The following is a 106,097-nucleotide window of genomic DNA, read 5'->3' as shown; positions in this document are numbered from 1 at the left end:
TTATCTTAGGGAAGTTATGTTACAAATGGGGTTTGCTAGTTAATGGGTTCGATGGATCATGATGTGTGTAAAACTGTTGATTATTCTATTATTGTTAATAATAAAATGGTGGGTTCGATTATACCAGACAAGGGATTAAGACAAGGCAGCCCTTTATCACCTCATTTATTTATCCTTTGTGCTGAAGGATTATCCGCTCTCATTCAGCTGAACGGCGCGGAGACCTTCACGACATTTCCATTTGTACTGATGCTCCTATTTCTCACCTTTTGTTTGTAGATGACTACTTTTTTATTTTTCAGGGCAAATGAAAAAGAAGCACATGTAATGAAAAATATTCTTCATACCTATGAAGTAGCATTAGGACAGGTCATTAGCCTTCCAAAACCTGAAGTTGTCTTTAGAACTATTGTTCCATCTCCTATGAAGGATGTCATCACCAACATCTTTGGAGTCAGAGCGGTAATGGGAACTCGCAAATTTTTTGGTGTTCCGTCTATGGTAGGTCGAAGCAAAGAGGCAACATTCAGTTCATTAAGGACCACATTTGACACAAAATTAATAGTTGGAGCAGCAAGTGCTTATCCAAAGCTGACAAAGATGTAATGATTAAATCGATACTCAAGTCTATCCTATCTTATATCATGAGTGTATTTTTGCTCCATACTAAGCTAGTTGATGCTATTGAGAAAATGATAAACGCCTTTTGGTGGGATCATGGTGGTAATACGCGACGTGGGTTACACTGGATGTCTTTGGAAAAGTTGTCCGTCCATAACAATTTTGGAGGTATGAGGTTTATGGATTTGACCTCTTTTAATGTGTCTATGTTAGACAAACAAGGTTTGGGATTTCAAACTGATCTCAATAGTATTGTTTCTAGCTTGTTTAAAGCACGATATTTCCAAAACATTGATTTTATTGGGTCCAACATTAGACATAATCCAAGTTATGTTTGGCGGAGTATATTTAGTGCAAAAATTGTGGTGAAACAGGGCGCGCAATGGTGTATGGGCTCAGGAGCTAACATACCTCTTTTAGGCGTTCCTTGGCTTAAAGATGGCCTGTCTTTGTCAATAACTAATCCAATATTTGAGCCTTTGTTGCAGGTGAAATTATGGGAATTTATTGATCAAGATTTAAAGCTTTGGAAAGCTCCCTTAATTTATAATCTATTTGATGTTCCCACTGCACAGTTAACTCTTAATACACCGCTTCAGCCTCTTGTTACGGAAGATAAATTGATTTGGAAAAGGTAGAAGAGTGGTAAGTGTAACACCCCGTTTCCCAAAATCAATTAATTAATAAATAAACATGCATCAGAGTAATTTCCAAACGGACATGTCACACTACATTTTCAAATTTTCTCAAATAGAATATAAAATCTATTTAATAAGCATCCTTCAAAATCATCATTAATTTTGCAGCGGAAATTTGCATCAAAACAACAACAGCAACTATTTAAATCTCCATAATTAAATCTTGGCATAAAAGCCTTATCAACATAAATTCAACAACCATAGGGCTACATCAGCAATATTCAAAAATTGATACATAGGAATGAAAAACAATAAGAAAATCCAATCCCGTACGTATCAGAGCCCTAGACACTTGAGCCACCACTCCTACTAATCTTCAAATACCTGCAAGTTACCCATACGAAGGGCAACATTTCCAAGCAGAAGGGGTGAGATTTCTCAAACAATAATAATAAGCATAAAATTCATCAATTACAATTAACAACATAGACATCATCATATACCCTCAATAATAATTCTCCTTAACATCCCCTTAGTGCTCATGAATAGAAGGCAACTTAACATAACCCTCATCAAGTACATTTAACAACTCATAGATAACCTCATGTAATATCATAACAACCTCGCATTCAACACTATAGAAGATCATCATAACCTCGTCATACTCATCAACATAAACAAAGTAAGAGTACACCACCTCTTATAGACAACAACAAAGTAAGAGTACACCACCTTTTAGAAAAACGATAAAGTAAGAGTACACCACCTCTTATAGAACAACGACATAAGAGTACACCACCTCTTATAAACAACGACGTAAGAGTACACCACCTCTTAGAAAACACCTGAACATAAACAATCACCAACAACAGCTTCAACTACGACTTCAACAACTTAAACAACATTAACAACTTAAGACTCCAATTCTTTGGAAAGACAACTTACAACTTTAATGACATTGACGACAACAGCGGCAACGACAACAACAACGACTTTGCATCATAATATCATAATTCATTAATTACACTTCATCAATTCTATTCCATTCTAAATCAATTATACTTCAAAATAAACAAGACTTTACTTTTAGGACTAGTCACAAATACACAAAATAACATATCTATGAATCACACATCTTTAACTAGCACATCTTTAAATAACACGTCTTTAAATCACACATCTTCAAATAACACATATTTATATAACACATCTATACACATCATCAAATAAGTCATCATCTAAAGTAAACGGAAGAACTTTGAAATCAAAGTTTAAAATGGAGAAAATCTCATTTGTTATTCATTGAATTCTAAAAGCTTGTCAATTAACATATGATTAAGAGCATCCATTTTCTAAATCCAAGTTATGATATCACCGTTAGAAACATTTTCAAAGTAAAACCAGTTATATGTTTTAAAGGTCTTTATCACTATTCTAAATATAATAAAATCATATGAAACCATAATGCACAAAGTAATGTCACCGAAAGCGAGAATAATTAACATGTTTTAAGGATCTTTAAAACTCTCTCATAACATATTTCATAAATCAATATTAAATGTGTAAACCGATTTTGGCAGATTGACATATAAAAGAAAAAAATAGAAAACAGAAACATGCTTTCACAAATATCATGCATCTCATATATCAAGATCAGAAACATGAAACGATAACATTTAAAGCTTTTACCGATCGTATATAATCCTATCAAAACAACTATATTAACGTACGAGCATGATGTATAAAAATTCACATATAAACATCACAGTTCCATTAACGAAAATCAAACATATAACTATAGTAACATAAAAGAACACGAAATCAGCGAAAAAGTCATCAAAAGAATTTAGAAAAACAACGAAAATCAACAACCATTAACTACCCATATGAGTACACAACCCTAACCCCAAATTAAGAACAACTCACATGATAAATCCAATTTTAAAATTATAGACTTTAGATCACTGAATGATAGTCTCACCCTTACCTTAATTTTGCAGAAAGAAATGCACAGCAAAATCAGTTCTTGGCTCTACTTGCTCTTCTCTCCCTTTTCTCCCAAAAGTTTCAGGTAAACTGCTTCTCACTTCTCTTTTCCTAACTTCCCATTACTTAACTCCCCTTATTTTCATTTAACTCCCCCTTAATTCTATTAAATCCTAATTAATTCCCCAAACTCCAAAATAATACTAATTTCTCACTTAATCTAATTATTATTAAAATAAAGTATATAATAAAATATAACACACCACATAATAATATGAAATCATTATAAAAAGACTTTAAATCGACCAATAATAATTAAATAAATTTGGAGCGTTACAGTAAGTATTATGTTCGAAGTGCATATAGAATATGTGTGTCTGAAATTGCAGATAATTCTCATCTACATGTACATGGCCGGTGGAATTCAATAAGGAAGTTAAAAATGCCTCTCAAAGTCAAGAATTTTTTATGGCGCGTGTGTCGTGGTTGTTTTCCAACACGTGCAGACGTGCTCACCTTAGCAGCAGAGGTTTATCTTGCCCACTTGACTGTGTACATTGCAATAAAAATTATGAAGATAATATCCATATCCTCGTTGAATGTCTTAAAGCTGTTCAAACGTGGCGTGATGTGATTTTATGTGACAAAATAAATAGGGTTTTTCGTCAAGATTATAATATAAATGCACTCATTTTCACTCTTTTGCAGCAATTCTCTTCAGATCAGTGTGAGCTCATGGCCACGGTTATGTGGAGCCTTTGGAAGAGTTGCAGAATGAAACTTTGGCAACAAAATAACGAATCCAACTCGCAGGTAGTTCATCACGCAACCCATTTACTGAATGATTGGAGAGCAGCTCAAACAATCTAGTCCCACAACCACGATCAGTCCAACATGGTCTATCCATGTCCCATGAAGCAAGACGAGGAAGCATGGATGACTCTGACACCTGACATGTATAAATGTAACATTGACGCATCCTTTTTCACATCTCTTAATAAGGTCGGTTTGGGAATGTGTCTTGGAGATGATGCTGATGATTTTGTTCTTGCAAAAACAATCTGGTTTGCTCCTTCGTGTGATATAGATGCGGGGGAGGCTGTCAGGTTACATACAACTTTGGAATGAGTGTCGGATCTCGAGTTCTACAATGTGGATTTCGCTCTTGATTCTAAAAGAGTTGTTGATTGTATAAATTCACATATAGATGATAGTAGCGAGTTTGGTTGTGTCATATCTTCTCATAAACAATTGTTAGTTAATAGTTTTCGAAACTGTCATGTCAAGTTCAACAAGAGACAAAAGTGAATGAGGTCGCCTACGAGTTAGTTGAGAAAATCCAATCTATCATAGCTCACATGTTATTGATGATGTACACTCATGTATTTGACACATTTTATTCTCTAAATCATAAATATTTTATTTCAGATTTTATTAGTTATTAGATATAAGCCATAAGGTTTTTTTTTTGTTCTTACCAAAGAGAACTTTAACATTTTTTCTTATAATTGTTGTTTAAAGTACCATTATTTTTTCCAACTATTATACCCATATTAATTGAATTTTACTCAACCTAACTACTCTACTAACTACATCTTAGAAATTGTGGTGATACCATCTTAGAAATTGTGGTTAGGCCTAACACAACCCCACAAAACCGGCTTGTAAGGAGAGGATTGCCCCCACTTATAAATACATTGTTAGGCCATGTCCTGTCCGATGTGGGACTCTTAAGACTACAGTTAAAAAATATTTTAGTATATGATAATAATTTTATTATTGAAAAACATAACTAATCGTTTCTTTAAACAACTATTAAAACGAGACATTTAAGGATAGATTATATAGGTTGAGAAATTGGTTAATTGCTGGTCAACAGATCATTTTGGTGTTTGCTCTGGACTTGAACCATGGCCAAGAACATCCTCAAAACTCCAGCACTTCTTCAGGTAATAATTAACTAATTTCACTGAAACCAGATACAACTTTTAATAGAGATATTAATTAAATTTTGTCATCTTGTCTTTTAACCAGTACATTCTTGAAACAAGTTCCTATCCAAAAGAGCACGAACAATTGAAACAACTTAGAGAAACAACAATTCAGAAGTATGGGAAATTGTAAGTTACACATAATAATACAATACGATCGATATAATCAAAGCAATTTATAATTTTAATCATAATGATTAAATATAATTAGTTGTATAAAATTAATTTGATTTTAATTTTTGTTGGGGGTGGCACTGGCAGGAGTATAATGAATGTGCCTTTGGATGAAGCACAATTCATATCTATGCTTCTTAAAATTATGAATGCTAAAAAAACATTAGAAATTGGAGTCTTCACTGGTTATTCTCTTCTTGCTACAGCTCTTGCTCTTCCTTTTGACGGCAAGGTATCATTTTAGTGTAAATCTTACATTTGACGACGATGATGAATAAATTAGAATAAAGTGTAGTTATTAATAAATTTCTCTAATTTCAGGTAATAGGAATTGATAAGGATAAAGAAGCGTACGAGACAGGATTGCCCTTCATTCAGAAGGCAGAAGTTGAGCACAAAATTGAGTTTATCCACTGTGATGCATTATCAGGCATCATCAGTCTTATTGATGTAAGTTTTTTTTTTTTTTCCATTGACTTGAATTTGTGATTTGTTCCAACCTTTTAAAAATATGAGTAGCCATCTGTATTATGTATTAATTAATAATATATTTATATTGTTGTTCAATTGAAAATATAACTAACTACTATGGGTGAGCATGATCCAATCCAAATTGAATTTCTGTATGAATATATTTATATGAGTAGCGTATCCGAAGCGTGGAGGGGTGAGTTGGTTTGATGAAAACTTAAGGAAGGTGATTGGAGATGGGAAAGGCACGAATTTTTGGATGGAGCGATGGAGACAACTTGCGTCATCTCTTTAGTAGAGTTTATGATATATCGCTTGATAAAGATAAATGCCTAGCAGATATGATTGTTGAAGGAGTTGGAGAAGAAGGTTGTTTCAACGGGAGGAGGAAACGGTTTGGTTCTTGGAGTTGAGAAGTTGGAGGGTGGGACAGGAAGATGTTTGGAAGTGAGGAGAGTCGAGTTTCTCAGTTAAGGTAGCTTACCATTTGTTAGGATTCCTAGTTTCCTACTGAGGAAAATCTTAGTAAAAGAGGGGTGAACCTGAACTCTTCTTCTCTATGTGTTGGTGGATTGTGGCAGAGTTGAAACAAAAAATCATATATTTTTTGGTCGTCCAATTTTATCTGTTGTTTGGATTGAGTCGGCTGTTGTATTAGTATTTGGCTTTGTTGGAGTCTAGTCCTGTCTGATTGTGCACAGGGGTCTGGTTCTGGCTCTGTGCTACTTTCTGTTTCTCTAGTTTGGGTGGCTGCTGCAGTGTTTTTGCGTGTTGCTGGTACTGGTTCACTCTTGGAACTCATTGAATGTATCATCCTTTATGTAGCAGTAGCGCGATGTTTTAAACTGTATCATTGTGGCGTTATTGTATGGGTAGCAATATCGTTTTTGTTGTCCTTTGAACTTTTCTCTTGCTCTAGCTTTATCTGTTGCTTCGATTTGAATCTTTTTAACTTTCATCTTGTGAGGTTTCTGTTTGTATCCGTTGAGACCTTGTTCGGGTTAGCGCTACTTGTGCTTAATTCTGAATCTGTCTACATTAATAATATTTTGCTGTTTCAAAAAGAAAAATTATGGGTTTAATCCAATCTTTTCTTAAGTATATTTGGTTTCACTTTAACCTCCAGAGCATCTGATTTGTTTAGACAATGAATTAAAGGAAAAAACAATTCCATGAATTGCAGGGCAAACATGAAGAATCATTTGATTATGCATTTGTGGATGCTGACAAGGAATCCTTCACAAAGTATCACGAGCTGTTGTTGAAATTGGTGAAGAAGGGTGGAATAATTGCATATGACAACACATTATGGTCTGGTTCAGTGGCCATGTCTGAGGATGAGGAAATGGAAGATACAATAAGGCCAAAAAGAAAAGTTGCAATTGAATTCAACAACTTTATAGCAAATGATACTCGCATTGAATCAACAATCCTTTCTATTGGGGACGGTGTAACTCTCTGCAGAGTTCTCTAAGGCATCAAAGGAACAAAGAAATAACAGCAGCAAATGTTATGTGTTTTTTAAATAAACAGTTGTTGAAATAAACAATAAATATATAATTTTAATTTCTATTATGAATAAACATGTTAAGAGTTCTTTAAAAAAAAAAATGTTAAGAGTTGCACATTGGAGGAGATAAGAAGTGGCGAATGTAGGAATACAACTCCCACAAACGACATGGATGATTTGAAGTGAACAAATATTGACAGCCAGAGGATGATGGTTTTGACTCCTATCGAAGAGCGGTGTATTCATAAGCACTCTGCCTATCATGTTAAAAGTGAGTGTACTTTTCTCTTGTTACATGTCCTTAGATAGGTCAAACGCAATCCAACACTAATTTTGGATCTGCGTGTGATCTCCATCATGTGGTGCCGATTAAGATCATCAAATTTTCTAGTGTTCATTGTCAATGCAACTCCATAATATATTTCTTAGTGATTAAACTTGTTAATAGAGTAAGCCTCGACCTAGTCGAAACCTAAATCAAATATATTACTTTAATCTATACCTATACAATATATAGAGAAAATATGATATTTTGAACAAAAAAAAAAGAAAGAAAGAGATTTTGCACTAACTTTATCATTATCTCAATTATACGTTTAAATAAATTTTGCTATAATAATATTAAGGCTTAATAGCAGTTTTAGCCTCCTAACTTTCCTAAAGTTGCGATTTTGAACCCCTAAGAAAAAAAACCTAAAAAGCTGCCCCCTAAGTAATATATTAAGCCTAATATTAATTATCGCTGTCATTATAAAAGATAAGAATTTATATCATATTTACTATATTATTAATGTCATTAATATAAATAAATATGATAGGCTGGCTTTGTTATAATTTGAAAATCATAAACATTTATATTTAGGCTCTGTTTGGTAAAAATAGCGGATAACTGATAAGCTAGCTGATAGCTGATGACCGATAGTTTATAGCTGATGACTGATGACTAATAGCTTATAAGCTAACTGAAGTGTTTGGTAAAACTAGCTGTTCAACTAGCTGATAAATGTAAAATAACATAAAGGACATTCTTAATTTATAATAAAATCATATCAAATAATATTTAAGTATTTGTAATTTCGTAATCTAAATTTTCTTTAAAAAATACTTTAAAATAATGAAAGGTATAATTTCATTAAAATGTAACATAATTGATGGTATATTTTTTAAAGAACAATCAAAGAATAAAAAACATGTCCGTGAGATTAAAAATCATAATAAAGAACATAACACTAAGGTATATTTTCATAAAAAAATAAATAAATAAAAGCTGAAGGTATATTGTTGCGTTTCGTCAATTTTTTTTAAGGCATATTGTATAAAAAAAATAACAACGAAAGCCATAGAGTAAAAAAATAACACTAACTATTAGTATATTGTTCTGTAAAAAAAAATGGTATATTGTATACAGAGAATTACAAAGAAAGCTGGTTGGTGTATTTATTAACAAGGGCTAGTAATATTTTCTAAAAAAAATAACAGTGATATTTATTATGGAGCTATATTATAATAAATTGTAGTGGGTAAAAATGGAATTTAGATGAAATAATAAGGGTAAAGTGGAAGAAAAAGTGAGAAACTATAACCTCAAACGCTACTTGGAATAGCTTCTGAAAAATAGCTTATAAGCTCGTGAAATAAGCTATAATCTCATGGTAAAAAAGTGTTACCAAACAGAGTTTTTTTTGTCAAACGAGCTTATAAGCTATAAGCTAATTTAGGTGTTTTACCAAACAATGTCTTATAGGCTTAATAACAGTTTTAGCCCCCTAAGTTTTGTCTCAGTGGCAGTTTTGACCCCCTAGAACAATTTTGATTCGGTCAACGCACACGTGTATTTTATTTTTGTAATTAAAAAAATTATTTTTTATTTATTTATTTTTTAAAATAAATAAATACACACGTGTGCGTTGACCGAGTCAAAATTGGCCTAGGAGGGCAAAACTGCCACTAGATCAAAACTTAGGGGGCGGTTTTGTAAGTTTTTTTCTTAGGGGGCCAAAATCGCAACTTCTTAAAACTTAGGGGGCTAAAACTGCTATTAAACCATATTTATATTCTTAATCAAAATCAAAATTTCATAAAAAACACCGTTCGTGATTTATAAACGTTTTTTTCGTGAAAGATCTTTTAAAGATTTACAAACGTTATTGCAATAAAAAACAAAAAATCTGACATGTGTGTGCCCATCTCTGTGGTTTCAAAATTTATTTCCAAAATTAACTTTCCCAGAAATTCTATTTCATGGAATATTTATCCCACAAATGTTTTTGTAAATTCTTGAAATTCCTAATTTTTTTTATTGTTATTGGTAGTTTTTTTTTGAAGGAATTGTTATTGGTAGTTGTGTTTTATCCGATAAGAATTAAAAAATTCTCACCATCTAAATACTTGAATAAAAAGTCGACAAATAGTTTGTAAATTTTATTCCTATAGTGAAAAGACGGGCACTCACGTGCCAATCTTTCTGCTATTTTTATTGCGCTAACGTTTCAAAATTATAAACGATGTTTTATATGAAATTTTAATTTTGATCAAAAGTAAAAATATAAATGTTTTTTGCTTCAAATTATAACAACTCAAACTAATCATGATTATCTATTTCAATGAAACTAACAATATAATAAAAAAAATATAATCTAAATTCTTTTTTAATGATATCAACAACAATCTCTATTATAGAAAAAGTTGTTGTTTAAGGGTATAATTGGGATAATGAAAATGTAAGTATAAAAACACTTATCTAGTTTGTTGCATTTTTTAAATGATAAAGGAAAAAACTGGACATTGTTGCACTTTTTAAATGATAAAGGAAAAAACTGGACATTTGTGTTTATTACACTTTTATTTTAGTATTTAAATTTATTCTTATCTATTTGTTACATGTGTTATTTATATTGAAAATTGAGGGCATTTTTAGATATATTGAGAATCGAGAGCATTTTTAGAAAGAAAATGTCAGTTAGAAAGAGTCGAAAGTGGTAATTTTCTGTATATACAGCACAATAGACGAGTAAATAATATATCAGAACAATGTTTATAAACTCGTACCAAAAATATCCAATTTATATTTTTAACTTATTTTTTCCTAAATAATTTTTTTTTAACAAATCAAAATGAGATATATTGCACAAAAGAGTGATATTTCACCCTGTACAAGGTGTGCAAAAGAGATGAAACCCCCAAAGTCAGATACAACCAAAGGCACCTACCATAAGATGCCTGCACCAAAGAAAAAAAAAACTAAACAATCACATGATACCTACACACAATAGTGGATACCTCCACCAATCGTGAAAATCAAACAGAAAAGAAACAACATTTGACCGAAGCCATAAAGAAGAGTTCAGCTTCACTTTTTCAACAATACTAAGAGGATCGACGGACACATTATTGAAAACACAGTTATTTCTCTCCTTCCAAATTGTCCAAACACACACCAGCCAAATAATAATCCTCGAAACAAGCACACATATTATTATCTTCTTTAAAAAAAAAACATACTTAGTATCTATTCTAATAAAAAACCTTATATATTTTTTGGTACGAGTTTTCCAGTGAAATATCATCGTCTAAATTTTATTTACTTCTTGATGGATTTATGGATTAGTAGAACATACAAATATCTATTCCAATGATCCCTCAACAAAAAAATATCTATTCCAATGTTTACGGGTAATTTTTAATTCTGGCCATTTTTTTTTTCTTCTATTGAATTAAATTTATTTATATGCCTTTCTTTCATAGGTTCTAAACCCTTGATTTGAACGAGTAGGGTTTATGAGTTTTTCTATTCACACCCTATATATTTCTGGTTACACTCAGTTTTTTTAAAAGTTTTTGATAATACCAAAATTGTCCTTTTATATAAATTTTCTTAAAATTTTGATTTCATTCATTATCACTCTAAAATTTCACTCTCTTTCACCCACCAACAATCAAACAATTCTGATGTTCAATTAATCTCTATGGAAGATTAAAGAGTGAATCAAAACATCTTTCATTCATACTCAATTGCATATAAATAAGTGAATTTTTTCTTCTTTTTCAATAACGCTGGTTTCAATTTTCTTCTTCTTATTCAACTGCACTGTACGACAGTTTCAGTTTTACATTGTTGAGGTTAACTTAAATTCAGTTTAAGTAGGTTCATGTAAACTTAGTTTACATAATCTACTTAAACTTAGTTTAGATAACCTACTTAAACTGAGTTTAAGTATGCACACTTAAACTCAGTTTACATGACCTACTTAAACTAAGTTTACATGTACATACTTAAACTGATATTACGTATAATCATTGAACAAGGTTGGACTTTTAGATGTACACTTAAACTGAATTTACATGACCTACTTAAACTAAGTTTACATGATCTACTTAAACTGAGTTTAAGTATGTACACTTAAACTGAGTTTACATGACCTACTTAAAATAAGTTTACATGTACATACTTAAACTGAGATTACATAGAATCATTGAACAAGATTAAACTTTTAAATGTACACTTAAACTCGGTTTACATGACCTACTTAAACTGAGTTTAAGTATGTACACTTAAACTCAGTTTACATGACCTACTGAAACTAAGTTTACATGACCTACTTAAACCGAAGAGGGAATTTAGGGTGTAACCAAAAAAAAGGAAGATGTTTTTTGAAAATTAAATTTTATGAGAGGGTAATTTTGTTATTTTGATATGCAACCAAGATTAAAGAGGTGTAATTAGAAAAACTCTTACTCGAGACACTGAAGCAAAGTCAAACTAAGGGGGATGTATTGGATTAGAATTCTGAGATTTTAAAAGACTTTTTAATTATGAAAAAGTCTTGTGGTATTCAATCAAGACTTTTTGCAATTTAAAAAAAGTCTTGTGGTATTCAATCAAGACTCTTTGTCATTTTTAAAAAGTCTTGAGGTATTCAATCAAGATTTTTCATCATTTAAAAAAAGTCTTGTGGTATTCAAAATCATTCAAATTTCGAAGGATTGTTTAATAAATTGGATTTTGATGGATTTTGTGGGATTTTGTAGTGTAATTTTAATAAGAAAAAGTCTTTCATGAAAAGATGAGATTTCTTGAGATTGTTTTTATTTTAAAAATTACTATCTTTTTCTTCTCATCTCTCTCTCTCTCTCTCTCCCCCTCCCTATTCTCTCTTCGTTTCTCTATCTCTCCACTCTCTCTCTCTCTCATCCCCCTCTCTCTATTTCATAAAAAAATAAAAAATTGTATTGAGAATATTATGATAGAGAGTATGTCGTAATCAATGTTCCGCAAATCGAATGTTAAATCTCCGAGATTATCGAGTTTACATTTTTAGATACAAAAATCGTGTTAACTCTGAGGTAAAATCGGTTTCTGGTAAAATTGGAAGGTTTAACGAGTTTGACTGAGTTAACACTCGGTAAACTCGTGTAACTCGACCGATTTGTAATGACTGACATAATTTTTTTTTTTGAAAGATTTGTAAGTGCTGGCATAATTTTAAATATGTACAATTGAATTTTATGGGAATAACATTTTTAACAAATATAAAATGTGTATTGAGAATAATGTGTTAGAGTGTTTTTTAGTCCCTTAAAATCTTATAAATTCCATAAAATTCTTAAAATTTGAAAATCAATAGTAAAATAATTTTTTATTGGTTTTATTTTTCTTTATTCAAACGCTAGAATTTATTTGTTCATTATTTTTATCATTCACGCTTGTAAGTTTGCTCTTTTTCCCCTAAAATTTATTGAATCTTTTGAAATTTTAAAATCACATGAAATCCTTTGAAATCCTTAAAAGTCTGTGTGATAAATCCTTTAAAATCACGAGTGCATAAAGTCTTTTATATAAAAAGTCATTTAAAATCTCAGAGAATCAATACAATCTCACACAGTCTTTTAAAATCTTAAAGACTTTTTTTTTTTTATTAAAATAGTCTTTTAAAATTCTAATCCAATACACCTCCCTAAGAAAAACAAAGCCGTATGGAGAATCAAAAGCTGTATCTACCTCACAACTTGATCATCGAAATCTTACTGAGGTTGTCAGTGAAGTCTCTTATAAGTTTTACATGCGTTTGTAAGTCATGGTTAACTCTTATATCTAATCCCGACTTTGCAAATTCACATTTTCAACTTACGGCCACAGCACAAACTCGTCGAATTCTGTTCATATCACATTCATCAATTCCAATTCAATCTAGAGATTTTGAATCATCGTTTAAAAATGATCCTGATTCACTCAACCTCAATTTTACGCCTCCCGAATTTTGTTTTCGTCTTCAAATTAAAGGTTCAGGTAGAGGGTTTGTATTTTTGCACCGTTCTTTAAACATCTACATATGGAATCCATCCACTGGATTTCACAAACAAATACCCTTGTCTCCTTTTAACTCCAATTTGGAAGAATATTATTTCGGTTCTCTATATGGTTTTGGTTATGACCAGTCTAGAGATGATTACTTGGTTGTTTCAATATCTTGTGATAAAACAAGGTCATCACATTTGGAGTTTTTCTCGTTGAAAGATAATTCATGGAGAGAAATTGAGGGTACTCACACCGCATATAGGAATGGCTTTTATAATGCCAAAGTAGGGTCACTCTTAAATGGGGCCATTCATTGGTTAACTTATCGTCGTGATTCACCACTGCATCTTATTGTTGCCTTTAATTTAATGGAAAGGAAACTGTTAGAGATACCCGTTCCAGTTCCAGATGATTTTCACGATGATCCTCCATATTTTGGTTTGTGGGTATTTGGAGAATTTCTTAGTCTATGGGCCATGGGCAGTTATAATCATACACTTAAATTACGGGTGATGAAAGAATACAAACTGCATTCGTCTTGGACTAAGACTCTTGTTGTTCGGATTGATGATGCCATTCCCAATTTTTACCCTCTATGTTCTACAAAAAGTGGTGATATTATTGGATCAGACGGTGGTCTTGGATTGGTGAAGTATAATGATAAAGGACAACTCTTAGAGTATTCCTCCTACCATAACTATCCACTTAGGTCCCAAGCGATCATGTATACGGAGTCTCTGCTTTCATTCCCTGTTGACGGAGAGCAAGTTTAAGAAGATGATACAAACAAGAAGAATGAGGTTTCAAAATATTCTCCTTCACCATTTTCTTGATATTTTCAATTATATTGTATTATGAACTCTTGGGTGTCTGGATTTGTAGGGTAATATGTGTTTGACTACATTTATAACATGAGATAGTATGCCATATGAGCTGATTCAATATTTCATGAAATGTTTATTGGTTAACTGTTTGGAATATGCTTATTACAAATATTGACAGTTTTGATTATGTGTTTCATTGTTATTTATGCATATGTAATTGGATTGAGTTCTAATTGTATGTTTTTGTCACTGTCTGAAATGGTTTTATATGGTAAATTAATTTGATGAGGTTATGCATATTGAAGGAAAAATAAGGTTTTGTTCTCTAATTTCAGTGGACTCTAATAAGGTTTTGTTCTCTAATGTGTTTGTTATCCCAGATTATATCAAACACCTAATAACAATTTTTGATGTCTTATTATTAGATTTAGAGCAGAAATTGACATATTAGTCCCAAGGACTAGAGGTTGAAAAATCAAGAATATGAAAATAAAAATTGTTACAAATAATTGACCTTTGTTTTTAAAAGTATATTGCCTATTTTTTGGAGGGTTAGCACCAAAAGAGTTGGTTGATAGTTTCCATATTGTCCCAACCAAATATAAAAAAATCCATAAATTGTATGGTGAACATGAAGAATCATTTTATTAAGAATTTATGGACTTACTGACAAGGAAAACTTCACAAAATATCAGGAGCTGTTATTGACATTGGTGAAGAAGCTAGGTGGGATAATTGCATACGACAACACATTATGGTCTGGTTTCGTGTGGCCATGTCCGAGGATGATGAAATGGAAAACATTTTAAGGGGAAACAGAAATATTGCAACCTAATTTAACAACTATACAACAAATGATGCTCGCGTAGAATCCACAATCCTTTCTATATGGGACGGTGTAACTCTGCCAACTTCTCTAATATCCACCAAGGGAACAAAGAAATAACAGCAGCAATGTTAGTTAATGGTCTTTTTCTAGTGAACAATGTTAAAGGTTGTTGAAATATAAGTTGATTTAGTTCTACAATAAGTTAATTTATTGGATATAAACTGATCATATAAATAGTGATCCTCAAATGTTCAATTGTTATACTTTGCCGGAAGTATTGTTGAGAGTTGATGATTTAACAGGACCAACACTTGCCGCCTTCTTCTCATTCGAAATATGTATTGAATCACATTTGATAGGGCCTTTTGCAGACATAATCTCACTCTCCACTTTCCTTGTTTCTTTGCTTTTCCCCCATAATAACATGTACAATCCGCACACAATCAGCACAGCTCCTATTAGACTGCACAATAATACACATGCACAAGCCATAATATATAAGGCATCGACACATATATAGAAATTGAAGGTACAAAATTGCAAAGCTGATTTAGAGCTCAATTCACCTTCCTATGGTGATGTATTCATTTAGTAAGACTGATCCGGCTAAGGCCACCATCAAAAGCGTTAGAGGATTGAAAGCCGACACAAATAGAGGTCCCTTCAAGCGCACACACCATGCTAACAGGACAAAGCATGTACCAGAGGCCAATATACCCTGTGAAAAAACTAGAGACTTCAGTCATATGTTATAACTTCAATTGAGCATGGCATGCATTGCTATGAAGTTGTTAATAGAAGCACCAAAATCAAGCATTTACCGCTGAAGCGACTGTTAAAAGCCTCAAGTTCCAGTCAAGTTTCCACTGGCTCCGATATCTCTCTGTACAAAGAGCGTATACAATCGATTGGATTGCGCTCATTATAGAAGTTAAAGCCGCAATTGAATAGTGCCACGGGAAATTCTGAGTCATCTTTGACTGTGCTTATTCGAATTCATAATGCAACAAAAGATATTGTATTAGAGCGAGTTTAGGTTTGAAGTGCAATGTATTTAAATTGAATAGTTATAATAAAATTGTGGATTTTTAAACAATTAAAATGTGCAACAGGTTCATTCAAACATTCATAGAAATTAGTGCACAAAACCTTGAGTTTGTGCTTTTTAAACTGGCTGCAGTAGTTGCACAATGACTATGACCATGAGACAGTAACACACTTTTTTGTTGGTAAAAAATTACTATTCTTAGAATTTGGGTTGACCTAACTCAACCTTTACAAAACTGCTTGTAAAGTGAGGACTACCAACCACTTATAAACACATTTTTAGACCATATCTCATCAGATGCGGGTCTCTTAACACCCCTCTCATGCTCAGGACCGGACATATGGAACGTGACCTGAGTTGCCCGATAACAGGTAACCCAATGGATCTTGGATAGGTTCAATGACACTTATATCAACTTTTATCAACTATGGTACCTGGATTATAAACCACAATGAGAAATTGAAAGAAGTGGCCAGAGCTAGCATGATGCCCCACATGTGAGATTTAGCAGGAGCACCCTGTGGTGGTGATGATGCATGTTGCAATAAATCACTGTGCATTGACCAGTTGAATAACCTCCTGCCTTTGTATAATGTGAGGATCATGGCACCACCAATTCCAACTAAAGTTCCTAGTAACTTGGCATTCCCAGCTGAAGTTCCAAGATTTGGCTTCTCCATCCTGCAATGCAAGAAGGAATTAGGAGACCATATCCCAACCGTTGGATCAAATCAAATGAAATTCAATAACAATGGTATACATGGTTATGTTATGGAGCATACATACCTAAGAGAAACAACCATGATGTAGGTAATGGCAGGGATGAGATTTAACATGGCTACAGTATATGTGGTAGATACCAAGGCCAAAGATTTAACATATAGGTTTTGTTGCAAGGATCCCCTGAAAGTACAAAATTTTAATCATTTCATACTTAATTCTTGCTTAAGCTTATGTCTTAAATTCAGTGAGTGTATTAGAAATTTACCCAAATAACCCACAAAGAAAAGCTTGGAATATAACCCTGCCAGTAAGGCTGTGCACACTTTTCCTGTTGTAGCATGCCAACAAAAATTGCATATATAATTAGTCCCTATAACTGAATGAAAAGGGTAAAAATATAGTCAAAATTTCTCTAGCAAAGTGACATTATTTTAATGAGTAATGTGTACTTTAGTTTTACTACAGAAAAATATGTTATGTACATAGGAAAGAGATACACCTTTCAAAGAGGATAGCAAAGGGAACAATGAAGGCAGTAGAAAAGATGAATCGGTATGCAATAAGAATACTTAAGCTTGTTCCATCATTTATTACTATCTTGAACATAATATTCACCAATGCATATATAGATTGGACCACTATCATTAGCAGAACAGGCTTTGCGCTCTCTATGGCTTCAACATTGAATAAATTGACCATATTGAAATGAAAATGGGTACCGGATTCATGAACACTTTTTGTGTCACCTATACATATAACAAAATTTAAGGACACCGAACTTATAAAAAAAAATTAAGAAAGTATTGTTGACAAAAGTGGATATAGTTTATTTATACTTTCTTTTTTTCAGTTTGGAATAAAATAAGGGTTGGAATAAGCCGGACCGTCTGACATGGCCTATGTCTGGTCTATCTAATTTTCTTTCATTCATTTTATATTTTATTTAATAATTTCGATTTCAATATTTTTATCTATATGAACCTCAAAAATTGAAAACATTTGTTGACTAAGGATAATTTTGTTTGACCCTTCGTTATATGAAGCAGACAATGAAGTTTAGCATTGCTAAGTTGACAAATTAGCTTCAAGTTTGTGTTATAGTTAACGTTTTTTATGCCGTTTTCCTCCCTTCATTTGTTCAATATTTTTCATCTACCTATAAGGTTATCCGCCAATTGCATCATGTAAAAGGAGAAAGATAAAGCAACCAGGTTGCCTATTTGTAAGCTTCAAAAGCTCTACTGGGTAAGTTATTGACTTTGAAAATAGTAGCTCAGATTTCTCAGTAAGAACGATAAGTTTAATTTTTCAAATTGCTTTAAGTATGGTATTCGAGAGATTCTGATAAAGCAGGATAATGCCAATGACACTCTGGATGCTTTGCATAGCAGACGTCTGCCACCAAATACCAATTGAGGCTTAGACGGAGGAGTTACCGAGGAGTTTTAGAGTGATCAACTCAGTAGTTAGGATTACATTTTTATGTTTTCATGCGACATTATATATCGTTTTTGTTATTTCTCGGAATGATTTCATGTTTTGTTAATGAACTTAAATTGTTGGTTTATCAAAATGATTTTAATTTAATATTTTAACGGATTGCTTTGATATGGAGCATTTTGAACACAAATCTATGTCTAAGACGAAATCATCAGGCCAATTGAACATAAAGCATGTTCTGCCAATTCTGTCATGCTCATTTATGTCAAAGCTTTTGCAGGCCCATAAAAAATTATCTTCTGATTGGATCAAAAGTTATCTCCCAATTGGATCGGTTCGCAAATGCCGAAGGTGTAAAACAAGGGCATTTTGGAAATATTGGGAGGCCTATGAAAATTTCAAAAGACCCAAAGGGAAATTCTCCTAAAGTCATAGTTTAGACCCCTTGACCCTTGGGCCCGACCTGGAGGTAGCGAAAACAAGGAGCATTATAGATGAAGGTTTTACACAGAGAAATTAAAATGAGTATATATTGATCCTAAATATAAATAATTCTGTTTATTATCAAACTCTTGGTAACTTGTGTTAGGACATATTACAAATTTAGCAGTAAAAAAAAGTAAGGAAATATACTCACCATTATTATTCAAAAATATCAATGTGAAAATATACATGCATATAATTTTAATCATATGAAACAGTTTCTTCAAATGTTTAATTGTTGAATTTTTCCTAAAGTATTGTTGCCATTTAATGATACACCAGAAGCAACAATTGGTATCTTCTTGTCATGCTCCTTTTGGATGCAAGTCAAAGATGAGTTGGCAATGGGAATTGAATCACATTGAATAGAGTCTTTTGCAGACACTATTTCATTCATATTATCCACCTCTCTTGCTTCTTTGCTTTTACCCCACAATAACATGTACAATCCACACACAATCAATGTGGCTCCTGTTAGGCTGCACAATATGAATACAAAAACCATAATAATATAAAACCATATATATGGAACTTGAAATTACATAATTGCAAAGGAAATCTATTGATCACACAGTTACATGTAGTAACCAATCTTGATCATTGATTTTGAGACTAGACGGCTCAAATTACACATTCACAAAATCAATTTTACACAATCAAGACCATTGATTTAGGCCGTGCAGTCGAGACCTGTAATTTGTGTCACACATTTACTGCAACAAAATTGTTTATGAAATCTAGTTGCTTTGCCTACCTTCCAACTGTAATGTATTCATTCAATAGTAGTGATGAAATGAAAGCCACAAGCACAAGCAATAGAGGATTAAAAGCAGACACATACAAGGGTCCCTTCATGCCCACACACCAAGCTAACAGGACAAAGCAAAGCCCAGAAGCCAATATACCCTATGAAAGAAAATTAGAGACCAAAATCAATTGAATATCTCATTACTTGGTGAGTTTCGTTGTTAGGCTCGTTGAAACAAAAATTAAATTAAAACTTATCGATAAAAACACCAAAATCAAGAATGTACCGCAGATGCTGCCGTTAAAAGCCTCAAGTTCCATTCAAGCTTCCATAGGCTTCGATCTCTCTCCGTGCAAAGAGCAAATATAAAAGATTGGATTGCACCCATTATAGAGGTTAAAGCCGCAATTGAATAGTGCCATGGAAAATTCTCACTCATCTTTGACTGTGCTTATGAACCATAAACAATATTACACAGAGTAAGTTTAGGCTTGAAATGGTAACACATTTTTTTGTACTAAAATTTAACAAGTTGCTGAAGCAATTGTACTATACCTGAGTTATATACCATAATGAGAAACTGAAAGCAGTGCCCAAAGCTAGCATGAGACCACAAACATGAGAACCAGCATGGGAATGATGTGTTGTTGATGTCACATATTTTTCCAATAAGTCGATGTGAACTGAAAAGTTAAATAACTTTTTGCCTTTGTATAAAGTGAGGATCATGGCACCACAGATTCCAGATAAAGTTCCCATCAACTTGGCTTTCCCAGCAAGTGTTCCAAGGTTTGGCTTCTCCATTCTTCAAAACACATTTTTTTAAACCGTTTGATTAAATGTTATTCAGTATCAATAATGGAAAGATACTTAGAATTAAAAATATAAGAAAAAATGCATGTGTATTTATATTTTATTTTGGATGAAGTAGAACGTTAAGGTTCTTACTTACCTAAGAGAAACAACCAAGAGGTAGGTAATGGCTGGGATGAGATTTAACATGGTTATAGTATATGTTGCTGAAACCAAAGCCAAAGATTTAACATAGAGGATTTGTTGCAAGGATCCCCTGAAAATTTTGAAAATTTGTTTGTATTCACACATAATCCTCACTTAAATTACTGTATAAAATAAGGTACCTGTGTAATAGAAATTTTACCCAAATAATCCACAAAGAAAAGCTTGGAATAGCACCGTTCCAGTCAGGTTTCGCAAACTTTTTCTGGTGAAACATGACGATAAAAATTGCAGATATATACATATTTTTTTTCACAATTGTACGAAAATAGTAAAGTAAATTAATTTTTTCTACTTCAATGTGACGATATTTTGTGTAAAACGGAACTGTTCCCGACTCTTTCCCATGAACTTAATTCAGTTGGCAGGGACAGACATATTATAAGTAAGGTCTGGGTTGCTAATGTGAAGATTTACCACCCCTTATTTAAATATAAGCCCCCCTTTTATTAATGTAAAAAAAGCTCTTTAAATATAAGCCGATTTAGGCCAGTTCATGAAAGAATTAGGTATTTAGTTATTTATATTAGAATTTAATTTTTTTAAGCTTCCGAAAATGGGATAAAATCGTTTTCGTCTTTCTAAAAAATTCATTTCGATTAATTACTTCTGAAATTCGAAAAAATTTATTTACACCATAAAATGTAAGAGTTTTGATTTAAGATATTTAATTTAATTTATTTTTGGTTTTCATCCCTCTAAAACTTGAAATTATCGTTTTTAGATTTTGACTTTCATTTTTCTTTAAGAGTCAAAAATAATTATTCAGATAATTTCACTAGAGAATGACATCACATACATATTTAGGTGTTAAGTTTGAGAGATTTTTGTTTTTCTATTTTAAAATTGTTAAAAATAAAATATGGTTTCAATTTTGAGTTTTCAGAATTTCAATTTTGGGTTGAATTTCAGTTTTTCTTTTTGGGTTAAATCACACTCTTTAACTAGTTTCACTATAGTTGATGGTGTTTGTAGTTGGGTCAGTATGAGAGGTGGTGGTGGTCGAATTGGTGATCGAAGATGGTCAACAATCATTGGCGGATCTTAGTGAAGATCCATGGGTGCCATGGCATTCCCTATAGGTTTTCAATATATATTATATTAGTCGTATTATTACAATAAATATTCGGTTGTCGCAGCAGTAAACTAGTCTTAAAGACACCCTATGGTTGCGAGTTCAACACTCACGCCAATTTTTATTTTTTTTTTACATATTTCTCTTGTATTTACATATTTTATTAAAAAAAAAACATAGTAGCGGGGATTCAAACCTGCACCCGCTTGGTATTATCAAACAATTTTATCCAGTAGGTTAGGTGATGATGCTTTCTTCTTTTTAAAATTGTTTTATATATATTTCATAGTGGTTTGGCACCCCCAACAAATTTACTCAAGATCCGCCATTGTCAACAGTAGTCGAGTGGTGGTCTAAAGGTGTGAAAATGGTGGTCGAAGGTTAAAGGTTATGTGATCAGAGGTGGTTAGATTGGTGGTCGATGGTTGTTGAAGCGTTGGTCGAGAGTGGCATAAGGTTGATTGAATTGTGGTTAGAAATAAACAAACTGATGTTGACAGTGGACTGAGCGGTATCCAACGACCACAAGTGGACACCACAGAAACAACGGTTATAAAACTTTTTTTATTGACAAGAAAGGTTATAAAACTTATTTTTGTGGATTTGTGATTTAAGTGAAAACTATTTCTAAATTAAACAAAAAAACAATTCAATCAAAGTTTAATCGGCCTTTCTTTTTAAATTTTATTTTTAAAATAAGAAATTGCAACCACCTTGAAGGATCCTTAAAAAAAATAATCATATAATCTTTTTTGAAACACATGAAGTCATGAACAATAACCAAATATCACACCCCCTCAATTTTTTTATATACCAAATATCACATAATGGCAGGGATCATATACAGTACTTTCAAATTCGAAAGAAATAAAAACTATAAATAACAATTGCGAGAATCAAAATTAAAACTATTTTGTTTTACTCAAAAACTAGTTCACTTATAGAGACCAAATCATAGTTGACAATATTTTATTTTATTTTTTATAAAAGAGACATACCTTTCAAAGAAGAGAGCAAATGGAACAGTGAAAGCAGTAGAAAAAACAAATCGGTAAGCAATAAGAACACTTAAGCTTGATCCATCATTTGTTACCATCTTTAACATGATATTCACCACTGCATATATTGACTGGACCACTATCATCAACACAACAGGCTTCACACTCTCTATGGCTTCAACATTGAACAAATTAACCATATTTCACTATAAATAACAAATAAAATTAATTATATTTTTGTTAAGTGCAAATGTTCTATTCTAACACACTTGACCAATGGAGTAACATGGAGAATTTACAAGAAGCAGCACCATCAAATGTTGTTACCAATGTTGTTTTGGCCATACTTACTATATACTTTGGGTTTGTTTATTTGAACCAAGTTGAATGATGGATTCATAAACTTTTCTCCTCACCTATAACTATTCAATAAATCATATTTTATTGACGAAATTGATAGTTTTGTGTCGACCCTTTGTTATATCAATGAGACATGTAGTTTAACATTGATAAAGAGACAATTTCAAGTTTATGCTAGAGTTAAAGTTATTTAAAATTCGTCAAAAAGGGTTTATTTAAATTGTTTTGTTTTATTTCACTTTTTTTTTTTTTTAAATATTTCAATTTTCAATATCTTGACCTCTACCTACTAAGTTACTCTCGTCCATTGTTGCATCGAATTAAACGAAAAAGATCAAGTAACAAGGTTGCGTAAAAAGAAAAAGACGTCTATTTGCTAGCTTAAAAAGGTATACCGAGGACATATGAGAGCTACCTGTTGGATTTAAATGTGGATGATTAGTTGTACATTGATTATGAATAATTTGATGTTAGATATATAAGAGAGGTGAACCATATATCTAACACTTTAAGATTTTTGATGAAAATGTTGCTTTCGCGTCTCTCATACTCCGTAACAAGTGATATCAAAACAAGGTGGGGGGAGAAAAACTTCTACAATGTCATACTTTAGTGTTTATTAATTCACTATATTTGCTTCTCTGTAGATGTGGGATAGCTTTATCTTCCATGGTCTTCTAATCTAATAGAATATAAAAGATATCAATCCCTGATGATGATTTTACATCATATTACTATTTGTGGATGACATGTTGACTAATGGTCGTGAAATTAGTAAGATTCAAAGCCTAAAGAATGATTTAAGTAAGTCCTTTACAAGGAAGGACTTGGGTCTAGCGAAACAAATTACTGGCATGAGTTACTTGTGACAAGAAGGATGTTAAATTGTGGTAGTCTCAACACAATTACCACCACAATGTATGTTTTGATGGTAAAGTGTGATTATATGTCTCTCTTAATAAAGGATTAGTGTGTTTGGTGTATGTAAAAACTAAGTTTAGTTTAGATGATCTAATTAGTCTTCTTTCAATAATCTTCAATGTCTTTTGGATCAGAGAAAATCACTTTTGAAACATGAATAATTTTAGTTACATAATAGAATCATGTTTATAACTGATGAAAGTTTTTTTTTTTTTGAAGCACTAATGAAAATGCATTAAAATAAGTTTCTAAGTCATTTTGGATATCATGATTTGAGTCATGCTTAGGTTGAGTGCAATTTAAAGTTTTTCGTAGGTGCATGATTAAAATCATGCGCACTATAGAGTAATATTTTTTTTTTTTTTTGTGATGATTCGAATCAAGATATAAGGGTGTCAATTTCTAAGATAAAATGGAACTTTGAATTTACTCCTTTTTGTGTATCTTGCTAAAGGGAAATTCAAATTACTTTGAAGGGTAATTCAAATTAACTTTGTTATAATGTTGATTTGAATCATGTTACTTGGGATTCTAATGATGCCTACAAAATTTCATTTTTTTAATGCATTTAACTTCCTCGTATAGTCTCTTCTTTATGCCACACCGATTCATTTACACATTCATTATCGATAATTCCCATTCATTAGAAAGGCAAAATTGAAAACTCTTTGACTCAATTTCATCAAGTGATTCATTGTGATATAGACTTAGATAAGTTTTTTTTTGTCTGTGAGTGTTCGTGAGTGTACATTGAAGATTTTTCAATCATACTTTAGAGTTTTGGAAAAGAAGAATATTATTTTCACTTATATATAATCATAATTTATAGGTTTTAGATAGTGATCAACTCATGTTGTGAGATGCTAACTCAATTAGGAATTGAAGATTCAAGATTAGCGTTGATGAAATCAAGGAGAAGAACAAAGATCATATTTTGAAGGGATTTTCAAAATCTAGGGTTTCTTGGATATGTTAGATATTGAAGGAATTGAAGGCTTAAATATGAAAATTGTCCCAGCAAATATCTGACATTTTGGTTTTAGTCCCTGTAAAAATATTTTTTTTGGTTTTAGTCCCTGCAAATATAAAAAATTTGGTTTTGGTCCTTGGTATTTTATTTTAGTCCTTGTAAAATTGATTCATATTGGATTTGGTCCTTGTAATATGTAGAATATTTGATTTTAGTCCTTCAAAATGAGGACTAAAATGAATATTATAGGGACCAATTTCAATATGAAATGATTTTACAAGGATTAAAACAAAATACCAAGGACCAAAACCAAATATTCTATATTTGCATGGACTAAAACCAAAAAAATATTTTTATAGGGACTAAATCCAAAATGCCAGATATTTACAGGGACCATTTCCATATTTAAGCCGGAATTGAATTACAACGTTATAGAATCATAGGGCTGAAGGAATTTCTGATTGTAATTTGTAACCATTCCATTCAAACATTCATAGTGAAAATGGAAGAAATTCTATAACATATCCATTGGTTAGAAAATTAAAACTTGAATTTAGGGTTAACCTTGAATTTTACAATAAAGGTGGCTGTTTGATTATAAATAAAGTTTTCGTTGTTTCAACCTATCCTAAGATGAATGTTATGAACGATAACAGCCAGTTATTTTGGTGGAGCTATAACCTTGAGCAACACAAACAAATCGATACTCTCAAAGAAACAAAGAAAATCTTCTCCCAAATTTTATTTAAAAGATTAAAAAAAAAAGATATTAATATATGGGATCTTACCCCATTGACTCTAAAGATCTAAAGATACAATCAAATATATAAATTTGTAACAAGATAATTCTAGTTTGAAATCAGTTAAATTTGTAACAAATATAAAACAAATCTAAATAATTGAAAGATATTATTATTTTTTATAACCTAGCTAATCCTAATATAAATAGACAAACAAAAACGAAAAATAGATTGTATTTTGGCTTTGCAAGCAAGCATCCTTCTAGGTTTCCTTCCACCAATTCAAGGAGACAATTTTCATATATACGAGGTTTGATTATTTGCAGAAAAAGGTACCTTTACTTCTTAATTTTCTTTACCTTAACATCTATAATTCTGTATATGTAGTTTGGTTTTTAAATTCTGCAATCCTTGTTGGTTTCTTTTCGTTTTTAGTGTATAAGGAATGTTGTGCAGTTGAAAGTGTGATACTAGGGATTGAAAGTGTTCTCAGAGAGTTTGATTAAGAATCTTGATGCTAGAGTTTGGCATAAAGAAATTAAAGTAAATAAGGTTACTAGAAGGTATTAATTAAAAATTAAAATCATATTCTCTAACATTCTGCTACATGCAATTACAATAAAGAACATCTTTGGTACTGCATAATTTGTTGAAAACGGCCTGAATAAGATATTATTATATTTGTGGCTATAATAATATAGGTATAACCTGAATGCTTGATATTATCATCCTTTTGTAGTTTGCCAATCAAATTAATTATATACACATCACCTTATCTTTTAGCATAATAAACACCTAATCAACTGTTAATTATTTCTACTTGATTATTTTTCTTTTTTCTGAGCAATAGTATTTTTACTTGATTGTGTAGGCATAGATGGACAAGTGCATGTGTGGCTCAGATACCTGCTATTTTCATGAACCCGCTGGTGCTGTAATCGCAAGACTTGCAAGATCCCAACCAACTTCGCCTGAGCCTCATCGTAACACTGTCAATCCCAACACCAACACCATCAACGACTGGTCACCTCTGGATGATGGCATTGAGGTTGTCCTCCCAAATGGTTCAGACAGAGTTCCCTCTAGGGAGGAAGTACTTGATGCATACATTTTCCGCATTCTCAATAAGCCGAACACTAAAAGAAGACTACCAGTTTTTGCTGAATTTTGCAAGGAGCATTAATCTCCATGATGACTTGCAAAGAGACTCCTCTCTGTTGGATATTACTTTCAAAACAATTTATTTCTATCTTTTGAATAATTTTCTCCCATTTGTTAAATAGAAAGTACAATCATTGTTAGGTTAGGTGTGCTACTAACAAACATTTAGTGCTTTGTAGTATATATTTCAGAATAATGATTCTTTAATAAGTTCTTAATTTCATGTTTGGCATATGATTTGCATTATAATTTATATTGCACCAACTCCTTTCAGTCCTCAAATTAAGTAATAATTGAGGAATGTTACAACTTACTAAACTTGAATTTTATACAAGTGTTTATACTCCCTCCGTTTCACAAAATATATGTCGAGGTCAACCATCTTCACACGTGTCAAAACACAACTTTAATTATTTATTAATAATATTTTATACTAAATATTGAAACAATTGTCATTTTCAATGGATTACCTAAAAAAGAAAAACAAATAGGAAGATAGCTAGTTCTTATTACCAAATTGATCCAGTGTGAGATAAAAGCTCATAAACATCATAAAGTTATATTTAGATATAAATTAAATATATGGATACTTTTTTATAGGTTAAAAAAATGATTTTGACATTCAATAATTTAGAGATTATTTTTAGATATTTTATGAAAAAACATAATCAACTTTGTGTTTGTTAATCGTAATAACAATCACTTCTTAAAATAACAATTTAATAATTTAATTTGTTTGGATACAACTATATAAATTGAATGTTTGTTACAAAATTACCTTCATCTCTTGATATTTATTTTCTCCCCCCCTCTAAAAAAAATATACTTTTAATATATTTTCATTCCAAGTTGTTTTTAAATTTTTTGTTGATCCTGGTTTTTTAAAAAAACTATAACAAATATATACAAGGCTCTCTAAATGTTAATTTTTTTTTAAAGTTATAACAAACGGCTTCATAGAACTTACATATTAAAATAATAATGATTTTAACATTCAATAATTTAAAGAATATTTTTTAGAGCTTTTATAAAAAAAAAATCAAAATCTACTTTCTGTTTGTTTTATCGTATTAAAATTACTTTTAAAAATTAATTTAGTTTGTTTAGAAAAGGGAATGTTTTGTTATAAAATCAACCCAATCGTTTTACAATTATTTTCTCTCATCCAAATGTATTTTTTGTTACAAAAGATACAAAAAGATAAAAATATATCTATATATCAAATGATTAAGATGAGGAAATATTGTGTTTTTGCTGTTCATTAACTTACAAAATTAGAGAATAGATAGATTCGTTTTAACTCTAGATATTTAGAATTGAAATAATATGAAAATTTGTTTTGATTAGGATTAAAATAAAGTTAGCTTGTTCTTTCAAAAAAAGATTAAGTTAGTTTGTTTTAATTGAGTAAGTTTGTTTTAATTTGTTTTAAAGAGAGAAAAAATAGGGGGAGATTGAAACAAAAGACACAAAGAAAATATAATTATGATGACATGCATGTCAAAAAATTAAAGAGAGATAAGATTGTATTTTTGGTAGTTATTAAGTTTCAGAGAATTTCTTCTTCTTCAAAAAAAGTTTCAGAGAATAGATTAAATTTGAAATAATTATGAAACAAATGTAAATAATTTTGAAAGATATTATTATTTTTTATAACCTATTCCTAATATAAATATAAATAGATAAACAAACGCGAAAATAAATTGAATTTTGGCTTTGCAAGGCAAGCATCCTTCTAGGTTGAAAAATCGCACCCAATTAACGATAGAAAGGGAGGGAAGAGACGTGAGTATCTCCCAAACCCTAACATGAACGAGAGAGACATATTCGATAGGCGAAACAGCGATCGACACCCCGAACGTGACCGCGACCGTAACTGCCACGATTCCGATGACCACCGCCATCATCGATCTGATCGGAATCACAGAGAAGACCGAGACAGGGATAGGGGATACGACAGAGACGAAAGAGAGGGTAGCTAAGGTAGGTCTAAATCGAAGCGCGATGAAGAGATGGAGTATTCAGTGGAAACTCGATACTCCTTGCATAAGAGGAAAGATAGAGAACATAGCGAGGATAGGGAATTGGATGATAAGATAATTAGGGTTTCTGAAGCAAAGAAGGAACGTAGGAGATTTGGTGATAAACTTGGAAGCCTCTCTAGTAGTGATGCCTTAGCAAAGGCTAAGAAGGCTTTACAAATTCAGAAATTGTTGTCAGAGAAGCTGAAGAAAATTCCTCAGTTGAATAAGAGAACCAAAGCTCCTTTTCTTCGTCTTGACGCCCAGGGACGTGAAATAGATGAACATGGAAATGTTGTTAATGTAACTAAGCCAAGCAACCTTAGCACATTAAAGGTCAACATTAATAAACAGAAGAAAGATGCATTTGAAATACTAAAACCTGTATTGGATGTTAATCCTGAATCTAATCCTCATTTTGATGAAAGAATGGGTATCGACAAAACAAAGCTCCTGCGGCCTAAGAGGATGAATTTTCTGTTTGTGGAGGAAGGAAAATGGTCAAGAGATGCTGAATCAATAAAATGGAAGAGTAAATTTGGAGAAGCTCAAGCAAAAGAACAGAAGGACAAACAAGCACAGCTAGCAAAGGCAAAGGCTGCTCCTGATATCAATCCGAACTTAATAGAAATTACAGAGAGAGTTGCAATGAAAGCAAAACTGAAGGACCCAATTCCAGATATTGGGTGGTGGGACGTGGAACTTCTGCATTCTGGAAATTATGGCGACATTGCCAATGGTACTATATAGATGAAGGCAATATGAAAATGGAAGAATTCAACTTTTATGTGGAAACTCCTCGGCCTATTGAACCGCCTGCTGAGCCCGCCCCTCCACCACCTCAACTTATCAAGCCAACTAAACAGGAGCAGAAGAAACTAAGGACCCAAAGGCGTATAGCTAAGGAGAAAAAGCGACAGGAGATGATTAGACAGGGTTTCATAGAACCGCCAAAACCAAAGGTCAAGATGAGTAATTTACATAAGGTACTAGGGACTGAAGCAACTCAAGATCCCACCCGGCTTGAAAAGGAAGTACGTAATGCAGCTGCCGAGCGTGAGCAGGCTCACATAGATAGGAATATTGCACACAAGCTTACTCCTGCTGAGCTGCGTGAGAAGAAGGAAAGGAAGTTGTTTGATGACCCAAATACATTGGACACACTTGTCTCACTTTACAGGGTAAATGACCTTTCTCATCACAAAGCCCGCTTTAGAGTTTATGCTAATGCTCAAGAAAATCGTTTGACTGGATGTGCGGTGATTTGTGATGGTATTAGCGTTGTCGTGGTTGAAGGTGGAAGCAAGTCAATTAAGAGGTATGGGAAACTTATGCTTAGACGTATTAAATGGCGTGATGTTTCAAAAGAGAAAGAAGATAATGAAGATTCAGGCGATGCCAATAAATGTGTTCTGGTGTGGCAAGGAAGTGTTGCCAAATCGAGCTTCAATAGGTTCAGTGTTCATGACTGCATCACTGAAGCAGCTGCTCGTAAAGTTTTTGTGGATGCTGGGGTTCTTCATTATTGGTACCAAGCTGTCAACTATACAGATGATGATGCTGTTTGAATTGTCCTCTAATGTTTTTGGTCAACATTATTTGGATGCCTATCCAGTCTTTTGGTGAGTTAACAGTTATGCAATTGCTTTTAGTGGAGTTTTTTTGAACAAAATAAGAAATACCATAGCTGTTGGTGCTCCTTTGTTTCCTGTGGTCAATGATGTCTAGAACAATTATAGATTTGCTATATCATTTAGTGGTGTGAACTTTCTCGCTTCCATTTAGGAAGTGTCCATTTGTGTGCGGTATCATTTTGTTAAAAATCTTAGGCCATCATGATAAACTGCAATGTTTCTTGACTATGTAAAGTACTTTTTTTTTGCTGAATACTTTATTTCTCACACTATTGTGTTTCATGTGGCAAAAAAAAAGCTCTTCTGTTCACCAACTCAAGGAGACAATTTTCATATGTGGTTTGATTATTTGCAGAAAAAGGTACCTTTACTTCTTAATTTTCTTTACCTTAACATCTATAATTCTATATATGTAGTTTGGTTTTTAAATTTTGCAATCGTTGTTGGTTTCTTTTCATTTTGGTTCCTTTTAGTGCATAAGGAATGTCGTGCAGTCTCAGAATCAGTCAAAAAAGAGTGTCTGAGTCTTTGTTGTCATTGCCGGACACGTATTGGTTAACCAAACTGTGATTAATAACTTGATGCTAGAGTTTGGCATAAAAAAATTGAAGTAATTAAGAAAGTGGCATAGAATGATAAGAGGTAAAGAGGAGATAATGACCCTGTGTAACTAACTGATTGCATTCTAACCAACTTTTCTAAACGGCTGACAGTTAGGGAGTTCGGCAGTTAGTTGTTTTGTGTTATGTTTTCTATATAAGAGAGTCATAAGGTTAGAAGAAGGTATTAATTAAAAATTAAAATCATATTCTCTAACATTCTGCTACATGCAATTACAATACAGATTCAATTAAGAACATCTTTGGCACTGCATTTTGTTGAAAACCTGAATAAGATATTATTGTATTTGTAGCTATATTAAAAGAAACAAGTAAAAGTAGCATATGCTTTCTAATTCAATGTCAATAGGATTTGAACGTCTGTCTTTGCTATTTGAATGCTTGACATTGTCATCCTTTTGCAGTTTGCCAATCAAGTTTTATCACATCACCTTATCTTTTAGCATAACAAACACCTAATCAGCTGTTAATTATTTCTACTTGATTTTTTTTGAGCAATAGTAGTTTTATTTGATTGCGTAGGCACAGATTGGTTAGAATAACAGACACCTAATCAGCTGCTAATTTAATTTTTTTTCCATTGATTAGAATTTCATATTCTTCACGCCATTTATTTTTCAATAGAATAATCATTGACCGATGGTAACATTCTCAATAGTATTGGTTTGAGTCTTGTTGCTTTGGATGCACTTGTCAGGATTAGACAGAACAAGCTCTACTGCTTCATTCTCAACCTTGATTTTTAATGATAATAATTGAGTCTTTTTTTTCATTTCTATGCCCTTACTCCAAAGCACCGCATATAGGCCACACACAATCAATACTGCTCCAAAAACACTATATACAACCAAACTATATCAAATCAAATTCTGTATCGTGCATGCAAATAAAACGATAAACCCATGAATAACATATGTTTAGGGTAAGTAAGATTTATACTATACCTTCCAAAATATAACTTCTCATCCAAGAACAAATAGGCAAAGACAGCTACAAGTAAAAGCTGAAGAGGATTGAAAACAGACACAAATAGAGGACCCCTCATCCTTATACACCAAGAAATAACAATAACCACTGACCCAGAGACCACAATACCCTGCATTAACATTCACATACATTTAACAACTTCAATAACAACAATTTTGGTAAACAAAATAGTTCATGTTGAGCATTTACGGCATATGCATTGACTAACAATGTATATGAATTAAATTCTTAAATTTGTACGAGCATACCGAATAAGCCATAGTGAGAAGCCTGATATCGTAACCCAGCTTCCATTCGGTCCAATCCCTATCGACACAAAGAGCAACAACAATGGCTTGAACTGCTCCCATTGAGCACATCAATGCTGAGCATGAATGATGGAATGGATATTCTTCATTCAACTTAGCCTGTAAACCTCAAACATCATATTCACAAAAAATATTCGACCTTAATTAAGGAATATGGATATAACTAATTAAGCTAACCTGGATGATTAACCATAAAGAAAAAGAGCAAACGCTTGCTATTGCACATGGAACACCCACTATATTATTACTGAAGTCCCTATGTTTTGGATCCATAAGCCCATTTTGGTTCCTATGTTGGTGCATAAGGTTGATATTGGAAGACCAAATATTAATTTCCACTCCTTTGTAAAATATCATAAGCATTGCCCCACCAATGCCAATTACTGTTCCTATTACTTTGGCCTTTCCCTCTACTAATCCCCAATTTAGCTTTTCCAATCTATGAAAAATCGAAAAAAATAAAATAGTGTGTAATATCATACTAATAATTATGTCATGCCATATAGTATTATTACTTCCAAAGATATTATTTATACAAGTAACTACATAAATAATGATATATAATTGGATATAAGTATTTTATTTTTACTTCATTGGTACATAATGATAAAGTAAATTTAATGTAAAATGACTAATGAGGGTGTAGGTATATACCTGGCAGATATGGCCATGATGAAGGTAATTCCTGGAATAAGGTTGGACATGGACAACATAAACGTTGCTGAAGTCAAATCGAGGGCAACGCCATAAAGGTTTAGAAATAAACTTCCCCTGCAACATTACATAACCATATTAGTATCTTTAATTAATTATTTACTATATCTCATACCAATATATGTCCGAAAATTATTTGGAGGAACAGGCGAGGAATTCAGGTAGCGTACCCAAACAATCCACATAGAAATGAAAGAAAAAGAACCTTCCAAGTAATCTTTGGTCTAGTACTCTTCCTACATAACAAAAGAAAAAGACAAATATGATTTAATATGTAATATAGAATTTCAAGAAAGTGACATTTTTTATGAAGAGAATTTAATTGGGTGAAAAATGAAGAGGATTTGATGACGTTTTTTGTTGTTGTCATTATAATACTTTACTTCTCTCAAATAAGCTAAATTCTAATCCCAAGGGCTATAATTCATATTTCTCCAGCCTTCACCATATCTGGATCGTTTCACTTCATAGTAAAATATGTATACAAAAACTATTTCTACAATGAAATTACAGGACCGCTACAATTTGTAGTACATCTTACAAAAATATTAATAAATTTCCTATATTCGCCATAAAGTAAATGTAAGTATGATTGGATTTTTAAAAAAAAAATAAAATAAAACTACTTAAAAATATTTTGAGAACAGTTTTATGTTCATCAGATGTCAAACTTAACAAAGTTACACATCTATAGTAACTTTGTGTAGAATATTACTTTTACAAATCCAACCATTAAAGATGCAATGCTAAATGTCAGCTGATCCTAACTCATTTTCTCACACAAATTATATTTATACAAAAGATATATGGAGGTGCTTTTAAAGACAGAACTGTTCTTATAAATTCTCTCACAATTATAAGAAACACTTGATATCCAAAAAAAAATATTTCAAATGATACTGTATATTAAATTTTTAATTTGACATTTTTATTATATAAAGAATCTTCAATGAATGAACAAAATAATTATCATTCTCAATCAAGCCAGAGTGGCGTAAACATAAGCAATAATAAGAAGTGATGAAGCAAAATGAACCTATCAAAGATAAAAGCAAGAGGAATAGTGAAAGCTGATGCAAAAGCGAGGCGGTAGGCAGAAGCAACCCTCATACTCATCCCATCATTTATAACGAGCTTGTACATGATATTCACAGCAGCATATGCAATCTGCACAAACAACATTAGGATGATTGGTTTTAGTGCTTGCAATGAATTGTATACCCCTTTCATCTTCAAGATTGTGCTGCTATTGGGTTTTGAGACTCAAGAAAATAAAGAGAATATGAAGGAATGGAAAGTGTAGCACAACATTGGAGTTTATATATCCTTGTTTTAAAAATTGAACCGGTGATTTAACCTGTTCATGGTTCGATGGTTGAACCACAATTAAACCGTCAAGAATTGAATTACATAATTTAATAATTTTATCTATTATATTAAATAATATTGATGAGAAATATAGAATTAGTAGTTACTAAAGAGAGAAAAAAGGGGATCATCTACATTGGACCAAGAATAATATTCATACAAGTTAATTTTCACATCATTATCCAAAATCTTTAGTAATTAGATTTATGGGTTACTCACTTTTATATTGCACACCACTCATTTTTCTATCCAATGTTTTCTAAGCTCTAACTCAACAAAAATCTTCCCTTCAAAGGGTGCGTCATCAATTCATTGTGGTCCCCTCAAGCGGGGTTTTTTCATCCACACTTGTACTTGCATCATCGTCGACACCCCTCTACATCTGACAATTATCTGACCACAAGTCTTGGGATCTTTTATATTAGCATGTAAGCTCATCATCTAAATCTTCAGAATAATCATGTGACGATCATCGTCTGGTCTTGCATTTGTATGTTGAACTTTGAAGAAGGAGATTTTGGGTTTTGATTTTGATTATAAGCAAGCGATTTTGATTTCTTCTCAAATTCATCATTTTTTCACTCGCGTAGTCACACTCATGATCTTTGAGTGAACTTAATAAATTTTCAAGAGCTAACGTATTAAGGTCCTTAGCTTCTTGAATGGCGGCGACCTTTAACCTCTAGGCAATGAATCCCGGCCCATGTCTCCTTAGTCGTGACGTTGCTGCCACACTTGTAAAACAAGTATTTTGTCATGGCCACACAAAAGATAATGTTTAGATATCTGGCTTAGTGAGTATTGTTTTTTCTGGGTAGCAATCCAATCTACTCTTAGCATTGGTGACTGGTGTACCATCTGCATTAACTAGGATTGAGTTTTTGTACTCAAACCTTATGTGCTTGATGGAAGTTTAACAAGTGTACCAAAATATAAAATATAACGTCAAGTAATAAAATAAATTGTCTCTATAGAGATTATGATTAATTAAATATCTCATGAAAACATACCAAGACTAATATCTTGGTTCAATGTCCCGTTTATCCAACAAAGAGCACTAATCTCTTAGGTGAACTAATACCCTCATAAGCATGATCTTTTGCTAAACTCTTTATCACAACTGGATAATTCAATATCTCTAAGACAATTATCTAGTGAATAGTTATTCTAGATCCAGTTATAAAACCTTGGGTTAGTAATGAATTATTCCTTAAGTTCAATTCAATATTAGCTAGATAAAGAACACCATTAAATTCAAGAATAACTAAATAGACATATTTATCATTGCATAAATAAGAACGCATAAATAACACGGTTCAAAATAGATTCAATAAACTTGGCTAGTTATGGCACTAACAGACATTACAAAAGAGTTTGGAAAATTATACTTTCAAAAGATAATAGTAGGAATCTCGAAACTTTTTAAGTTGTCTCCTGATGAACTCAACATGACAACTTTTACCCATATTAGACAAAAGACGTCTACGATCTTCAATAATAGCACCTTTCTGTGAAACATTGCTTTTGTTGTTGTGAAAGTGGTCAACAAATCATTAACTTAATTCAATACCGTTAGTAAACCGAGAGCCTCACCAATATCAACTTTCATAAGAGGTTCAATCCATTCTGTTTCAGCAAGAACAAAGCGCCCTTGTTCGTCACAAACATTGATTCCCACCTTAATATGCTCACGAGACTGAGAGAATGAGACATCAACATTGAACTTGTATGTACCTAATTGAGCTTTTGACGGAACTGCGGGTGATCATACATGCTGCTGTACCGTGGTGGAAATTCTGTGTTCTTTGACATTTTTCAAACGCGTAAGCAAAGTTAAACCAATCTCATACGACTGCTCTAGATTCTATGTCGTTATTCAAATCTTATCGTTCATTTGCTTTTAAATACTCAACAAAGCGACCATGAATACTCATTTGCTTTATAAAATTTTAGACAAATATTTTATTACACAAAAAGAATCACTTTAATTTTCGTTTTATGCCTCAGAATATGTTGGACCGGCCATGCTCGTAACCTGAACTTTTTCTTTCATTTCTTTGTTCTTACTCCACAGCACTATATATAGGCCGCACACGATCAACACTGCTCCAAGGATACTATAAAATATATAACCAAATTATATGAAATCAAATATCATTGATATAAAAGGATAGAAAAATAAGAAATTATATAGCAGTATATTTACAAGGCAATTAGCACTTGTAACATACCTTCTTCTCTTTGTAAAAAAAAAAAAAAAAACAGTTGCAACATACCTTCCTAGATATAACTTCTCATCCAACAACAGATAAGCAGAGACAGCCACAAGTAAAAGTTGAAGAGGATAGAAAACAGAGGCAAAGAGAGGGCCTCTCATCTTTATGCACCAAGCAATAACAATTGTAGCTATTCCAGAGATTACAATTCCCTACATCAACATTCATTTAGATTAAACAACATTTCATTGAGTATTTAATATTATTGAGTATTTGGAAGTGGATAATTATGTTGAGGAAAGCTAGAAACACTGTATCTGATTAACATTTTCTTCATAATTAAGTATTATTTTCCTATTTTTATAAAAAGAGTATTTATTTTTTCTTCATGTTTTTTAACAACTTTTTATATTTTTATTTAGTATTATTTTCCTATGAAGTGATGTTTGATATTCGTTTGTAATGAGTAATTTTATTGATAAATAACTTATTTTCCTAGAACAATTTTACTAAAATGTCATTAATAATAATTGCTGGAGTATTAAATGATGTTATAAAATCTTAGTAAACTATAATAATTTAAAAGTAATGTATACAATATTTATTTGTAAAAAGAATAAAAATAAAATAGTTAATGTTTGATTGAAAATATATGACTTCGATTAATGAATTTCTTACTTAAATAACCCACATATGAAAAATATATACCAAACTACCGTACCTAGAAAAATATATGCCAAAATGTCCTACTTGTTGGAGACCTAGGAAGAGCATGTAATCTCTCTCATAATAGAGGAATTAAAATTAAATATTCTACATATTATAAGGATCAATTTCAATATAATTGAACTTTGTAGGAGCTAAAACATAACATCAAAGAGCAAAAACAAAATGTGAAATATTTCTAAGAACAAAAAGCAAAATAATAAATTTACATGAACTAAAAAGAAAAATAATAGTACTCCAAAAAAAAAGCAATTTTTTTTTTCTTTCTAATTGAATACCTTACAAAATTAATTGGATTCACCGAGGTAAGGTGTGCTATAAGAAGGAGTTGCGAGGATTTTTTAGAGGACCGTTGTTCTTTGCTGGCTAATATTGTTTTGCTAGCTTCTATTGCAGATTGTTAGTTTTGAAAATATGATACTTAACATGGTTATACGGTAAAAGGAGTCTATGATATGTTGACTAATGAAGAGCACCATGTTCATCCTCCTTTCATGGACTTCATTTGAAATAAGGCACTGCCTCTCAAATTTGCTTTATTTTTGCGTCGGTTGCTGAATAAAAGGATTCCGACACAAGACAACTTGGTTTGTGGCGCTTTACATTCAAGGAATTTGGAGTGCTCTTGGGGTTGTGGCAATATGAAACAATTAATACTCTTTTTTTGAAGTGTCATCTTTTTGGGTGCTTCTGGTCATCTATTTTGCATTGGTGGTGGGGATATTTAGTGTGCTTCCCTTTGATATATGTTTGCATGCATTTCACTTTAGGGGGCTCACCTTTTTAGAAATGAAATTCGTCATTGTCTTCAACTTATATGGGTAGCCACTAGCCTCTATATGAATCATTTTGAAGGAACAAAACATGCTGATTTTTCAAAACAAACAGTCATCCATTAGTCAGCTGATTGACAAAGTAAAACTTCATTCTTAGTGGTGGCATAATGCTCATAGGCCTAACTTTTGTATCGACTTTCATTCTTGGTGGACGAATCCTTTTGCTTGTATAGGACTGTCCACTTTGTAATGTCGATATTGGCGTTTTTTCTTCTTGTTTTTTCTTTTTTTAGTTGGTTATTCGAGACATTGTTTTGAGCCCTTTTTAGGTACATGTTGTGCTTAATTCATCTCCTACTTTCTCTTAATATATTTACCTTTGGATCTTAAAAAACATGAACTAAAAATCAAAATACAATATATTTACGGAGCTGAAGCACGTATTTAAACCTTTATTAAATTTCAATGAGCATACCGAATAAGCTACCATGAGAAGTCTGATATTGTAACCAAGCTTCCATTGGGTCAAATCTCTGTCCACACAAATAGCAAAAACGATGGCTTGAATTGCTCCCATTGTCGACATCAAAGCTGTGCTTGAGTGATGGCTTGGATATTCTTTATTCATTTTAGCCTACAGAGTCAATGGACTCATCACTGTCCCATGACAGACAAAACAATGAAACAACATATTCACATAATAAATTTGATATATAAAAGATTGCCAAAAAAAAAACTTTGATATTTATATAAGATGGGTTATGCTTGTTAAAGATTAAAAAAAATAAAATTGATAGATTTTTTTTATAGGAAAAGTTTTTATTTTTATTTTTCAATGTGTTGAATATACCATTATTAAGAGTTTGAACTTTTTAACAAATGCACTTAGCATTTCCCATAAACGATTTAAGTATGTTTTTAGTCATTACAAATATACCACATCTTCCTTTTAATCATTGGTTTTCTTTATTTTAGTCCATGCAAAGTATATTTATAGTATTAAAATGGGTGTCTGTGATGTTACAAAGATGGATGTCAACAGTGGCGGAGCCAGGAATATTGTAAAGCCCGGGCAAAAAAAAATTTGCAACACATTTATAGGGCGTACATAAGAAATTGCAAGCAAATAATAAAAAATGTAAAGAATTTGCCCAATTTATAGGGATTTATATAAAAAATTCATAGAAATTTACACAAGAAATTGCAAAAAATTTAGCCCGGAGCCCGGACGAATGCCTGAGATCGTCGGGCCTTAGAACCGCCCCTGGATGTCAATATGAATAAATTTTGCATGGACTAATATAAATCATGAAGGATAAAAACAAAAAATTATATATTTTCAAGGACAAAATACAAAAAAATAAAATAAAATTGCAGCAACTAAAACTCTTGAGATTTGTGGGGACCATTTGCATTTATAAACTTATGTAAAATGAATTTGCATGACCTTTAGACATTTGATTTTTTTTTTTCTTTCTTTTACATGTGTTTAGTCCCTACAAATAGGGGTCATTTAAAAAATGGTCCGTGACTCGTATTTACAGGGACTAAACACATAAAATCCTTTTTTTTTTTTGTTGGTGATCGGGGTTCGAACCCCAGACCTCGCATATATTATGCATTGTCATCTGAAGACACTTGTTGTTAGTGTGACCATATATATATATATATATATATATATATATATATATATATATATATATATATATATATATATATATATATATATATATTAAGCTAACCTGAATGATAAACCATAGAGAAAAAAAGCAGCTGCTTCCTATAGCACATAGAACGCCCAATAGTTTATTACTAAAGTCTGCATGTTGCGGCTCCATATGCCCATTTTGGTTCTGATGTGCATGCAAAAGGTTAATATTTGATGAACGAATATTGATTTCTGCTCCATTGTAAAATGTCATCAGCATCGCACCACTAATTCCAATTGCTGTTCCCATCACTTTAGCCTTTCCTTCTGCTAGACTCCAATTCAATTTTTCCAATCTATGGAAAATCAAAAGCATAAATATGTGCTTGTAAAAAAAGCATATATGTATAACTAGTTTTCAAAGTAAAGCCTAGCTGTATTTTTTTTGCTGCAATCTGGTTTCGATTGCAGTTTTTTTTTTTTTTTTTTTTTTGCAGACAGTAGATTGGCTTTGGTCATGCATAATATCATCAAAAGTCACTGTATTTGGGTGGAGCTTGTGTTACGGAACGATTCCTACTACCGGGATAACTTTATTTAGGATGAGGAGATTCGGCTTCTTAAAAATAGAAAGGTTTAGAGCTCAAAGAACACTAAAAAGAAAATTAATTTGAAACTTAATCAACAATGCATCTTAATTGTGTGGATCACTTTCTTCAATTCATGGAACCTTCCACAATGCAATTGGAAATGAAACATGTGTGATATGTGCCAAACAGTAGAGTACACTACAATATGGTCTATTAGGTAGGGTAGATTTTAAGTAATAAATAATACTCGAAATGTTTGGATGATGTGATGGAAATCTCATATTCCACTAAAATTAGATCTTTTTCATAAGTGGAAACTTGCTGGGCCAACTTAAATTATTATTTAATAATTGATATTGTTTTTGTGAATATGCATGCTGTCTTATACTTGTACTTAAACAATACAAAAGACATTTACATAAAGGAAAGTTGAACAAAAAAATAAAAATATGCGAGCTGCTTTACTACATTGAGGCGACATAAGAAACATTTGCTTGTTAAGAAAGATTTATTTTCGCGATAAGCTGCAAAGACTCACTGATTTTGTGACGGAGAGCTCAATACCCAATTTTTCATGCATTGGCCTCGTCTACAAGGAAGCAAGGTTTTAAAAAACGGGATGATACCGTAAAAACGGCCATCACAAAACGGTATAGGCAATGATCGTTATCGTTTTTGACCATTTTAACGTTGAGAATGAAGTTCAAAGAGAAAATACAGTTGCAGTCATTATGGAATGACGTTTTGACCGCGAAATATTGTTACGGCCAAGAAACGCCGTTACAAACATACAAAAAAAACTTAAATTTTGAAGGAAATTTCGTTTTAAAATTGAAGATTAGATGAAAAAGAGAAAATTGACGATCAATATTAATCCAAATATCCTCCAAGGTAATTTAAAATTGACTTTCACTCTCTTAATTTGGGTAGCAAAGATGAGATTTTAGAGAAAAAAATTAGGGTTTTGATTGTGTTGCAACTCTCTTGGTGATGAAAAAGAAAAACAGAAAATAATGATCGAGACATAGAGTTAGAGTGAATGACCTTTGTTTGTGTTGTTGTTTGCTACGTTTTTTGTTGTTGGTTTGTGTTTGATGTGTGCACCTTGTTTTGTATGTGTGCTACTTTTTAAAGTTGAAATCACGAAAATCTTAGCGTGACTGAGACCATTATTTAAAACCTTTGGAAAGAAGGTTAATCACATTACTTATTTAGAAGATTATAATGGTGTGAGGTTTATAAGTAATCATGAGTAATGTACTTCGACTACAAATTACTTTCAAAACCTGTTCTAAAAGAAGGCTAGGGTCAGAAATCTAAATGCAATTGCTCGCTCAATTTCGAAAGCTGATAATAACAAGCTTTTTTCTCCTTTACCATTCAAGAATTTGAAGAAGCTATGTTTACCATGAGAGCTGATAAATACCCGGCCCCTTGACAGACTCAATCTTAGCTTTAACGATCATTTCTGGTCTATATCTAGCGAAGACATTTTTCATAATTGTTGCTCCTGAATCTCAATAGGCCAGTTCCCTGGCACTCTCAATATGAGCAATATTGCTCTGATTCCGAAATGGGAAGACTAGAAAACTATAAAAGATTAGCGATGTTAATTGTTAAGTTAGAATTTTCTCCTTTACGAGAATTCAAACCCTAACCCCTTAACTTTTATAATCCCTTAGCGCAACTAAGTGAACTATATATCCCCCTTCTAGTAGCACTTATGACATCACAATTGCCATTTTTACTCTGTTGCTGCAGCTGGACGAGGATCAGGCAGCGTATTGGGCAACCTTAAGCATTTAGAAAGAAATGCGAAGTCGTGGAATAATGTCTTAGAGTCGAATTCACAAGTTGTTTTGAAAACAAGAAAGGTATAACGAGTATGAGTGAGTACCCAAATAATATTGCCATGATGAAGGTAATGCCTGGAGTAAGGTTGAACATAGCTAGCATAAATGTTGCTGAGGTTAAAGCAATACCCTCGGCATAAAGGTTTATAAATAAACTTCCCCTGAAATATTACGTGACTAGTATATGAGCATTTTAATTGAGAGTGAAGATACATTCCTGTCTTTACAAAAGATAAAATAAAAACATACATTATTTCAAAACAACAACAATAACCAAGCCTTATCCCACTAAATGGAGTCGGCTACATTGATCAAATGACGTCATATTGTTCTATCATAAACCATATTTGGATTCAACTCATTGACTTCTAAATCCTTTCTAATGATTTCTCTAATAGTTTTCCTAGATCTTCCTCTAATCTTTTAACCTGACTCTCATCCATTTGATCTACTCTTCTTACGACGGCATCTACGAATCTTCTCTCTACATGTCCAAACCATCTAAGCCTATTTTCTACCAACTTTTCTACTATAGGTGCTACCTCCACTCTCTCTCTAATGGTGTCATTTCTAATCTTATCATGTCTAGTCTTATCACTCATCCAACGCAACATATTGTTTGATAAATTAGAAAAGAAAACAAATAAAGCACATCTTGAAGTTCCGCTACACGTGCAAAATAGGTTGTCTTTTTTTTTTTTTTTTTTTACAATAAACAATTATTTATTAACTAGAAAGCATATTTTTGTGCTTCTCCATGAAGCTAAATAGGTTGTCATTTCTTATGATTGTAGAACAAAGTCTACTCAACTTGGTGGTAAGAGTCTTAGCTTTGTAATTTAGTTTGAATATGTTGAGGATGATTTCACATTTATTAATTTTTTTTTCTCTTCCCTACTTTTTTATATAAAAAAATAACACACAAAAAGAAACCAATCAAATATTTCTACGAGTGCTCAGATTTTAATATAATATTCATGAATTGTGTTCTATTTATTTATGCCTTCTTTATGCAATGAGCTCATGTCAAGATAACTTTTAATGTAAAAATTTGTCCTTAAATATAAGTTCATTTTCAATATAAGGCGCGGAAGTTACCACAAAATTAATTATATTTACTCTAAAAGCTAAAGTTACCATAGGCGCCAGACAATATTGATGCAGGAAAAGAAAAAGAAAAGTAGCATATACCCAAACAACCCAGATAGGAATGCCATAAAAAGCACCTTCCAAGTAATCTTTGGTCTTTTCCTCCTGCATACAAGAAAAAAGGAAAACCAAATTTTGCCTAGTTAATCTAAAGCACGAGTCTCATGTTACTTTGAGAATTGGTAAATTCATCTCCAAAATTGTAATAGCATTATTCATAAAGGTCTAGTCATTAAGTCGTGCTCTTAAAAGCTATAACATGTCACGTTTCACTTTGATCTCATCACTACCACTTTTAGCATAGGTTAATCGACATATAGATGAAGTTTATGTTATTGTATGGACTTCTATATGGGGGGGGTTTGTTGCAGTAGTTTACTCTCTTTTATTGATGAAAAATTTATTGATTAAAACTAACGGTTTTGTTGTAGATGAAGTTTACTCTTTTTATTGATTAAAACTTATATAGGTTTCATAAAATTTTATGAGATCCACGTGATTTACGAGTCTTATATTAATTTAGGTTAAATATGTTTTTATTTTTATAAATATGTCAATTTTTGATGGTTAAAAATACATATCTAATCTAAGTTTTTGTTAAAAAAAACTTTTTTTTTTAAAGAATTTTTATAATATTTTACATATTTTTACACAATTTCAGGATAGTGTACTTATATCACTCATGACATTGCATATATCGATACCCCACTTTTAATTATCTAAATTGGATTTGACATTTTCAGTAAGAGGATGATTACCTGTCAAAGAAAAGGGCAACTGGAATAGTGAAAGCTGATGCACAAATGAGGCGGTAAGCAGTCGCAACCCTCATACTCATCCCATCATTTATAACGAGCTTGCACATGATATTCATAGCAGCATATGCAATCTGCACAAACACCATAACAATGACTGGTTTTAGTCCTTGCAATGAGTTACATACTTCCTTCATCTTCACGATATGTATCTGTGTTCCTATTTTGGTTTTGAAACAAGAAATTAGAGAGAAGATATATATTTTTTTTGGACTAATAAGATGATGGTGTTGAAAGTGTGGCTCAATATTGGAGTATATATACACATAGAAGTGGGTATATTTGGATTCCAATCAAACACTCAGCACTAACATTTCTTAATATAATCTTACACCTTAGCAAATTTAAAGGCAATATTGTTTACAAAATTCTTTTGTCTCCTTTTGTCGTTACTTTTTTATTTTAAAAATCATTTTCAATGTAGTGAGACCTACTGTATTATTATGGTGCAATTGCTAACATGTACTTTTAAAGCACGTGTTAGAACCTTTAATAAAAAAAAACACATGTTAGAACTTCGTATAGAAATATTGACAAAATCTTGCATTCAATTCTTTTTAAAAGTATAAAAATTGTAATTTTTAATGTATAAGTTCTATTTTAGATCTCTTAACATATACCTTTAAACACACATTATAAGACTTTTACTATTAAACACATTCTCTCTTGTTGGCGTATTAGAGCATGACACATGATGGCTTCTGGTAATACCGCCATTGCATTTGGTGGTAATGTAATAAAATAAAAAATCTAAAAGTGAGTCATTTAAGTAAATAATATTGATAGAAGGTCGGACATGAAATTATTTTTCGCTTTAGGGTCGGAAAAAAAAAAATCACAATTTTACCGTTCTTTAAAGATTTGTGAAGAAGAGGATTAAACAAAGGTACAACCGATAGACAAAGCAAAAATGTCTTGGCAACTATGGTGAAACAAAGATTCAAAATTAACAAATTGAGTACCTCGAGGAAACACTATGGTCACAATGACATCCTCTATAAAACTCTTTGTAAGAAAAGCAAACTGAATAGCAATGACCTTTGATTTCTATTGCTTAGGAAAGCTCCTACATATCTTTTTGTCATGGTTGAATGTGGTGTAGCTCTTATAAATAACTTCCAAACCTTGTACTAACGTTTGAAACATAGAAGCATCATCAATATTTTTGCTCTCTTCCTTGGGTTGAACCCTCGTAAGTTAGACACGACAAATCTTATATGGAGCTTCTATGGTGTAGTTAAGAAAATGACTCTTTTGAAAAAGTCATTTTGTTCAGCCAATATCATAGTTGTTGACTAACACGATTGAGCGATGAAGATATTTAAATATCTCGGACATTGTTAATTTTATTCGGAGCCACTGACTGACACGATTGAGCGATGAAGAATATTTAACCTATCTGAGCCATTGTTAATTTTATTCGGAGCAACTGATTGACACGATTGAGAGATGAAGAATATTTAACCTATATGGAACATTGTTAATTTTTTCTGAGACATTGACTGACACAATTGAGCGATGAAGAATATTTAACCTATCAAGGACATTGTTAATTTTATTTTGTGACACTGACTGACACGATTGAACGATGAAGAATATTTAACCTATCTGAGACATTATTAATTTTATTCTGAGACATTGACTGACACGATTGAGCGATGAAGAATATTTAACCTATCTGAGACATTGTTAAATAGTCCCAGAGGTAAGTCGATTAGACGAACTATCCCCTCTGAGACTAGTCAACTTAGGAACTACACTCCACCGATGACTGAAACGTGGCTAGAATCTGAACGACACAAATACAATCAATTAGACCGTTGAAAACGGATTTAGTATACCTATAAGGATATAGGAACTGAAATTTCTCAGATCGGATTCTCAGAGGTAAATCGATCGGGCAAACTATCCGCTTAGAAACTAGTTAACTTAGGAACTACACTTCTCCGGTGACTGAAACATGGTTAAAATCCGAGGCTTGTGTCTATGTAAGACTTGGTCTATATAAAAACCCACAATAAAATGAATTAAATGATCATTTCAAAAATGGTAATAGATATTAAATACAATAAAAATCCATGTAATATAGGATTGTATGCGTGGTGTAGTTGGTTAAGTCGCCATCTTTATTTATGTTTGAGGCGCTGGTTTGAGTCATGCCTTGCTGATTTTTTTATTTTTTTTTATTTTTTTTACACTCGTCTTCTTCGCCCGTCAACTGTAAATGGGTTATTTTGACCCGCTATTCGATCCGATCAGATCAGATCTCCCTTTCTACGCAATGAAATGCAACGATTTTTACGTAGTTTTGATCGGAATTAGATGGCAAGATGAAAGCACATACTTCTTTTGCATATCTACCAGCCAATCACATTTTTTTTTTTTTAAGGTTCTTGCATAAAAAAACTTGATTAAATCTTTTTTTTTTCATGGAAGTTACAAATTTGTTTTTGTTTATTCTATGAAAGTCAAATTGTAGATTTGTAATTATCATGATGCAAGGCTGCACCCACACAATAACAATCACACAATTTTGGCACGACATCAATTGAGAAACACAAACAAATCAACCCTCTGTAGTTACACAATATCACGACAAAATTAGAAACAATTAATCTGTCATTGTATTGTCCATATGCTCGTACTGTGTTTTAGGAGTGTTTCCACAAGCTCAACAAAGTCTGAAATCTATATGATAAGTGAACCTTAAAGAAAGATGAAGATGAAGAAGTTTTTCAGATTTGGTTTTAATTTTACAATTTACGATTTGATTTTGAGTTTTACTAAGGAATTTTGGAGAGAATGGGAGGAAGAAATCTGGAATTTTGAGGAAGCTACTGAGGAATTTGTGCGATGGGGAAGATGTTTAATTTTAATTTAATCAAAGACACAATTGCAATAAGTAAAAATATAGTGGTACACCATATGAACAAATGTACAATACACACTATAATTTGATGAGACATTCATTAAACACACAACTGCATTATGATTGATCATTCTAATGACTTCACCAAAAAAGTCATTCTAACAACTTCACAGTAGAATTTTCCATCTTTTCTTATATATCCTTATTTGTGGCATTTTTGACCACAATTATCATACTCAAATTTTGTCACAACAATAAATAATTAACAGACTAACATTGGTCGTCGTAAAAAAATAATAAACTTACCTTTAATTAGTTTTAATACATATAGATAATCGATACATTTTAATTTATTTACCATAAAAATATTTTTAGTTTATTTCTGTAAAATATCATTTTATAGTACATTTTTTTTTAATACAGAAGGTCTCTTTCTAAATTCTTTTTAGGTATCGAAATGGGTTGGATCCGCCATGCTAGTCAACTGAACTTTTTCTTTCATTTCTTTGCTCTTACTCCAAAGCACCACATATAGGCCGCACACAATCAGCACTGCTCCAAGAATACTATAAAGTATATAACCAAACTATATCAAATCACATATGTATATGAAAGGTCTGAAAAATAAGAAATCATAACAATAAATTTTCAGGGCAAGTTAAAATTTAATGGCTTAATCACAATAGAGGTCCTTTAATTGATTTAATCATATTAAGTTGGTCTTAAGTTTTTTTCACACCAGTTACGTCATTTAACGGTAACAAGTTAGACCCTTAAAAAAATTCCGTACCATTTAGGTCTTTAAATCATTTAACTTACATTTCACTTCCCAAATTATTATAGTTAAATAACTTAAAGATCCAAGTGACGTGAAAAAAACTTAAATGAACAACTTCTTACAATAAAAAAACCTTAAATGACCTAATAGTACGCAAAAAACTTAAGGATAAACTTGGTTATAATTAAATAAGTTAAAAATATTTGGTATAATTTAGTTAAATTTAATATATACCTTCCTAAATATAATTTCTCATCTATCAATAGATTAGCAGCGACAAACACAAGTAGGAGTTGAAGAGGATAGAAAACAGAGGCAAAAAGAGGGCCTCTCATCTTTATGCACCAGGCAATAACAATAGTAGTTATTCCAGAGGCTACAATTCCCTACATGTACATTAATATGTGTGATACAATCAAATTGATCATTCAATTTTGGACTAAGGGAGTGTTGGTAAAGTTGTATGAGCATACCGAATAAGCTACCATGAGAAGTCTGATATTGTAACCAAGCTTCCATTGGGTCAAATCTCTGTCCACACAAATAGCAAAAACGATGGCTTGAATTGCTCCCATTGTCGACATCAAAGCCGTGCTTGAGTGATGGCTTGGATATTCTTTATTCATTTTTGCCTACACAAAGTCAATAGACTAATTTGACAAAAAAAAAAAAGTGAAGGGACTCATCATCGTCCCATGATAGGCAAAACAACTTGACATTCCTTGGATTTGTGGCCACATTTTCTCTACAATATAACAAGTAAGTGTTCACATATTTTAAATTGTGTTTTTGGAATCGTAGTGTTGTTTATGTTGATGTTGAAATATATATTGCTATGGTTTGTTGTTCACTTTTAGAGTTTGTTGATTGTATATGAATGATTAAGCGAATACGTGGATGTTGTTGATTGTTAAATATAAGTAGTTAGATTAAAGAATACATGTAAATAATTTATGTGAATATTACTATTTAATTTGTCATTAATTATTTTCAAGAGCGTGTGAAAACCATCAAGGAACAATGATTCCTTGAGAACATTTAGACGTTCCTCACTCCCAATCTTTCTTATTCATATTTAATTTTCTAATGAGGGCATGATGAATTAGCTCGTAACTGACGAAGCCATGGCCAAGATGTTCAACTACAACTTTGTACCCATAATAACTGTCACTTAAGATATCCGTAATTTTTTCAATATATGGGGAATATCTCATTTTGGTTCCGGATTCAGTGACAACTTACTAATATGTGTGCTCTTTTTTTTTTTTTTTTTTTTTTTTCAGGAATGAAGGCTTTGTCCGCGAAGGTTAAATTTAACAAGAAAAAGAAATCAGAAATGAAATGTAAATGATCCTTCTAATCTTTACCTTCGATTTGATCACAAAAAAGTGAGGAATGAATGACCCTATCTCACGGAAGAATTGCGTTGAAAAACTTCAAAATTGCACAAAAATCACAAGGTTTGAGAGAGGAATGAAGCCAAGTGCAGATGTAGAAATAAAAGTACGATCCAACTATTCTAGTATATATATAGAATCATTTGGGAGATAACTCCATAAACACAACGAGCAAGAGATAACTCCCGAACCGTTTCAGTTCTTATCTCCCGAACATGAAAACTAGCGACAGGAAATTTGACCAAAAAAAAAAAGAAGTAAAGATTTAATTTACATACACCAATGTTAAAGTTTTTTTTTACACATACATTCAATAAAATTACAACAAATAGATATTTGTTAAGAAACTTTAGGCACTAGTCTAAAAAGTGGCACCACAGTGTGAATTCATTGGAGTGTAAAATAGTTTTACACGACCAATGAATAAAAAATAATCTAATATAAAAACTTTGATATATAAAATGTTTAAATATCTTTTTTAATCCATACAATTATATTATGTGTTCTTTTAGTCTCTGTACAAATATTTTATGCTTTTAGTCCTGGTAACTATACCAAATTTTTCTTTGGGTCCTCTTTTTTTTTATATAGTCCTTACAAAATGTCTTTCTTTTATTTCTTTTTAATTTTTTTTATCATTACAATATTGATTTTAGTCCTTATTTTGGGAGATTAAAATAGAATATTCAACATATTGCAAAACTAATTACAATGTGAATAATTTTGTAGGGAAACAATATAAGATTGAGGAACAAAAATAAAAAGTTGTATATTTGCAAGGACTAATAAGGATATAAAATCCTATATAAAAAAAAGAATACAAAAATATTTTTTCATGGACTAATGACCAAAACTTTTGATATTTGTAAATATCATTTGCATATTGAAACCTCTATAAAATGACTATGTTACTTTAGGGAGAACTTTGAGTAGAGTTATTAGGCTTAACAACTAATTTTATAGCGACATTAAATCGCGCGAATTTTTCTCGAAACTGATTCTACTATTGCTACATGTTTTGCCTACTGCCTGCTTCGCATGACAACATATAATCGCTAAGTAATTTTTCTAAAAAATGTGGTGGAAACATGTGTGTAGAAACAACAAAATACCAAGACTTTCAATCGGTGACCAACTGAGTCAAACTCGGATACTCAGAGTGCAACCGACAAAACTCAGTGTCTACGATGGTGGTGGTGGATCAGAGGTTTCGTTATGGAACTCAGTCTTCGAAGGAGCAATGATAAGAGATGTTTCATGATAAAACAACCGTGACGATGAACAGTGCAAGGGAATGGTGACGACGAACGACGACAAAGGTAATGGGACACGGACCGTTGCCTTTTCTTTGGGGTTTCAGTTCAATCCACAAAAACGAGGAAGCAAGTTAACTTAGAAGGCGAAGCAGTTGTCGTTTGTGGAAGAAGAAGAAAACAAGAGGTAAACAGTTGAAAAGAAAAATCAAAGAGAAAATTAAGCTAACCTGAATGATAAACCAAAGAGAAAAAGAGCAGCTGCTTCCTATGGCATATAGAAATCCCAATAGTTTATTACTGAAGTCTGCATGTTGTAGTTCCATATGCCCATTTTGGTTCTGATGATGTGTATTATGTAAAAGGTTGATATTTGATGACCAAATATTAATTTCTGCTCCTTTGTAGAATGTCAACACCATCGCCCCACTAATCCCCATTAATGTTCCTATCACTTTAGCCTTTCCTTCTACTACACTCCAATTTAGTTTTTCCAATCTATGTATGGAAAATCAAAAGCATATAATAGAGTAACTAATAACTGATAATATAGGAAACAAGATAAAATGCAGCAAGTGTGTAGTGAGTACCCGAAGAATATTGCCATGATGAAGGTAATGCCTGGAGTAAGGTTGAACATAGCGAACATAAATGTTGATGAGGTTAAAGTCATGCCTTCGGCAAACATATTCATAAATAAACTTCCCCTGGAATAATACATGACAAATTAAGAGTGAAAATACATTCTAGTCGATGAAAATAGGGTTCACTTTGATCCCTTAAAAAAGAAATTAAAGCTAGGTTGTTTTTATCTAAGCAGAACGCACAATTATTAATCTCTAAGAAAAATAAACCGGATTACTTTAATGACGAATTGAACCTTCATCTAAACATTAAAAAACATGGATTTTATCTAGTTTGTCACTCCACCATTCCACCATTTTAGATGCATGACATGTCATTCAATTAAGGAACAACATGCTCGTTGACAATACTTGCAAATTAAAGAAAAACATTTAGGTCTTTGTTGCTCATTTAAATTCCTAGATAGTGGTTGCTTCTTATATGAAGGAAGGATCTTATACAGCTGTTGTTGTTGGTTCCTTCATATGTAAAACATATCGATCGATGCATGAAAAGTTGAAGAATAGTTGCATACCCAAACAATCCGCATAGAAATGCCAGAGAAAGCACATTCCGAGTAATCTTTGGTCTTTCCTTCCTGCATAACAGAAAGAAAAAAAAACGAATTTGGCCTAGTTAATCTACTGCACGATCTCATGTTATTTTTAAGAACCGGTAAAAACATCTCCCGAACATTATTCAAAGCGGTCCATCTGATCATGTTGTTAAAGATTAGAATTCATTAACTAAACATGTCACATTTTATGTTAATCGCACATCTTGCTACCTCGACAAATTGATCAATGAAATTCATGTTGTTGCAGGGACTTTTTTGTTGGTAATTGCAACTATTTAAGAACTACTCCCTCTCTCCTAATTTATAAGCAAAAAATATTAATTCACACTTATTAAGAAAACTAACACTTAGTGATTTGAGGTATAATTTTTTGTGTTCTCCTTGGAATAAGTTTCATGGAAAGATGTAAAAATAATTCTCATTGGTTAAAAATTATGGAGAAAATAAAAAAGAGAACAAATTAAATGCAAGTTGCATTTAATTTTACATTGGAAAAGATGATTTGTTTGAAAAAACATAAAAATAGCATAAAAGTTGGTCTTTTTTACTTATATTTTGAGATAAAGAAAATGATATTTTTTTGCTTATATTTTAAGACGGAGGGAGTAATTACTAGCAAATTAGTCATTAAGATGGTTAAACATGAAATGCCACATGTGCTTGTAGTATTCATTTTGCAATTTTAGAAAAAACATTTTCCAATTTGTAGAAATGAGAGACTATTTTGATGGATCCTATTCAATCTACTTTTGAGCCTCTATCAAATCTAGATTGTTACTCCCTCCGTCCCAAATTATATGACGTTTTGGCCATTTCACACGTATTAAGAAATATAATTAATATTGTGTGGGAAAGAGAAATTATGAGTTATTTTACAAAATTATCCCTAATAAATGGTATGGAAAGGATAAATGAAATAATTGAAAGAAGAGAGTAATTAATAATTAAGGATATAATAGGAAAAGTAACATTAATATTTCATTGGTATTGTAAAGCGATATATAATTTAGGACAAATTTTTTTTCCAAAGCGACATACAATTTAAAACGGAGGGAGTATTGAGTTTCCCTCTTGTCACATGCACATATATAAGAAAAAAATAAAGAACATCAAAACTCATGTGACACATTAAATGTGGTAATAAAGTAACTTTATTTACATTTCTATTAAATAAAGGGAACTTCTATGGTAGTTTCTTACCCCTAGTATGGTGGTTTTGTAGTTCTCATTTCCCAGGATTCGACCCTCCTCGTAATCAAAGAAAGAAAAAACAAATCTACTACTCTTTAATCCTTTTTTTCGTTTTCTTTTCAATTTGATTATTTAGGTTCTAAAATACTATTAAACTTTTAATTGTAAGATGGACACATAAACTTTCAATTATTTAATCTCTCTCACTTTCTCCAACAATTTACAAATCGAAAAATTCTTCTCTTGAAGATACTGTTTGCGATCTCAATTACTTCTTACAACATAATTTTTTTTCTTCGGTTCTTTTCCTCTTTCATCTCGTCGTTTTTCAAATAAAGGGTCGTTTTCTTCTTGGGTTCATCAAGATGATTTTGCCAGGTGTGTTCATTCAAGGTATCGTTTTGTGACTGTCATTATTCTATTCTATGAAGAAAGTTGTTTCGTCTGGTTTGCTTCACTTTGGAGAGAAAACAACCATGTCTTTTGGGAAACAAGACATATTTAATCGTATTGATCGTTTAAATCATAAATACTATCATAATACTTTTTTTTTTTTTTTTTTAATCCAACCCAACTCTCTTAAAAAGAAGTTTTATATTCGTTTTGATGTTGATGTGGCACATTTAAATGTTGAAGTGGTAAGTCCACTTAAATATATAAGTAAAAGAAAGAGAAATGAGTTTGAGTGTGTTTGTCAAGTAGTGATGCATTCTTCTTTACCATAAATGTAAAATAGAATATATTAAATTGAAAGTGGTGAAAATAATATTAATTAAAATTATAATTAAAAAAATAATTAATATTGTATTGAAATGGATAATGAGTCAATTTTTGTGGGATAATTTTGTTTTACAAATTACTCGTTTATTATGGAACCGAGGATAAAAATTACACAATTGAAAATGAAATCACTGAATTGGAATCATTTATGAACCATTCAAATTTGTAAGTTTCTAGGTTTCAAACTTGGAAATTGAACAAAACAGAACATTGCATTAACATTTTAAGGTCAAACAAAGCAAAAGAGAAGAAAAAATATAAAGAAACTAATGAAGAGAGTAACACTAGGTAGAACAAGGGTTGATGTAAAATGATTGAATTATCTGTGTTTGTACCTCTTGTGAACCCAGATCTAAGAATCACAAAAAAAGTTCTCCTTCTCAAACACAACTAGCACATCTACAAGCCAAACACACGTGGCTACTTCACATATTAAAAATGAGGTATTTGTCATTTAAAAAAAAAGTATATATTTGTACATCTATTTTTGACAATTTTTGAAACAACAATCTCACTCATATATTCACATCTGTTTTTATTCTCTCCTTTTTTTTTTTTTTTTTTTTTTTTTTTTTTTTTTCTCTTCATTGTTTTTGTCGAATAAAAAGAAGAGAAGAGTAGTTGTCACAAAAATTGGTTGTACAAATATCACTCCTAAAAAAATGTGTTTTCTTTTGTCTTTCTCCAGTTTTTTCTTTGTCTATTAAATGTGGTTTTTTTTTTCCTTCATATTTTTATAACAAAAAAATGGTTCTTTGGCTATCTCTATCCTTTTATCTCTCCATCAACATTCTCAGGTATATATGCAAAAGAGTGCAAACGGATTAGAAGATTTCTGGGTAACTCAAACTTGAATATTATTCCTAAATAACCTTAGTTTAATGATTTTCTTAATAACTTTTTTTACAAAATAAAATATTTAAATCTATGTGGACTGGCCACTTCAGCATCATCAAAGCGGTCACGTATCACTTTTTGTTTGTGTTGGACAAAAAACTAAAAAAAATAACAACAATGTAAAAAAAAAACTTAAATGATTAATCTACAATTAAACAACCAAGGACCGTATAATTTGCATGCAAAAGTTGAAGTCAAAGAAGAAGTGAAGCAATTACCTATCAAAGATAAGAGCAAGAGGAATGGTGAAAGCTGATGCAAAAGTGAGACGGTAAGCAGTGGCCACCCTCATGCTCATCCCATCATTTATGGCAAGCTTGCATATGATATTCACAGCTGCACCTGCAATCTGCACAAACAACATTAGGATCACTGGTTTTACTCCTTCCAATGAATTACCTATCCCCTTCATCTTCACATGCAATTTATAATTCTGTTGCTATTGGGTTTTGAGATTGAGAAATTAGAGAGAAGATAATGGTGTGTCGAAAGTGTAGCACAGTATTGTGTCATATATACACGTGGAGTATACTGGGGATCCAAATTCCAATTGAGTGTTTGTTTATTTGTTTCTAATAGAAAAAAGATTGATTTTGGGTTAAGCTAACAAGTGCAATTGTTAATATACTTACACAAATCCAATACAAACATTTCTTAACACCTCAGCAAATTGAAGAGAATATTATCCTACAATTTTTGAGTTTTTATTAATTAAAATGAAAAAAAAAAAATTGGGTTTTTATCTATATTTTTTGTTATAGAGATATATTATCTCCCATTCATCGTTACTTTATATATATATATATATATATATATATATATATATATATATATATATATATATATATATATATATATCCCATCCGTCAAGGCAACAAGTGTGCAAATTGATTTCCCAAACGTGGTGTTCCTTTTTTTAGATGTCATGGAGTCTTTGATTTTTTGTCCACTCAACTCCATCGATCAGGCCCTTCTTGCCGATGCTCTTGGAGTGCTCGTTTAAGGTGGTTTTTTTTATATCAAATCTTAAGGTAGAGTTTTTTAAGGATTTGTTTAACATGTGCAAGAAACTAAAAGTAGCAACTTTTTATTGAAAAACAATAATCATTTATTAAAAAGTTACATATTTAACATAAAATGCACAAATTACAATATAAATTTACTATTTTGAACTTCTTAACATGTCCAAATTTAAAAAAACTTTTTTTTTTTTTAATAAGAACATTTCTACAAAATTACTTCATAAAATTCCTTTCCAGTATTTAAGGAAGATTTTTCAAATTCTTAAAATATTGAAACAAAAGACTCATTAAATCCATATGTTTTCCATCATAAAAATGGGAAGATTGACAGAACCAAAGAGACATAAAATTCCTATTTTATTTTCATGATAATTCACATATTTTAATGAACATAATTTCCTGTTTAATAAATTTCTTGAGCGTGCAATTTTGTTCAAATAGCACATTTCAAATTTTGATAAAGGTAGAACAACGCCGAAGCCTCTATAACCGTTCAATTTGGGACAAACAAGTTTGATAGAGATTGGAGTTGCTCAATTCATTTTTCTTCCTTAATCAAACTACGACCGTCCTTATGAAACACAACTTAGCTACATAAGGATGATTATGGTTTGATTCAGAAAAAAAATAAAAAGAATTGTAAACCCTTGAATATCTTTATCTGAAACATATCTCGGATATGCTATAAATAACCCTTAAATATTTGAAATTTCAACACTTATAATTACAAAGAAACATTATTATGTTGAAATTCATATCAAAGTGTTTCAACTTGTAAAGTTTGTTTGTGATAGTATTTTCATTCAGTTGTTTAAGAACATTGTTGAATGATATGCAACTTGAAATTCACAAATACCTTTCTTATTATAATAGTTGTATTGTGTTGTGCCATGTGAATGCAAGATCCTTAACATGTAGAAGATACTCATAGGGTGGCATTGAGTTATGAATAATGAAAAATTTCTTACGTAAAGAAGGGACTAGATGTAGCTATCATATTAATAGTACCCTAGTACAAATTTATATGTGCTTCTGCTCTCAGCTTGCTGATCTATGTTAATATTTGTTTTTATCTTATAACTCAGTTCCAAAATGTAAGTGAAAACGAGTTAACATAAGTTGATGTATGTGGTATAAATTTATACTAGATATATCAACTTCTGTTAACCAATTTTTGTTTACATTTTAGGACCAAGGGAGTACATATTTTTGGCAAAATCATTTTTGTCATAGGATTTCAAAATATTCTTTAAATTCAAAGTAAATTATCACTTCATCTCAAAAAAGAATTTTGCATACAACAAACTCTCCGTGTCTTATGTTTATTTCTCGCACTTTCATATATGTGTATATACGTATCTATACTAATATATTAGTGTAAAATGATAAGGATATAATTTCTCTTTCATTTGTTAGGACTGGGTATAACGAACTCAGGTTTATTCTCCATGTTGATTTCTAAAGATGATGATTTATTCTTCTTTTTCATTTCTTTGTTCTTACTCCAAAGTACTGCATATATGCCACATACAATCAACACTGCTCCAAAGACACTGTATACAACCAAATTATATCAAATCAATTTTCATGCATATCAAGGTTAAAAAAGATAACATATGAATAATATATGTTTAAGGTATAAGTATGATTTTATCATGTACCTTCCTAAATATAATTTCTCATCCAACAATATATAGGCAGAGATAGCAACAAGTAAGAGCTGAAGAGGATTGAAAGCAGATGTAAATATAGGACCTCTCATCTTTATGCACCAAGAAATAACAACAATCACTAATCCAGAGGCTACAATTCCCTGCAATAACATTCACTTGCATTTAACAACTACATTCGAACCTTTAATATAACACATATATGATATATATGAAGGGAGTAAAATTCTTGTAAATTCCACTAAATTTACGTGTGTCCCAGTCTAAAGTAGATTTTTTTTTGTCTCTATGTTGTAAAAAATTAGAAAAAGCATTGTCCAATATATATTTCTCAAATTTTTGTTCATATTTGAATCTACCTATCTCAAATAAAAAACTTGAATTGGTTTGATTGATTGAGTTTCTACGAGCATACCGAATAAGCAATAGTAAGAAGTCTGATATCGTAACCGAGCTTCCATTGATTCCAATCTCTATCGATACAAAGAGCAAAAACAATGGCTTGAATCGCTGCCATTGTGCACACCAATGCTGAGCATGAATTGTGTTCTGGAAATTCTTCATTCAACTTAGCCTGAGTCATATAAACTTAATGGACCATAACATGCAAAACAACTCATATATCATATATTCATATAAACACAATGATATGTAAAAGGCAATGTTGCATTAGAGATCCCTCAACTAATTTAGGATATAAAAAGTTTCTTTATCTCTTTAATTAATTAAAATCATCATTTATCTTTCTAAACGACAACAATATTGGTCATGCAGTGATTATCTATCAAAAATCGTGAAAAAAAAAAAAAGCATTCTTCATGGTTTCGGAAGATGTTCACCAAATGTACAACCTTGTTAGCATTTTTTTTTTTTTATCAACCCTTGGGTGTTAAAGGAGAGTGAAACCTAGTAATCCGAAATTCGATCCAAAAGTAAGTTATGTCCAATCAAGTGTTGAAATTGACTCAAGAATTGATGGATGAAGTTCGGCAAAAATTGTGGCATGATTTGGCTCAAGTTTTGGAGTTTTGGTTCGACATAAATCATGGTCTGAGAGGTATAAATCGTGGCATGATTTAGCAGATAATATTCATATAGTATGGTGTACGAATTGGAGATCGGGGCATGATTTCTCAGTATCTAAACTCTATACAACGCTTCATTCTTCATTTTTTTTATGACTTTAAGAAAGAAAAATTTGGGAAATCAAATGAGGTAACTTTAGAGTTGAATATCTTTGGTGAGAGGCTCTCTTGGGTTGGAAAACATTTGTAAACACCTTGGGTAGTGAGATTTCATTATTGGAAGAATCAAAAAGTCTCTTTTAGTGTTTTCTCTTAAGATTCATTTACGAGTGTAGGTGACTTGAAAAATGGGTAGAAATTAAGATTTGTTCTTTGTGAGTTTTTAAGCTAATTTCTTGTAACCTCTTTGTATCACTTTTATTATAGTGGATTGGAGAGTTACTCTCTCTCCGAAGTAGGTCATATTTAAACCGAACTGGGTAAACAATATTGGTTTGTTGTTTTCTTCTATTATTTCTTATCTTTGTTGCTTTGAATATGCTTGTGGTGTTGCTTCACACTTAGATCTAGGTCTATTTGTTGATGTTGTTGATTGATGATACTTTACTCATTAATGACTACTTCTTTTGCTCCACACTTCTAAGTTTTATTATTATAATTATTTGTTTGAATTCACAACACCAAGAATTGTTTTATCCATAAAACGAACTTGATTTTTCATAAATCATCCACTATCGGAGTTCATTAACCACTTGAGTTCAATCACTTAACTGCCTTATTCAAATGAAGAAAGATAACTAATATATTTCTACTAAAAAATAGCAACAACAAAGATAACTAATATATCTAAATGGTCTTTAGTAGAACTATTTTGCTAACCTGGATAATTAACCACAAAGAAAAAGAGCAACAACTTCCTATGGCACATGGAATACCCAAGAGTTTATTGTCGGCATGTAGTGGTTCCATAAGTCCATTTTGGTTATGATGTGGATGCATAAGGTTTATATTGGAAGTCCAAATATCAATTTCTACTCCTCTGTAAAATATCATCACCATTGCCCCACTGATGCTAATTATTGTTCCTATTACCTTGGCTTTTCCTTCTGCTAATCCCCAATTTAGCTTTTCCAATCTATGAAAAATATAAAATATGTAATAAGTAATAAACAGGAGACTAATCAGATTAGTTTTTTACTGTAAATAAAATTATTATAAATTGAGAGTATCTAGCTTTCCAAATATAAATATCTTAAGCGCACTTATAAAATATTAGTTATACATTTTATTCTTTTAATTATTTTAAAAATAGTAAAAAATTAATTCAATATTTACTTTTTTGTGAGTGTACCTAAGACTCATGACTATATTCCTGTGACTATAATATACTTGATATTTCTTTTTGAGCAAAATATACTTGATATTTGAACTTGTAATACTTTATTTTTAAAATCTAAATTATTCTAAAGTGAAAAGAGTGAGTACCCGAAGGATATGGCCATGATGAAGGTAACTCCTGGAATAAGGTTGTACAATGACATCATAAACGTTGCTGAAATAAAAGTCAGTCCCATGCCATAAAGGTTTAGAAGTAAACTTCCCCTGGAACATACATTGACCATATTAGTATCTTTAATGTCATATAAAGACTCTTTAAATGGAAGAAAAAGGTGAACAATTCAGTAGCATACCCAAACAATCCACAAAGAAATGTCATATAAAGAACCTTCCAAGTAATCTTTGGTTTCTTCTTCCTTCATAACAAAAAAAAGGCAGAACCATTTTGGTTTAGTAGTTAATCTAATGCACGCATCTCATGTTAATTTGTCTCTACTCATACACTTGAGGTCGGAAGTATATTTTTAAACATCATTCTTTTTTCTTTTTTTACGGGTTATAAACATTATTCTTGAAATGCTATTTTGAAATAAGTATAAAGCAAACAAGTGTTTTAAAAAAATTGTTTAAAGAAATCATAAATAGAAACATTCCTTTAAAAACACAAGTCAAACATATAAAAAAATAAATGCACATATTTTTAAGCAAAAGTTACTACTTTTCATTACTCCTAAGAATATTACAATGCATGATTGTTTAACATGTACTACCTCCGTCCCTAGTTATAAGACCCTTTTGAAAAAATAATTTGTTCCTTTTTATAAGACTTCTTTGGTGTTTCCAAATACATTAATTATTTTTTTTACCAACATACTCTTATTTATTTTGCATTTTTTCTTCAATCAACAATAAATATTATATTGAAAACATAAATTTACTCTCTCTTAAGGATAAAATTGTAAAAACAATAGTAATTATATACAAATTTAATACTACAACAAACTTTCTTAATCTCCGCAATTTTAGCAAAAGGCTCCTATATTTAGGGACGGAGGTAGTAAGTTTCAAGTAATGTTTTCGGGAAGAACCGGATCTTTTTCTTAAAAAAAAAAAAAAAAAAAACTGTACGAACTAATGAAGGAATAATTAATAATGTTATTAAATTTCACCAAATGGGTGATAGCTATCTTAATTTTTTTATTGACTGGCTATATTGCCGAACTTTTTTTTTTTCTTTCTACCTGGATAGTTTCAAGATAGTGATCTTAGAGAAAAATTATTTTTTATTTAAAAAAAAACCATTGAAACTAATGAGAGAGTAATCAATAATGTTATTATATCTCAGCCAATGAATAACCCATTATTTTTTGTTAGTGTCAAAGAGTTTAACGACGAAAGTCACTCAACCAACCTAACTAAATATAAATAAAGAAAAGGTGTATTTAATTTGCACCACCAAATATATTGGTTCAACTTAGACCATTTTTTCACCATTAGATTAGAACATTCCACCAAATCTTATTATGATCTATCACACTTAATCTAACCCATAACTTTTACCTCTCTGGTTGTAATGATCTCTTTCTCTATCTAATCGTCTTCTTTTTCTCACCAACCATTTTTCTAAGTTTTAACAAAATAAAAAATAATAGAAAACAATGTGCTTTCAGTTTATTCATTCTATCCTCTTTTTTATATCTTCATAATCTAAATAGACGAATGCTTTCATTTTTATTAAATTATGGAGCATGTTTACAGATTATCTCTTCGTGCCCTTGCAAATATATTAATTTATCGACACATTAATATTTGTGAATATCAAATACCAAAATCATTTATAACATGAAACTGGACTACTATCAATTATCTGAAAATAATAAATTTTGGAGATAGGAAATTAATTGAATAAAGTGAATTTAATTGAATAATTTTGTATATAGAAAATTGAAGGAAAAAAACCCTTAAGAAATATTAATAAATTCCCAAGTGTCCCAATAAAATCAATTTGAATAAATGCTTGGAATTTCCTTTTTAAAAGAATTTCACAAAATGTCTTGAGATTATTTTTCTAACAATTTTTATTTATACAAAGATATGGAAAAGCTTTTTTAAGAAGTAAACATATTTTTCCTGAAAATTCTCACAATAATTATAAGAAACATTTTAAAATAAAATATATACCAATTAAAACAGTCACTAAATTTAACATTATTGTTTAAAGAAGCATGAATGAATGGAAGAAAAAAAATTACAGTTCACAAAGAGTAAGAAGAAAAGAAGCAAAATGGACCTATCAAAGTAAACAGCAAGGGGAACAGTGAAAGCCGCTGCAAAACTGAGGCGGTAAGCGGTGGCCACCCTCATGCTCATTCCATCGTTTATGACGAGCTTGTACATGATATTCACAGCAGCAAATGCAATCTGGCAAACCACCATTAACACCACTGGTTTTAGTCCTTGCAATGAATTGCAAATTATCCTCTTCATATTTATGATATATATTTGTTATGTTATTAGGTTTTGAGAGTACTCAAGAAAATAGAGAGAAGATGAAGAGAAGAAAATTAAAGTGTAGAACAACATTGAAGTGTGTATATATATGCAGGGGGTATTTTGGGATTCCAACGGTGCTTGATCACCATGTAGCAATTTAGAGGAGCAAATAGATGACAGAATTATTTATTTTTATTATTTTAATGGAAGCATATTTGAAAAGAGTAATGGGGTGCTCCACTTGTTTTAGTTGTATTTTGAGATGATTAGTTTAGTTATATATAAACGGGTATTCCACTCCAATTTGTTTTATGTATATAGAATAAAATATAAATATTTTAAGGACATATGACTTATTTGATTCAAAAGAATAGAGTGAATGTGAAATAAAGTATTGGAACTAGGCATCTAGCATATAATATAAACGTTCTAGTAAGGTTAGGAACGACTCTATTAATTTGTCTCTTAATATAAGTTAAAACATGATTAGCATTAGATAAGAGTCAAGTACTTCAATTAAATAATAAATTCCTTAGTTCATTCACATATGAGCTATTATTAAGAGGATTACAGTCACATCGACAATCAATTTCAAAAACTACCAAATTAAAAATAAAATATAGATATATATTGGAGAACGTCAAACATGTAAAAAAATTATAAGCAAAAACACATAAACCTAACTAAGAAAAGAATAAAATAAAATACTCAACAAATTAAGTTGATTTTCTACCATCGTGAGGAGACTATGTAAATGTGTTTTCTTCTGCATATAAGCTAGCATATTCTTTTCCTTGGTTTATAACCCACGTCTATACAGGCTATTTACTTGCAATATAAAGATTATTAAAAAACCTACATAGCTACGCTTTCTCTTTTGTACTGTATATAAGTTTATCTAAATATCTCTGTAGCTCAGTTGGTGGAATATTATATGTAGGGGTCAGAGTTCAAATCCCGGACACCCCACTTCTCCACACATTTATATGTGTGAGCAGGCCCGGCCTTGAGGGGGTGCAAACAGCTCAACAGAGCTGGACCTCCCTCAATCATGGGCCTCAATTTTTTTTTTAATACCCACTAGTACTACTGCCCTCCAATTTTTTTTTTAATACCTCCAGCTATTTTCTGTCCCCTTGTTTTAGCCTTTTAGGCCTATTAGAATTAGGTCATCTTGCTTTTGGTGTTAGTTGAGGGTTCCTCATGTATACGGTAGTCATTTTCACCTTTGGGTGTACCGCATATATACGGCACCTTATATTTATCTTTTAAAAAATATAAATAGAACATTACTTTTTTTTTAAAAAATACGTTTTGATTTTATCACTGACCTCTTTTCATTCCCAGAGCCGAGCCTCCGAATTTTTAGGGACAGCCCTGACCACTAAACTACTTGACCAAAAAAAATCTTCAAAATATGTCATTTAAAAGAGACTATTTTCTTAATGTAAATTATAGTTATATTTTATTGGATATTGTTTGTTAGTCTACTACCTATATTATAGGATAGTTACTTTGGGTTCTCCTTGAGTTCCCTTTGTATATATTTACATTGGGGTATCTTCCCTGATATAGATTGTAATATACATTCTTTCAATCCAATGAATACCCATGAGGAATATTCAGTTTAATCTCTCTTTATTTCTTAATTCCTTAATTCAATATCATTCAAGAGAAGCCTAGACATTTGACCGCTAACAATATCTTATAATTTGACCAAGTACTAGTTATCTTATAACAAATTCTACTACCTCCGTCCTTAATTATAAGACCCTTTTGAAAAGAAAAAAAATTGTCCCTTTTTATAAGACCTCTTTGCTATTTCCAACTACATTAATTATTTCTTTACATACATGCTCCTATTAATTATACATTTTTTTCTTCAATCAGCAATAAATAACATGTTGAAAACATAAACCATCTCTCTCTTAAAGGATAAAATTGTAAAAACAATATTAATTACAAACATATTTAATACAAATATCCACTTTCTTAATTCCCGTTATTTTTTCAAAAGAGTCCTATAATTAAGAACGGAGGTAGTACTTAACAAATAACTTGACCCAATTGAATCTCTTTTCCTTTTCCTTCATCCAAATCCACTTTAATCAGCCAAATCCTCTTATAACTTGACCACTAAATTCTAAAGAACAAGACCTTCAGATATCACACTAACAACAACTTTCTATCACCGCAGAAAATTCAAATGATTAATTGGAATGCAATCCCTTCTATGCAATTTAGAGACAAAATATTTCAAATCAGTAGTTAAATTAATCATTAACATTATCAAACCGGTGGTTTGGTGACAATTATCATATCGTTTTCTAAATCCGTCATTATCTCATTTAACGACTAATTTCGGTCACCAAATTAGTCTCTATATCAATTTAAATTATTTAGCTACTAAATCAATCATAAATAGCTAATTTTTATTGGAGCTTCTACGGTGCAGTCATGAAATTGACTTTTTTAAAAAAGTTAATTTCAATCTTAATGTTTGATTCATTTTTAAATTGTTGATTACTGATTAATGATCAATAGTAATTCATCTAGTAATGCTTGCAACATCTTAGACTTACATGTACTATTTTATCGTTGGTATCTTTAACATGCAAACAAAGTTGCTGATATCATGTGAGTGTTACACTTTGTGGGGTGTTACACTTAAAACAAGGTAGAATAAAATTAGATTAAGTGTATTCTTGTTAATCTGATGAATTGATGATACTAAGGGGGGAACTTTTGATGCCACTGTACAAACAGTGGGGTGTTACTCACAACATTTTTAATATTATAGTGCTAACTTCACCAAAAAAATCATTTTAATGACTTCACCGTAGAATTTTCTAATTTTTATTTGTATATACACATTACACACTTCAATCTGAGCAAATGCTGATTTGGGACACTTTATTTTATGCCCCGTAAGTGTTTAGATTTTAGATTGCACACTACTAATATATATTTATTTCTGAAAGAGTTTGGAATCTGCTTCGGAGTACATGAGTATATATCAAAGAGTAATGATATTTCTACAACTATTTTATTACAACTTTTGTACAACTTTCTCTTTCATACACACATTATCTTCTTATTCTCTTTCTTTCTTTTACTCTCTCTATTATTATTGACCAATGATAATAGAGAATAACAAGGTTGTCTCAAAAGTTGTACGAAAAGAGTTGTTCAAATAACACTATTCTATATCAAATTAAAGTTTTTTTTTTTTTGACGGAATATCAAATTAAAGTTAGTGCACTATTATGCTTATTTCCAGTGGATCAGTATATAACTTCATTTAATTCCAGAAGTGGAACGGCACAATAAAGATCGATACCGATATTATTACTTGTTCAATCAAAATTAAGAACAAAGGTAGGACCTTATGCTTAAGTGGTAGGATCCATATATTTTCCCTACTATTTATTGAAAAAATTGTGAGAATCAAATCTAAAGGTGAGCCTCACGAACAATGAAGCTAAGTCAGCGAGACATGCAAGAGAAGTGCACACAGAAAAATTCCAAAAGTTATAACCCGTTTTATTTCTAAAAACAATTTTCATTTTTTTTAAATTTATGTTTATTTGAATTACTCCCAAGGAGTTGAAAGATTTATAGGAACAATTGTGATCGAGATATGAAAGATAAAACTGAAAGAACGTAGAAATGGTGAAAATAATGTTGACATTTTCAAAAGTTATGAAAATGTTATATATACTTTTAAAATTGTACGAGAAAATGGTGAAGATATATTGAATCTACCCTCTCTTATTTTAATAGTTGCCGTGAAAATGAAAACATGACAATTTTTTAATTAAAACGATTGTTCTCTCTTTTTGGGAGACACATTTTTTTTCTTCAGGAAATTAAATAAGCTCACTCAAATACTAAAATAACGAGTGTACCATAAAATTGACTATAAGTTGAGACATTTCTCATATATATTTTGAAAGACAAATACATAATATATATATAGAGATTAAAAGTACTTTTAACAAACAAAACTCTTAAATCTAACCGGAAAACTAAATATTTCTACATATAGTTGATGATCAAGAATAATGAAAGATCCTCTATCTTAAATTCAATTCGTCCTCATCGGAAAATTATTGTTGGTGTTTGTCCATTTCGATTTTAAGTGGTCTTTGAAATGACCAATTAATCACATATTAACAATTTATTTGTAAGGTTGAGAGCTTGTTGAATTTATTTGTAAGATGACATGTCGTGTTCTAGAACCATAGGAAGGAATCAAAATATTGTGTAGAGATATTGGGGAAGGTGAAAAATTATGGGAAGGGAAGGGTAAAATGCACTTTTTCTTCGTCGGGATAAATCTGTCCCTTCCCATATTCCTTGCTGCAGGGAAGGGGTTAGATAAAAACCATACAAAAGTAAATTGACATAAAAAGAGAAAAAACCAAGACAAATTAGACACTTATGTTTCATGTTGAGCTCTCTTGTAATATTTATCATTTCTATTGTTTTTTTAAGTGATAAGGATATTTTAGACATTTAAAATTTGTTAAAATTGCTAACATTAGTTAAACCAATCCTTAAACTTTACTACATTGAAAAGAAAAGAAAAAAAATCCTTAAACTATACTACAAATTGGCAAATAATTTTTTAAGGCACCTTCAATTGCACACAGACACCTTTAAAAAAAATTACCACAATCAAATCCTAAGTTCTAGTAAGTGTAGGAGAGATGAGAATGTTGCGCTGGATGAGTGGTAAGACTAGACATGATAGAATTATGAATGATACCATTAGAGAGAGTAAGGGGTAGCACCTATAGTAGAAAAGTCGGTAGAAAATAGGCTTAGATGGTTTGGGCATGTAGATAGACGACCCGTAAATATCGTTGTAAGTAGAGTAGATCAAATGGATGAGAGTCAATTTAAAAGAGGTAGATGAATACCTAGGAAAACTATTAGAGAAACCATTAGAAAGGATTTGGAGGTCAATGAGTTGGATCCAGATTTGGTTTATGATAGAACACTATGACATAATTTGATCTATATAGCCGACCCCGCTTAATGAGATAACTGGATAAGGTTTGGTTGTTGTTGTTGTAATCAAATCCTACGTTTTAGACTAGTTCCCCATTTAACTGATTTAATATTGACTTTCCTACCAATCTAAAAAAATTCACGCTTCCCATTAATTTGGGTCATTAAAACGGCACGCTAAAACGTTTTTCCTCACTCTCTAGTTATCACTCAAATGGAATTTCTTTTACGATTCACGTTTTTTGTTCTCCATCTTCTCGCTTTATGTGTCTTTCAGAAACCCTTTTTTATATTTATGTTTGTTTTATCCTATATGTTCTTGTACTTTTTTTTTTTTGAAGAGGTTAAAATGAGATATATGACCACTGCAAAAGGTCCTCCCTAGCACAAGGAATGCCAATGAAGAACACCAAAAGTTACATCAGTATTTACAACGAAAAATAAAAGGCAACACAAAAGAATGCAAATAACAATTAACCAATGCCCAAAATGGTGAAAGGACTAAGCCACCAACCATGGTAATTGAAGGGAAGAGAAGGAAATTTCTTTTTCAACCATAAGAAAGTGAGCGACTTAATGTTATCAACCATCTGAACAACTGTACATTATTTGCCTTTGAAGATTCTGTTATTTGTTTATTTTCAAATTTTCCACGCAGTTGCAAATCAAAAAACCTGAAGAATTGATCAGCGAGCCTTAACGGCTCCACCAACGAAATTGAATTGATTAAAATGATCCCCCATACACGAAGGGACTGCTGTGGACATCCCCATCCGCCTGGATATCTGTTCTTGCACTTGTTTCTATACTTGTTTAATTTATACTTGTTTGACTTATTGAATAAGTAATATTGAATTTTAAGATTGTAATTATATTTTCATATTCTTGATTAATCCTACAGAATTGGCTTAATTCAAATATAAAAGATTTCTATGTATGTAGTAGTTTTAAAAGATTCACGTTGAATTTGCTTAATTGAATCTTTTATATTTGACTTAGTTTTTTTTTTGTTAGATTGCTTTTGACTTATGCAATTATGTAGATTTCTTGAAGAACATTGATAATTATTTTTAAGCGGAAACCTTGTGAGAGTGAAAGAGATGAATAAGAGATCCTTTCTACATCCAAATGTGACATAGTTCCAAGAAAAATTGATCATTATTTTAAAATTTTAATGTAGTTTAATTATTTTGATGATCAACTTTATTTTTTGTTTTTTTATAAAGGCAAAAGAAAACAATAAAGATATGAGAAGGTCGAACCCTATACAGATAAATGTTACACCAGAGAAAGCAAGTCAAGACTATTCCTAAGAAGCAAAGAAAAGGAACTATAAACATTTTCCCAAAAAAAAAAAAAAAACACTATAAACATCTAGTTAAAGCTTTGCTTTTAAACCAAAGAAATTAAGCTGCCAAACAACAGAACTAGCTACTAACACTTATTAAAAACCATTTAAATGAGGGTCACAAACATTTGGGATCAACTTTATGCTTGATGATTATAGATATAAATTTTATGTTTATGAATTATAGTTTATAGTTCATTTATGTGGACCAACCAAAGATATTTCCGTCACTTATTGATGGAACATTTTCGTCCTAAATGCCTGCATGTAGCACGTTACAATTGCACACCATCACCCTCTGACTATATCTCTAAAATTTCTATTTCGGCAACGGCAGCCCTTCAATCACATCAATAATGCACTTTTTTTAGAAGACACCAATAATATACCCGAAATAGTATTCATTACTCTCTTTATAAAAACATTACCCATACAATCCTTCAACTTCTCTTAAATCTCCACACCCTTAATTTCTTCAGAGCTTCTATTATATGAACACTTGTGATCGTTGCCAACAAATCAACTAGCAAGGAACTTCATCACCCAATTCAATTACTTTTTTTTTTTTAATGGCAAAGTAGAAATATATATATATATACATAAAGGAGGAGCCAAGTCCCAAAAAGTACAGAGAAAAAGGTCACTTAACACAAAGCACCAGAGATATTGAGGGCAAACACACGCCGCCAGGCTCAGTGTATCGAAGGTACTCCAAGAAAATAGAGAAGATAAATACAACAAAACTACAGCATCAACTAAAAACACAGCCAAGGAACAAGTCAAAGAAAAAGATAACAACTCCTCGAAGAGCCGGACCCAATCCAATTACTGGTACCTGACATTGAATCATTAAATATCTTGTTATTTATTTTAGACTATATAATTTTTTATTTATGCTAACCAATGTCCTTATGATACTTGTTAAGGAAATTAAATGTAGTAGTTTTATATTAGAATAAACAATTTTTTACTTTTAAAAAGTAGAATTCATCATTTTTCACTATTCCTCGACACAATATTTCTATTTTTTTAAACAATGTCTTAAGAACACTCTGTAATATTTCCTATAATTTTTTTAATCATTGTCATGAAAAAAAACATTTCCTATAATTTTTTTTGTCAAGTATCATAATGACAAGAAATTCACCTTTATACGACAAATATGTGAGGTGTTTGAACCCAGATCCTTCAATATATTATACAAATGTTCCTGCCAAGTGAGTTTAACTTATGATGACTTTTATAAACGTTATATTTACTTTAAAATAAATTGAAATTTTGAATTATTTTTTGATTTTAGACGTTATAATTAGTGTCAAATATTTTTAAGTAAATGCTAAAGAGTGTCCATGTGGTATTAATTAAGGAAATTAATACAAAATTGTGAAAAGTGGTATATTTAACTATTTAAAAGTAAAAGTTGTTGTTTTCAATAACAATTTCTATTGCCAAGCTTGGTGCCTCTTCTGATGTAGAGTTCCTTCGACATGAGTCTCCCCCGATAAACCTCCAAAGTCTCCTCCATAGTGATGCAGTTGGAATTTTCTTTTTGAGAGAATAGCTCGCTTTTTTCTTTTCTCTTTTTTTCTGTTTTGCTTTAGGCTTGTACACCAAAAAAAAAATAAAAAAAATAACAATTTCTATTTTTTACCTTTTTAACCAGCGCACTATAGCATGACCTATATTTTTAATTGTCTTGCAGATATTAATTGAGGACAATCTTTACACTAGTAATGTAAATCATGTTTATAAAATGTTAGTTTGATGGTAAAAACTTAACACTATAACTTTGAAGAATATTGTTCAAATCTCTTTTGCAGCATTTGTAGAATGGTTTTATTAATCTCATCACTATAGATAATAATTTTTAGATTTTATAATCTGAATTGAGTTTTTCCTTTATTTTAGGGTGGAAAAATGAGTTTTTTCATCAATTAAGATTTTATAATCCGAATACCCATAAAAATAAGGCACGTTTTTTTTTTCTTTCGGATTATAGAATCTAAACACCCTTATTCAAGGGAAAAGCAATTCAGATTATATAATTTGAAACGGTATCAACATAAATTTTGAGTATGTTTGTAACATGAATAGTCAATTTAATGACCATATTAATCTCCCTAACTCTCGTCCTTTTATTTTAAGTCATTGTTAGCAGTTTTTAGTTAAAAATCCAATTTTTCACTCAAATTCCATCGCTTAGACCCATTTTTGGTTAGGAAATTGTTATTTGTCCCGAAAGAATGCATCACGACAGAATCACAAGAGCCTATTTACTCAATATATTTCATAAATTACACCCATTACCCTCCCATGTTTTCCGCTCAACAACTTATTTTATTGGACAATTGCTTTTCGGAACGGTTCGGGATAGAATTCCTCTAGATGAATAGCACTACTCTATTTGGTGAATGATTTATAATGATCATTGTTAGCACTTATAAATCATTCACCAAATATCACAGCATCATTGACAGTGGAGTCGAACTTACGCTTGTGGGATATGCATCAACTTATTACGAGCCAAACCAAGATTCATTCACTCTAGATTAATGGGAATTTTATTTCCCTTAGATTTTCATTTTCATTATGAAAACAATTATGAACACAACTATCATGTGAAGAGTTTGAACCTAACTTCCCTCCCATAAATGTGTATATATAGTCCTTCAATCTCAAAAGCTTATTGCAGCCTGATCTTGAAGATGGGAAGCATGTCGAATTCATTGAAACCAGCCTTGCTAATGGTTGGGGTGCAGATGGTATTTTCTGCTTGCAATATTATCTACAAGCTTGCCATTTATGATGGAATGAATATCATAGTCATTGCAGCCTATCGTCTCGCCTTTGCAGCTGTTACTACTATTCCTCTTGCTCTTATTTTCGAAAGGTAATTAAGTGCTCATTTTGCACCTTAATTAATTTGAAACAATAGGAATATCTTGACATTTTTTTACTTAAACGTAATTTAAAAAGCTCATATATGTTGCACAGCATATTCTTTATATTGAATTTCCTCTCATCATATAAATTTTCTTGCAAAAAAAATCAAACTATATAAAGAAACACACACTATACTTTCTCGATTCAAATTCCAACTATCCACAACTGATAATGACTTACGTACATATATATACAATAGATTAACTTGAATATGTTTTGTATTTTTTTTTTCTTACTATACAGGAAGAGACCGAAGATGACTTGGAGAGTGTTTTACCTTTCACTTCTAAGTGGATTATTTGCGTATGTATCGTATCATTCTTAATTAATAACTCATTCTATAAATGTTACATTTTGATTCATTAATTAATAAAAGTGATGAAAATGCCTATATATATATATGTGAATGCAATGCAATGCAACAGCGGACTTTTATTTCAAAACCTATTCTACGGAGCTCTTGTTTTGACGTCAGCAACTCTTGTATCAGCTATCTACAACCTTATTCCCTCCGTCACTTTTGTTTTGGCCGTATCTTTCGGGTATGTTTAATTACTTTAGTTTACTGTATAATTTTTTCACACTACAACACATTTATATTTTCGTGATCGTCTATGTAGTTTCGAGGAATTAAATTGGGGAGCAGTAACGGGAAAGGCAAAGGTTGTAGGAACTATACTTGGATTTGCTGGGGCATTGGTGTTGACATTTTACAAAGGAGTAGAATTTGATATTTGGCCTTTTGCAATCAATATTTTGGATCCAAAGAACGACCACACGGAACATGTCACTGATACTACCACTGAATTGTTAGGTGTTCTATGTGTCTTACTCAGTTGCTTCTGTTTCTCAATCTGGCTCATCATTCAGGTAATTAATTAGTTACTAAACACAACATTATTATGATCAACTTAATTAATTATTGTCTATTTATTGTTTTAATTTACATGGCATAGGCTAAGATCAGTGAAGTATATCCATGCCCTCAATCAAGCATAGCTTTGATGTCTGTAATAGGAACAATACAATGTGTTATTTTCGGTTTTATTGTTGAGAGGGATTTGAACCAATGGAAACTTGGTTGGGATATCAGGCTCCTCACCGTTGTTTTTTCGGTATGCTTCATGTTAATGTTAATTCATTGCTAGAACTATGGTCATATCATATGATTTGTGAAATTGATGAATCATAAAGGATTTGATGTTTTGTTTAATGTGTTAATTATTTGAAGGGAGTTTTTGCATCTGGAATAATGATTTTTGTCATGGCATGGGTCGTACAGAAGAAAGGACCTTTATATGCGTCTGCTTTCAACCCTCTAATGCTTTTGATTGTAGCTTTCGTCGCATCCATGCTCTTGGATGAGAAGTTAAACCTCGGAAGGTATATATTATATACTAAATCTAAGTTCATTTAAATGAGTATGCATGGATCCTTTGCAGAGATTGAACCAATTTGAATGTTGTTATTGGATCTGATGATATATAGTTGGTCTGGTCTGGTCGTGATGAATATGCAAATTTATGATGTTTTTCTTTTTGTTTTGCTAGCCTTTGTATTCATAATTTGATTTAATATAGTTTTTTTTTTTTTTTTGTGTGTGTGTATAGTATACTAGGAGGAGTGTTGATTGTTTGTGGCCTATACGCGGTGCTATGGGGTAAAGGTAGAGAAACACATAAGAAGATTGAATTAGAGCCCTCAGAAATCATTGGTGATTCCGAAGCTGCAAGGCCATTGTTGAGTCCATGAGTCGTGCTCATTTAAAATAGTAAAAATGAGTATCGATGCTCATTTAAAATTGTAAATTTTCACTCTAAGAATCGAGAAATTTAGATTGTGTATGTATGAATGAATGTATAAATGTATGATACAATGTCCATTTGAAGTACTGATTTCTCCAGCTATTATGTACGCATGACTCTCACTCTTACTACACATGGTTATTGTGATGTACAACAACATGATAAATTCCATTTTAGAGAACTATATACTCCCTCCGTTTTAAAATGAATGTCGCAATTTTGAAATATGCACTATTTACGTGACTTACTTTGACTATACTTTTTAACGTATATATAAATACAAATGTTAGAATGTAAGATATTGTTTGATTTGTCTCGACAAATATTTTCAAAATATTAATTTTTTTTATAATTTTTTACTTTAGAGAATTAAACATATTAAAAGTCTAAGTTATGCATTGATATGTTGGAAGTGGTTGATTGTGACATGTATTTTGAAACAGAAAGAGTACTATTCAATATATATGTTTACGACGGTATTACATTTCGCATTATTACACATTTTAAAGTGGAGAAAAATTAAAGACTTGACTTGACGCAGTAAGTGGACTTCATTTTTGTTTTGAATGCAGTGGTCTTTTCTAGGATTTTCTCTTCATTATACTCAAACAAGACAATTATGAAGGAAAACTCTCACGTTGAATGCAATGACCTTTGAGGCTTCATTTTCGTTTTGAATGCAGTGGCCTTTCCCAAGGTCGCCTTCATTTTTGTTTTAAACGCGGTGGCCTTTTCTGGGTTTTTCTCTTTGTAGACTCAAACAAGAGAATTATGAAGGAAATGCATTGGCCTTTGAGGCTTCAATTTTGTTTTGAATTCAGTGGCCTTGCCAAGGCTTTTCTCTTCGTCATACTCATTTTTAACTGGAGGAGCGTCAAGGTTCCTCATGTTGACGTTCATTGGTTTGTGGGCCAAGGAGCTTTCCCCTTTGAAGTTCCCTTCCTCTAGATGGTCGCAGCATCCAAGTTTCTTTGCACTTGTTTGTGGTACCTCCTTTCTCCCATAAAGTCTGCACATAGCGTTACCACTTCTTCCTTAGCATTATGATACTTCATTTTGAGATGAACAGTAAAAGGTTCTGCTCCTAAGGACAACAAAGTAGGTCTCTTAAAAATACAGTTGTAGAAAAGGATTTGCATAGGAAGACTAAGAATTAGATGCTCATAGTCCTCACTTTAGTTTCTTCGCCAAACACGACCAGAAGATCAATGAACCCTAGGGATGGGTTGTGAAACTGTTGAATCATTGCAAGTTTGTTCATGTATATGATGTTTAAGTTATATTTCCTCAATCCTAACTTTGTAAGTCGTTCCTCATACTTGATGTGACAAGAGCTTGATTCATCTATTAAAATCCTTAAGATGTCATGATTAGCCATGACTACCAAAGGGAAGGTCTAGGTTTATGGCCTTGTGTGGGTTTCCTGCTCAGATCCACATAAAGCATTCCTGGTGTATGAGAGATTTCCCTTTTCTTGTTCTCCTTTGTTGTCTTCTTAATCTATGTCGATGCATCTGATAACGTCTATTATAGGCAACCTTAGTGTTTGGTTGACTCTCGGGTGGTAAAGTGCGAAGTGAACTCTTCACACATTGTCTTCCATAAATTGATGGATTTATCCTTGAGGCCCGTGAACCAGGTCATCATCGCAATCTTCAAAGCAAGGACAAATAACTTACATTTAACACCCCCCCCCCCCCCCCGCGAGAGGTTGATGGTGTCCACATGTTCGATGTGTACGGCCGGATCCCTGATGCCATCATAAGACTCCAATTTTAAGGGCTTCTCCAAAGATTTCGGCATGGTGCAGTCAGCAATTCTCTTTGCAAATGATCCTCGACGTCAATGAGAACGAACAACATAGGAAGGAAAGGTGGATGAACATGAGACGACTCGTTTCTTTGAAGGAGCGGTGGCGAAACTTTCGACTTAAAAGTTTCCATTGGTCGTACTTGTAGTTCATCATCTGTTGAAACCTAAGGATTCTCCTTTCGAATGGGAGAAGGAGAGGCGTTATCATGAGTATATGGGAGAGAACGACGATTGATGTGACACATTCCTTGTGTGTCCAACAGGGAGCAATAGTGTTGAAATTGTTTTTGACGACGGGATAGAGAATGATGTCAACGCAATTATGGAGAGCTTGGATCACATATTGAAGATACACGAGGGCGCTGAAGTTGTCCACAATGTTTTTCTTGGCACAAGAAGGATGGAAATCGATTGTTAAGGACGTAACATAAGATAGTTACGGCAGAACCGAAAACAATTACAGTGGTGTATTTGAAGAAAACTGAGATACACGATAAATTGTTCATGTATACGTTGCCAATGTATCGAAGAGGATAAACGAGAGAGAGAGAGAGAGAGAGAGAGTATATCGTTCTCGTTTGCGGTGGTTGAAGAGAAGGAACTTGCAAAAGATGATAGCACTCCACGATCAAGTCAACATGAGACTGATAGAAGAAAGGTGTGTGAAAATATGGTAAAGTGTGATTGTATATTGTGTGTGATATAGAGCCACGCTTACATAGATGGGTCGTTGTAACGGTCTAATATGATGAGGAGCGCTCATGTGTGGTTAAGCATGGATGTGGTGTCTTATGTTGCTCCGAGCGCGGAGGATTATAGGTTAGTGGACCTCTTTGTATTGAACCGTCGATATAGGTCTCTACATAGTTGATGTTCACTCCCAAATTATCAAGTCACATTATCGGTTTGTAATCATTATCCTTAAAACAAAAGTATACAAACATTATTCTGTTTTAATAACAAGTAATCAATGAAGAAAATTTATTGTTTTACAAAGGGTCAAATCTCATACTCAACAAAAAGGAAAAAAGGGTCAAATCTCAATGAGTGATATGTTTTTACTTTGTAACAAAAATATCTCTGTATGCTAATTCTCATGAAGTACTTAATTAGCCATCAGGGTTTACTATAAGAAGTATTTTAATTCTTGTAGAATATATTTAAGTTAACAAATTAATTTTAAGTATCGTAATGTTACCACATGGGGATGGGGTTAAATTAGCTTTGCAATGCACCAGAAGTTCGATAAGAATTTTGCCCCTTGTGCAAAACAAAAAGCCCGTGTTACTTGCGTGCAAGTGACTTCATGTGTATTTAATTGCAAAAATATTAGTAATAACTAGTACATTAATATATTTTTGATTAATTACTACAGAACACACAAAAAGCAAAAGAGGACACAAAAAGCATAGAATCTGTTTTTGTCTATTACTATATATTAATAAAAACAACATGTGGTTATTTTATTTTATTTTAATCCTTAAAAAACAAAAGATCGGTTTATTGACTCCAATCAGAGCCTGTAAAAAATTTCCATACAATAAAAAAATGGTTTATAATCCATTGCTAAATTAAGCAATGATTTTTTACGGTAATATCAACTTTTGGCCTCCTCAAAATTTTGTTAGCCATTAAGATTTAGGAACACAATAATCCAAAATCAAACTGTCTTTTTTAATAGTATCCAAATACAAACTTGTAACGACTCTTTATAAACCCTTTCAACAATTAACTAACATACCATTTTCTCTCTTGAGCCTTCTTTCTTTGCCTTTTTATTTTTCGTTCTTTCTCTTTGTTAACTTAGAGGAAGGACGGTTCTTATTTCTTTAACTTCTTAATTTTTTTTCAATATTAATCCATATTCAACATGGGAAACTGTGGCAGCAACCCCAAGACTAATGAAGGACCTGAACCAGTGTCTGTGCCTGAGCCGGCGCCTGTACCTATAACTGAGGAGGTTAAGGTTGGTGCAACAGAGGAGACCCCTGTTGAAGATAACAAATCTCTAAACACCTTGCTCAATGAGGTAATATTTTTTCTTTGAAAATTAATTAGTTTGAAATAGTTTATTGTTTTAAAAAGTGTAAATGTTTAATTTTATCTTTAAAATTGTTGAACCTAATGAGTTTAGCTCCCTATAGTGAGTGAGAATCTTTTCAATTTCTCTATGTCTCTATCTTTTTAAATAGAAAAAATTGAGAGGGCTTAAATGGAGAGGATCTCAACTCCCCCATAATACATCATAAAATGATCACGGCAATTGTAAAATGGTACTAATGGTTAGGTTTTTGTTATCTAAAAAAACAAATGATAGTTAGGTTGATCCACCTGTTGGTATTTGTGATGATTAGGTTTTTGTAAAATGATCACGGAAATTGTAAAATGGTACTAATGGTTAGGTTTTTGTTATCTAAAAAAACAAATGATAGTTAGGTTGATCCACCTGTTGGTATTTGTGATGATTAGGTTTTTGTAAAATGATCACGGAAATTGTAAAATGGTACTAATGGTTAGGTTTTTGTTATCTAAAAAAACAAATGATAGTTAGGTTGATCCACCTCTTGGTATTTGTGATGATTAGGTTTTTGTAAAATGATCATCGAAATTGTAAAATGGTACTAATGGTTAGGTTTTTGTTATCTAAAAAAATAAATGATAGTTAGGTTGATCCGTTGGTATTTGTGATGAGTTTTTTTTTTTTTAACCCTCCTATTCATTTGTTGGTATTTGTGATGAATCAAATTCGGGTTCTCTTAAATAATTTGTCATTTGGTAAAATTTATAAACCTTTTCTATACAATTTATGATGAGTTTAATAACAATTAGTAAATAATGTAACGCATGTATTGTATTTAATTTAATTAAAGGAAATGATAGATAGAGTGACAAAATTTATCAAAAAAATTTCAAGACAATGTATTTGTTAACACTTTTCCTTAATTACACATCATTATTTCCTTTGACTTTCGTCAAATAACAAATTTAATTGGTTGTGTGGCATTTTCTTGATAAATTCTTGATGAAAACTCTTTAGATAAATAGCAATGCTCTTTAGTTAATAACAAGTAATATACAAATATTTCCTAAAAATGAAAACACAAATAACATACTGGTATTAGTATTGGGAGAGTTGATAACATAATCTTATGGTAAACTTATGAAGTCACTCATTTGAAAGATAGTTTATCCTTGCTAAAACGATAAGTAGATATCACAAACCGCAGACTTTATTAACATATGGTTTAAGATTTGTTATAAATAACATTAGGATTATTTTATAACATTGAAAACATATAGAACTAGCTTGACAAAATCCTGTAGTTTTAGTATAGCCGACCCAACACAATGTAAGTCTAAACCGAACATTAAAACGAGGTCTAACAAAGCGGATGTGTCCTTTTTCAAGAAAAAAATGTAAGAAATAATGCCATAAAAATTATATTATACAAAAATAAACTAAGCATTTTTTTGGTAAGAAAGTTAAAAATGTATCGATTATATATGTACTTTTTTTTAAGGAAGGAATATGTACTGTAATTAAAATTTGTTACTTTTAGAAAATAAAACATATTAACAAAAAGAGACATGAATTTTATTGTACATTCATCTTTTCATAAATTGATATTTATTTTTTGTATTTTTATTTTATAGTATGTATAATTATTTTTGATTGAAATAAATAATTGCTTGGTGGCTTAGTCCGTTCACTATGTTGGGCATCGGTTAATGTTTCTTTCTCTGTGTACCTTGTTTCGGTTTTACTATTTTTCTTTGTACATATGTCTGTGACTCTGGTTCTTTCCTGGTACACCTTGTACATGCACTACTAAAAAATCAAAAAATAATGAGGAAAATTTAGTGAGGGAAAACGTGAAATCCCTCTCTAATTCCGTCACTAAATTTTGCGACCACGGAAGTTAACTCACGACATTTTTCAGCAGTAGCTAACTCACGCTGACACTTTTAAGAATGGTTGACCCAACTTAAAATGCGATTGAACTGATCTAAAAAATGTCAATGTGAGTTAACTACCGCTGAAAAATGTTGAACGTGAGTTAACTTCCGTTGTATCAAGGGAATGAGCAATTTTGAAAGGGAAAAGAACAATTTTCTTAGGGTGTGTTTGGATGGAGGATTTAAAAGGGGAAGGGAGGGGAGGGCTTCCTTTTCTTTTTTAAATTATGGACATTATGAAATGATTTTTAGAAAATTGAATTAACAACATGATAAATGATTATATAACACTTCAAAAACACTTAATTTATTCTAAAAAATATTTTATGTTGTTCGTAATTTAAAAATTAAAAGTGAACTCTACCCTCCTTTCTCCTCCTAAACTCTCAATCCAAACACACCCTTAAAGTAAGGGCTTGACATGCCTTATGTTTGGGCCACCCTCAATTTTTGTTATGAACTTAAAAAATTTCTCTTATAAATAAATAACAGAAAATATCCTTATTTATATTATAGATCATGTTAACAAATGTCTTAAAAGTACTTGATAATGATTTAAAAGAAAATAGTTGATAAGTTTGATAAAAAAAATTACATTTTAAAGTTTCAATGTATTGAACATGTCAATTTTAAGATAACATTGTCACTTTAATTGTCTTAATAAGTATTCTAAAGAAATTTGTTAGCATTTCCTTTATTTTATTTTCTTCGTGTTTGGCTTGTCTAATTTCAATAATTCCCATAAACCATCGCATTCTCCTAATAATACCACTTCTATATTGTAGAATGTGGAGGAGGCAAAGAAGCCAGAAGAAGGCAAGGCTGACGCTGAGGAAGTGAAGGCTGAACCTAAGGAAGAAGAACCTAAGACTGAGGAAGTAAAGGGTCAAGAAGAGAAGCCAAAAACAGAAGAAACAAAGATTGAGGCCTAGAGTTTTTTTTTTTTCTTTTTCAAAGAGAGGGATAGTATACTTCAAATAGACAAATTTGTTGCTTTTCTGTTTAATTAGTAATCCAAGAATTTGATTTAGATCGTTATGTATGTGATCGACAAATTGGATTTAGGATTGTTGATTTAAGTATGCATTTATGTGAGTTCTTTTCTTAATACTTTTGGTTATTAAAACAAAATAATTTTAAGCTGCTAATTAATGTTCATTTTATCAAGAAATTAATAATTGTACACTATGAAGTACTTCTTAAGTTGCTAAAATGTGTTCTAAGGACACATGTTAAGAAGCTTATAATATAAATTTTGTGTTAAAAGGTTGTGCATTTAACTATTTTAGGGTCAAAAGTTTATTCTTCTTCAATGTCAATTGATTGTTGTGAGATTTGATACATGATGTCATGTGTTCCTATGTTAATTTGATGTTTTATGAAAAGCATTGTCATTACTACAAAAGTCGTAGGTGGATCAACCGACGATGCTTTAGGTACACAAGGAGGAGCCACGCATAATGACATTCATAACATTTGTGAAGGTACATTCTATCTTTGTTGGTCTGACCATCTTGATATTGACGATGACGGTTTATCCATATCATTGTCATGACTCTTTTAAGATCTGAGGTTCATACATCAAATATACTCTGACCTAGAGAATCTGATTTTTCAGTGGTAAAGAGCTCATTGTCCCACTAGACATACCAAATTTGTTGTTGAACTAGAGATTCAGCCAAGCTATTGGCTGATAGTCCTCAACAATGATTCCCTTTTTTCAAACAATTATATGGAGGAAGAAATTTTTTCCCCTCAACTTTGATTTCATTAACTATTCCATTAGAGTGATAAGTACGAATATTTGGATTTTAGCTACTAAACTAAAGATAAAGGCGGGAGGCTAAACCAATAAAATTGTGTAAATAACTTGAATTTGATTGCATGTATGCGTTAATTGCATTGTACATGATTAGTATTTATGGGAAAAATTATTCTTCCTTGCCAAACGACATGGCATATAGCATTTAGTCTTACTCGGCTATTTGCGCATGTAGTGCATAAATATTCCCTCATTGAGGGATGCATAGCGACCCACGTTCATCCGACAACTTTCCACTTCACATCATAATTCGTTGACAAAGTCCAATGTACACGTCCTCTCTTGAAACACGTGTTCATGTCAATTACTCCTTAAAGAGTTAGTTGTGTTGAAACCACGAATCATGAGTTAAATGCATCATTGTCCAGTTCTACTGAACTTTGACTAAGTCTGATATCTTTAAGACTGAAATACTCTTCCGTAGACTCGAGAAAGAATTGATTAACCCTTGTCCGGTTGCAATAATGCTCCCCTAACATTTTTTTTTGTAGATAGAAGAGATGACAAAGCCATCATAAACTCACACACACAAAGTGGAGGAATCGAGGTTCGAACCCCCGATCATGACGTCCGGTCTAACAATTTCAGCATTTTTGCCAGTTGAGCTATGACTTATGAGACTGCTCCCCTAACATTCTATCGTCCGAAAAAAATATCTTTTATTCTTAAATTGCATATTTGCCGATTTCAACTAATATAATAATTATTTTTATATATAAAATATATAACAATTAATTACTAATATTGACCGTTTAAAAAAAATGTGAAATGGAGTGGTGTGCTTTTTTTCAATTAGTTGGAAACCCGCTATTTTCTTTTTGAGGAAAAACGAACATATAGTAAGCTGGACTTTCTGCCCTCCTTTGGGATATACTCACACTTTCGTCTCTTTTGACTTGAGACTAATCCTCGGTGCGACCGCATAAACCAACTGAAATTGATCTTTTGAACCTTTACGAACCCTTCAATTAGGACATTTCGTTGAGATCTAAGTCCAACTCCAATGATTTGCAGAATATAATATTCTAATCTAAAATACATGATGCCTTGTGTATAAATAAATCTAATTAATTAAGCTGCACAAATTAAACTTTTTTTGGCCCATTCACAATTCCATACTCCACAACTACATAGTTTACCCCCTCGAAAAATAAATATTACATAGTTTACCATCTTTTTTGCCCATTCACGTTGGCCTATGTATACTGTATAAATATTTTAACTATCATGAAAGGTCATTGACGAAATTGTTTATTTTCTTTTATTTACAGATTGTACTACCTGGGATTTAATTTGTCCTTGAAGTATACTATATGAAGATTAATCTATAATTTTTTAAAATACTCTTACATTTTATTATTGAATACATTTTTATTAAGGTCGCATTAAATATACTTAATAAAAAAATATCCCATGATACAAAAAAATGTATCTAGTGATTGCCATTTTATACGTGACGCCAGGTTATTAATTTTTTTCCTTTGCCCCTTCGAAATATCCAAACCATATATTTTCATTTTTACCAAATGCATTATTTGTATAAATAAACAGACCAATCACACATTCATGATTTATCCCTAAGATCTCCAATTTTTTCTTATTAAGAAGCTACTTTTACTCTCTCTTTTTTTTCGAGCTTTACCTTGTTTTCTTAATTTATTTTTTTTAGTACCAATGGCCGTTGGTACAATATGTGATTCTGAGTCACTAAACAAAGTAATCACAATTCCAAATCCTACAAAGGAAATGGAAGAAAAGCAAATAAAAATCAAAGAAAATTGTAAAACTTCAGATATTGATTATTGGCAAAGGGCTCAATGGCTTCGCGCAGCCGTATTAGGAGCTAATGATGGATTAGTTTCTGTTGCTTCACTAATGATGGGTGTAGGAGCTGTTAAAACAGACAGTGCAACAATGTTAGTCGCGGGTTTTGCGGGATTAATTGCAGGAGCATGTGGTATGGCAATAGGAGAATTTGTTTCTGTGTACACACAATATGAAGTTGAAATTGGTCAAATGATGAGAGATTTAGGAACAAGTGATAGAAAAGAGAAAGAATTGGAGATTGAGTTGGAGAAAAGAAGATCATTGCCTAATCCATTGCAAGCTGCTGCAGCTTCTGCATTCTCATTTTCTATTGGTGGTTTGGTTCCTTTACTTAGTGGTTCATTTATAAGAGTTTATAAGATTAGGATTATTGCGATTATGGCAATAGCTAGTTTGGCTTTGGTTGTGTTTGGAGGTGTTGGTGCTATGCTTGGTAAAACACCAAAGGTAAAATCTTCTATTAGGTTCCTTCTTGGTGGATGGATGGCTATGGCTATCACTTTTGGGTTAACCAAATTACTTGCACATTGTAGTGGTTTGGATTTGGAAATTTGAATGTTGTCCCTCATTTTTAGTTAATTGTTTTCTGAGTAAAAGTCTAAAAGGGTCATTGAGAAAAAAAATACAAAGACCTATTTATTTTTTTAGAAATGAAAAGTATTAATTTGATCCTCAAATATATTAAATGTCGGTTAAATTAGTTTTGATTGAGATTAAAATGTTGTTAAACATTGTCTTAATTAATCATTAATTTGACTATCATTTGAAACTTTTTGATGATCAAATTGATGTTTTTCATTTCCCATATGAGAAATGGGTCTTTTTTTTTCTCTCAAAGACCAATTTAAATCTTTACTCTTGCCTTATATCATTCGAATAACTACTCATTTATGTTCATTGTGAGCTTTGGCGGGCAAACGCTAGGATGAACTAATTTGTCATTTGATTCATGTTGGACCAATAAAAATAAAGTCATTTGCAATTATTCCAATTTATTTTCCAAGGAATCCGCCTACTATTATTTTCATTTATGGGCCTCACATTTCATAAAATTTGAAAAATGAAATAGTATATAGAAGAACAGGTATCCATAGAAGCAACTTGCTATCCAAGTAAAGTTCAAGTAATTGATATTTGCGAAGCTAGATGAGGGGTTAAGTAGTTCAATTCGTTTCAACTAAAGGTTAAATGAGTTAAGAAATGAAAGAACTAAAGTTCAAACTCTAACAGAAGAGTAAAATACTAACATCATAACTAACATTTGTCTATCAATATACAATTGTGAAGTTAACTATTTAGAACTCTTAGGCTTTGTTTGAGAGTTTGGATGGGAGGATTTTGGAAAAAAGGAAGGAGCAAGTGGAAGAAATAGAAGACATTGGGAGGAGAGGGCTTTGGAGGTTAATTTTTTACTCATAATAAAAAATCCCCCTCATTTGGGGGAACTCAAAAATTGTGTTGGAGGAGGGTTTCGGGAGGTTTATATGAATTTTTCAAATTCAATCTATGTTGTTATAATATTCTTAAAATTAAAAGTATATTAATCATAAGTATTAGTTTATCATTCTCTAAAGAACTGTTCTTTCAAAAAAATTGAATTTTTTGTCCATTTTTGTATATATTTCCAACCACCACCCCAAAGCCCTCCCCTCCCTTCCCCTCCAAACTTCCAAACAAAGCCTTAGACAAATTAATCTCGTAGGCCCTCTGTGGACTGTGGCAGCCAATGATCGGAAAGAGTGAGAAGTGTCCATTATTTCAAAAAATGAAATGTGGATAAGGAGCAAGGTCAATTAATGGATGAGTATTATGTTAGTGAATCCTCCAAGTTTGATTGATCATTGCATTCATTTCAGTGCATTGAGCGAGTTTTCAAAATCATCAAGGAACTATTTTCATGTGGTGTGGCTTGCTTGTGTATGGGTAATTTGAAAAGAGAGAAATAAATGTTGTTTTAAGTCGAAGGAAGAGTCACTTTGTCACTTGCTTAACAAAGTTAAATTATTATGGTTCTGGTGGTTGAAATCTAAGCACCAATGTCTAGCTTTTGATTTTCATCATTGATGGGTTAATCCTTTCTTGATGGTGAGTTAAACTATTGAGTAGTTTTTTTTTCTTCGTTATTTCTATTGTAAAACACTTGATGTTCTCTGGATTCTTTCTTCTCTTGCACTCCTTGTGTTGGGGTAGCTATTTTGGTGGTATATAAAATTCATTTTGACTTGTTAAAAAAAAAACTTTGTTAGACTTCTAACAACAATAATATTTGTACACCTCATCTTTTCCTATATTCATTCAACACTATTTTTCATTTATATTTATCTTGCTATCACATCATTAACCTATCACATTTATTATATCATTCTTTTTTATTTGTTTCTCCCTCAAGGTGTATACACTTAATGAGTGCATGCTAAACATTTTCCGACTTCTAAATAGATGGAAACATCAATAAACCGACTTAATAGTACAATGAGATTATTATTTATTACTATTATTATTATTATTATTATTGAGAATATATGAAAAGTAAAACTATCATGTGATCTATAACTATTGATAGTTTTTTAAAGATTTTTTTTAGGCCAAAATAATATAATATTAAAATCGAAAAAAATCTTACCCCAATGCAAGAAGTGCAAAGATAGAAAGCAGTTATCATGACTGGTGCAAACATCCGCTCCTTTGTACGGGTGCCCACTTGTAATCTTTTTTCTGTTTTGGTGGTGCTCCTTTTTAAAAAACAGTTATCATAACTCCTGACCAAAAAAAAAAAAAAAACAGTTATCATAACTATTGTAAATACTTTTGGTTGGTTTGCCTTTTGTACGCCTTGTGTGGGGTAAATCACAGTTGTTTATATATCATTTTAGTTTGTAAAATAAAACAACTAATTACAAAACCATAGCAAAAGCAAAAAAATAAAAAACTATTGACGGTTTACCTATTTATTTTTATTTTTAGATAGCTTCATTCTTCATGTTTTGAGATGAGTTTCAAGAGAGAGAAACTTGGAAAATCAAAGGAGGTAACTTTAGGATTGAGAGTCTTTGGTGAGAGGTTCTCTTGGATTATGAAATATTTGTAAACACCTTAGGTGAGTGAAATTATATATTGAGTCTCTTGTTCTTAGAGAATTTGGTGAAGATAATTTCTTGTAACCTTTTTTTATCTCTTTCTAAAAAACTCATTGATAATGGTTTGAAGAGATCAATCTCTCCCCCATAGTAGGTAATTGTTAGACTAAACTGGATAAATATTTCTTAGTGTGTTTGTTTTTCTTCTCTCTTTATCTTATGTTTGTGGTTTTGGGCTTTATACTTGATCCCTAGATTAGATCTAGGTCTGTTGTTGTTGCTTGAGGTTAATTTGATATTGGTTAATAATTCTCTTTTGCTCCACACATCTAAGTTTATTGGTTTGATTTTGAGTATGAATTCACGACAATCTTAATGAAGATTTGTTAGAATCAAGAATTTCATGGGAAATCGTCTTTTTCATTGGACATATTTCCTCTATTTTTGTAACAAAGTTTCTTCCTCGGCATAATCGCTCGTAGAAAGAAATCACTGTTGAAAGGTATTGGTTCATACCTCTCCTAACTTTAAATTTCAACAAAATTATTAAATAATAAATTATCATCTAAACCATATAATTCACCTAAAATTAATTAAATTTTCTCAAAACATTACTCCATCCAAACATACTTTAAAAGTTTTGGAGAAAGCAATAATTAGGTCAATTGGAAAGAGATTTAACAAAATTGTAAAAAGACATAAGTGCTGAGCTTTGGTTTTATTTGCTTAATGAAAGTGCGCAACCCGTGGCTTTCGTGTGTATACCACACTCCCTTCAATTTACTAATACTCACTTTAGTTCCCACTAGCTAGCATGTGGCGTGCTCACTTTGGTTCTCAACATTTTTTTAAATAATTAATTTAACTTGATTATCAAATGCCAAATGCCTCATGTTTGTACTTGGATTAGGATATTCTTCCACTATCTTGCATAGTCATCTACATGATTTCTTTTGTCATATTTATCTTTCAATTTTTGATTTGTTACTGTGTGAAAATTTAATTTAGAAAAACATTAATTGTTATAAAAAAATGTACTTGGTCAGACTAATTTTATTTATGGTTCAAGCCTTCAAGGTAATTCATGTGTCCAAACAACAACCGTTGGTTACAATACAATCATTTTCAAGATAAAACGTTATTTTATTTTTTTCTACTAATAAACACACTTATTGTAGGAGGAATTACGTAATAAGACTAAATAATAAAGGATGTTGTATGCTTAGGAGCTAGGAGTTCCTACTTCCTAAGTGTCAATTTCTTATACAGTATGGAGAATCACTCAACTGCTTTATGCCAAGTTTTGATTCTATTCACATTACATTCATGCTGTGATCGAAGTTTCAAAACATTTCAGGACACCCCTCTTGTCATGTCATGGAAGAAACCAAAACACCGTACTGCCACTATCCAACGTATATAGATGTCACTGGATCTCTCACGAACCTCAGTGCTGCTGCCATACCACCACTCAAATGTTTACCACTTCATGCTGCACATCATTAAATGAAGATTGTACAATATAGCAAGTCGATCTGATTCTAAAGTAACAAAATAAATGCCTACGAGTACAACGGTTTCATGACTGCACCCTAGAAGCTCCCGTTTATTATTTTGTTTAGTTTGTGTTAGACCTAGCCATTTTAATCCATTAAAATCTTTGTTGATATTATGGCGGGCTTAAACGTGTTGAGATCCACTCCTTTTCTATCTATTTCCTACCAGAAATGAAATATCAATTACTATAGTTTAAAAGTAAAGTAAGGGTATAAATGCATGCATTTCGAGAATTGATGACATTAATCGAATATTTATACACCAAAACAATAATAATAATGATTTCCATTTTATGTAACAGAGAGGATCTTTACTTAGATTAAACCGAGTTTCACATTTTTTCTAATCTAAAAGCACACAAGAATTCACTTATTTTTCGATGTAAGCATCTTGTATTCCTTCAAACCAATCTTTTTTTTAACCAACAAAGGTTGAATCTAACGATAGGAGCTAGCTAGTCTCCACTAAAGGGAGTATTACTTAAGGTAACATTAACAATCATTTTGCGAACTTTTTTTTAGGGATTTAACTTATTTGTGCTCATTAATTTTCATAATTATGTTTTTGTCCATGATTCAAATATGTACAGAAAGTAGAAACTATAAAAAGTTAGATGATATAGAATATACTCCATTAAGAGGAACATATGAGATTTGGATCCACTTTTAGGTTACGAATTTTTAACCGGTGAACCAAAGTTATTAATTAAGAAAATTGCCACCAACTAGTAGATAGTGCTCTCTTCACCACCTCCTCTCCTTTCTATCAATATTAATTTAAGTGACAATTAATATAAACTATAACCAAAGTTGATTAATCATAATATCATATCCCCTCTCTGGCTATAAATACCCTTCATTAGAAGCATAAGTTCTCCACAAGCTCTTAATATCATATTCCAATTTCCTCTTTCTTTCTATTTCAACACTTGTGATTTATAATTGTACCCTAATTTGTCCTTCATGGCCTCACAACTTGGAACAAAAACTATTGGAAGCTCACCAAACAATTTCGAGGTTGAGATCCCTATCCATGCTAATAGTTCTCTCAAAGTTGAAAAAGAGAGCAACAACATTGATTACTTTCAAAGGGCACAATGGCTTAGAGCAGCCATGTTAGGAGCCAATGATGGACTAATCACCGTTGCGTCGTTGATGATTGGTGTTGGAGCTATAAAAGAAGACATCAAAGTAATGCTCCTAGCTGGTTTCGCTGGTTTAGTAGCGGGTGCTTGTAGCATGGCAATTGGTGAGTTTGTTTCTGTTTATACTCAATATGACATTGAGATAGCTCAGATAAAAAGAGAAAGAGAAGCTAATAATAATAACAATGATGATGAAAGTAGTGAAAGGGAGAAATTGCCAAATCCATTTCAAGCAGCCCTAGCATCAGCACTTGCATTTTCTATTGGTGCAGTGATGCCATTGCTAGCAGCTGCATTTATAAAGAATCACAAAACCAGAATGGGTGTTGTTGCTGCTGTGGTTAGCTTTGCATTGTTGGTGTTTGGAGGAGTTGGTGCATTGGTTGGAAAAACTCCTTTGATGAGGTCTTGTGTTAGAGTTCTTATTGGAGGTTGGATGGCTATGGCCATTACTTTTGGTTTCACCAAATTGATTGGCACCACTGGACTTTGATCACTTTAATAGTGTTATCGTTTTATTTCATGATAAATGTTAGTCCTTAGTTGTTATTTTTGTTTGTGGGAAAATTGAACTCGTGACCTTCTTATCATGTTACTCCTTCAAACCACCATATGACGTTATTACTCCGACCCCTGTAATATTATTGATCAGAACTGTCTTTGTTTTTCTTTACTGAATTTAATTTGTGTTTGTCGTGGCTACTTTGTGCAATATTATATCCAAGGTTTTTATGTTATCTTTTTTATTTGAAGAAGATTTTTATGTTATCTTTATCTCTTCATCTTTGTTTGTTTATACCTTATCTCCTTCATGTTCCTAGTAAAACGTAACTATAAAGAAATGTATTATTTTATAGAGCGTCTTTCGTTTGTATTTTCTATTTCACCGATCTCTATTCATCTTGAATAGAGATCTGAATTTTAATAAAATTTGCTGATTAAAAAAAAAAATGCACTCTTTAATTAACAATATTTTAGTTCGTGGTATACAATTAGTTTCATAAACAAAAGTGTGTATATATATATATATATATATATATATATATATATATGTGTGTGTGTGTGTGTGTGTGTGTAAAGAGTGGTATTTATCAAGTAAAAAAAGTAGTGTTTGTGAATAAGAATTAGATTTTGTCTTTCATGTATGAATGCTTGAAATTATTTTCAACATATATGAATGTTGATAAAGATTCTTTGCTGTCGAAATTGAGCTTTATATGCCATAATATGATGTATCTGCATGGAGTTTCTTCCCATACAAGAAGTAGAGTGACAAAACAGGCCAACACGCCCTGCCATCAACTTTTCAACAGCAAGGTTTCTTCAATCACTACAACATAATTGACATCCAGTAACATATGAAAATTGTCACTAAATCAAAAAAATGTTACTAATTAAAATCAGTAACATTTGCGCAATTGTTAGATAAAGCCAATGTTACTAAGAAGCTTTAGTTACATTTTATAGTATTATCTATACATTCAAAAAATGTCGCAAATGTTACATTATTGTAACACTTTTTGTATCACCGGCACTCAAAAAATATTACATTTATAATTTTTGAGAAGTTGTAAAAAGTATCGCAAAATTGTATAGACTAAAAAATTGTAAATCTACCAAAAAATGTTACTAATTATAATTGAAATAGATTAGAAAAAAGTGGATTATCTATAGGAGTTTTTGTACTCAATCCACCACATTGAATCTAAAGATTACATAAGTGTTTTTACATGATCCAAACAATTCAAAATACTACATTTAGATCAACGATTTTGGATAACATTACAAATCGAAATAAGATATCCTAACTAAACCTAGTAATAATCATTTTTTCCAACAAAAAAAAAACATTAGCCATGATGGGGTCTAAGCAAGCTAATGCAACAAAAATCTTCTTGGCTTGTAACACCATCTTTCATAGCTTCTCTGGAAACAACAAAAGTCTTCTAGTTGCAAGTATTTAGAAGGAATGTGAGAACAAAAACAAAATAAAAGTAAATTTGAGGTATAAATAATTGAATCAAATCCAACAATCACTAAAAAATTGAGATATAAAGATGGAGCAGAATTTACCTTTAGTAAAGATGAAGCAAGTAACTAAATCGATCCTATTAATTTAAGTGTTGCGGAAGGACATATTGTTAAATTTCCTGATATAATGAGCGTGAAGTAAAACTGTTACAAGTGGAATCTCTTCAATCTTGGTGTTGCTTAAAACTTTTCTTGTGACAGATAATGAACTTGAGAAAATTTCTGTCAATATGTTTGTTAAAAATACAATGGTTAAAATTTCTCTTATGGAGTGAGGTGAAGAGAGGAAATGAGACATATTTAGGATTGTTTTTGGTGAGCAATTAAGAACAATTTTTTGGTCACTTTTATAAATCTCTTGTTCTTGACAAGAGATTAGGAAAATGGTAAATATTATCTTTTGAGAGCTCAATTTATTTTCATAAAAATTATAATCCTTAATCATTTTTTAATATCTACAACTGACATAGCACAATTTTTATGCTGCGATAACATATATGCCTGAAACAGAATGATCATATAACTTCAAAACAAAAGTAGTAAAATGAGAACATTAATTAATTAAAGTCAAAGTCCAGTATTGCCAATCAATTTAGTGAAACCAAAAGTAATGGCCATAGCCATCCAACCTCCAATAAGAACTCTAACACAAGACCTCATCAAAGGAGTTTTTCCAACCAATGCACCAACTCCTCCAAACACCAACAATGCAAAGCTAACCACAGCAGCAACAACACCCATTCTGGTTTTGTGATTCTTTATAAATGCAGCTGCTAGCAATGGCATCACTGCACCAATAGAAAATGCAAGTGCTGATGCTAGGGCTGCTTGAAATGGATTTGGCAATTTCTCCCTTTCACTACTTTCATCATCATTGTTATTATTATTAGCTTCTCTTTCTCTTTTTATCTGAGCTATCTCAATGTCATATTGAGTATAAACAGAAACAAACTCACCAATTGCCATGCTACAAGCACCAGCTACTAAACCAGCGAAACCAGCTAGGAGCATTACTTTGATGTCTTCTTTTATAGCTCCAACACCAATCATCAACGATGCAACGGTGATTAGTCCATCATTGGCTCCTAACATGGCTGCTCTAAGCCATTGTGCCCTTTGAAAGTAATCAATGTTGTTGCTCTCTTTTTCAACTTTGAGAGAACTATTAGCATGGATAGGGATCTCAACCTCGAAATTGTTTGGTGAGATCCCATTAGTTCTTGCTCCAATTTGTGAGGCCATGAAGGACAAATTAGGGTACAATTATAAATCAAGTGTTGAAATATAAGAGGAAATTGGAATATGATATTAAGAGCTTGTGGAGAACTCATGCTTCTAATGAACTATATTTATAGCTAGAGAGGGATATGATTAATTAACTTTAGATATAGTGTATATTGTCACATAAATAAATTATTATTGATAAAGGAGAAAGGAGGTAGTGCGGATGGCACTAGCTCTACAAGTTGGTGACAATTTTTTAATTAATAGTTCTTGTTTTTCATTTAAAAATTCATAACCCAAAAGTTTATCCAAATCTCATATATTCCACCATAATGTAATCTATACAAGTCGGGAACTTCTACGGTACACTGGTACATTGAGGTATACTGGTACTCTTGTTTCATAAATCTATAAACTAACGATCAATTTTATGAAATAAATAGTTATTTGTCGGCATTTATATTTTAAAAAATGTGATTTCAGAAGAAAAACGCATCATTCATTGTTTATAAGAATCATAGTAATTTTTTTACATATTATCGTATAAAATAATCAAAATTCTCTATTATGAGCGATAAAAATTAAAAAAAAAATTATTTCGTTTACACTTTTGATGAATAAGATTTAATCATTATAATTATAAATGATAAAAAAATAATATTTTTCTTCAAAAAAACAATTCATTTACCTATAAAATTAAAGGATTGATGTACCAGTACACTCAAATATGTTGAGTGTAATGTAGAATTTGCCATACAAATCAACTTTTTATGTTCAGCGTACGTTTTATAGTTTCCGTGCATATTTGATAAATATTGGAAGAAGGACAAAAACATTATGAAATTGGTTGTATAAGCTTCCAAATAAACTCAAACCAAATCTGTGCATGTGATAAAACAGCAGAATGATGGTAGAACTCCTAAGCACTCAACTTGCCCTAGATTATTTAGTCTTTAGATATTACTCTTGCTTCAGTACGAGCGTGTTTTATATTGTGCCCATTGCTACCGTACGTGGTTTGTTTGTGAAGACATTTTATGAAAATTTCCGGTTCGAATTCGGATTTCCATATTCCTCGTCTCATATTAAAAATAAAAAGGGATAAAAAAAAATACTCTAATTTTTATCTCTAAAATATGAATGTAATTAATAATATTCTTAAGACTCACGCATTACCTTTAACCATAAATAAAATTCGACCCTATCGACAAAGTACACTTTTTTTAATGAACAAACAAGAAAAAAGATTAATATGAAGAAAGTAATCCGAGGTAGCACTATAAAAGTAAACGAATGCGAGATAGTGGGAGTATAGTACACAGATGAAATAATGACTCATGAGGCATTTGGCATTTTTTTTTTTTTTGGAACAGAGTCAAATATATTTGGAAAAATGTTGAGAGAATGGATAAAAATATTTGAGAGTGTGCACGCCACAGGCTAGTGGCAACCAAATTAAAGTTGATATTAATAAATTGAAGGGAGTGTGGTATCCACACGAAAGCCACAGAGGGAAGACAGCCAAAACTTAGCACTTTACAATTTGTAAAATCACCCTTCAAAATGACCTACTAAAACTTTTAGTGCACTACTTAGTACCTCTATCCATAACCAAATATAAACAAAAGTATGTACATATTTTTTAGAATGAAAAATATGCAAATTTTGACAACTTCTCTTCTACTTAATGATAATTTATATCTTTAAAATACCTTCATTTATTTTAGTTTTTTTTTTTAAATATTTTCACTCTCAGTGTATGTGTAGTGCTATTGCTACAAGCCTACAACCACATTCTTACCCTTCATTCACTTTTCCCTTTTTTTGAAATAGCTGAAAATTGTACTATGTCAATTTTCCTTTATTATCACTTTTTCCTCGTGAATAGATAAACTTGTGAGTGCAATATTTTTTTAATTACATATTATTATAATTATTAATTAAAATTTAAAAGTCTGAACCCCTACTCCGATACTCGCAACGCCACTTGGTGGATTGTAGGATTCTCTAATGTTTTAATGTGGGTGTAGTTTCACTTGTACTAAGTCCTAATATGTGGATGTAGTTTTACTTGTATACTACAACATAATTGACATCTAGCAACCAGAGCCGGACATTGGGGTGTGTAAGAAATTTAATGGAGTTGGGCTTCCCCTAAGTACTACCCCACTAAAAACAAATTTCTTATTATCTTTCTCTCTGATACCACGCATACCATCACCATCACTCCATCGGACTTTCCTTTTCTTCTTCCCGATTTGATTTCTTTTTCCTCTTCTGTTGTCTTGTTTTAGGCCTATTAGAATTGGGTCATCTTGCTTTTGGTGTTAGGTGGGCGTTTTTTTGGGAGGGTGCACTACAAGAAACATTACCTTTTGCCAGGGGCAAAATCCCTGTCAAAAGGACAGAGTCCCTAGGAAAAGGGACGTTTGTGAGGGAATTTGCCAGGGGCAGAAGCAATGGCAAAAGCGCTCGTCGCAAACATTTTGCCCCCTGGAAGAAAAACGAGGGGCTAAACCCCTGGTATATTGTCAGGCTTTTTCCCTGGCATAACCCCTGGCATATTCACTCGCTTACGTCTGCAACTTTGCAGACTCTGACTGCGACTGTGCTGACGTGACTAACTGACGGAAAGGCAAGTCAAATCAGCAAAAAACCAAGGACATGCGAGGGGTTTAACCCCTGGCAAACGTCCATATTATATTTTTTTAAAAAATGTTTTATTTATAAAAACGAATTTTTAATTAATTAATAAATTAATTTTAATTAATAAAATGTATTTAAATTAATTAAAAACTCTAATTTTTAAAAAAGTTGTTTTTGAAATACAATTATTTGTATTAAAATTCATTTTAATAAATTAAATTATTTTTTATGAATTGTTTTATATAAAAACCAGCTTTTCAAATTATAAAAATAATATATTTTTAAAAAAAGATTACACAAACAATTTTTATTTTAAAATATATCAGATATTTTACTACCAAGTTTAAAAAACGATTTTCCATAAATTAAAAAAGAAAGTTTTAAAAAACAGTTTATTTAAATAAACAGTTTTTTTTATTAATTAAAAAATATGCTATATTTTTTTACAATTTATATCAATTCTAAATTAAATAAAAAATACTATATAGTATAAACTTAATTAGGATTCATTCTAGTATAACTATAACTATACCCACGTCATGTAATTCCATAAATAATTGCAAATAGCATGTAACTAACATCCAACATCATCAATATATATATCATTATTACATTTATTTATTTAAATTTTGAATAAATAAAAAGTAAAAAAACGTTTTTGTCTAATTTATTTTCCTTAACTGTTTTTTGAACAATTTTTCCTTAACAGTTTAATTAAAAAAAAAAATTGAAATATATATTAACAAAATAATAACAAATCATGCAAAAATTAAATCATCAAATATATCTAAAAAAAACAAACATTATATATTTCAAACTACTTGAAAACTCAAAAAATTCAACTATATATAAATTTCAACACAAATAAAATAAAATAAAATAATAGATTTTTACCAAATTAAAAAAGTTTCTTGATGTTGAATAAGAGTAGAGTGTAGAAGTGAGTAGAAGTGTATGAAGAATATTGAAGAGTTGTATAAATTTTTCTAAGTCTGTGGCACAAGGTTACGTTGGAGTTATATAGAGGGAAATAATGTCAGGGGTCATCCGAGGGTGTGCCCCTGGCAAAATGTAGTCAAATCTTAGCTGTAATCCTAGCTGTGTGTAGCTGCAGAATGGTAGGGAAAAAACCAGGGCCTTGAGCAATATCCCAGGGGTTTAACCCCTGGCATGACAGCTTTTGCATAAACTTTTCAGGCTCATGTCAAGTCAATTGGGAAATTGCAGAGATTCCCTGCAGTTTAGCATATGTGAGGGGCTGCTTGTGGGAAAAGCCCTCGGTTATGGCTGCTAAAAGCTGACCGGTGCAGGCTTTTTTATTTTCAATTTCGCGGGTAAATTAAAGACAGGGAATTATGTCAATATGCGAGGGAATACCCCTGTGTTATGGTAAGTGGGTCCGGCTTTTACCAATGACAATTTGCCAGGGGTTTCCTTGGCTTAGGCCCTGGGAAATTTGTCAGGGGTTTTATGCCCCTGTAAAAATCCCTGGCAAAATGCAATGTTTCTTGTAGTGGTGGTTTGAGGTTCCTCAAGTATACGGTAGTGATTTTCACCTTTGGATGTATCGCATATATGCGACACCTTATATTTATCTTTTAAAAAAATTTAAATAGAACATATTGTTGTTTTAAAAAAAAAAAATACGTTTTTATTTTAATACGGGCCTCTTTTCAATTATAGAGTCGAGCCTTCGAATTCGTAGGAACGGCCATGCTAGCAACACTTGAAAATTGTTACTAAATCAAGATTTAGATCAACGATTTTGGATAACATTACAAATCGAAATAAGATATCCCAACTAAACCTAGTAATAATCACTTTTTCCACCAAAATTTAAAATAAAATAAAAAACATTAGCCATGAGGGGATCTAAGCAAGCTAATGCAACAAAAATCTTTTTGGATCGCAACACCATCTTTCATAGCTTCTCTTGAAACAACAAAAGTCTTCTAGGTGCAAGTATTTAGAAGGAATGTGAGAACAAAAACAAAATAAAAGTAAATTTGAGGTATAAATGATTGAACCCAATCCAACAATCACTAAAAAAATTGAGATACAAAGATGGTGCAGAATTTACCTTTACTAAAGATGAAGCAAGAAACAAAATCCAATTGATTTAAGTGTTGCTACTTTCTGAAGAGAGGAAGGATCTCACATTGTTATATTCCATGAAAGTAAAATCAATCCTACCAGGCCCCAAGCGAAAAAACAGCTAGAATCACAATAACCACACAACAGACCATACAAGCTACACAAATTATGATCAAATATAGAAACCAGCTAAAAAGGAAAAGCATGATCAAATCAAACATCTCTGTTGAGCTGAACAGAACAACAAGGATCGTGTTAAACTCTTGTTCAAACAGAACAACACTCACTCGTAAGAGTTTCCACAAATTAAGCCACAAAGAGTTCATCCTTACGTTATGTGTTTTCCACATAGTTGGCAATTGGCATGTTTGACCATTTTTGTAAAATTTTAACAGCGTGACAAATATGTTCAACAATTCCATAAAATAAATTAACTTGATCGGTTATTTTTTAAGTTTTCTAAAAATTGTGACACAATCTTTCAAGAAGTAAACAAGTGGAATTAGTTCATGTTTACCAAATGAGATTATCATAGTTCAAGTCAACAAAAAAGCTTAAAAATAAAATACATCATAATAGTGTTACAGCCCAAGACCTTCAACATATATAGGATCCGAAACAAAAACAAGTTACCAACATCTCAGCAAATCCTAATTACGAACTTTTTTTCTGAAATTGAAATTAACTGATTCATTCCCAAATCCAACACCTTGTGAGATTTCAACACAATTCTTTAGGTATTATTCCAATTAGATTGTTCGCATGCAAACTTCTACAAACACAATAACCTCAAATTAGCATCAAACATGATATCTCAAAACCAAAACATATGGTAATTATAAAAATTGAATCGAATATGATAAGAAAAAAATGAACGTACAGTACTTGCAAATAGGTGATTTGGCCTAAATCCTTTGCAAGAAGCCCCTTTAATGATATGTTTAGCTTGATGACATTATCTCTAGCCATAGCTTAATGTAAGGGTATGTTTGAGAGTTGAATTTTTTAGAGTTTGGAGGGCTAAAGTTTATTTTCAAATACATTTTATATTTTCAAAAATTTGAAAGATTAATAAGATAAATGATTATATAATATACTTCAATTACAATTAATTCATTCAAAAACACATTTTATAGTGTTTATACTTTAAAAAAATAAAATAAGTGTTCCTTCACTTCCACAATTCTCCATCCAAACTTATCCTAAAAGGGGAAAAAACACAAAACATATACTCTAGTATACATTTACAAATACCACCAGCATCATTTAATCCACGTGTGACCCGTAAAAGCCACATGCATGTGTATTTTTGTAACTATAATTCAAAAAAGAGTAACTTTGTGCATGTAATGATACCTAACCAATCTGCAAAAATTAAAACCAATCCGAGAAATGGGTAAAACTTAAATGGAGCATACGTAATTTTGCCTAGGAGAGCTATTAACAATCTCGCATTTTAGTTCAGATCGTCATGACAAATAACATTTTAGATCTTGTTATTGCCAAACAATTTAATATGTAATCATTTTCTATATCTATATATAATTGACGGATAATACATGACATCCTTTAGATTTTACATTTATTTGATGGACTTCTTCAACAAAAAAAAAGCATGATTATCATATAAGTTCATTTATCACGAAATAAAACGATAACATTATTAAAGTGATCAAAGTCCAGTATTGCCAATCAATTTAGTGAAACCAAAAGTAATGGCCATAGCCATCCAACCTCCAATAAGAACTCTAACACAAGACCTCATCAAAGGAGTTTTTCCAACCAATGCACCAACTCCTCCAAACACCAACAATGCAAAGCTAACCACAGCAGCAACAACACCCATTCTGGTTTTGTGATTCTTTATAAATGCAGCTGCTAGCAATGGCATCACTGCACCAATAGAAAATGCAAGTGCTGATGCTAGGGCTGCTTGAAATGGATTTGGCAATTTCTCCCTTTCACTACTTTCATCATCATTGTTATTATTATTAGCTTCTCTTTCTCTTTTTATCTGAGCTATCTCAATGTCATATTGAGTATAAACAGAAACAAACTCACCAATTGCCATGCTACAAGCACCCGCTACTAAACCAGCGAAACCAGCTAGGAGCATTACTTTGATGTCTTCTTTTATAGCTCCAACACCAATCATCAACGATGCAACGGTGATTAGTCCATCATTGGCTCCTAACATGGCTGCTCTAAGCCATTGTGCCCTTTGAAAGTAATCAATGTTGTTGCTCTCTTTTTCAACTTTGAGAGAACTATTAGCATGGATAGGGATCTCAACCACGAAATTGTTTGGTGAGGTTCCAATAGTTTTTGGTCCAAGTTGTGAGGCCATGAAGGACAAATTAGGGTACAATTATAAATCAAGTGTTGAAATATAAGAGGAAATTGGAATATGATATTAAGAGCTTGTGGAGAACTCATGCTTCTAATCAAGTGTATTTATAGCTAGAGATCGAGGGGGTATGATTATTCAACTTTAGGTTTAGTGACTGATGTATATGGTCACATAAATTCATATTGATAAAGGGGAGGAGGTAGTGAGGAGGGCACCATCTACAAGTTGGTGACAATTTTCTTAATTAAAGTAATGATTTTGGCACGCAATTAAAAATTCAATACCTAACAGTGAATCTAGGTCTCAGATATTCCACCTTAATTAATGTTACATATATATCATTCAACTTTTTTTTTGGTTTAGTTCAGAAATGTACATTGTATAGTTTCTGTGTGCATTTTGAATATTAGGAAGAGGGATATAAACATGATTATGAAAAATAGACAGGACCAACCGATTCAATCCAAAGTTGATCACGGTTAAATCATTGAACTTTCAATTAAAGTATCATCACTGGTTTGATGTTATGTGATGAAATCTTGTCGTTACGTAATTTTTAAATGTAAATTCATGATATTTGGAGTTCACAAGCAAGCTTAAACAGCAAGAAAAACAAGAAAAACTGAAGAATTGTCAAGACCTTGGGAAGACAAGAATGAAGATTCAAGAGGCCTTAGAAGACTTACAACAGGGAGGAATTTTGTTCCCTAGTCCTGAGGCAAGTTATTTGAAGACGAAGACCTAAAACGACGAAAAATCGGAGAATTTGAGCCCCGGAAAGACCTCATGCGCCTAGCACATGAAAAATGTGTCAAGCACATGAACAATGTGCCTAACAATGTGCCTGGCACATGAACAATGTGCCTAACTCGGGGCACATTTGTGTTTTCCTGTTATTATTTTGGGTAAAGCCCGAACTTTTAGCCCAAACCCAGGTAGAAACTCACACTATAAATACCAGCCTTTCTCATTCAGATTTCTCGTTCAAAACTGAAGCAGTTCAAGAGGGAAGGCTACTTTGGAGCTTTGGGAGAGAATCTATCTTCTCCCTTATTTTCTAGGGTATGTTTTTATCTTTTATATCTTGTTTTTAGTTACTGTTGTAAATTCGGACTCAAAACTCACACCAATACAAACTATGATGTGTGGAGCACAGGAAAGTAGTAATCAATATCAAAGTGAACAGAATCAATAATCAACAATAACAGCACCTAGATCTAATGTAGGAATCAAAGTGAAAAGCACAAAACCACAAGCAAAAGATAAAGGGAGAGAAGAGAGGAACAAACACACTAAAGATTGTTGACTCAGTTCGGTCCAACTTGACCTAATCTGGGGGAGAGATTGATCTCTCCAATCCACTATCAATGAGTTCTTACAAAGAGATACAAATGGGTTACAAGAAATTAGCTTCAACAAGTTCACAAAGAACAACCCTAATTTCTACCCATTTTCCCAATCTCACTAATGAACAAGACACTCAATGATTTTCACTCACCCAAGGTGTTTACAATGTTTCCCAACCCAAGAGAACTCTAATCAAAGACCCTCAACCCTAAACTTACCTCCTTTGATTTCCCAAGTTTCTCTCTCTTCATGCTCTCCTTCAAAATCTGCAAAGAACACTTATATAGCAGTCTTCAGCTGTCAAAATCGTGTCACGTTTTCCCAAATCGTGACACATTTGGTGTGTACGACCCAAGGTACGACCAACCTTATCCTGAAAACTTGCCCTGCAAGCCGAAAATCATGTCACGTTTTCCCAAAATCGTGTTACGATTGGGCACCCTACAAAACAGTTCTCGACGTTGCAAAATCGTGACACGCTTCAGAAATCGTGTCACGATTCCAAGTTTTCCTTTCTTCACAAATTTGAAGACAAATACAACAGTATCATGTCTAGCTAAATCTCTTAGTGATTAGGTCTGAAATGATTCTGTTGTAACTCTAATTGAATCATGTTGTTGTGAAACTCTATTATTGTGAATATTAATCTAGTTTTATTCAATTCAATTGTTGTTAATGCTTTTTATATTCTAATCAAATATAAACATGATTTCGTGAGAATGAATGACTACTAACCATAGCTTTCAACTTAGACCTAATCGAATTTTTCAAATAAACTGGGTTAATCTATGAATGGATAATCGTTTATTTGTGATATTATTAGGTTAATGTTTGTAAAACCTTCAAAGATTATTAGATCACCTAAGGAATTAGGGACAGTAATCTGATAAGAGGGTCCTAAGTCAAGGGATTGATTAGGGCTATTTTAGCTAACCATCGTGAAACTAGAGAAATATTCATAAGACATAGGTGCAGTGTACCAATTAGAGGAACTCTGATGATTCGAAAGACCTAGTCTCTCCCTCTATCTTTTCTAAACAACTTTATTTTCTGCTACTTACTTTTTATGCGCAAAGAACCTACTGCCTCAGGCACTAAAATAAACTTTACACATCCTATTTCATATCGCTATTGTTTACTTGAGATTAACACGGTCCTCGTGGAAACGAACTTAATTGTATTACTTCGATAGTTTTTAATACACTTGCTAAATATCTATCATTCTGTTTGTTTTTTAAAAAACATTCGACACAAAAAAATATGCTGAGTGTAGTAGATTTTTCACTGATAAATAGTTGTAGACTTGTAGTCTTGTAAAAAATTTCGCTGCTGATCTGATGGCATGATAAAGCAGTAGAATGACACTACATGCAATATGAAACATCATACTATCATATACTACTATTATTTAGTCTTAGACATATCTTCTACTAAAGTAATTGTGTTTTAGTCCAAGAAAAAATATTTCATCTTGAAAATCAATGGATATAATGATCTTTTTAAGAATCATACATTTTTTTTTTGTCAGGTAGTCTAGTGGCTAGAATTCACCTTATAAGTGGGGTGTCTGGAGTTCGACTATAAATAAAATTTGACCGATAGACCAATTACATTTTTAATGAACAATTAATGTTATGTCAAGTAAATATTCACAGTAACAAATTTAAAGTTGAAAGATAAATATGAAAAAAGAAATCGTAAGATATAGCAGGTTTTAAAAGGAATGCCAGATAGTGGGAATACATCAGAGAGTACATGAGGCATTTGGCATTTGATAATATAGAGTCAACTAATGAGAGAAAGAGTACTGTGCATGCATATAATATTTGATGGAGTGTGCACGCCACATGATAGTGGCACCCAAAGTGAGTATTATAAAATTGAAGGGAGTGTGGTATCCACACGAAGGCCACGGGTTTGCGCACTTTCATCTAGGAAACGCAACATAGCACTATACAATTCAGTTAAAAAATTCCCTCAAGGTGACCTAATTTATGCTTTCTCGGAAACTTTAATTTGTGCACTATTCAATATACAAATTTACTTGTCGTGTATCACAAATAATTGTTTCCTTATATTAGTTTATAGGTTATTGAAACTACAATTATGAATGGTGTGTGGAAGTAGGAGTTTATGGTATTTCTTGTTATAATGTCTGAGACGTGATATGGTCCGTGTCAGTTTGACAAAAGCGAAAATAGATATGTGTAGCTCAAAACTTCAATCGTATTTGTATTTGCCAAACAACACAATGTCCAAATTGTGAGGGTGAATAGAATCGGCAGCTTCTATTTCTAGAGGGTGTCATCAGACGTCATGAATATTTTGAGTAATTTTTCAAGTATTTGTTTGCATTTAGGTTATCCACGGTAAAACTTTCCTAGTCGAACTCATTGAATTTCTCTTTTTTCTACCAAAATTGTGGAAAATGATAGACATTATGTATTATTCAAAAATGTTTCATGGAGACCTACTTTTTTATAGGTCCGCAACACTTGGTTAATCACGTGTAAAAGTATGTTTAAGGTAGTTTATTCAATTCACCTTGAAAATTATGTTTAATTCATGGGCCGCTAACTATGGTAATCTACGGCCATAGTTTATTCATGTGTTTCTTCGCTATCTATTTCCATAAGGAAGAGCATTTCCCATTAAGTCAAACGTGGGATGTATGATTGCTTATAGAGAGGATGTGGAGATGTTGAAGAAATTAGTAATGTTGATGCTCAACCGGGACATTTCAAGACATGAGCAAGTCTTTTGGTTGGGTGATAGCTATAGCCGCACTTAAAACCAAAACTCCATCACAATGACGGAAAACATATGGAGATGAGCATCCAAGAAATTCAAAGATTTACAATTTGTGTGTTAAGGTTGCGTTGCAAGCCATCTCATATGATTGTAACCTAGTTTTCAGTTTTCATGAGAAATATCAGGTGGAGATTTTCAATACAAATGAGCTTCAACAAGGCCCTAATTGCTCGAGAGTTTCCAAACTCCCTACAATTCCAACTTAGAATTTTCATTGTTTTAGGAGGTGTTAGGCATCCAACACCCCCTCAATTTGTGCTACCACTCCTCCCCCTTTTTCCTCCTCTTCAATTCACCTTCACACGGGTCCATCGGATCCCCATCAGAAATTGTCACATCTGCCAACTATCTTTTGCCCAACTCTTCCAGTAAATTGTCATGATCATGACCCTTCGCCTTCCTCGCCTTCTTGCTATATATGACACTGCTTTGTTGCTTTTGTAGTAGCATTTAATTTTGTATGAGAACTTTTATCAATAACACGGGAATAGTGTATGAGATAGCAACATTACCTAGAGAAGATGGTTTCCCAAATAAGTAGCAAACCAAATGACGTTTAACAAAGTGTGCCGCAACTGAGGTCCACCGCCACCAAAAATGAACTGAGTAAAATGATTTGAGACATCGAACGGGTCATTTTTATTGATGATATTCATTAAAGATGTGACAGAGTTTAATTCGGCGACAGAAAAAATAAAATATTTCTTAATGAATAACATCGTTAATGATATCCCCATTTTTTTAATTTGGAATAAATTCTAAATATTTCTAAATTGCAAAAAACTCGTAACCATTTTTTTTTTTTGGAAAAAAAAAACTATTATACTTCTAATTTTAAAATAAAAAAATTGCACCGTAAAATGTTTTTATTAAAGGAATTGCACCATAAATTGTTGTATTACGTCACTGATTTGCCTTCTTATTAATGCAAAGCATGGTTTATATTATAAAAAAAACAATATAATTAGGGGAAGGACACCGAACTTTTGACAATCCGGTGAATTGATGTCATGAACTTCGAAGTGGTGTTAAATTATGATATGATTATTCTTTTTAACCAGTCATTTTAATCGGTTACTATTAACGCATGTAGTTTTTGTGACCTTAGTTTAGTTTAGTTTGCAGGAGCATTGCATAATATGTTTAATTATGGGTTTGAATTTCGAACACCTCTTTAATTCATTTTAAAAGATGATTTTCTAGTAATTAAGCTACTTGACCAATAAAAACTCGGATGAGAATTTAACACATAAGAAATAACACTCACTTTTTGATACCCCTTTAAGCTTTTATTAGATGGATGTGTATCAGTAACCAAAAAAAAGATGGATGTGTATCTCATAGCTTTATGTAGTATATATATTTCAAAAGTGTGACCTCCACAATTATTTCATACATTAAAAAAATAAGTGTAAAAGAAAGTGTTAAAAAATAGTGTTATTAGCACTTTCTTTAACATGATTGAAGATACAATACTTATATATAAAAAATATTGTTTAAACAATTCTTATATATAAATAACTTTTCGTCCTAGTAAATATCTCAAATTTAATTTTTAATCCTTCTAATATTTTTCAACAAGTTTTTGTTTTTAAATGATTTTCATCACGACTTTCGGTTCTTGCTTTTAGGTATACTCATGTATATTCTTTAAAATTATGAATTATTTTGTAACAATCGTGTTTAGTATATTATAAAAATCTTTCTTGCAAAAGTTTAATTGTTTTAACAAGAGATGATTAAATATGAATTTGATTAAATATGAATTTTCAAACTTTTGGCACATGTAAATTCAAATTTAATTCATATTTTGTTAAAAAAAAATCAAAACATTTGTGGGAGGATTGTTATTATATTATAAACATTTCTAAAAAAAATCATTAAAAAAATGTGAAAATTACATGTGAGATGACTTAAAAACAAAGACCAAAAGTCGTGACGGAAAACATGTAGGGACTAAAAACTTGCCGAAAATTTTTAGAATGATTAAAATTGAAACTTAAGGTATTTATCGGGATCAAAAATTTATTTAACCCTTTAAACTATTAGTAAAATGAAGATGACAGTTTTTTTTTTTTGTGGTCGAGGTTTGAACCTCAGACCTTACATATATTATGCATTGTCCTCGTCAACGAGTTAAGCTCACGAGGACATGAAGATGACAGTTTGCATAAACAACAAAAGAAAATAATAATGCAAAAATAGTAAATAAAAATAAAATAGCTAACATAGAGGAAGAGAGGATTAAAGAAAGAAATGATGCAATAATTAATGTGCACAAGAGAAATAATTGAATAAGATTTACATATTATAATGTGAAACAGTAATAAAATAAAATAAAAAACAATCACCCTTTGTAAACAATGGTTAAATTTAGAGCTAATTACATTCTCCTCTCTTCAAAGATGCTTGAATTATATTCTCATCTCCTCTTATATTAAAATATACACTTCTCTCTTCTCTTATTCAAAACATATTAGAAAATATTTCACTCCCTTCCCTTGAGAGAAGTTAGAATTACATTCTCCTCATCTCTTATGTTAAAATCTACGCTTTAGTCCCTCGATAGTTTTTTTTTCCTAATAATCTAGCAAAAAAATAATATAACATACTTCAAATTTTGAATACATATCATTGTCTATTTTTTATTCACAATTTCATTAACATATAGTTTTAAACTCAATTATAAAATATGAAACAACCAGAATAAAATTAAAATATGTGAAAAATTACTAAAGTCGACTAAGTATGGTTATTAAAAATTGAATTTTATACTCTAAATTATAAAATTAATAACAAAATATTTAAATTTAATTGTCATTGACATTTAGATTATGAGTTTAATAGTGGTGGGTTGACAGTCCAAAACAGTTTTTCACAAACAAACAATCAAAACATTCTGAATTGACACATCAATTAATGAT

The 106,097-nt window shown here is 31.6% G+C and overlaps 14 protein-coding genes across 19 annotated transcripts; 7 read left to right on the top strand and 7 right to left on the bottom strand.

The window, feature by feature from the left end:
- Positions 1-5,122: 5,122 nt before the first annotated feature.
- On the top strand, positions 5,123-7,836 carry LOC25493320 (flavonoid 3',5'-methyltransferase). Its single transcript, XM_013601798.2, has 5 exons — positions 5,123-5,194; positions 5,280-5,365; positions 5,498-5,642; positions 5,732-5,860; positions 7,065-7,836. Exons 1-5 carry the CDS (start codon positions 5,156-5,158, stop codon positions 7,353-7,355), a joined length of 690 nt encoding a protein of 229 aa, XP_013457252.1. The 5' UTR covers positions 5,123-5,155; the 3' UTR covers positions 7,356-7,836.
- A 5,525-nt stretch (positions 7,837-13,361) lies between these two features.
- On the top strand, positions 13,362-15,643 carry LOC25493319 (F-box/kelch-repeat protein At3g06240). Its single transcript, XM_013601797.3, has 2 exons — positions 13,362-14,486; positions 15,206-15,643. Exon 1 carries the CDS (start codon positions 13,365-13,367, stop codon positions 14,457-14,459), a length of 1,095 nt encoding a protein of 364 aa, XP_013457251.1. The 5' UTR covers positions 13,362-13,364; the 3' UTR covers positions 14,460-14,486; positions 15,206-15,643.
- On the bottom strand, positions 15,577-17,870 carry LOC25493318 (WAT1-related protein At1g68170). The gene is made up of 7 exons (XM_013601796.3): positions 17,610-17,870; positions 17,376-17,438; positions 17,174-17,290; positions 16,822-17,068; positions 16,161-16,319; positions 15,906-16,057; positions 15,577-15,802 (listed from the first exon to the last, which is right to left on the bottom strand). The coding sequence occupies exons 1-7, from the start codon at positions 17,807-17,809 to the stop codon at positions 15,598-15,600; spliced, it is 1,143 nt and encodes a 380-aa protein (XP_013457250.1). The 5' UTR covers positions 17,810-17,870; the 3' UTR covers positions 15,577-15,597.
- Positions 17,871-19,160: 1,290 nt separating this feature from the next.
- LOC25493317 (WAT1-related protein At1g68170) lies at positions 19,161-23,216 on the bottom strand. The gene is made up of 7 exons (XM_024781612.2): positions 22,872-23,216; positions 20,941-21,003; positions 20,734-20,850; positions 20,337-20,586; positions 20,068-20,226; positions 19,788-19,939; positions 19,161-19,512 (listed from the first exon to the last, which is right to left on the bottom strand). Exons 1-7 carry the CDS (start codon positions 23,069-23,071, stop codon positions 19,257-19,259), a joined length of 1,197 nt encoding a protein of 398 aa, XP_024637380.1. The 5' UTR covers positions 23,072-23,216; the 3' UTR covers positions 19,161-19,256.
- A 5,579-nt stretch (positions 23,217-28,795) lies between these two features.
- LOC112421393 (protein RDM16) lies at positions 28,796-30,919 on the top strand. Its single transcript, XM_024783030.2, is given in 2 exon segments — positions 28,796-29,788; positions 29,791-30,919. Coding segments are annotated over 2 exon segments (1,575 nt in total). The 5' UTR covers positions 28,796-29,035; the 3' UTR covers positions 30,613-30,919.
- A 737-nt stretch (positions 30,920-31,656) lies between these two features.
- Positions 31,657-34,616, bottom strand: LOC25493314 (WAT1-related protein At1g25270). Its single transcript, XM_013601790.3, has 7 exons — positions 34,344-34,616; positions 33,478-33,543; positions 33,248-33,364; positions 32,771-33,032; positions 32,534-32,692; positions 32,243-32,394; positions 31,657-32,135 (listed from the first exon to the last, which is right to left on the bottom strand). The coding sequence occupies exons 1-7, from the start codon at positions 34,535-34,537 to the stop codon at positions 31,928-31,930; spliced, it is 1,158 nt and encodes a 385-aa protein (XP_013457244.1). The 5' UTR covers positions 34,538-34,616; the 3' UTR covers positions 31,657-31,927.
- Positions 34,617-35,990: 1,374 nt separating this feature from the next.
- Positions 35,991-44,663, bottom strand: LOC112421385 (WAT1-related protein At1g68170). Of its 3 annotated transcripts, XM_024782983.2 has the most exons (7): positions 44,392-44,663; positions 43,676-43,738; positions 42,529-42,645; positions 40,136-40,397; positions 38,869-39,027; positions 36,952-37,103; positions 35,991-36,792 (listed from the first exon to the last, which is right to left on the bottom strand). In XM_024782983.2, the coding sequence occupies exons 1-7, from the start codon at positions 44,583-44,585 to the stop codon at positions 36,672-36,674; spliced, it is 1,068 nt and encodes a 355-aa protein (XP_024638751.1). In that variant the 5' UTR covers positions 44,586-44,663; the 3' UTR covers positions 35,991-36,671. The 3 variants fall into 3 exon arrangements, with proteins under 3 accessions (XP_024638751.1, XP_024638754.1, XP_024638756.1); XM_024782986.2 differs by lacking the exon at positions 42,529-42,645; XM_024782988.2 differs by lacking the exons at positions 42,529-42,645; positions 43,676-43,738.
- Positions 44,664-47,715: 3,052 nt separating this feature from the next.
- LOC25493310 (WAT1-related protein At1g68170) lies at positions 47,716-62,606 on the bottom strand. Its single transcript, XM_013601785.3, has 14 exons — positions 62,160-62,606; positions 60,223-60,285; positions 60,017-60,133; positions 59,411-59,666; positions 57,922-58,080; positions 57,498-57,649; positions 57,248-57,389; positions 55,033-55,163; positions 51,905-51,967; positions 51,336-51,470; positions 50,976-51,243; positions 48,569-48,727; positions 48,330-48,481; positions 47,716-47,883 (listed from the first exon to the last, which is right to left on the bottom strand). Exons 1-14 carry the CDS (start codon positions 62,354-62,356, stop codon positions 47,763-47,765), a joined length of 2,115 nt encoding a protein of 704 aa, XP_013457239.2. The 5' UTR covers positions 62,357-62,606; the 3' UTR covers positions 47,716-47,762.
- Positions 62,607-69,097: 6,491 nt separating this feature from the next.
- LOC25493309 (WAT1-related protein At1g25270) lies at positions 69,098-73,679 on the top strand. 4 transcript variants are annotated; one of them, XM_039833968.1, is made up of 8 exons: positions 69,098-69,557; positions 71,432-71,616; positions 71,913-71,972; positions 72,095-72,211; positions 72,290-72,539; positions 72,626-72,784; positions 72,901-73,052; positions 73,280-73,679. In XM_039833968.1, exons 2-8 carry the CDS (start codon positions 71,432-71,434, stop codon positions 73,419-73,421), a joined length of 1,065 nt encoding a protein of 354 aa, XP_039689902.1. In that variant the 5' UTR covers positions 69,098-69,557; the 3' UTR covers positions 73,422-73,679. The 4 variants fall into 4 exon arrangements, with proteins under 4 accessions (XP_039689902.1, XP_013457237.1, XP_024636782.1 ...); XM_013601783.3 differs by having other exon boundaries at positions 69,099-69,557; positions 71,419-71,616; XM_024781014.2 differs by having other exon boundaries at positions 69,099-69,557; positions 71,392-71,616.
- A 3,206-nt stretch (positions 73,680-76,885) lies between these two features.
- LOC25493308 (pollen-specific leucine-rich repeat extensin-like protein 1) lies at positions 76,886-80,456 on the top strand. Its single transcript, XM_013601778.3, has 2 exons — positions 76,886-77,315; positions 80,029-80,456. Exons 1-2 carry the CDS (start codon positions 77,157-77,159, stop codon positions 80,173-80,175), a joined length of 306 nt encoding a protein of 101 aa, XP_013457232.1. The 5' UTR covers positions 76,886-77,156; the 3' UTR covers positions 80,176-80,456.
- A 2,180-nt stretch (positions 80,457-82,636) lies between these two features.
- On the top strand, positions 82,637-83,887 carry LOC25493307 (vacuolar iron transporter homolog 2). Its single transcript, XM_013601777.3, has one exon. It carries the CDS (start codon positions 82,740-82,742, stop codon positions 83,445-83,447), a length of 708 nt encoding a protein of 235 aa, XP_013457231.1. The 5' UTR covers positions 82,637-82,739; the 3' UTR covers positions 83,448-83,887.
- Positions 83,888-88,409: 4,522 nt separating this feature from the next.
- LOC25493306 (vacuolar iron transporter homolog 4) lies at positions 88,410-89,407 on the top strand. The gene has a single exon (XM_013601776.3). The coding sequence runs from the start codon at positions 88,489-88,491 to the stop codon at positions 89,161-89,163; it is 675 nt and encodes a 224-aa protein (XP_013457230.1). The 5' UTR covers positions 88,410-88,488; the 3' UTR covers positions 89,164-89,407.
- Positions 89,408-91,199: 1,792 nt separating this feature from the next.
- Positions 91,200-92,002, bottom strand: LOC25493305 (vacuolar iron transporter homolog 4). The gene has a single exon (XM_013601775.3). The coding sequence runs from the start codon at positions 91,941-91,943 to the stop codon at positions 91,269-91,271; it is 675 nt and encodes a 224-aa protein (XP_013457229.2). The 5' UTR covers positions 91,944-92,002; the 3' UTR covers positions 91,200-91,268.
- Positions 92,003-98,182: 6,180 nt separating this feature from the next.
- LOC25493304 (vacuolar iron transporter homolog 4) lies at positions 98,183-99,071 on the bottom strand. The gene has a single exon (XM_013601774.3). The coding sequence runs from the start codon at positions 99,010-99,012 to the stop codon at positions 98,338-98,340; it is 675 nt and encodes a 224-aa protein (XP_013457228.2). The 5' UTR covers positions 99,013-99,071; the 3' UTR covers positions 98,183-98,337.
- Positions 99,072-106,097: the final 7,026 nt, after the last annotated feature.

This window comes from Medicago truncatula, chromosome 4, assembly GCF_003473485.1.
Source record: "Medicago truncatula cultivar Jemalong A17 chromosome 4, MtrunA17r5.0-ANR, whole genome shotgun sequence".
NCBI classification, from domain to species: domain Eukaryota; kingdom Viridiplantae; phylum Streptophyta; class Magnoliopsida; order Fabales; family Fabaceae; genus Medicago; species Medicago truncatula.
The sequence above is the reverse complement of the archived record's forward strand: the minus strand, read 5'-3'. Positions and strand labels throughout refer to the sequence as shown.

Coding starts and splice junctions, on each gene's coding strand:
- LOC25493309 (XM_013601781.3), top strand. CDS start 71,378: ATGTGTATATATAGTCCTTCAATCTCAAAAGCTTATTGCAGCCTGATC. Junction 71,617..71,912: donor CTTGCTCTTATTTTCGAAAG/GTAATTAAGTGC, acceptor CTTACTATACAG/GAAGAGACCGAAGATGACTT. Junction 72,212..72,289: donor GTTTTGGCCGTATCTTTCGG/GTATGTTTAATT, acceptor TCGTCTATGTAG/TTTCGAGGAATTAAATTGGG.
- LOC25493305 (XM_013601775.3), bottom strand. CDS start 91,943: ATGGCCTCACAAATTGGAGCAAGAACTAATGGGATCTCACCAAACAAT.
- LOC25493307 (XM_013601777.3), top strand. CDS start 82,740: ATGGCCGTTGGTACAATATGTGATTCTGAGTCACTAAACAAAGTAATC.
- LOC25493304 (XM_013601774.3), bottom strand. CDS start 99,012: ATGGCCTCACAACTTGGACCAAAAACTATTGGAACCTCACCAAACAAT.
- LOC25493306 (XM_013601776.3), top strand. CDS start 88,489: ATGGCCTCACAACTTGGAACAAAAACTATTGGAAGCTCACCAAACAAT.
- LOC112421385 (XM_024782983.2), bottom strand. CDS start 44,585: ATGAAGGAAGTATGTAACTCATTGCAAGGACTAAAACCAGTCATTGTT. Junction 40,398..42,528: donor ATCATGGCAATATTATTTGG/GTACTCACTCAT, acceptor GATTTTCCATAG/ATTGGAAAAATTGAATTGGA. Junction 39,028..40,135: donor CTCTATGGTTTATCATTCAG/GTTAGCTTAATA, acceptor TTGACTCTGTAG/GCTAAAATGAATAAAGAATA.
- LOC25493318 (XM_013601796.3), bottom strand. CDS start 17,809: ATGGTCAATTTATTCAATGTTGAAGCCATAGAGAGCGCAAAGCCTGTT. Junction 17,439..17,609: donor TTTGCTATCCTCTTTGAAAG/GTGTATCTCTTT, acceptor ATGCTACAACAG/GAAAAGTGTGCACAGCCTTA. Junction 17,069..17,173: donor ATCATGGTTGTTTCTCTTAG/GTATGTATGCTC, acceptor CTTGCATTGCAG/GATGGAGAAGCCAAATCTTG.
- LOC25493320 (XM_013601798.2), top strand. CDS start 5,156: ATGGCCAAGAACATCCTCAAAACTCCAGCACTTCTTCAG. Junction 5,195..5,279: donor AAACTCCAGCACTTCTTCAG/GTAATAATTAAC, acceptor TCTTTTAACCAG/TACATTCTTGAAACAAGTTC. Junction 5,366..5,497: donor ATTCAGAAGTATGGGAAATT/GTAAGTTACACA, acceptor TGGCACTGGCAG/GAGTATAATGAATGTGCCTT.
- LOC25493308 (XM_013601778.3), top strand. CDS start 77,157: ATGGGAAACTGTGGCAGCAACCCCAAGACTAATGAAGGACCTGAACCA. Junction 77,316..80,028: donor TAAACACCTTGCTCAATGAG/GTAATATTTTTT, acceptor TCTATATTGTAG/AATGTGGAGGAGGCAAAGAA.
- LOC25493310 (XM_013601785.3), bottom strand. CDS start 62,356: ATGAAGAGGATAATTTGCAATTCATTGCAAGGACTAAAACCAGTGGTG. Junction 59,667..60,016: donor ATCATGGCCATATCCTTCGG/GTACTCACTCTT, acceptor TATTTTTCATAG/ATTGGAAAAGCTAAATTGGG. Junction 51,968..55,032: donor CTTGCTCTTATCTTTGATAG/GTAATTGCTTCA, acceptor TCTGTTATGCAG/GAAGGAAAGACCAAAGATTA.
- LOC25493317 (XM_024781612.2), bottom strand. CDS start 23,071: ATGGTTAATTTGTTCAATGTTGAAGCCATAGAGAGTGTGAAGCCTGTT. Junction 20,851..20,940: donor TTTCTTTGTGGATTATTTGG/GTAAAATTTCTA, acceptor CAAAATTTTCAG/GGGATCCTTGCAACAAATCC. Junction 20,227..20,336: donor CATTATGGTATATAACTCAG/GTATAGTACAAT, acceptor TCATAAGCACAG/TCAAAGATGAGTGAGAATTT.
- LOC25493314 (XM_013601790.3), bottom strand. CDS start 34,537: ATGAAAGGGGTATACAATTCATTGCAAGCACTAAAACCAATCATCCTA. Junction 33,544..34,343: donor CTTGCTTTTATCTTTGATAG/GTTCATTTTGCT, acceptor TTTGTTATGTAG/GAAGAGTACTAGACCAAAGA. Junction 33,365..33,477: donor TTTCTATGTGGATTGTTTGG/GTACGCTACCTG, acceptor GTAATGTTGCAG/GGGAAGTTTATTTCTAAACC.
- LOC25493319 (XM_013601797.3), top strand. CDS start 13,365: ATGGAGAATCAAAAGCTGTATCTACCTCACAACTTGATCATCGAAATC.